The 113064-nt window shown below is 52.2% G+C and overlaps 25 protein-coding genes across 25 annotated transcripts; 15 read left to right on the top strand and 10 right to left on the bottom strand.

Annotated features, from left to right (window-relative positions):
* Positions 1 to 2682: 2682 nt before the first annotated feature.
* Positions 2683 to 4545, bottom strand: CGCA056_v010309 (uncharacterized protein; the record flags this gene model as incomplete). Its single annotated transcript, XM_037325556.1, has 3 exons — positions 2683 to 3111; positions 3164 to 4257; positions 4428 to 4545. 3 exons carry the CDS (start codon positions 4543 to 4545, stop codon positions 2683 to 2685), a joined length of 1641 nt encoding a protein of 546 aa, XP_037175121.1.
* A 3029-nt stretch (positions 4546 to 7574) lies between these two features.
* CGCA056_v010308 (uncharacterized protein) lies at positions 7575 to 11990 on the top strand (the record flags this gene model as incomplete). The annotated part of the gene is made up of 2 exons (XM_037325555.1): positions 7575 to 11613; positions 11665 to 11990. The coding sequence occupies 2 exons, from the start codon at positions 7575 to 7577 to the stop codon at positions 11988 to 11990; spliced, it is 4365 nt and encodes a 1454-aa protein (XP_037175122.1).
* Positions 11991 to 12883: 893 nt separating this feature from the next.
* On the top strand, positions 12884 to 16552 carry REB1 (DNA-binding protein REB1; the record flags this gene model as incomplete). The annotated part of the gene is made up of 1 exon (XM_037325554.1): positions 12884 to 16552. The coding sequence occupies one exon, from the start codon at positions 12884 to 12886 to the stop codon at positions 16550 to 16552; it is 3669 nt and encodes a 1222-aa protein (XP_037175128.1).
* Positions 16553 to 21900: 5348 nt separating this feature from the next.
* On the top strand, positions 21901 to 23633 carry KHT2-0 (Hexose transporter 2; the record flags this gene model as incomplete). The annotated part of the gene is made up of 2 exons (XM_037325553.1): positions 21901 to 22073; positions 22193 to 23633. The coding sequence occupies 2 exons, from the start codon at positions 21901 to 21903 to the stop codon at positions 23631 to 23633; spliced, it is 1614 nt and encodes a 537-aa protein (XP_037175626.1).
* Positions 23634 to 24988: 1355 nt separating this feature from the next.
* CGCA056_v010305 (uncharacterized protein) lies at positions 24989 to 27344 on the bottom strand (the record flags this gene model as incomplete). The annotated part of the gene is made up of 3 exons (XM_037325552.1): positions 24989 to 26882; positions 26936 to 27268; positions 27319 to 27344. The coding sequence occupies 3 exons, from the start codon at positions 27342 to 27344 to the stop codon at positions 24989 to 24991; spliced, it is 2253 nt and encodes a 750-aa protein (XP_037175126.1).
* Positions 27345 to 27635: 291 nt separating this feature from the next.
* fabG-3 (3-oxoacyl-[acyl-carrier-protein] reductase FabG) lies at positions 27636 to 28539 on the bottom strand (the record flags this gene model as incomplete). The annotated part of the gene is made up of 4 exons (XM_037325551.1): positions 27636 to 27823; positions 27881 to 28019; positions 28076 to 28456; positions 28516 to 28539. 4 exons carry the CDS (start codon positions 28537 to 28539, stop codon positions 27636 to 27638), a joined length of 732 nt encoding a protein of 243 aa, XP_037175127.1.
* Positions 28540 to 28923: 384 nt separating this feature from the next.
* CGCA056_v010303 (Arginine metabolism regulation protein II) lies at positions 28924 to 31195 on the bottom strand (the record flags this gene model as incomplete). The annotated part of the gene is made up of 2 exons (XM_037325550.1): positions 28924 to 31035; positions 31109 to 31195. The coding sequence occupies 2 exons, from the start codon at positions 31193 to 31195 to the stop codon at positions 28924 to 28926; spliced, it is 2199 nt and encodes a 732-aa protein (XP_037175125.1).
* Positions 31196 to 31852: 657 nt separating this feature from the next.
* On the top strand, positions 31853 to 33553 carry put4-0 (putative proline-specific permease put4; the record flags this gene model as incomplete). The annotated part of the gene is made up of 1 exon (XM_037325549.1): positions 31853 to 33553. The coding sequence occupies one exon, from the start codon at positions 31853 to 31855 to the stop codon at positions 33551 to 33553; it is 1701 nt and encodes a 566-aa protein (XP_037175458.1).
* Positions 33554 to 34448: 895 nt separating this feature from the next.
* On the top strand, positions 34449 to 36125 carry otemo (2-oxo-Delta(3)-4,5,5-trimethylcyclopentenylacetyl-CoA monooxygenase; the record flags this gene model as incomplete). The annotated part of the gene is made up of 1 exon (XM_037325548.1): positions 34449 to 36125. One exon carries the CDS (start codon positions 34449 to 34451, stop codon positions 36123 to 36125), a length of 1677 nt encoding a protein of 558 aa, XP_037175123.1.
* Positions 36126 to 37030: 905 nt separating this feature from the next.
* fabG-2 (3-oxoacyl-[acyl-carrier-protein] reductase FabG) lies at positions 37031 to 37867 on the top strand (the record flags this gene model as incomplete). The annotated part of the gene is made up of 1 exon (XM_037325547.1): positions 37031 to 37867. One exon carries the CDS (start codon positions 37031 to 37033, stop codon positions 37865 to 37867), a length of 837 nt encoding a protein of 278 aa, XP_037175124.1.
* Positions 37868 to 40392: 2525 nt separating this feature from the next.
* On the top strand, positions 40393 to 42384 carry CGCA056_v010299 (putative family 31 glucosidase ORF2; the record flags this gene model as incomplete). The annotated part of the gene is made up of 1 exon (XM_037325546.1): positions 40393 to 42384. One exon carries the CDS (start codon positions 40393 to 40395, stop codon positions 42382 to 42384), a length of 1992 nt encoding a protein of 663 aa, XP_037174931.1.
* Positions 42385 to 45423: 3039 nt separating this feature from the next.
* SDH-0 (L-sorbose 1-dehydrogenase) lies at positions 45424 to 47493 on the bottom strand (the record flags this gene model as incomplete). Its single annotated transcript, XM_037325545.1, has 6 exons — positions 45424 to 45635; positions 45693 to 46296; positions 46352 to 46885; positions 46963 to 47179; positions 47250 to 47369; positions 47447 to 47493. The coding sequence occupies 6 exons, from the start codon at positions 47491 to 47493 to the stop codon at positions 45424 to 45426; spliced, it is 1734 nt and encodes a 577-aa protein (XP_037174932.1).
* A 2597-nt stretch (positions 47494 to 50090) lies between these two features.
* Positions 50091 to 51532, top strand: CGCA056_v010297 (uncharacterized protein; the record flags this gene model as incomplete). Its single annotated transcript, XM_037325544.1, has 6 exons — positions 50091 to 50240; positions 50306 to 50333; positions 50395 to 50566; positions 50635 to 50826; positions 50889 to 51084; positions 51143 to 51532. 6 exons carry the CDS (start codon positions 50091 to 50093, stop codon positions 51530 to 51532), a joined length of 1128 nt encoding a protein of 375 aa, XP_037174937.1.
* Positions 51533 to 52478: 946 nt separating this feature from the next.
* Positions 52479 to 54122, top strand: FUC95A-0 (Alpha-L-fucosidase 2; the record flags this gene model as incomplete). The annotated part of the gene is made up of 4 exons (XM_037325543.1): positions 52479 to 52816; positions 52873 to 53105; positions 53156 to 53282; positions 53315 to 54122. The coding sequence occupies 4 exons, from the start codon at positions 52479 to 52481 to the stop codon at positions 54120 to 54122; spliced, it is 1506 nt and encodes a 501-aa protein (XP_037174938.1).
* A 1337-nt stretch (positions 54123 to 55459) lies between these two features.
* HET-E1-3 (Vegetative incompatibility protein HET-E-1) lies at positions 55460 to 56917 on the bottom strand (the record flags this gene model as incomplete). The annotated part of the gene is made up of 2 exons (XM_037325542.1): positions 55460 to 56312; positions 56364 to 56917. The coding sequence occupies 2 exons, from the start codon at positions 56915 to 56917 to the stop codon at positions 55460 to 55462; spliced, it is 1407 nt and encodes a 468-aa protein (XP_037174939.1).
* A 1361-nt stretch (positions 56918 to 58278) lies between these two features.
* axe1-0 (Acetylxylan esterase) lies at positions 58279 to 59334 on the top strand (the record flags this gene model as incomplete). Its single annotated transcript, XM_037325541.1, has 2 exons — positions 58279 to 58690; positions 58742 to 59334. 2 exons carry the CDS (start codon positions 58279 to 58281, stop codon positions 59332 to 59334), a joined length of 1005 nt encoding a protein of 334 aa, XP_037174940.1.
* A 2437-nt stretch (positions 59335 to 61771) lies between these two features.
* On the top strand, positions 61772 to 63586 carry CGCA056_v010293 (Beta-glucuronidase; the record flags this gene model as incomplete). The annotated part of the gene is made up of 1 exon (XM_037325540.1): positions 61772 to 63586. The coding sequence occupies one exon, from the start codon at positions 61772 to 61774 to the stop codon at positions 63584 to 63586; it is 1815 nt and encodes a 604-aa protein (XP_037174933.1).
* Positions 63587 to 64462: 876 nt separating this feature from the next.
* plyF-1 (putative pectate lyase F) lies at positions 64463 to 65331 on the bottom strand (the record flags this gene model as incomplete). The annotated part of the gene is made up of 4 exons (XM_037325539.1): positions 64463 to 64639; positions 64695 to 64748; positions 64804 to 64903; positions 64970 to 65331. The coding sequence occupies 4 exons, from the start codon at positions 65329 to 65331 to the stop codon at positions 64463 to 64465; spliced, it is 693 nt and encodes a 230-aa protein (XP_037174934.1).
* Positions 65332 to 69194: 3863 nt separating this feature from the next.
* CGCA056_v010291 (uncharacterized protein) lies at positions 69195 to 69942 on the top strand (the record flags this gene model as incomplete). Its single annotated transcript, XM_037325538.1, has 2 exons — positions 69195 to 69672; positions 69737 to 69942. 2 exons carry the CDS (start codon positions 69195 to 69197, stop codon positions 69940 to 69942), a joined length of 684 nt encoding a protein of 227 aa, XP_037174935.1.
* Positions 69943 to 70028: 86 nt separating this feature from the next.
* CGCA056_v010290 (uncharacterized protein) lies at positions 70029 to 72486 on the bottom strand (the record flags this gene model as incomplete). The annotated part of the gene is made up of 6 exons (XM_037325537.1): positions 70029 to 70186; positions 70258 to 70456; positions 70517 to 70665; positions 70723 to 72104; positions 72176 to 72367; positions 72428 to 72486. The coding sequence occupies 6 exons, from the start codon at positions 72484 to 72486 to the stop codon at positions 70029 to 70031; spliced, it is 2139 nt and encodes a 712-aa protein (XP_037174936.1).
* Positions 72487 to 74769: 2283 nt separating this feature from the next.
* Positions 74770 to 76848, top strand: CGCA056_v010289 (uncharacterized protein; the record flags this gene model as incomplete). The annotated part of the gene is made up of 2 exons (XM_037325536.1): positions 74770 to 75103; positions 75215 to 76848. The coding sequence occupies 2 exons, from the start codon at positions 74770 to 74772 to the stop codon at positions 76846 to 76848; spliced, it is 1968 nt and encodes a 655-aa protein (XP_037175743.1).
* Positions 76849 to 77084: 236 nt separating this feature from the next.
* On the bottom strand, positions 77085 to 77753 carry imqG (O-methyltransferase imqG; the record flags this gene model as incomplete). The annotated part of the gene is made up of 1 exon (XM_037325535.1): positions 77085 to 77753. One exon carries the CDS (start codon positions 77751 to 77753, stop codon positions 77085 to 77087), a length of 669 nt encoding a protein of 222 aa, XP_037175587.1.
* A 1753-nt stretch (positions 77754 to 79506) lies between these two features.
* On the bottom strand, positions 79507 to 80834 carry CGCA056_v010287 (uncharacterized protein; the record flags this gene model as incomplete). The annotated part of the gene is made up of 5 exons (XM_037325534.1): positions 79507 to 79987; positions 80044 to 80238; positions 80290 to 80480; positions 80536 to 80640; positions 80691 to 80834. 5 exons carry the CDS (start codon positions 80832 to 80834, stop codon positions 79507 to 79509), a joined length of 1116 nt encoding a protein of 371 aa, XP_037175590.1.
* A 1580-nt stretch (positions 80835 to 82414) lies between these two features.
* Positions 82415 to 83362, top strand: lxr4-0 (L-xylo-3-hexulose reductase; the record flags this gene model as incomplete). Its single annotated transcript, XM_037325533.1, has 2 exons — positions 82415 to 82475; positions 82566 to 83362. 2 exons carry the CDS (start codon positions 82415 to 82417, stop codon positions 83360 to 83362), a joined length of 858 nt encoding a protein of 285 aa, XP_037175589.1.
* Positions 83363 to 87570: 4208 nt separating this feature from the next.
* On the top strand, positions 87571 to 89432 carry PTR2-0 (Peptide transporter PTR2; the record flags this gene model as incomplete). The annotated part of the gene is made up of 3 exons (XM_037325532.1): positions 87571 to 87602; positions 87662 to 87996; positions 88057 to 89432. The coding sequence occupies 3 exons, from the start codon at positions 87571 to 87573 to the stop codon at positions 89430 to 89432; spliced, it is 1743 nt and encodes a 580-aa protein (XP_037175588.1).
* Between the last annotated feature and the right edge of the window lie 23632 nt (positions 89433 to 113064).

Raw genomic sequence — 113064 nt, 5'->3', positions numbered from 1 at the left:
GGCGGCTTGTTGCTTCATTTGGCGTCATTTTGTTTTACTGCAACTTTGGGAGGCTGGCTCTTTTTTCCACAGTCGGCATATCTTTTTCCACTGGGTTTTTTTTTTTTTTTTTTTTTTTTTTTTCTTTTTGGGTAATTGGGATAACAGGCAGGGGATCAGGGGATCGATCTATGGGTGGGCGGCTCGGACAGTGTCCGAATCTGATTTTATTGCACACATTTGTTAGCACATTTGCAAGGAGGACTCCAAGGCAATTGCGTCGTGGGTTCTGCGATGAGCAGGCCCGCGATGCAGATTCAATACACAAGCCGCGCGCAGGTTTTTTTTACTGCGCGCCTGTCCTCGACACCAGTATTCTATTCGCCAATTGCCCTATCACAGTGCCTTGATTACACGCACGTGGCCCATGTTTGCCTGTCATTGAGAGGGGGTCCGTCTGCAGATTACCGACTCATTAATGGGCATTCAGTCAAACGTCTCAGGTGGCCGTCTGCCGCGAGGAGGGAACCGAACCGGGGGGCGCAGAATCTCCGCGCAAAGAGAAAGACCCCGGGCGGACGGCACATATCGCGACGTTGGAAGACGACGAGCCTCACTCAATCGGGCCGGTAGGCCGTTCGCGCATGTCCCGCGGCTTGTGCAAGAATGGGCAGATACGGACCTTGCGGCATCTCGGGTCTGTTGAGGAGGGCGGGCGGCCCAGCAAGACAACGGATGGGAACAAGATGTCAAAACACCGTCGTGAGTTAAGCATCTCTCGTACGACGGACGCAGAAGGGTCTTCGAAGGGCGAAGATCTCCATTGTGCTAATGCGCGTCTGTGAGCCGACTTTCCACCGAGCTTTCTGCGCGTCTCCCTCGGTCTCCGTCTCTGCCTCTTCCGTCTCCCAGTCTCTATCACTGTCCCTGTCTCTGTGTCTCTGTCTCTCACGGATCTCCTCCTCCTTTACTCTGCGTCTCGCATCTGCGGGATTGATTGCGATCGATTCTTTTTTGGGGGACGTACAGGCTGCAGACTCCGCTATGGAGCGAAACCATGCGGTACCATACAGCTACTACTGCTACCTACCTAGCCTGCCTACCTGCCTCCTCACTCCTCTATCGTACAGCTCCAGTAGTGTAGAGACTGGAGAGTCCCAGTCCCAGTCCCAGTCCCAGTGTCCAGGGTCTAGCTATTATTTGCTTCTGTGGATGTGGCTCCACTCTGAGATTGGGGGGGGGGGGGGGGGGGGGGGGTGGCGAGTGGGGAGTTGGAGAGATTCTGCAGGCGGACGGGGCCCTTTTTTCCTTCCTGAACCCCGAATTTAAAATCGCCTGCGCTGCACCGCGCCCTGTGGTTCTCTGCTGCAGCCAGGGTGCTTGTTCGTTTTCTTGCCTAGGTTTCTCTTACTTTCTACTGGTTTGTTCGAGCTGGGGAGGGGGATACGGACGGAGTAGGGACAAGGGATGGAGTGCGTGCTTTTTTCTGCTTCTCTCTTCGCGTATGCGTGTCTTTTGGATGGAGGGTTGGCCGATGGGCGTGGCCCCCAATCTTGCTTGGCCGTTGGCGAACTCAAGCAAGGGGAGTGAGTGAGTGGTGGGCACGAATCGCATTGCGGATCGCGGGAGAGATGAAGAACTTGCTCGTGTTAGACCCCGGGGTTACGGGATGAGGGGAGACGGAGACGGAGTGCACTCCGCAGAACCAGCTCATCTGGGGCGGGAGTTAGTTGGCACTTGGTGCGGGCAGAGCTCTAAATTCGGTCTCGCTGAAGAATCAATCCCCCCAGGGTGGGAAGACGCGGGATGGCGCGGGCTGGGCGGGCGGATGGCTTCAGATCTGTCTGATTTCCGTTTGCCACTGGCGAGATGCTAAGACTGGTTCTATCGCGGTCTCGGCCTTAGTGGTGACGGCCTTCAGCGAGCGGGTGATGGGTGGTTGAGGGGATCTTCCCTTTCGCTCGGCCGGCCGGGCAGGACAGGGATCGGGAATCTGCGCCATCTTGATCTGAGGTGTGGCATGCGAGATGGAGCTCGTGATTGGGGGGATGCGAGTGGACAAGGTTTGAGGGTACATGAGACAGTCTGAACCACGTCTTGAGCCCATCTCTCGCTGAAATTCTTTCAAGATTCTGTTTGACGTGGTTGGTGTACTTTGTTTGCTGTATGTACTTCGTGGCTCCCGGGATTTGTCAAGGGCACGTTGAAGGAAGGATGAGAGGGTTACAGTGGCATACAATGCTGCGACATAGGAAATCTCTGATTTGTCGGTGACTATCGATCGGGATCGTACATGGGGCGTCCTCGCGGCGTGCTGGAAATGTAACATCATCGCCCAAACACCGCCCCTGCTGCCCCCGTCTTGGGGGTTGAAAATCTATCTTACAATTTTTTTTGGAAGTATCGTGATGGATGATGAGCAGGTTTGGCACGTCAGTGCGGTGGCTTTGACGCCCTGCCGTCCCCGGCTCATCTAATCTCATCTCATCTTTCTCTCTTTCTATCTTGTTCCCAAGCCAGCGTGATCGATCATCGTCGGATCTCTGTCCGATCTCAGGGACATGCCCTGGACGACGGCGGTGTCTCCATCTACCAAGCCCGCAATCTCAAATCCCCGGGACAGGGGAGAGAAGAGGGAGCTCAGCCTCAATGGATCCCACAAGCATGTGCCCCATCCCCCGAATCTGGCTGTGAAGAAAAGCTTCAAACATACATGCCGCGGTCCTCGCCCTCGACGAGCTTGACCACGACGCCGTTCTTGCCGTCACGCTTGATCTCGTACTTGCCGCCGAGGACAAGGTCCTTGGCGACGAGCTCGCGAGTGCGGCCGAGGGACTCGATGTCGCCGATGCGGACGATGGTCTTCTCGAGGTGGTCGCGGAAGCCCTCCTCGGCGCAGATCTCCTTGAAGGCGCGGTGCATCGGGACGGAGGAGGCGCGGACCTGCGCGTCGGCGGCGATGGAGAAGAGGTTGAGGCGGTCCATGTTGCGGATGAAGTCGGCGCGGGTCATGATCTGCTGCGCCTTGTGCATGGGGAACGACGGCATGATGTGGCCGCGCTCCGGGTCGTAGAGGGAGTCCATCTCTTCCTCCTCGTCCACGAGGGCTTGGGCTAGGACCATGGCGCCGGACTGTGGGTGTTTGTTAGTTGGTGCGCAAAGGAGAGGACACGAAAAGACTTACAGCCCACTTTTGCTGGTCCATGACATCGTCGTCCATCTCGGCGCCGAGGATCCAGCACTGGTTCAGGAACCACGTCTTCTCGACCGCGCAGATGGACTTGCACGTAGCAATCATGTCCTTGCTCTTGGCAACGCGGTTGAGGAAGGACAGGCGGCCGCCGACGAGGTCGTACACCTCCTCGAGCTTCTTCTGCTCGAGCTGCTCGCCAAAGTACTTGACGCGGTACTTCCACAGGGCGTTGATGGCCTGCTGCTTGGGCAGGTCGCGCACCGACATGACCTCCATGCGGGTGGCCAGCTGCTTGAGGCGCTCGTAGACCCAGTAGTCGTCGGTGTTGAAGACCATCGTCACCAGGTTGGAGGCGGCCCACTGCTCGGCGCGCTGCTGGAGCAGCTCGATGAGGTCCTTGCCGTCATCGTCGTCGCGGATGAGGTGCATCTGGTTGATGATGACGACGAGGGGCTTCTTGCGCGTGGCGCGGTTCTTGAGGGCGACCTTTTCGAGCTTGTTGAGGGCGCGCTCGATGTCGAGGAGGGCGGTGGTGTCGCGGGGCCCGCGCTCGGAGAAGTAGCCGCCGATGTAGTCCTCGTGGAACTCGAAGTCGAGAGCCTTGCCGAGGCGTATGCGGACGATCTCGAGGTCGGCGTGGGCCTCGAACATGGCGACGCCGTCGCCGTCGATCTTGCGCATGGCCTCGATGAGCATGCTGCTCTTGCCGGTGCCCTTCTCGCCGAGGATGAGGAAGTAGTGGCCGACCTCGGAGCCGTCGACGATCTTGTCGATGCGGGCCTGCTCGGGGCGCTGGACCCAGCGGTCGTCGGCCTCGGCGGCGGACTGGGGCACCTCCTTGCCGATGGCGGCGAGCTCGAGGACGGGGTCGCCCGGGGTGAAGGCGCGCGTCATCTTTTTGAGGACGATGCGCTTGTAGGTCTTGTGGTAGGCGTAGCCGGCGATGGCGAAGCCGGCGGCCAGGACGAGGATGGAGGCGAAGGATGTCGCGGCGGATTCGAGCATCTTCTTGGGGAGGGAGTCGCCGCCGCCGCCGCCATGTTGGGATGTGTCCTTAGGGGGTTCTTGAGAGTTACGGTTTGTGTCTGGTGAGGTTAGTTTTGGTCCTGCCTGGTGAAGTGAGGTTGATGTGAGAGCATGAGGTCTTCAGTTGAAGGATTCAGCCCGATGATGAGTTGTCTACGATGCCTCGAGCGAACGTCTCATGGCCTGTATGAAGTTCGCCATGACCGATGTTTGGCTTGAGCTCATTGACAAATTTGGCTGAGTTCATCTCGCGACAGCCTCACCATGTCGAGCATGGGTGAGAGCATCGCAGCCTGATCTGATGTGTACGGCATGCGCATGCAAAGACGGCCAGATCTGCCAGCCATCTTGGCTTGCAGCTTAAAACGCCAACCGAGAGTGAGATCCCTGCCTCTGCATCCCCAAAGGAGAGAACAGTGTCAGACGGCCGATGCCCAGGCAGCCTCGCGCATCAACCAGTCGGGGCTCCTCATCGTCGCACCATCAATCGCATGCACGGCGCCAGATGGAGCAGAATGAACAGAACGGCGGCCACCAATCAGAAGCAGACGAGACGAGAGAATGGGAACATACGCGCACCAACGTACCGGACCTTCGTGAGGGATATGTGGAGAAGCAGCTCCGCGCCGGTGCCGTGTTTGCCGTTGCCGTCGCTGCCGATGCTTGGAAGTAATGCGGGTGTGAGCGTGCTGCGTGTGCGTGTGCGTGTGCTGACGCCGACAGCCCCCAAGCACCACGCGTCCCGGTCCACCGGGCCCGAGAGGGTCGCAGCAGCAGCAGCAGCAGCCGACCACCCTTGCTCACCGAGGCCATGGTTGGGATCTGACGGGCATGCAGGGCCAGCTGCGGGCTCGTAATCTGGTGGTGATGTGTGTTTTTTGGAGGTGAGGATTAGAGTTGGCGATGGAGGGGGGAGGGCGGCGCCAAGTTTGGGTGACGTGGAAACAAATGAAGGAGCAGAGAAGGGAAGGAAGGGACGGAGAGGGCGGAACAGACCAGCCAAGGTGCGAGATTTTGATTGTTATGGATCAAAAAGACAGCAGACGCAAGCACTGACTGGAGGTACCTAGGTAGGTGACTGACGGGCGTAGCGCAACGCAACGCAACAACGCAACACTGCACGAGCACACGCACATACGGAGAAAACAAAACAATGGGAAAAAAGGGAAACGTCACCCAAATCGCATTCAAGCCACAGACAGTGACACGGCAGGAGGGGAGGGAGCCCTCTCTCCTCTCCGTGCCTCCCCTCGCAATTCGATACTACCTAGAGATGGCTTCTCTGTCCTGATTCCTTGGCACGACCCATGCTCTGCTGAAATCTGCTGCAAGAACCGGCTGTCTGCTGTGGCGCACCGAGCAATGCCAAGACCTTGGGCCAATTGAAAGGCGGTCAGCGGGAAAGGGAGGTGGCTGATGCCCTGATTGGAACGGTGCACTGCAGTGGCCTGTGGGTGCCCTGCTCCACTCTTTTGGCAGTCACCGTTCCGGATTCAGGCTGCTGTGGGGCACTGAACACTAGACACTGCACCGGACACCCTCAGGGCACTGAGCTGTTGCTCGGAACAACTCCGCGGGCTGAGTAACGATGTTGACGATGGCTTCAGAGACGTCCGAAATCTTTAGGCAGTTTGAGAGGTCATGAATTGATGTTGAAAATGAAATTTTAATGGTGGATCCTGTCCTTCGTGTGATTTCTGTCATTGAATCTCACCTTAACTTGTTGAGCTTGCGCCACATGCGATATGGACACTTCTTCAAGAAGACGACAATATAAAACCAACAAAAAAATCCTTACAGGTCCTGTTGCCTCCTTATGAGTTCGCTTTTGAATCGAAAACCAGAGTTAGTCACGCTAAAATCATTCTCGACCATTTTCTGCCATCAATAGTGGTCACAAACCTCATAATTCTCAAACTTACTCTTAAATGCCCCGCTTGTCGCGTAACCACGCAGTCACGAGGCTCACTCCTGCCTCAAAGATTCTCAACATCCCCAGAAAATAAGAGGCCGTGGTTCGGCAGGTTCAACCAGCCTTGAGTTACCTCACATCACACCAGCAATCAAAAAGACTCGTTACAGCTGCAGAAATAACGCTCCTCGGAACGACCCAAAGGGGGCAAGAGCGACAGCAGCATATACAATCGAGAACTCAATGCAGACACATCCCATTTGATAATCGACACGATAAACCTCCAATCAAAAGTTGCAACCTCTTCCAATGCAAGCGTGCTTCATTTGCTCAGCTTACCACTTGATAGCAAAAGACCCAAAGGTCAAGACCAAGAGGCCGAGACCCAGGGCTCGGGGCTTGGCCAAGGGCACACTCGGCTCGTTGTTCTGCAAGCTCATGGAATTCGACTCTTGAAAGAAGACCGAACTTGGCCTGTCTTTGAGTCTCTGCCTTACTGGGTAAGTACCCACCAGGTAGGTACCGTAGGTAGGTACCGTAGGTAGGTAGGTAGGCAACCTCAATCGAGTCACGTGCTTGTGTTGTCAACCCTCGACAACAACTGATGGAAACACCAATCAGAGGCTGGCAGCACAGCGGCATCAAGTTGCAAGACAAAGGAAGACGCGTCTCTTTGAACAGAATGGGATCCATCCAGGTCAGCAACGGCTCTCAGTCTGTGATGACATGCGCTGCTACCGGTTGAGGTAGTTGAATATCAAATGCACCATATAACGTGAATTTACATCTCATAGCTCCATATTCCTCGAAAGTGCCCATGATTTTGAGATGGATTGATTTTAATTTCATCTCAATCCATGTTCAACCAGCTTTTTGAGAGTGTTGTAGGGGTGTAGGGGTGGCTACTCGAACGTCATGCAGCAGCAACATCAACACCACCACCCACCCGCACCGAGAACATCACCAACTCCGGGTCCGTGCACCCACCCAGCTCGAGTTCCTTCCCAACTTCTCAACCCAGGCACCCTTCTTCTCTCAGTCGTTGTTGTTCCATTTTGTGGCCGCGTGAAAATTCTTTCCTGACGCGTTGAAAACACCAACTCTTTTCTTCCAAGCTCCCGACTTTGCTCCTTCTCAAGTTCACTTCCTCCACCACTTGGCTAACCTTCCGCCCCGTTCAACTCGCGTTAAAACCACAAGCTCTTCTTATTGAAAACAACAACAAGAAGACGACTTAGGTATTCTCATCTCATCTCATCGATTTCTCTCCAAAGACTGACGATCCGAAAGCGCGTTGAAACTCGGCGAATCTCATCCCCTCCCTCACCCCTCCTCACATCCCATCGCGCGTTCCATCCCAGTTGGATCACGACTTCATCCCCCTCCAAATCCCTTGATGACACAGCACTCTCTGGCTCTCACTTGGAGATCATGGCACCTCCTCGAATGGCTTCTACTTCAAAGATGGATTCGGATGCCCCGATGGCTTCTCCGGGTGGTGGTCCGTCTTCTGAGTATCCAGGACCCGTTCCACAACAACACCCTTCCCATCTTCCTGGCGTTGGGTCCCGACCCACGGTCAGCACCGATGTGTCCGATCTCACCCCTCGACCTTCTCCTCGCTCGGGAATTCTGCGAAGAAACTGTCCTCGACCTCCGCCCATAAACATCCCTTTGGTAGAGGATGACATCGAAGACGACGAAAAGACCGAGGTCCCTCCCACCTCCCCCGAGTCTCCTGGACTTCCAACTCCCCTTCTTGCCGGGTACCCTGGCCGCGAGATCTCTGGTGCCAAGTCAGATGGCCGAGAGTGGGCTTACGACTGGGACTCTCCTCCTGTCTTGCTCTATCCTGACGACCTCTCCAAGACCGAGTTCCATGAGCACCCCCTGGCGCGACACATCGAGCTCGAGAAGGGCTGGGAGCAGGGTCGACTTGCCTTGTACGGCCTCATCTTGCCAGCCAAGATCGACAACGGCACTCCCACCTACACTTGGGACTCCGACGAGGAGGAGGAGGAAGATCGTACCAAGGCCGTCGTTCTGGCAAAGACACCACGCAGAGCGTCTCGACCCCCTCCTCTTCGCACGCCCGTTCCGGCACCCGCCATCAACACCGAGCGCCAGCGGACCCCCTCCAAGGTTCTTCAAAAGGTCAAGACATTTGCCAACTTCGTCGCGAATGCGGACATGGAGAAGGAGGTCCCTGAGCTGCCAACCCTCAAAGAACTTCTCGACCAGTTCGGCATGCCCCCCGGAACCCCGGCCGAGTCGGCGCCTAGAACCTTTCTGCGTCCCACCAAGTCGAGCAACTCGCTTCGTCCCAAGACCCCGACGAAGCTTCCAAGTGCGACCAAGCTGCGCAACAAGAGAAGCGCCATAGGCATCACCAAGATACAGATTTCCGACCCTGTTGCCCCGGAGGAGATGAAGCGCGTCGGCCAAGAGTTCAGCGAGGCCTCAACCCGCAGCCACCGCCCGAGGACCAAGACTGCATCCGAGAGTGATCGAATCTCGAATTACGCCGCATCCCTCCGCAGCCCGTCCAACTTGATCTCACCCTCCATCTCGTCCAACATGCCGCTGTACCTTCTTCAGCCCGCGCATCCTACCGTTTTCAACGGCACCAACGAGCCTCCCCCCAAGTTCCGTCTCGCTCGTCCCCGACTGGCGCCCATGGAGTACGCCCGGCAGTATCTGCTCGCCAAGGCCAAGGCCGATGAGCAGGGAGAGGAGTGCACAGTCCAGAAGCCGGACACGACGTGGTGTTGGTCGGAGCACTACAAAGAATTCCTCATTATTCCCTCCATTCCCAAGGGTGTCACCAGAAACTTCCTTCCAGATGTGGAGGAAACCGACCCTGAATGGATCAAGAAGAAGAAACCGGTTGCAGCCACCAAGGACATGGATGAGGAGGCTGCAAAGCGACGTTCGTTCCAACCACTTCCTTTGAACTTGGCCCCTTCCTCGCCCCTCCTGCCAGCTCACCTTCGCACAAGCTCACTTGCTTCCACTGCCAGCTCGGACCCCAAGCGCGATTCGTCCCTCGATGCATTCACCCTCGACCTTCCCAGAGCTGCTTCTTCCGACCATTGCCTTTTGCAGTCAACCAAGGCTCTCATCACCAACCCGACCGCTTCGATTCCTCGCGCGAACACTGATGTCTTTGTCGCTGTGAACACAAGCAGCGAGCGTGAGTACAGAAGTTCTTTCACCAGCTCCTTCCCACCCCATTTCCTTTCATCCACTTCCCTAGGCAGAGACAGACCCTCCAGACAATACCAGCATCCACCTCTGCTGGCATCCGAACGGGACTCAAGTGCTGCACCTCCCACCCATGCCTTCACAGCTACACTTGCTGACCACCAACCTGTTCATCCTCCTGTTCATGAACAACAACTCACCCCCAGATCGGCCACCTTGAACGATGTTCCCCATGACTTCCCATTCGCTCGGCCGCCCTCGGTCGCCGCCTTGCGGAGGGCAGTTAGCCCGGCGGTCTTCACACCTTTCTCGACTCAAGATGTGCCTGCTACCTCTCCTGACCAGGACTCTCTCGACGAAGACGACGCGCGCAGCGAAGTCACCGCAGTGTACCGCCCAGAATCTGCACTCTCCTCTTGTACTGTCATTGGCCCCAGCTCACCTGTTCCCAGTACTGCTGACCGCAATGAGAATGATATCTCACCCAATAGTATCAATTACGATGAGTCCAACTTACCTCCTGCGCCGGTCTCCCCTTTGAGTAGTTCCCCAGCTACTCCGCAGATGAGAACATTTGCACCACTGCAAGACACTCGGACTCGCGATACATGGGATGACGCTCTGACCCGGCGGTCCAGTGACGAGACAGTCCAGCAAAGTATCGCCGACGAAGGAGTTGACTGTATCGACTTTGCAGACACTTCATCAGTTTACTCACAAGACAGTGTGCTCACCGCAATCCACCGCCCTGCTGCTGGTCGTCGCCCTACTCCCCCGGACTTCATGCCCCAGTCTGAGAGTGCTGTTGAGCAGGAAGAGGACTTGACCCCGCAACAGCTGCGTGAACCTTCATCTGCCGAGGCTCAAGCGCAGCCCGGAACCTTGGAGAACTCAACCACCATCCTTCGCCCGGTGTCTTATGTACCCAACACTGAAGTGGCCCAGACTTACACTGCCAGTGAGGCATCGCAGGAATACCAGAACGATCGTCGCTCCAGGGCTTCTACGCTTACTGTTGACAGCAGCTACACTCATCGCATGCCCAGCCAGGATGGCCGCGCCTCCAGAACCTACGAGTCTCGCATGGAAGCCGACCTCCGTCGCATGCGGACTGAGGAGAGGCAGAACATGGGTCGCGCCTCGTTTACCAACACAGATGGCCGTCAGTACGAGGATACCCAGAGAGTCAAGCCTCGTGGTACGCGGGCCTCACATGCTGGCAACTCGCAAGACGCCGCATCGGTTGCTTCAGTAGCATCTTCATCCACGTCTCAACGCGATCGCTACTCCACATTCTCTGATGCCGCATCTGCTTCAACATCGGAGTCGCGCCGCTCTCAGGCACTCTCCTTCACCTCGGTCGCTTCCTCAGACCGTTCGATAGCCAGCAAGCCCCGCCGCTCCCGCATCGACACGCCTCAAGATGCAGCAGCTCCTCTCCGCGACCCTCGCTTGCCGGCCCTCGACCCGGTCATACAGTCCCCTTCCCAGTCCCCCGGCCTCAGGATCTCTGCAACTTCCCCCGCCATCAACTCCACCGGCCGCCCGCGCAAGTCTTCTCTTCCCAGCAGGCGCGACTCTGCCCAGCAAGGCACCGACTCTGAGCTTCCATCTCTCAAAGTCCGCAGACGCAGACCAGTAGCCGACTTGGATCCCCTCCCCGCCTCCCAGGCCTACCCGCAACCTCTGCGCTTCAGCTCCCTCAAGAGTCACCCTCCCGGCGCCGTCCCAGGCCAACCCAGCGCCAACATCACTCGCTCTTCTTCGCGACTCATCACCGACATTGGCAAAGAGCTCGACCGCGAGATGAAGGACATGCTCTCGCCGCGCACCGCTGATCTTGTCGCCCAAGAAGCCCAAGAAGAATCCCTGGAGGAGAGCAACGTCGAGACGCCCACCCGTCGCCCGCCTCGTCAAGTGCGCTCCATGAGATCGCTCCAACGTTTCGACGCGCCCAGCATGCCGGCGCCCAGCAAGCCGCTGCCGTCGATCCCGCAGCCCAAGACGCGCTCAGAGGCTCCCAGCCGCCCGCAGACTTCCGGCCCTGCCTTTGTCGACGTTGACTTTGGCCCCGGCCCTGTTGTTTCGCGTGCTCACCCTCCTCTTCCTCCCATCCCGCCTCCCCGCGTCGCTTCTGCCCCCCGTCCGCCTATTCCTACGGTTACTCCCCTCGTCTCGCCGACGATCCCTCCTTCCCCGTCCACCGGCTCTGTGTCCGTCACCCACAACGACTTCTCGGTTAAGAAGGACCGTACGATCCGGCCTGCTGCCTCGGTCGCGGCTTTCGGTTATCGTTCCAGTGAGTACCTTCTGAATGATCTGAGGACGACAAGCGCTAACAATAACCCAGCTCCGACGGTGGACCCCATGCCAGCCCGTCAGGTTCGCCGCTTGGAGTCAACTGCCAACCTGCAGCCGCCTCCCGTGCCCCCGGCTCCGCCTGTCCCCACGTCGGCGCGTACCCGCATCCTGGGCAAGATGGCGTCCATGGCCGAGCTCAAGCACCGGCGGGAGGTGGCCAGCTCCGCAAGTGGCGGCAGCAGTGAGGAGGCCGTTGGTATGCGGACCTTCCTTGGGGAGGACGTTGCCCCGGCTGCTGCGCCCTCCAAGACGGAGAACAGCAGGAAGAAGTTCTTTGGTGGATTGTTCCGGAGAAAGAAGGACGGCGAGAAGTGAAGGATGGATTAGCAAAGGAACCGACCAACGGAAAAGAACCATATCATGGCAGGGAGGTTTGGCGTTTTTGGTGTTGGACTAGGATGGGCTTGTTGGTTTCTAGATAACAATGTCACGATAGGAAAACAACGTGTGAATATATGACATGCTGCGTCTTGAGGTTCTTGTGATGTTCCTGCGTGTTTGGTTCGAAAACGCAGTATTTACTGACCAGCACATGCTTCAGTACCTATTTACTTACGCTCATGTGGCGATCAACACTAACCGCCGACAGCAGGCAAGCTCTTGCCCATTAGGGTTGGGATGATGAAGGGCCAGACGGTTCTTTCGTACCTTACCTAAGCCAACATTGGTGGCTTTGTTCATCATTTCAAGCAAGTGCTGGACCAACCTCGCTCATTCCCCTCGAGGAAGGTGAAGATGAAAAAAATGACATAATCGAGGTCGCTTATCTTAGTGCAACGCGGGTTTGGAAGTCGCATCTGAGCTTCCTTCCTTCCACATTCCACGGCACTGGAAGGTGGCCCAAGCTTCCCACCTGCCTGGTCAGCCAACCATCCAATCCCAGCCCTCCATTCCAGAAAGAGGCCCCCGCCGGTGGACCCGCGTTCCCGTCGCGTTGTATCCACCTGGGAAACTGCACCAGGCAAATCACGGTCGTGCCTTCTCTCAGCGACCCGTCCATGGATGGCCTCCCTGAGAAAAAAAGTTTCCCCGCCGGCCAGACATCGTGTGCATTCTCACACCACACTGCTCGACCTTGACGTCTACGTCGCCACCAATTCGCCCTCCGAGGAGCTCCCCGAGCGAGCTGCCTCGCGATCGACCACCTCTAGCTCGGAAATTTTCTCTTTCGGCCGACGCCCTGGGTAGCTGTTCGCCCCACGCACGCAATGTTCAGCTCCATCTCCCGAATCCTCGGCCGCACTCCGCAAAAGAACTCGTCTCCCGGCCCGACGAGACCCTCTCCCGACGACCACGATCGACAGCCCTTCCCCTCTACCGCTCCTCCTGGCATCGACCTTCAGTTCTCAGAGATGTCTCAGGATTGGGGTCGCACAGATGACGCCGACAAGGACGACGAGTACGACGGCCCCGATGGCATCATCGATGAGTACCCCGGCGACGCCGCCACCGATGCCGCTACCGATGACTACGTCGACCCTTTTGCAGACATGGCCGCGTTCTCAACCCAGGTGAACGATGAAGACGATGCCGCTCCAGCCTACGAGTCCGAGCCAGCCGAATCCGAACCCAAGGCAAAGAAGGCGAAGAAGGCCAAAAAGAGCAAGAAGACCGAAGACAAGGAAACGCGCAAATCAAAGCGCAAGTCCAAGAAGACCGATCCCTCAAGCTCTGCCGATAAATCTCTGCCCAGTCCGACTACGAGCGGGCGGGAGGATGCAAGCGACGACGAAGCTCAGTCTAGCGAACGACTCGAGCTCAAGGTCGAGCCGGGCACCTCGTCCATCCCGGTCCCGGAGAAGAAGAAGCGCAAGCGCAAGTCTTCATCCAAGGCAGCGGACGCTGAAACCGCCGAGGCCGAGAGTGCCAAACCGAGGAAGAAGAGAAAGACCCGCAAGCCCTTGGAGGATATCGAGGACGACGAAATGGAGACGCAGCCCGAGGAAATGATCCCCGACTCACCCTCCACTTCCCACGAGGTGGTTACCAAAGCCGAGCCCCATTCTGTCGATGTCGACCAAGACCTTACTCTTGACTACACCCTCCAGGACGAGCCTCAACAATCTCAGCTCGTGAGCGTTTCAAGACAGCTGTTCCAACCTGCGAAGGGAACTTCTACCGCAGCTGTGTCCATGAGCGACGACGACCGCGAAGTACCACTATCCTCGCCCAGTGTCATTGCCCAGAGGCGCAGAAGTATGTCTCGCGGCTCTCAGATTTCCACGTTCAGGCAGGGACTTTCTAGAGAGTCAACCGGTCTGCCCGACAGAATCTCAGAGGCTGCGGAATCGGCAGACGAGAATGGAGCTGAAGATGAGCCATCCGAAGAACATGGAAGCGCAGCTGCTGTTTCGGACAACTCGGAAGATGAGTCGGCGGTTGACGCTGCCGGCGATGTCAGCATGGCAGATGCCTCCGCGGTTGCCTCTGGAGCTCTTGTCGACGGGGAGTCTCAAGACGATTTCGCTGACCAGCTGCCTCCCTCCTCTCAGCCGCCCAGGGAAGACACGCCGAGTGCCGATGAAGACGCCATGGACGTTGACGTGGAAGCCGCTGACGCCCAGGAGGAATCTGAAGAGCAATCGGAACCGGAGGTTGAGCAGCCTCATCTGCCAACGCCGAAGAGAGCAACTGCCCGGAAAGGTGCAACAACTACCACGACAGCCACTCCCGGAACCGCCCGCGGGCGTAAGGCCAACCTTCTCATCAACATGTCAGACGCGAGCCACCAACCTGGCTCGGCACAAAAGTCAGCTCGATCCACTTCATCCAAGCGGCAACGCTCCAAGCCCACCTTCTTCGCCCAGGACGACGAAAACGAAGAAGAGGAAGCGGCTCAGGCGCCAACCTCGCCGGTGGCCCCTACGCAGAAACGAAGCAAGAAGGCCGCGTCCACCTCGGAGCCCAAGGCTTCGTCGGAGAAGAGGCCGAGCTTGAAGGCGCGTTCCTTGAAAGCACAACCTTCAGCTGCTGCGACGCCCAAACCGAAGGCAATCCGGCGTCTGCAATCTAGGACTCCTTCGTCCGCCCCGAATCTGGGCGGTTTGAGGGAGGGTCAGTTCAGCATGGAGGAGATCAACCGCCTCAACGCAAGGCTCAAGCTGTACCAAGAAAGACAAGGGCTTTCTCGAGAGCAACTGCTCGGCGTGATTCACATGAAGCACTCCAAGTCTGCTGAAGACAAGGACAAGGGCCCCAAATACGACGGCGAACTTTTCAAAGAGTTTTGGGATTTCGTTAGCACCGCCTTTCCGGACAGAAAACGCCAAAGGGTCATCGACACCACTCGACAAGAGTACCGCACGAACATCCTGCGGGGCGGAGGCTGGACACCGCAAGAGGATGCCAAGATTCTCGAGCTGCACGAAAAATACAACGGATCATGGGCGAAGATTTCTAGTGAAATCGGTCGATTACCTACTGACATTCGTGCCCGTTACAAAAATTACCTTATTTGCGGTCATATTGGCAACGAGCGAAAAGCCTGGACAAAAGACGAGGAGCAGGAACTTGTTGAGGCTGTGCTCACCGTCGCCCGTCGGATGGAAAAGCCCTACCGCCGCGAAGTGACGAAACCCTTGGATTACGTCAATTGGCAAAGCGTCAGCGATGAAATGGGCCGAAAACGCACCCGTCTCCAGTGCAGCAGGAAGTGGAAGCAGATGAAGATTGAGCTGACCGAAGCCGATCTGCGCGGATCGATGGATGATGTGCCGTGGCCCCTGAAGAAGTGCCGACTGCAGATTCGAGAAATGGCACCGGAGGACAAGTACAGATTGGTCGAGTCGATCTCCAAACAAGCTCCGGGCCCCGACAGCGCGATCAAGTGGACGACACTAGTTGACGTTCAATTCAGGAGGAAGTGGCACAAGGATACTCTCAAGCTGCTGTGGTTCCGTCTGAAGCAGCAGGTCCCGCAGTGGAGGGAAAAGACAGTTAGAGACTGCGCCCGCTTCCTCCTGAATGACGCTGCAGAGAACCATCCTGAGGGTTCCAAGTTCCTCACTGGCGGAGACGACAACTTGGATGCGGACAGAGAGCTTAAGGTCATCTCTGCCACCCGGAGGAAGGCCAACAAGGGCAAGGGCAAGCAGCCAGCGAGAGAACAGTCAGTCACCGGAAACGAGCTCAGCACCATGCTGATAACCGCGAGTGATGCCGAAGAGGATGAGGAGGACGATGAGGATGATGAGGCCGACGAGACTCGCGCCTCCAATGAGGAGACGATACTCACTCAAGACGATACCCAGTTTTCAGAATCGGCATCAACGTCGCCGCGACTTGGAATCGCCCCGTCGCTACTGCCCCCAGGAACACAGCAGGCTAATTCGGCCGAGCCCAGCCCCGCAAAGAAGCGGGTTAGACTTTCGCGGGGAAAGACGGCGAGGGGTGCCAGCGAGGTTAACGAGGAGGAGGAAGACTCGCCAAACGGTACACCTACACAATCACAGTTTGGCGACCGCGCAATCCCTGACCGTCTCACGGAAAAGAAGATGGTGGCCAGGCAGCGTAAGACGTCAGGCAGAGCACAGTCGGTAGCCTCGATGCAGGTGGACTCTGTTCAGAACAGCGATGTCGACGATGACATGCCCGAGATACGGGTGCCCCCCTCGACTCAGCCGTCGAGATTCAAGGCCATCAACAGCAAGGCGGTGGCACCGTCATCGCAGGGCAACTTTGCCCGCAAGACTGGGTCAAATGTGCTTCCCGGAGAGCCAGTCGAGGTGACTGAAGAGGTCATGGCGGCGTTGGCTGAGGCGGAGAGCAGCGACTTCGGCGAGGAGGACGAGACTACGGAGGCTGCACCGGTATCTGCTCGGCGCAGAAAGTATAGGAAGCGTCCACGCCGGGGCGAGGTGGCCGAGTCCCCAGCCTAGAAGGCTGCGTCTAAGGGCCGACCCCAACGGCGCGGTGCGCAGAAGCTAGTGAAGAGACGCAAGTCAAGCGGATAATAGCACGATGACGGTTGGACTTGTTTCCTAGGATTACACACCCGGGCTTGCTAAGCCGGTGGGAGTGGATGCGTGTATGCTCGGTGTTCGGGCAGAGAGCACGGGTGACGGGGAGGACGGGAGCGCCGGTTTTCTGGGGCACGGCGGGGCGTGACACGTTTTTGTGGTCACTGGTCACCGATTCGCATTGTTTTCACCACATGTACCAATACCTCACAGACCGAGTCGCCAGGACTCGAGTGACATTTTTCGTTCGTCGTCAGGTCCGTATCCGTAGTACGGTAAAACATCGTTATGTTGAGAACTTGCCTGCGCGAGTTTGTTCCCTGCAACTGGGGGTGTCAAGTCGTGAGGTTTTACGTCACCGGCCATGACTCGTTCGTCGTCGATGACGGGGCCGTTGAGTGGCCAGTCGCGCGCCCGGGTTGAACCACAACGCGATAACGAACGATACGTTGTAAAAAAACTCTTCAGTGCCAGTGTCGTCATAGTTCTTCATTGCGGCTTTTGAAGAATTTTGTTATCTCCGACCTGACGTGATAGACGCCCGCCCGCCGCCCCATCCCACGCTCCCGTTCCGCGCCATTCGCCGCCGTAGGGCTGTAACACCGACGGGTCTTGGAAGTTGGGTGTATGGATTCCCCGTTATCGTGAGGCGGGCTGTTTCCGGAGCTTCAGGCTGCGTCTGTGTTGTCAAAAATCGGGGCTTTGTGCGGTAGAGATGACGGCAGATGTGAAATGCATGCTGCCATGGAGCTGGAGGGCGGAATTGCACTGTACGGCGTCTGTTAGGCGCGAAGCCGCGATGGGGTGTTACAAATCGCAACCCGACGGTCTGGGTTTTGTGAAATCCGAGTGTGGTCACCCGCCACGCTGCGTCGGCCTGCGCCGCATCTGGTGAGACGTGAGATCACGGGATGGGTGTAAGTCGTTTCCTCGTTCTTCGGCGCAGACCCGGGATGCCGGGCAATACGCGCGAACAACGACGACGACAATGTCGGATCATCAACCCCTCGGCGCCGAAGATTGTCGTGACGGGAGGGACCCCGGGGCTGGCCGGTGGAAGGCGTGGCCGTGGCGTCATTCGATTCCGCGGCGGAATTTTGGGGGGGGGGGTCTGGGGTCCTTTTCTAGGACGATGCGGATGAAGCTTCTTGGTCTGGTATTTTGTGATATGCAGAGACACGGCGGTTGTGGTTGTGGGTGGTGCCATGCAAGGAACATGTCGGTATCTGGTATCTGACAATCTGGCAGCCAGAGACAGATGGCCGGGCCAGCTCGCCAGCCAGCAGCCAGCCAGCAAAAGACAAAACCAAGAAACACAAGCCTGAACACTGGAACTGAGCAAAAGCAACGGAAAACATCCGATCAGACCACGGTGGAGCGCGGCGGGAATAACAGCGGGGCGGGGGCCACCTGGCGGCGTGGCCGCATTTCGGGCTCTTTCTTGCCAGCGTCCACTCTCACCGTGCGGCGCGGCCAGCAGACTTGACTCCTTGAGCAGCACGCAGGACCTTACGGGTTCCACTTTCAGGGCGCACGTTTGAGAAGTCGAGCCGAAGGGGGGCGAGAATTTGCGCGATGGGATTCTGCGAGTTTGCCATGCTGGCTGTTGCCGTGTCGGTGACTCTCTGCTGGTCAGTGACATTGAGTCCATCATCTCGGTCGAGCTCAGGACGAGGTGGTGGAATAAACGGCTTCGGGAAAGTGCACCGCGAGATTTTTTTCCTTGTTCGAGCTTATCTCTTGTGAAGGAGATATTCTGAATGTTCCCAGATAAGGATGATGACGATGTTGATGTTGCTGCAGGGAGACACAAACATGAGCATGAGCATGAGCATGAGCATGAGCCTCACCTCGGCCTCATCTCGCACACATCGTGGATTCAACCCCCCTCTATTCCCACTTCTCATCCAATACTATTACCACCAAAACCAAAAAAAAATCGAGAAAAAATTCAACAGTCTCGCGTGCACACCACGACTGCGCGCACCGTCGCTCATACACTGGAGTAGGTAGGGAGCTGCCCTCTCGCGCAGTCTTCGGCCCTTTTTCCACGCGGCGGCCGTCTTGCTCCTCTCCGTACTCCTCTGGCGTGCCCACACCTCATCAAGCTCAGGCCGTATCGTCGCGTCCAGCGCATTCTCTCTCGCTGCATCTCCCAGCACGAGGGCGCGCTTCACCAGGTTTTGACGGGTCTGGCTGGCCGAGTCTCGGTCTTTTTCTGGACTCGAGGTCTGGGAAGTAGGGAGTGCCTATTGCGTTGAGCCTCAAGGGGGAGAGAGGGTGGCAGGGTGTGCCGGTGAGGCTGCCGCGGGCCCGTTTTGGGAGTGGGGGTTTTCTTTTCGGTGTTATTCTTTGTATGGATTTAACTCTGTGCTATGTAATGCGAGGAGCGGTTGAGTGAGCCTCATCTTCTTTGGTCCAATGTCCAATGCAGTCGACTGTGGTCTAACGGTAGAATACGAATAACCGCCGCAGCTACTGCTGTAGCTGTTCATCAGGCCAGGTGATGAAGGCTTCAGGGTAGAGCACAAAGTACGGCCACTGCGGCGGCGGAATCGCAGATCGGGAGCTAAAACAACATGAAGCCACAGCTCAGGGCGCGCCGTCTGCGGGCGGCATCTGATTGCCGGACGCACGACGGCCACTGGCCAGGGATCAAGCAAGCAGGGGGTGAGATAACAAGACAAGGGGGACCAAGAGCCAATGCAAAAGCCAGTGCCCATCGCCAGCAGTCAGAAGTCATCTTCTACCTTTTGAGCCCAGCCATATATCCAATTTGTGGAGGTTTACGCCACACTATGGAATATTCTGTTTATGCTTCGATAGACGCAGCATCGTGATGTTGTTTAAAATATCTAGAAAAGCTTCCATCAGAGGTCGCACGAAGATTGCCAACAGCCTCAATAAAAGTCAAGCCTCACGCCGCGCTGCTGCAGTCTGCAGAGCGCGGCGCAAAAAGAAGTGGGAAAGCAATGGAAAGATGCTCGGGACAGGGGAGGGGTTCAGGGACAGGGGGTACTCTATATTCGGACCTTGCGCGGGCTGGCCACGGATGCAGCAGCGAATGTCACGATGTGATGGCGCTGTCTCTCTCAGACCAAACTTTGTCGATTTTGACGATTTAATGCTTGATAACAATCTTGAGATGCCACTCAAGGGAAACTCTCAAATGTATTGACGCCGAAAGATTGAAAGGGAATCTGCAAATGTTATTTTCCAACGTGTGTTGTTCATGAAGCATCATTATCAGTACATTAGGTACCTAGTAGACATTGGACACTCAGCGGAGGTACATTCAGAGGAGCATGCCATCTGGCAGATGGCAGATGGAGCCCGTGCGGTGGATCTGCGAAGCGGAAGCGGCACGGTACTTGCAGAGTTGCGAGACCACCATGACCCTGTTTTCCTGTCGGTTCCTTTCCGCTCGTGTGTTTATTTTTTTTTATTTTTTTCTCTTCTCTCTTTGCACACCACCTGCTTCTGTCAAAGTGAACATTCCTTCCAGAGTGTTCTGTCTGGTCTTGGCCGATCACCTCGTCTGATGTCGCCGGGCGATCTCAAGCTCTTTCCCTCGCCTTGATCCAAGAAACAACGGCTGGTCCGAACGAACAGCCCAGAGACCAGGTACCTGACTCTTTCCCATCAGTGATCTGTCTGTTTGCCCCCCTCCAAAAGCTGGTTTTTGTTTGGCGGTTGCGTCAATGTCGGGAACAACGGTCGTCGGTTGCCTGCCACGCTGATGCCATGCTGCCATGTAGCTGGCCACACACACACACACTACCTTACCTTACTCAGGCACAGGGTAGCTTAGCTGTGTGCGCCTGTCCGGCCGTCTCCCGTCCCTCCATGTAACCCTGAAGAGAGAGAGAGAGCTTTGACAGTCGACCGAGAGATAGATGTGCCTGACGTCAATCGGAGGCTTCGGGAACTCCACCCAGCCGCGGGCCACGGCGGATCATCTCAAGCCAAGCAGGGCTCGTCCGCTAGGCCAGATTGCGAAGACGCGACCTCCGTCGCCAATTCGCCAAGCTGAAAGGGTCCGATTCGCCATGTCCATGTTGGAGCCAATTGTGGTTCCCAACCGAGTCTCTCTTCGGCGAATTCCAGCCCAGACCCTGGACGCTGCAGGGCATCCCGAGCAACACCTACCGCAGTGCTGCCAGCCACGGTCCCCTCTCGGCGGGATCATGGGTCCTGCTGGGTGGTGGTGACTGGGTCTTGGCTATCAGAATTATTGACCTCTCCCGGAGCCTCAACTCGAGGCACTCCCAGAGCGGCTGTCCCCTCTTAGTGGCCGAGCATTCGACCGAACAGAGACTGGTCGGATCCAACGACCGATGGGATGGACGGAGGTACCTGGTGTCCGTACCGGTACTCTGTACCATTTCTCCGTCTTCATCTCGTTGCCATCTCCGAAGGTACCTCTCCCTCTCTTCACTGTGGGCATCGTGGTCAAGACAGTGTCACGGTATTCCCACGGTCTGGCCAGAACCGCCTCATTGCCTCCCCATATCCCCTCCTCCCACAGTCCACAGACGTACGTTGCTGCATTGCCCAGGTTTGGCCCGCACGCTTGGTTTGCTCGCCCACGGGCCCCCGACTTTCACTTGTGCGTTTGGCAGTGGGGGGCCTTCTTTGCTTGGTCAGAAAACGGAGAAGAGAAGGTGATCATGAGGCATGAAAAGCACCTTTCCACCGGCGCGGGTGTGGGAACATGCGCGGAGGCGAACGGGGGCCTACGGGGGAAGACGGGGTGAGTTTTTTCGAGAAGCTGGTCACACGTCCAGAAGACGGCCTTTGCTGCCCCAGTGAATCTCCAGTTTGGCAGCTCAACCCAGTCCTTGGTCTTGGTTTCTCCTTACACACTAGTTGCAACCTTGGGGTGAGGTGAATGGGGAGACTGGCCCTTCCGGGAGAGACCACGCATCGTGTAATGTACACTCCAGACTCAGGCTCCAGTGTGCCCCTTCCTTCCGCGAATACAAATACACATTTTCGCTCCTTCCGTTTACTGTCCTGCTCCTTCCTTCCCATACTCATCACATCTAATCAGAGTTTTATCTCACCTCACCTTCCTCCCCCTTCACCTCTTCCCCTTCCCACCTCCCACCTCACCCACAACGACAAACATCAACAACACAACAACAGCTGGATCGTGAAAAACCCATCCATCTTCCAACCATCATCAACAACAACAATATCAACACCCCGAACCATACACAACATCATCACACAGCAGTACCACCATCGCCCCAGGGCTTTACAGTATGCATTTCCCCAAGTTCGGTGGTAAAGACGTCGAGCACAAGGACCGTGCCGGCGACGTCCAGTCTCCCGACGCCGCCTCCGCCGACATCACGGCCGAGCAGAAGGTCACCTTCGCCGCCGCCTTCCTCGGCCTCGTCGCCTCCATTGGAGGTTTCATGTTCGGATATGTCAGGTATGTCTTGCTTTTTTCCACCCCGTCGGCCTCAGCCCGAGACTTTTCCGAGCCTTCTGAGACACGACGCACCTTAATCCGTTTGCTCCGACTCCCCGCTGACAGACTCCCTCTTCCAGTGGTCAGATCTCCGGCTTCTTCCTGATGGAAGACTACATGGAGCGCTTCGGTGAGCTCCAGTCCGATGGCTCTATCGTCTTCTCCGCTGCCCGCCAGGGTACCATCGTCGGTCTCCTCTGCATCGGTTGTCTGGTCGGTGCCCTCATCGCCGGCAAGCTCGCCGACACTCTTGGCCGTCGCCTTACCATCTCCGCCTTTGCCTTCTGGTCTTGCGTCGGTATTGTCATTGAGGTCTCCTCCGAGAAGGCCTGGTATCAGTTCGCCATCGGCCGCCTTGTCAACGGTGTCGGTATCGGTGCTCTCTCCGTCGTCGTCCCCATGTACCAGTCCGAGTCCACCCCCGCCATCATCCGCGGTGTCATCGTCTCTACCTACCAGCTCTTCATCACCCTCGGTATCTGGACCGCCGAGATGGTCAACTGGGGCACCAACAAGAAGGTCGGCAGTGCTTCCTGGCGCATCCCCAACGGTCTCGGCTTCGCCTGGGCCCTGATCCTCGGTGCCGGTATCCTCCTGCTCCCCGAGTCTCCCCGTTACGCCTTCCGCAAGGGCCGTGAGGAGGAAGCCCGCAACACCATCGCCAAGCTTGCCGGTGTCGAGCCCAACTCCCCCTCCGTCAATGCTCAGATCGACGAGATTCGCGCCAAGGTTGAGGAGGAGAGCGAGGGTGTCGATTCCATCTTCGAGATCTTCACCGGTCCCCGCATGCTCTACCGTACCGTTCTCGGTGTCGTCCTCCAGGCCGGCCAGCAGCTTACCGGTGCCAACTTCTTCTTTTACTTCGGTACCACCGTCTTCTCCGCCACCGGTCTCAGCGACTCCTTTGTCACTCAGCTTATTCTCGGCTCCGTCAACGTTGCTTGCACCTTCGGTGGTCTGTGGATTGTCAAGAATGCCGGTCGCCGCATGGCTCTGATTGTCGGTGCCCTCTGGATGATGGCCTGTTTCTTCGTCTACGCCTTTGTCGGCCACTTCGCCCTCGACCACAACGACCCGTCCAACACCCCCACCGCCGGCGCCGTTCTCGTTGCATTCTCCTGCCTGTTCATCGCCGGTTTCGCCACCACCTGGGGTCCCCTCGTCTGGGCCGTCGTTGCTGAGCTCTACCCTGCCCGCTACCGTGCCCCTGCCATGGCCCTGGCCACTGCCTCCAACTGGCTCTGGAACTTCCTCATGTCCTTCTTCACCCGTTACATCACCGACGCCATCGACTACCTCTACGGTCTCGTCTTTGCCGGCTGCTGCGGCGCCCTCGCCATCATCGTGTTCTTCTTCGTCATCGAGTCCAAGGACCGCACCCTCGAGGAGATCGACACCATGTACGTCCAGAAGGTCAACCCCATCACTTCCGCCAAGTGGGTTCCCCACGAGAAGCGCCACGGCGCCCACGAGTCCGCTTCCGCCAGCGACGCCGAGAAGAACGAGCCCGCCACCGCCTAAGCTCTCAGCCAGCTTAGTACCAAAACGAGCACATCACTTCTTTTTTTCTCGCATGGATACCCCCCCCCCCCCCCCCCCCCCCCCCAATCCTTGGGAATGCAAAAAGTTTTCAGGATTGTAACGTGGATCACGCATCGTCAATTGCATCTGCACTTGCATGCATCATGACTCTCCTTTGGAGTCTGTTTCTTGTATCATAAGTTTTTTATTCAAGTCATTGCGACGGCGTTGGGAGGGTGGCATTCTCTGTTCATGAGGAATGAGACATTAGTAATACACTTTGAACATCACAAACATCTCTTGGTGCTCCTCGCTGGTGATCTCCTCTGTTCTCGTCCCAGTGCCGATTCGTGATCTCTGCCTTTTCCAATACGGGGATATCGGCCTTTCCCGCCGACAAGCTGACAGCCCCATATCGCCGTGATATCCGCCATCCCGGCCGGGGGTCGTCTCGTTTTCGGGTGCTAGTCATTGACCTGCCGCAACGGCCATGAAAACAGGTATTTCTCGGCGGGCTTTCTTGATGGAAATGCCAGGTCACCTCCGCCGACTCCGACGCCCCATGCACGTCGGGTCGTCACGATCGAATCCCCTCGGACATTCGCCGTTGGTTGGAGTTATCCCTCTGCGGGACTGATTGTGGAACACGCTCTGCGTCTCCGGGATCTAGGGGAGGCGGTTGGGGATTGTAGATCTCGGGGAGCGTGGGAGGCGCGGGAGGCGTGGGGTCGTATCCGGGGTCCGGCACGGAGGCACGCCGCGCGGGACCGGGATCGGGTGCGGAATGGGCATGCGGTTGAAATGGTGTAGGTAGGGCTGGGGTTCGGCGGAGGGTGATTGGAGCGCTGTTGACCTAATTAGACCCTTGTATGCTGCCAGATGGCTTCGTTTGATGGGACGTGTGTCTTTGTACTGTTGTGTTGTGGTTCTTTGTCGAGATGTTCTGGTACAATGATGTATTGATGAACTGATCATCCTTCGTGTCTCTTGGACGGAGATTTTCTGTCCTGCGTCGCGCTCGATGAGAATTCGTTCCCGTCTGACCAGGCTTGTATTGTCCGTTTGATTCCTTTCCGTTACCAGCCAAGGCCCCGAGAGCTAGGCTTTGTGTGGCATGTCCCCTTTGCCGAATATTACCCTGGTATCTCAAAAGCAGCTGGGGCTGGGTCGGTTTCCCTATTGATGATTGCTCCCCAGCAAACTAGCCTCACATTCGCGGATATCAGTTGCTCCGATAAGCGGGATGTTTGCCCTATAGGCCGAGCAAGATCTGCCTTGGAACGCCTCGAGATCATGAACCCCATGGCTATCTTTGAACTGCCTTTGGTATCTTTCCCAAACTCATAATGGCTTGGTCAATGCATTGTGATAAAGTTGGTCATCCCTCCTATTCTGACCCAACTTGCTTCTGAAATACAGCAATCCATAACTTGCAGCCGTTCGTACCTCCCATATCTCCCCAAACCATCCCTTCCAAGAAGACACATGAGCTTGGTGATAGTCCACTGGCTTTGTTGCTCTGGCTCTGGGTGCCCACTCAAAGCCATGAACTCCATGAAATACTCCTCGGACTGGCTCTCGCGCCATGCTCGGTCCAGCCACATGTATCCCAACGGGCGCTTTGCCTCGCAGTCGCCGTGGGCGTCATGCTCTTCGGCACCGTGGCGTATCTCCGTCTGGGTCGAGTTGGATAGAAGGCGGGCCGACACGGAGGGGACTGCCATATAGCTGCAGTGCGTCGGAAACACGGCGTAGAGTCCATTCGACTCCGCCTGTCTTTTAGGCGTGAATGAGATGAACAGGTCGGTTGTGCTCGCCAACAAGCTAAGGAAGGGAATGTTGTAGAACGAAGACGAGAAGCTGGTGGGAAACCCGAACTCAGCCAGCTGGCACGGCTTCCGCGCTCGGTGGCCCGAATGCGCTGCTTTGAGGCGAGGTATGCCCCCATCATAGCCTCCTCCAGCCATCTGGTTTGTACGAGCCGTCTTCAGCAAGTCCCTGTCGAAGGTGACGCCGCAATCCCATCCGAGCCAGGACCAGCTGGGAAAGTGAGGATTTCGCAGTTCTGGATGATGGAGCTCGGTGCGCCAGCAGAACGCTTGATCGAACGCACAAGTCGGGAGGCCGTAGTGGAACACGGACTGTTGTCCATCCATCATCCCCTCGTACCGTTGGAAGACTGCCTGGAATGCCGAAATCTTGTCCGAGTTGTCGGTGAAGCTGCACTTTGAATAATGTTCCACGGCGGACACGAAGTACTCCAGCCCCTCTCCTTGGGGAATGGTGAGAAGCCCGCCGACGGTTCGCGAACTGCTGGACGCGGTTTTGGTATCCCCCACCTGCAGACATATGCCGTCAGTACTCACGACAGCCTTCTGACACTGCATTAAGATCCCGCTGGTTGTGAAGAGGACTGCTCGGTGGGATAAGGCTCGCTCTTGGTAACACCACCCGCGGCTCCCCCAAGGAGATGTTTCCAACAGCGAGTCCAGGTCGTCGACGGAATGGCAGATTGTCGCTGGTGCTCCGGAAACAGGATTCGGAAGAAGCCCTTCATCAGCATCGGGGGCTGACACGGCAGCGATTGTGAACCTTGCTGCTGAATAAATGCGACGCATCCGCAGAATCTGGAGTCTTGTATCCCGAGTAGAGTCTTGCAATATGCAAAGCGCGTCGACCCAAAGGTATCTCTCCCCGATCTTCTCGCATAGAAACATGGCATCCATGATCGTGGCAGGGATTTGATCCCAAATATTTCCAAGCCCGCCTTCCTGGAAAAGACTATGGATGTTGGCGGTGGTCAACTTGGGCTGCTCGATGCCGCCCCATACGTAGGACAGGGCAGCAAATGTACACCCTTTAGGAAGACCAACTATGCATCGTTTATAAACGTCAATGACTCGGAATTGGACCCCGGAGAAGTCTTGCCATTCCAAATGACCCTCGTAGCAACTCTCATGATCGGGATTATCTTCGCAGGCATGTAGCCATCTCTTGATGAAATCCGAGTTGGCACCCATCATTGTGGATGGTCTCGACGGTCTTCTCCGGCGCTCTGTGCTTGTTGACATGAGTTTATACTGCTTCGGAACAGAGTCAAGATGCCAGCTCGTCTGAGTCCTTCCGAGGTTAGGCGCCTGCCTGCTAGCACTCCACCACGGCGGACAATCGACGTGGTCGCCCTGCCATAGAGTCTGGTACAGTTCCCGAACGCATTTCCATAACTCATCGTCCCATCGACCGTCGGGACTAACATTGTCAGCGTGTGTCTCATAGGGAGAAGAGACTTGGCAGGGACATACTCGACTTTAACGTTCCTGGGCGAAAGACAATACGCTCGCAGTAGCACGCAGCAGACAACCAAATCGTAGGGCTTCCGTGCGGTTCCCACGGCGCCAGCACTATTCTGCTTGCTCAGGACGAAAGTATCATGTCCGTAATCACCAACTCCATTGAACACGATGCCGTCTTCAGCAGAGGCAATAGGGGGAGGTATGGTGCCGGACATGCGAGTTGGTCCCGTGAGGATGACATCGCAGGCCTCCATGATGAGCCTGGCATCGTCAACGAGTTGAGGCCAGATCGCCTGCCATCCCGCGGCGTCCCAATCCGCGACCTGGAAGTAATGCGTATAACTGAATCACTTGTCATTGGTGGCTTTCAAGATAAATGATATGATGCTTACACAATTTTCTGACTTGCTCCAGGCATTTCGGCGCTGACCCCGCAGGAGCGATTTACGATGCATCGACATCGGAGTTTGGAGCATGCGGATAGAGCTGCAAGATGGGCTCTGAAGGATCATGTTCGGCAGTGCTGGTTGGCTGTAAGTGCCTTGTTCCTCCACATCTTAGCGATAACTCCCTGGCTTGCCAGGTAGCGACCCGCCAGGGTCTCGACGGTCGCTTCAGGCGGCTACTTCATGGCAAAGAACATGAAGTGATGAGATTATGTAGTCTGTGGGAGGGGCCGAAGGTATTTCATTCAGTCTATCCTGCTGATTTAACAGACCCAACCGCCGTCGACATTGTAAACGGCACCAGTAACAAAAGAAGCCTCATCGCTAAGTAGGAACGCAATAACACGAGCAATCTCAACCGGCTCTGCCCTGCGCTTCTGTGCAGTGACTTGCAGCCCACGCTTGACATCCTCTGGGTTCTCGCCTCTTGATAGCGGCGTGTTGACGGATCCTTTGCCCTTGTTAGCTGCCCCCTCCTTGATGCGTTGGATATGCTGCCATTACTTACCTGGTGAAACGCAATTTACACGAATGTTTTGGTTCTCTTTGGCCGCTGTCCTCGACAGGTTGATAACGGCCGCTTTGCTTGCGCAGTAGGCGGCATTGCCAGGCGCGCCAAACTGTCCAAACGTGCTTGCCGCTGACACCTGAAGCCGGGGCTGTTAGCGCTTGAGCCCGCGATGTCAGCGCCTGTGTCACTTACAATGCTTGCGCCGGCGGACATGGCCTTCAGCTGGGATCGAATGCAGTTGAACACGCCCTTAGCGTTCACAGCGAAGACGAAATCCCAATCCTTGTCTGTAAGCTCTGCTACGGGGGTGGCATGGGTGATGACCCCGGCCATGTTGACGGCGCCGTCCAGCTTGCCGTACTTCTTGACGGTATTTTGAATCCATTTGTCAACTGCCTCGCCATCTCTAACATCGACAACCTCATAAATATGGCTGTCGCTGTCTGGTAAAGAGGCAACTGCTTCTTTGAGAGATGATTCATTAATATCAGCCAGCGAGATCTTGGCGCCACGCTCAGCTAAGAGCTGAGCCGTAGCGAGACCCATGCCGGAGCCAGCGCCGGTTACAGCGACCTGCCAGCAGGCGTCAGTAGACTGACATGGGATGGCGGATGTGACGGACAACTACGTACCACTTTGCCTTGAAACGGAGCCATATCTTAATACGAAGTTTGGAAAAGCCGAAAGCGAGATGAATACTCTTCTACTGCCCTTGGAAAAACCCCATGTATACATCTGCTCCCCAGAGTCTTATAATGACGCGCATCCGAGACGAGGGCGACAGGCTGTCCGTGTGCACACCCATGTGTACATGACTGTGGCAGACATGGCGCAGCAGGCCTCCACATGACTCAAACAGAAAGGGAAAGCTACTCCCGGGGCAACCAAATGCGATTCAAAAACAGGCAAAAGGACAAACAGAGACGAGCTCTTCAAGCTATCGGAAAAGCTCAAGACGGTAAATCTGCACCCCGCACTTCGTATCTCGACTCTTCATGCATATGCGGCAGACATCCATGAAGGAAAGTGTTGTCAAGTCGCTACGTCAAGACATAATCTACCTTTGCTGCCTCCGATCCTCGCTTCCCCTCCCAACGCCTCTCGATGTCCGCCAACGAGTCACTGAAGATCTGCAGACCGCTCCGACGCGCCCAATCCTTGAACCATTGACTAAACGACATCCGCACCTCCGGATCCTCCGCCTCACTCGCGGCAATGAAGGCAGGCCACACGAGTCTGGCCGAGCCATACCCCATCTCCGACTCGGTCGCTTCGAACCGGAGCAAGCAGTCACGAACGCCTATCACCTTGTCCTGCAGCATGTCTGCCTCCACGTCGTATACCTTCCGATAGAAATAAATAGCCAATGCCAGTTGCATGGCTTGCGCAAGGTTGTCAAGTAGCTGCTGGCAATGCTGCAGCTCGGGATCCGTGATCAACCCGTCTGCCACCACGTGGCTGGGTTTCCGCTTGAGCTGGTGGATGCACTTCTCGACAGACTTTGCGCGGCTCATGAACTCCTTCAGGCCGGTTGCATCAGAGAACATCTCATCGTCCTTTGCTCTCCCTAACCGGATGACGAGGGAGAGTAGAAAGACGTGGATCTCGGGTATCCCAAAGATTTCCGGGTACAGCGTGGCGGTCCATATACCGGGTATCTGCAGGTGCAAGTCGTTCTCGCCGACGTCCTGGTCCTTGATTCTCTGCATTTCTTGGTCGAGATTGACCCATTCTGTTAATCGGAACGACAAGCTGTCGAGGCTGTATGAGCTTGCGTTGCTCGCTTCAATAGCCTTGCGGACATGTTTGCGGTGCTCAGACTGGATGCTGCCAGGGAATGTGCTCTCGTGTAGCAAACGCTCAAAGGCGTAGCAGTGGTGGAGCAGCCGAACTTTGCGGGACTTCTTGCGGTTGAGGCCTTTGACGCGGATAAACTTCTCTGCCTCGAGCAAGTAGCACTCCGCTTGATCTCGGTTCCCAGATACACTGGAGATCTGGACCATTGTCAAGATTGCTATCAAGATGGACTTATACTTGGCTGTCTTGGGCACATTGTAGGCTGTCTGGAGCATGAGCCGGACGTGCTGACGTGCTCGTTGTTTGTAGCTCTTGGCTTGCTCGCTCCACTTTCGAGAGTTGGAAATGCCGCCGAGACTCGATGCGCTGATGGCTAGTGTGCCGTAGAAAGCAGTAAGGCTGGCGTGGTCCATATCCTCACCCAGGGTTAGAGCAGCCAGGCAACTCTTAACGTAGGGAATGAACAGAATATGCCACGGAGTTTTGCTGTGGCGGAAGGGCGTGAAGCCCCTGAGGACTGTGGTAGAGTAGTGTTTGAGCAAGAAGACTGCATCGTGAGGCACGTTACAGTCTATGGTGGGAGGTATGGAGGAGCTTTCTGGTGTTGCTAGTTGCTGGGCCTGTGTTTCTTGGAAGACATTGGAGAGACATGTGTCTTGTGGCGTGATCAGTGCCCTAGGTGACTGTTGAAGTCCTGAGAAAGTGATGTCGGTAATGTCTCGGCCTCGATCCAAGTCTACCGGTGTGTCCCACCAGTTTCCTACACTTGGTAGGTCGCTCATGTTCCACCATTCATTCATGTTCCACCACTCTGTCATGGGACTCAGCTGTCGTTGATCCAATCTTTCCAAGCCCGGCCCTAAGGGTGATGGGATCTTTGTCAATGGCGGATCTTCGGGCGGTGCCAAGAATTCTTCATCGGCTTCCTCGGGAATGTCCTCAAACATCCCTTGGGTGGATTCCGCGGTAGCAACAACTGAGAAGTCCGACTCGGGGCTAGACATAGGCAAATCTTTGACAGGTTTTGCTGGTGACTGAGGTATCCTGAACACTCCGAAGGGACCTCGACTGATCTCTATGTTCTGGGATACTGGTAGCCTTTCACACTCATCCTCTATCTGCGCAATGTGCCAGAGAGTCAGCGCCGGTGGGACGCTCGAGGTGAGTTTCTCGCTCATAGACTCGCGCTCCTCCTCCGTGAGTAATGGACGCCGAAAACGCGACATGCCGGAGCTTGGGATATCTTCAAAGTCGAAAAAGATGTTTTTCTCATAACCACTACATGTCAGACCCGAGGCCTCGCACATAGAACACGTCGGCCGCCCCTCGTCGCACTTCATCCTCCGGTTCCGACACTGCAGCTGGTCAGCCAGTTGATCATGCAAACTGGGCATCCCGCGACCTGATGGACAGGGTCGCATGACATACCGTACCACATCCGCCAAATGACCGGCTGCGGCGGGCTTCTGTGTCGATAAGCCGCGAGGCACGGGGGTTTCTAGGGGTGGCGGCCATCATCCGAAATGAGCAGTTTTTCCACAGGTTTCACTTGCTCCCGAGTGCAGAAAGGGAACCAAAGGAGGCCAGGGGCACAACAACTCAAGGTTATCAACACAACACAGATATGGAAAGTTATGTCAAGCGGCTGAGTCTTCGCGTTCGTTGACGCAGAACAAGGACATGTCATCGGAAGGGAGGAGGGTGGAGAGTCGACGCGAAGAGATAATGCAACGTTAGCGTATCCGCCTGAGCGGAGAGAGATAAGAGCGGGGGATGCCACACCAAGCCCCATAATTAATCTGGGGTACATGTCCGCGCGCTGATACTGGGGAAGCTTTCCTATCTTACCCGGCCCCTGGCTGGTTGCGAACAGGGCTCGTCGGACTTATCTTGTCGACAGGCGCGTTCAAGGCAACTCTGCAGCAAGTGACATGACGCTAAGGGGTACGTTGGAAAGTAGGGAGCGATATCCTGGCATTTGACAAGGACTCAGTCGTTGCCCTCCAGCTGGGTTGAAGCTGGCATGGCCCGTGGCAAGTTTAAAGAGAGAATGCCTCGCAACCAAGTGGCCTGTTCACCGAATAATCAGACATCATCTCATTTTTGTACATGATTGTTCGTCCAATATTGCCTCGAATGCATCTTTGATATCACAACTACCACATTACCAACATGGCTTTGGATCACGACAAGTCCCCCTTCTCGAAGGAGGCCCTCTCTTCTGACGACAATGCCAACGATGAGAAAGTTCAAGACTTCGGCCGACTCGAAAGCCATACACAGGGAGAATCACAGTTTGTTGGCCAGGGAGGCACAAAGAGAAATGTCAAGTCGCGACATGCTCAGATGATTGCCATCGGTGGCAGTATCGGAACTGGTCTTTTTGTCGGTTCTGGCCAAGTCCTTGCGGCAGGAGGCCCCTTGTTCCTCTTCCTGGCGTACGCTTTGACATCTATCCTGGTGTATGGAGTTGTTACGGCGGTCATGGAAGTTGGAACATACCTCCCTGTTACCGGCAGCTCCATGTCCTACTACTGCAACCGTTACGCCTCACGATCTCTCGGATTTGCTCTCGGCTGGCTTTACTTCTACTCCTTCGGAATCATCCTCGCATACGAAATCACGGTCGGATCAATTATTATAAACTACTGGCCGAACAACGTTCCTAACGCTGTGTGGCTCACGCTCTTGCTGATTGTCATCGTTGGACTCAACTTTTCCCCGGTAGCCGTGTATGCGGAGACCGAATTCTGGTTTGCCAGCCTGAAAATCATCCTCTTTATTGGCCTGTTGCTTTTATCAGTGGTTCTGATTCTCGGAGGAGGCCCGAGCGGCCAGCGTCTGGGATTCTACTACTGGGTTGATCCGGGAGCAACGAAAGAATACATCATCACGGGCTCTGGTGGCCGTTTCACCGCGTTCCTCTATGGATGGGTGTTTTCCGGGTTCTCTTTCTACTTCAGCCCAGAGCTCATCATCATTACCGGTGGAGAGATGCAGAACCCTCGGAAGAATCTTCCTATTGCGAGCAGGAGGTTCTTCTATCGACTTATCATTTTCTACCTCCTGGGGTCCCTAGCAATTGGTGCTATTTGCAACTCCAACTCCGAGGGCCTGACGTCTGGAGCCGGCAACGCTGACGCATCGCCTTGGGTTATTGCTATCAGGAATGCAGGAATCAACGGGCTTCCCTCCGTTGTGAATGCAGGAATTCTGACCAGCGCGTGGTCTGCTGGTAACTCTTATCTCTACATGGCGAGTCGGTCTTTGTACTCGCTTGCTGTTGCAGGCAACGCCCCGAAGATCTTCGCTCGCTGCAACAGCTACGGACTCCCCATCTACGCTGTCATTGCTGCTAGCTGTTTCACCTTGCTGGCATATCTGAGCGTTTCTTCAGATGCCGGAGTCGTGTTTAACTGGTTCGTCAGTCTGACAAACACCGCTGGCTATACATCCTGGATTTTCTGCGGTCTCATCTTCCTTCGCTTCCGCAAGGCTTGCACCGTCCAAGGCATCAAGGTTCCTTACCAGTCATGGTGCCAGCCGTACGGGGCGTACATCTCTATGGCCTGCTTTACTTTCCTGCTCTTGGCCAATGGCTTCACCGTCTTTTACCCCGGCAGGTTCTCGGCATCTAGCTTTTTGACGGCTTACATTGGAATTCCGCTCTTCATTGTCATCTACCTCGGCCACAAGCTTACCGTTGGCAAGAATGACCCTTGGCTGTATGCCCCCGAGACCGTTGATCTCACATCGGACCTCAGGGAGGTCGAGGCTGAAGCTGAGTGGTGGACCAACTTGGAGAAAGAAAAGGAAGAGAAGGCAGGTCCAGCCAACAAGGCTTGGCGCATGGTGTCAGCGATTTGGGGATGAGTGAAGCACTCAAAGGGAGGACATCCCAATGTCACGAGAAAGTTTAGCGTCGCTACCCAGATCAATACACGTTTATCTAGCTACTGCCCAAGGTTAACCAAGCTGCGTCTCATGTGCAAGGGAAATCTCTTAGGTAGAGACCTCAAATTCCAGCTCGTCATTCTCAGGAATTGCATGCATTGTGACTGAACGTATAACACTGTCGTGCCTGTTCTGTGACTTGCCAATTGAATCGATAACCGCGGTCTAATTTGGAACGTATCCGAAGTATGGTGGTCAGCCAGCTACATGCCAGCGCCTGTAGTACGCATGCTCACCTGACGAATCATGGGTGGTCTTCCGCGACTAAAATCCCTATCATGGGGAAGGTGTGCAGCTCTGGCCGCCCCAGTGATGTTCCGACAAAGTTTGAGATAGGTGATACTTGATATCTTTCTATCAGTGGTGGAATTGATTAGGCATTTCAAAGGGGAAAGCCATCCCTCCACGCTAGGATGTGTTGGTGGGCAATGCGGGGGAGGGTCCAGATCGGCGACTATTCTTATCGCCGCCGGCTAATTCTAGAGATGGAAAGTTATCCCCTCGACCTAAGTCGCCTCCCGCGATAGGCCCCACTCGATCGATCAGCTGTTTGTATGCCATGGATGCATCAGGACGCTGCGATGGGAAAGTTGTGCAGACACCTTCTCAGCAGCAGAATATCTGACATGATCTTGGTGACTACATCTCGGTGCGTGAAAATGTCGTTGAACAGCTATTTAGACAAGTCCTGAACTTCAAACACACAGCCAACAACCCTTTTACTTGCTAACCTGTCTTACAACTCCAATTGAGTCTGTCTCTTACAGTCTCTAGACCCCGACATCTTCCACATATCTTTTACATAGTCGCAGACATGGGTTCCATTCCGACACCAATCAAGAAGACCTTTGATGTCCTCATCATCGGCTCTGGTCTCTCTGGCCTTGCAAGTCTCCACCATATCCGCAAGCAGATGCCCGATTGCCGTGTCCAAGTTCTCGATAACGGCGCGGACGTCGGCGGCACCTGGTTCTGGAACCGGTATCCCGGATGCCGCTTTGACTGCGAGTCCGTGTCTTACGGGTACTCTTTTGACAAGGAGCTTTTGCAGGAGTGGCACTGGAAGGAGGCCTTCTCTCCCCAACCCGAGACACACAAGTACATCCGTCGCTTTGCCGAGAAGAACGACTTGTACAGCCACATCCAATTCAACACAACTATTAAGTCCGCACGCTGGAGTGACAGCGATCGTACATGGACGTTTGTCGACCAGGATGGAAATCAATATGTCACCACCTTTTTCTTGAGCTGCATCGGCTTCCTCTCCACGCCATCGCTTCCTGCTATTCCCGGCATTGAGAAATTCAAAGGCCAGTCTTTCCACACTTCTAGGTGGCCAGAGGACCTAAGCTTGAGCCGCGACTTTGCTGGCAAGCGCGTCGGTGTCATTGGTACTGGCGCAACGGGTATCCAGACCATCACCGCCCTGTCGAAGGAGCCCAGCATCAAGTCTCTCAACGTGTTCCAGCGCTCGGCGACCTGGACCGTGCCTCTTCGCAACTATGAAATCTCCGAAGAGAAGATGGAGGAGTTGAAGAACAGCTACGACGATATCTTCAAGATCTGCCGCTCTACTCCTTCCGGCTTCATGCATATGGCTGATACCCGCAAGACTATGGAGGTCTCAGACGAGGAGCGTCTGGCTCTTTGGGAGAAGCTTTACAACGAGCCAGGCTTTGGAAAGTGGCAGGGCGTGTTTAGCGATGCCTATACGGACCGTCAAGCCAACGAGATATACTCCAAGTTCATCGCCGACAAGATCCGTCAAAGAGTCAACGACCCCGAGGTTGCAGAGAGCCTGATACCTAAGACCTACGGTTTTGGTACTAAGAGAGTGCCTCTCGAGAGTGGTTACTTCGAGGCCTTTAACCAAGACAACGTTCATCTTATCGACTTGAAGAAGACACCAGTCGCCGAAGTTACCTCAAAGGGCATCGTGACGTCGGATGGCAAAGAGCATGGGCTTGATATTCTCATTTATGCGACCGGATTTGACGCCATCACTGGCTCTTTCAGTGCGATTGATTGGCAAGGCAAGGACGGTCGTCCATTGATCGCACCTAGCGGAACACCCAAAGGCGATAAGGCTGTCTGGGTTGACAACAGGCCCTATACCTATCTTGGCATGACGGTCCCTTCCATGCCCAACATGTTCATGGTTCTCGGCCCGCATCAGCCGTTCGGTAACGCTACGCGAAACATCGAGCATGCCGTGCAGGTAGTTGTGGATCTCTTGAAGTACTGCAGAGAGAAGGGTTATACGTATGCTGAGGCTACGGAAGAGGCCGCAGATGGATGGACGGAGCACGTCTTTGAATGCAGCAAGGGCTCTTTGGTCAATGAGGTTGACAGTTGGATGACCGGTGTCAACACCAACATTAGGGGCAAGCAGGTTCGAAGCGTGGTAAGATACGGCGGTTCAGCACAAGAGTTCCAGCGAAGATGCAGGGAAGTTAAAGAAGCTGGATATAAGGGTTTAGTCTTGGCTTAGAATTGAGATAGCGCCAATTATTTCATTATGTTCATTTTCATTCACATTGCCACTCGTACAACCTTAAATCTTGAAGTGATGACATGATCTTACCCAAATCTCGCCAATTTTGTCTTTTTGATACCGCTTTTGTAACGACCATACACAAGTTGACCAGATGACCACTCGTGTAGCCATTGGGGAAGAACATCACCCCTGGTTGATAGTGATGAGTCGGGGTGTGGCATCGAATGCATCGCCTAGATCTGCTCCTTTGATACGCCAATGGGAGTACCTATCCATTTTGACCTCGCCCTGAATGCGCCTCCTCGGTTTTGGATTCTTGTTACCCGCGGAAGAAATGCCATCTCTCCGATTTCGGCCTCCACTGCATTTGTGACGGCTGTCACTTTCCCGTGTGACACGACCTCTCCAATAGGTGATAAGGTGCATCGATTTGCTGGCTGATCCTTATCACATTCGCCTCAAGGTCTCTATCATGACCGAACCCCGCAGCGATGCAAAATAGAGCCCCGCTTCCGGGTGTCATACTTGTCCTGCTGATAAGCATGGTTGACGCGTGACAACGCGGGTAGGGCGGGATGGCCGTAGGCGACCCCGCGCAAGACGCAGCGGGCGGGGATCTAAAACCGAATGTGGGGGCGAGCGACTCTTCATTTCAATCAGGAAAGTCCTTCCATGGAGGGGCAGTAAGTCAATGGAAAGCTACTCCAAGTGGCTTTCTAGATGTAGAAAGGAATCCAGGGCAAGTTCACGATGCCAGAGTATTTAATTGTAGATAGAGTTTTATACGCAACATCTGAATCTTCGACTGTGCCATCGACCTGAAAGCTACCGCATCAATACCTACGTCTCGATACTCCGCACATTTGTCTTCTCATTCTCTCTAAACCCTTGAAAACGAAATGGACGTTCCTGGCTTCGCCTTGGTTACGGGAGCTGCCTCCGGCATTGGGAGAGCATGCGCTAACGCCTTTGCCCAAGAAGGATCCGCTGGCGTCGCGCTTCTTGATCTCAATGCTGACGCACTGGCTACTGTCAAGGCTGAAATTGAGGAGCAAGTCAGCAAGAAGCAACAAACCGGAGCAAACGGCAGCGCAAAGCCAAATCGGATTCTTACATACCCTGTCAACATCGCCGACGAAGCGGAGATCACCCGCGTTGTCAACGATGCAGCTGCCAAATTTGGCAGACTAGATTACGTCGTCAACGCCGCTGGTATTGCAATCAAGCATGCTGGTGGTGCTGCATTCGCCAAAACAGAGGACTGGCAGCGAGTTCTTGACGTGAATATCAACGGCACATTTTACGTCCTTCGAGCAGCCGCGCAGATTATGCTTAAGCAAGAGCCAATTCTTTCTACTATTGATGGCAGACCCCTCCAGCGTGGCTCTATTGTCAACTTTGGATCTATTCAGGGTGTGGTTGGCATCACCCTGTCGACTGCGTACACGACAACAAAGCATGCAGTCATTGGTCTTACCCGCACCGCATCTGAGGATTACGCTAAAGATGGCCTGCGTATCAATGCTATTTGCCCTGGATACACGGAAACTCCCATGACAACAAAGAACCCTGAGGTATTGAAGGCTATGGAGGAGAGAGTGGCTAGTGCGGTGCCGATGCAGAGGATGGGCCACGCAAAGGAGATCGCGGACGGAGTCTTGTATCTTGCCGGAGGTCGGAGTTCCTTTGTTACCGGGTCTGCGTTGATGGTTGATGGAGGCTACACATCGAGGTAGTGTTCGTTTCACATCCTTGGAAGGGATGGAACGCTGCGCTCGGGTCTTGAGGTTTCTGTGTTATACAACTTCCCGAATAATACCTTCTATGCTTTTGAATTGGGGTTCTTCCCTGCTGGACTCTTGCTGATTTGCCGATTGAAAATTGCTTTCGGAGTATGTCGACAGCCGTATTTGTGGATACCACCGTTGACATTCATCTAGGAAGGTTCAGTGACGAGATGTGAGTCCGATCAAGGCTCTAGTTAAACCCAAAATCTTATATCTACTCCAGCTTTCGTATTGACCAACGTTGAATCGTGCGGGTTTTTAGTCAAACCCGATCATTCTCAAGCATTGTTCACTTACACAGGCTTACAACTTCAGAGGTCCGAACCGTAATTGAGTTTTCGGCATGTGGCGCCATCTTCCGATGTTTGTCTCTAAGCTTAAAACTTACGTTTGGACGGGAGATGTCAAAGCAAAAAAACATACCTACGCCCGATAATACTTGATATGATTCGTCAGTAGGAGATGATGGCATTGACGTGCCCAGGGCCGGTAGAGGCCCCACATCTTACCGAGATGCATCGAGTTCGAATTCCATTGCCCCTAGATTGAAGTCATGAAGCCGAGGTTCAGGCAGCATACAAGTGTTGGGCAATTTGATTCACAATAAAAAAATAAGTAGATAATCATTGTTCCCATTAACCCAATCGAAATTTAACAGTCATGGTACGAGTTGCGATTGCCGGAGGTTCTGGAGGCCTAGGCCGTGTGATCACGAAGGCCGTTGCTCGAACTGGGAAACACGACGTGTTCTTACTTTCACGGAGAGTAAGTCGATGAAGGCTTTTATCGTGAATATGCATTAAAATTGCCAAACAGTCTCTGAGCATCTCCGAGCAGACCATTGGTGTTGGGTGCTTGACAGTTGACTACAGCAACGTTTCTCAGATCACCGGTCTCCTGGAAAGCAACAATATCGAGGTTATCATATCGGCCATTGGGATTGTGTTCGAAGACTCGTATCGTGCGCAAATGAACCCTATTGAAGGAGCTTCTCGTTCGACAACTGTCCGGCGATTTGCACCCAGCGAGTTCGCCCTCGACTACGTTCAAGGCGTAACCCAGCATGTGTTATTCGACCCCGAACAGGAGTATCTAATGACTAACTTCCGTACCAGAGGTTATCCTTTTCCCGTCCCCGGGTCTCAGATGTACAAAGCTGCCGAGTACAAAGTGGAGACCCTCGAAAAGTTGAAGTCCACCCAGATGGAATATACTAGATTTATATCCGGATTCCTGATGGACTACTATGGATATTCCGCTGTACCCTGCCCCGTACTTCCATTAGCAGTTGTGCTAGACGTGGAAAATTGCCAAGCAGCAATTCCGACCGACGGCAACTCGCCCGTGACGCTCACCCATTCAGAGACGATCGGCAGGTTCGTGGCAGCGAGTCTCGACATGCCTTGCTGGCCCAAGAAAGCGTTGATTATTGGAGATACTCTGACTTGGAACCAGGCTTTGGAAATCGCGGAGGAGGCTCGCGATACGATGATCCCGTCTTACAGCAGTTGCGAAGTCTGACGCAGGATCATAACAGTCAAAATGTTCGACGTCAATGATCGAGTCTCTCTACGACCTCAAAAAAGGTGTCATAACGGAGCTCCCCAGGAACAAGCGGCGATACATGGCGTTTCCAAAGGGGATCTTGGATCCGGTGCTGTGTGTGTGGAACATCGGCTTCATTCAGGGCTTCTATGACTTAGAGGAAGGATTGGCCAATCCCGACAACATGCTGAACCAAGTGTTCCCGGACGTCCCGGTGCTGGGCTTCAAAGAAATCATGGAAAGATGCCGGAAATAGCGAATGAACCTAGCTTATGAGAAAAAAAAACATTCAGCTGTGTCGTTGCAGATTGCTCCCGCTCATACCGACGACATGGCCTGCGCGACGTTCTGGGGATTTAACATCAGCTAGAAGCTCTTCCCTGTTGGCTCATTAAGCAGCATATCGGTGTTTCATCACCACTGAACGCACATTAACTTTCCGACAAATATCCCACTTCAATTCAGGCAAAAGTCTTAGCTGTTTTCAGGGATGGTTCGTAACTTTACCCGAGTCCACGTCCGCGGGGGTGGATCTCGGCCGACATCGTGGTCCTCGCCGATTTCCCCCCCATCTGCCCCTCATCTCGAATCATCTGTTCGGCAGCTGCGGGGCATCACAAACGCCGCCGGTGGGCACTGCGGCTTTCGCGACATCCGAGTGGTCAATTCTGCGCAGCAAGTGTCATATGCCGCTGTTCGTGGCATCGTTTTTATCCTGCGATCTCCATCCATCGAGCCATGGCAACAGGAGCAACTCCGCACGCGGGACGCAGGCGCATGGTAGTACAAAACTGAGAAACCTTTGACGTACCGTCGATTACCCCTCACGGATTGCTCTGTTCGTCCGCCAACATTCTTCGTCAACGACTGTTTGGCGACATCTTCACTGATCACTTAATTCAAGAATCAACCCCTCCAAGAACGTCAAAATGCCCTTCCCAAAGACAGAGGGAAAGTTGGTTTACGCCTACGATGCTGAAAAGGTTTGGGTCGAGCCATGGGGCCCCAACGCATTCCGAGTTCGAGCCACCAAAGCCCGTGAGATGCCTACGGAGGACTGGGCTCTGCTGAAACCAGAAGAAACCGATGCCAAGATTACCTTCGATGAGCAGGGTGGCACCATCACCAACGGCAAGATCAAGGCAACCATTACAACAGGTGGAAAGCTTTTAATGTGGAATGACAAAGGGGAACTGATTCTCGAGGAGTACTCAAGGCATCGCCGGGATGTCCTGGACCCCAAGTGCAGTGCCCTTGATGTTGAGGCTCGCGAGTTCATGGCGATTGTTAACAGCAATGACTATCACCTGACCGCCAGATTTGAGAGCGTCGACCCGGACGAGAAGATCTATGGAATGGGTCAGTATCAACAGAGTTTCTTCGACATTAAGGGCCACGATCTGGAACTCGCCCACCGCAACTCCCAGGCCAGTATTCCGTTTGCATTGTCATCGCTCGGCTACGGATTTCTCTGGAACAACCCGTCTGTGGGAAGAGCTATTCTTGGACGAAACATCATGAGTTTCGAGGCCAAGTCCACAAGAGCTCTAGATTACTGGATTGTGACCGGAGACTCACCTTCCAAAATCGTCGAGGCATACGCCGACGCCACCGGAAAGGTTCCAATGATGCCAGAGTATGGTCTAGGGTTTTGGCAATGCAAGTTGCGATATCAGACTCAAAAAGAGCTCCTTGATGTTGCTCGAGAATACAGAAGACGCGAGCTACCGATTGACCTCATCGTGATCGACTACTTTCATTGGCCGAAGCAGGGCGAATGGAAGTTCGACCCAACATACTGGCCCGATCCCGACGCTATGATCAAGGAGCTGCAAGAGCTCAAGATTGAGCTCATGATTTCGATTTGGCCGACAGTCGACCATAAATCCGAGAACTGGGACGAGATGGTCGAGAAGGGATATCTCATCCAGTCTGATAGGGGCATTCGCATAGCCATGAACTTCCAAGGTGACACCACGCATTTCGATGCCACGAATCCAGAGGCGAGAGATTATGTCTGGAAGAAGGCCAAGCAGAATTATTATGACAAGGGCATCCGTGTCTTCTGGTTGGATGAGGCCGAACCAGAGTACACCGTGTACGACTTTGATACCTATCGATATCATGCGGGATCCAATGTTTCCGTCGGCAATATCTATCCCGTCGAGTATGCGCGAGCATTCTACGAAGGAATGGAGGCAGAAGGTCAGCAGAACATCGTCAACCTGATCCGCTGTGCTTGGGCGGGAAGTCAAAAGTACGGCGCACTTGTCTGGAGTGGCGATATTGCTTCTTCGTGGAGCAGTCTGCGAAACCAGGTAGCAGCCGGCCTCCACATGGGTCTTTCCGGGATCCCTTGGTGGACCACGGATATTGGAGGCTTCCACGGTGGTGACCCTCGCGATGAGAAGTTCCGCGAACTGTTCGTTCGTTGGTTCCAATGGGGTGCATTCTGCCCAGTGTTCAGACTTCATGGATGCCGCGAGCCAGAGCAGCCTCAGCATGGTACAACCGGAGGTGCTGAGTGCCATAGTGGTGCGCCGAACGAAGTATGGTCATATGGACCTGAGGTCTATGAGATCTGCAAGAAGTATATGTTCCTTCGCGAGGAGTTGAGAGACTACACAAGGACCTTGATGAAGCAAGCTCATGAGAAAGGAACGCCTGTCATGCGGACTCTGTTTTATGAGTTCCCGGATGATAAAGAAACTTGGAGCATTGGTCAGCAGTACATGTTCGGTGACAAGTACCTGATTTGTCCTGTATTGCACGCCGATAAGAGGAGTATCAAGGTTTACCTGCCCAAGATCGATGGCAAGTGGAAGTCGCTTCAGAAAGGCAAAAACGACGCATACGAGGGTGGTCAGTGGATCGAGGTCGACGCACCCTTGGATTGGATGCCGGTATTCAAGAGAGAGTAGAAACTACTTCCATTCATACCAATTCGTTGAAATCGAGGGAAATTGAAATTTGTCCGTCGGGCTTCGCTTCAAAATGCATCAATTAAACATGCGATCAAACCTAAACCTGACGCTACAGAACGTACTCATCAAATGCCTTGTGATGGCGGACGCCTAGTACAGATGATTTAGAGTTTTCATACCTGGGCGGGTAGTAGGTATAGACGACAAGAGAGACGATAATACGGATAGTAAGAGGAATCTAAATAGAGACGATAAAGAGATCGATAAAAGTAAAGATGATAAGGACAATAGTAATAGCTATCGGAATAACACACTGCGCTCAATAGAAGTAGTCATCCGCCTAAATAGCTAGGAGTATCCGCCCGGATCGCAACACTCGTTACTGATTACGACGATATCAAGTGAGACAGTTCTCAATAATTCAAACATTGGCGATCAAATCAAAGGCCAGATGCGTGGAGTCAAACTCAACCAGCCCAAGTCGCTCGTATGAACGTTCGTTTTGTCTAGACTTTTGCACAAGAATACCACCCCAACACTCCTGGGAGTCTGTATATAACAGAAGGCATTGTACTTCCATCCTACCCGGAGTCACAATCTCTGTAGGCCAAACAAGGTTCTCGAAATGTTTCTTTGAGCCGTGTCTCCAAAAAGACTGACTGCAGTGTGCAAGTGGCTGGGTTGCCGTCGAATTTCCGCGCAAGAGTAGTCGATCTGGTAGATCTAGCATCTTATTCATGAGCCTTCCCCGAAGTAGCAAATTGCAACTGGAGCTAATAATGTAGCGAGAATCGTCGTAAACTTTTGGGCAGTTCACTGCTGAAATTTCGGCATCGACAATACGCCGAGAAGATCCGCGAATCAGACTGTACGTGATCGGACCTTCAACAGATGCCAAACTCCAGGACGGCGCCTGTAGTTCGGTGCCAATTTTTGACATGGGGAAGGAAATAGTTTCATTCCCAGTGGAATCGATATCACCCTTACCAAAATAGCGCCGAAGAAGTCCTGGGAGTATTTCCACTTCCCAAATTCCGGCTAAGCATCGGTCTTCGCTACGATCCAGAATGTGTGTGGCCATGGCTAGGATGGCCAGAAGCCGGTCCTTTTTGAAAGAGATTTTCGAAAGAGAGAGACCTGGTAGTGAGCTGCTCGACTATGGACGTGTACCAGGAATCAATCCAATGCGAGTGGCTGACGAAAGGATTCATGATGTTGCGTTCGTACGCTTTCCGGTCGGGACAGTTGCCATAAGTCTCATTGCGACCTCATTCACACCATGACGCCGAACGACACTCCCATGTGACTTCGGAATGTCTGAAAGTTAGGAGCCGTCGAGGGACTAGCCGCTCCTGAAAACACCACGCTCGCGACCAAATGGGTTCTTGATTGTTATTGCATTTGTGCCGAATTCTTCCACGGGACGAGATGCCCATTGTGCATGATGGGATAGATGACATTCTGGTCTCTCCTTGAGGAAACCCTCCTCGTCGGCCCGTGCCGTAGCCGCAGTGACAATGAAATAAGAATTCTCGCAGATGCTCGCCCTTGCTGCCGACTCAACTCGCCAATCTTGCTCATCATCTTGAACGATGCAAAGCGAGTCAATCCACAGGTAGCATACTTCTAATTGCCGGCATACAGTAATGGCGTCTTGGAACGTTTTTGGCATGTCGTCCTATGGAATTCCACCCCTTCGCATGGCGACATTGCTTTTTTTTTGTGACACATATCTGTTGCTTGCCCCATCGATGGCTTAAAGCGACGTATCGCTCGGTCTCGCCGTTCGTTTCCAAGAGACGAAGGCAGCGTTTCGATTTCGCCAAGATAAAGAACTCTGCGCGGAAGCGGCGTAACATCAGTAGCTCGGCAGGCCGTTCCTTTATGTCCCTCGTCACAATATTCACTCCAATAGGCGACAAGATCAATGCACTAATGAGAGTCAGGAGATTTCGACAATGGAAGAAGATGTCCGATCTGCAAACTATCCGTCAATTTCGGCGGGCCAAAAAGCTCCAGGTTTGGTCGAATCAGAATGGGATTGTTTCCACCAGCTTTGACGTGATATGTATCTCGCTGAAAATCCGTCGAAAACCGCCGTTCTTGTGTGATGGCTAACCGCAGAATCGTAGCAAGTAGACATGTGATTAGACTAGAATCTCGATTATTGAATGGTCGATACTCCTTGTAGTTGAAGGTTTTTCCATTGAAATGTCTGCCGGGAAGGCTGTGCACCCATTATTGTGTGATTTTGCTATTCTTGAGCACTTGATCTTTCCCTCCTAACTTTTCTTCTTCGCAGTTTGCCGCCTGGAGGCGCACCTTATTAACTACTATATAACTCTCATAGGGAAATATTTGAGGGCTAGGATAGTAGAGCAATCTCTATAGCTACCTATAGGGGTATATAAAGAGAGCGTAAATTACCTCGATTATAGGGGGTAAGCATCTCCCTCTTCACGCTGCTATAACCTATTACTCCTTTAATGTTAAGATGCCGTCACTATATTATGTTGATACTATCTATTGCCGCCTCGAGAGTAGCGATAGTTATGCCTCGGCTTCAAAATGTATCGTTTGGTTGAGGTATGCTAGTAGAAGGTAGCGGTGTATTTGGTACGCTGTTAAGCCTTGCGCCAGGGGACTAGGTCGTGTGCGCAAAAATCTGCAAACTTTATGCTGGTTGTTTTGGGCGATTGTGAGAAGGCTATCGCTGCTCTCTCTTGAGCACTTGATGTTGTGTGATTACAAGATGACTGTTTCTCGATTGAGCTCAGTTGCATCGCATGTGCTTCGAAGGTGTGCTAAACCGGCCGACATGCATCACTAGTAAATCCGTTTCGTGGAGGCGTGCGAAGTTCCCCGAAACCATGATTCGTCACATTATTTCCATTTTAACTGCGTACAAAAGAAGCTAGCCTAATTCGGGCTGCTCTTGATGATTCACGCGTCAGGCAAGACGCGTTTGGTAACTAGTTTTTCTCAATTAGGACTGAGATGAAGCTCCCAACCGGCGTTCCTCATCCAAATAGGCTCTTACTTGAGCTTCCAAGTTTCCTTGACGAGGTCGGCAGCCTTTTCACCAATGCCGTAGGCCGGCATCTGCGTGTGGCCACCGTTGAGGGTTGGCATGATACTGCAATCAGCTACACGTAAGCCTTTGACTCCCTTCACAGTGAGGGTATGGTCCACAACAGCCTTCGGGTCGTCTGCCTTGCCCATTGCGCAAGTACCAGCAGCGTGGTAGCCTAGTTCGTGATCTTAGCAATCATTCAAGGATGTTAGGTAACGGATGGAGAGCTCACAGGTGGTTGCGTTGTCTTTCACGTAAGGAATCCACTCCTCACGAGTCGTGTACTTGTGGTGTACAAGTTCGCTTGGCCAAGAACCCTTGACGATACCCTTGGTACCCTTGCCTTGCATGATGATCTCATTACCAAATCGGCACGCCTCGGCGAGGACCTCGACATCAAGAGGGTCGGCAAGATAGTTGGTATCGACAACAGGGACCGCGGTGGCATCAGTGCTGCGAAGGGCCACAGTGCCCCGAGACTTGGGGGCAAAGAGCTCGGCGATCATGCTGAAGGCATGCTTGTTGTCGACGGGAAACTTATCAAACTGCTTGGGTCCACCGTAGCATTCGGTGGTGAAGAACTCAATGTTGGGTTGCTTCGGCGTGAGACCCATCGGGTCACGTCCCTCTTCGCGAGGGGCGTTCTTCCACAAGTCCGAATCGGCGAGACGGTCATCTAAGCGGGCGTACGCAAAAGCACCGAAGGGAAAGGTCGACAGAAAGCCTGCCTTATGGTCCTTCCAGAGAGCATATGTCTTCGCAAAGTTATCGCCGTGGTAAACATGATGGTCGTTGGTCAGGCCCTCCTTTTCAGTCTCGTAGAACATGAAAACGATCTTGATGCTCCTGTAAGCAAAAGGTTTGACACATGTGTGAAGAAGGTAGACTCACAAGATGATCCATCAAATTCTTACCGACACCGGGCAAGTCAACCAAAGTCTGAATGCCGAACTTCTCCAGCTCAGACTTGGCACCAATGCCAGAGCGATTCAGGATATTGGGACTGCAGTAGGCACCGCCGCTCACAATGATCTCTTTGGTTGCTTTGATGTTGACGGGGGATCCGTCGGGCTTGACTGCACGGACGCCAGTGGCCTTGAGCTCCCCGTTGACGTTCTCGATGATAACCTTGTCAACGTGTGTCTGAGTCATGAGATGCAGATTATCCCTCGTGTTGGCGTTTGTAACGAAGTTGGCTGCAGTCGTGCGAGTTCCCTTGTACACTGTTCTCGGCGCATGGCCACATCCATGAGGGTTGTTTCCATGGGTGAACATGTCGTGATCAAGTGGGAGTCCCTTGTCAACCATGGAGTCCATGATAAGGTTGGAGATGGGAGCGAGATCGTGCGGCTCGATGTCGAGGTGGCCTTCGGTGCCATGGTCGGAAGACGCCTTGAACCAATCCTTTCCGTGGAAGTTCTCGGCCTGCGCAAATTGCATGTTAGAAATGCGAACGAATAATGAGGAGAGCGGAGCAATCAAAGGGTCCGGGATTTACATACCTTGCGGATATACTTGAAAAAGTCTTCGCCACTCCAGCCCTCAGCGCCCCAGTCATCGTAGTCCTGCTTGGCGCCTCGAATGCATAGAGTACCATTACATCCTGAGCAACCACCGAGGAACTTGCCCCGACTTAGCTTCACTTGTCTGTTATTAACTGCAGCCTTGGGTTCGCTGACGACGTTCCAGTCGGTCTCCTTGTCGAAAAGTTGGGACCAACTAGAACGCGAAGCAGAGCTTGTGAGCATTGAACGATAAAGTGAGTTGCAATTGCAGTGTTTTGACTCACCCCCCTGTCATATGAACATTCTCCAAGTCCTTGTTGTGTTCGCCAGCCTCAATGACAAGAACGCTGGTGTTGGGGTTCTCGGCAAGTCGGCTAGCTACAACGCAACCAGAAGTGCCGCCACTAGAAAACAGAGACAGCCAGGTCAGTTTCCGAGGAGCCCCCAATATTTGTGTTCAGTCCAAGTGCCAAGGACCTACCCGCAAATGACGAAGTCGTAAACGAGATCTTGAGGAATAGAACCCATGTTGAAAGCTCAGGACTAAAGTCGGGATAATTTCAAGAGAATTTGCGAGAAAGCTTAGACAGTGACGAGAAAAACGACCGATGCACACCTTCGAGTGGCTAGGTCGCGGATTCTTGTATGCACCCTCTCACGCAATGTCTTAGACCCGCGTCCGATTCTCGCTTTCTCCTCTCGCACGTATCAACCTCAACTCCCCCTCATCTGACATGCACCAACCTGCTATCTACCCCTTGAGTATGCTGAACTTGCCCTCATACGACTGGGGAAAGCTACGCCGTTGCCAAGTGATGCCCATCTTCTCCAAAAGGAAACTGAACCGCTTCAATGGCCGGTGGTTTCGGTGTTAATGGCCGCAACCTGCAGGGTCTGGCAGAACCATCTCCACCACGGCTGGGCCGATGTCTGGGGTCCCCGCACACGCAAAACAGCTTTAACCACTGTTGGTGCTAGGATTGCGTGTGTCTTCAGCGACCGTCGTGCATGAGAGCACCCACAGAAGTAATGCAGCAACCGGAAGCAACTCCGGGGTCGATCCTCTGAAGAATATGCACGAACTAAGCCCATTGTGAATATCCCAAGACCTTTTGTACAGCGCCAACGACGCTTCGACATGGAAACTGTCCGGCTCTATGCCGGGTTTCGCTGGGCGACAAACTACCGACCGACGATCATCATTAGTGAGACTTCATGAACCAATGGGAATGCTGGTTGCAAGGCATCGCAGGATGCAACTTCTAGGGCAGTCAAAATCTCTCACATTCACAGCCCAGAATGCGACAGTTACAGAAGTTGCCCCTGGTCTAGAACGAAGCGAAGGCAAAAAGGGGATCGGGAGGCTCTGAATATGATCCTTCTCAGCCGTGGTTGAAAGGTTCTTCGTCGTACGAAGGCTTGCCTCCTTCCTCTTTCAATAGGGATGAGGCGTACCAAGCTTCCTCAAGACCGTTCAGGTTGCATCCTGCCATCGAATGCTCCGATACTGCAGGTCATGATCATAATTCGTAATTGGCATCGAACCATTAGGGTGAATCAATGCAACATTGTCGTTCTAGAAGACCCTCAATACTCAACAGCAGTTTCCTTGGTGATATTCCAGCGTTCTCACAACATGAAAGTGAACGCGAGCAACTCGCACAGAAATGCATCCAAGAGTCGTGCTTTTTGAGTTGTGGAGACAAGTTGACCATTGGAGCCCGAGAACTTCCGTCAAGGCCTGGGGTGCCTTTCTCCCCCGTGGGAAATCTGGAACGAGCAGAATTATGAAGCTCGGGATATGGGGCCGGACGGGAGTGGCGCCCACATCACTTCTAATTTTGACTGACTGTTCCCTTTCGCCGACCGACTGTGGGCCGTCTCCATCTGTGTTTACGCGACGAATCTGATAAGGGGGGTTGAAGAGATCAGGGATTTCCCACAAGAGGAACCAAATCCGCGTCTGCATTCAGCTTTGACAGCATCGCCAACCGGACAACTGGAAGATGAAAATGTTGACCCATTTTACGGAAATTGTGAGCAATTGTCATGCGTGACTGTGAGACCTGCGGCTGATGGAGAATGCACTCGTACCCTTCATGGCCTGTAATATTTCGTAATATGGAGCGAGACCCCTGCTGGCAAGGCCATGCCCTTGGGGGTCTATCTTGGCGATAATACCCTCGACCATTCAATTGCTTCCGTTTGGTCTGAGAAATTTTTCAAGTGGTCCTGCGGATCACCGCTCTGGCGGATGCTACGTTGTGTTGGACCAAAGACGCACGGAGACTGGGCCCTTTTCACCTTCAGCACACGGATACCTAGTACTAATGGGTTGGAATTGAAGAGTCCAAATGGATAACATTGCTTGGCTAACATTAGCCCAGCCTATCTGATTCGTTGTGAATAGTGATGATCAGTGCGAGCTCAGACCTACCGGTGAGCCGCCAGGGAATTGTGAATGTTCAAGTCAACGGTCATATCCTTGAGAGACCAGGAGAGCTGTCCAGATCTGGAAATGCTCAGTGGGCGCAGGAAATGCGCTATGCCTGGGATATGTGCAGAACAGGGACTTCATTGCTGCGCGATGCTCATACAGTCACCGCCGAGCTTTGGCTTATCTCGCCGCAGGAGCCAACATGAACAGCTGGCCGATTCATATTCCATGCCGGCACGTGGTTATCGGCTGGAAGGAATATCGCGGCGGCCCGATTCTGTGCCAAGAGAGTACATTGATGCCTTGATTCCCTGGGAGCCTGATTAGAACGATTTCCCCGTCGATCGCTGCCTGCCCAAACAGGAGAGGGCATTGTCAATTGTGACTTGCCGGAACTCCGGATCCAAGGATTGTCCTTCTCAGTAACACCCGCTGAAGACGTTATGTCGTTTCGGGGGCTACTCCCCTGTCAATCACACACAGGGGAAGCAGACTCGATCCTCATCCAGATGGCGAGAAAACGTTGTACGTAAACACATTTTGATCGAAGGAATGCGGCTTTTAATCCGAGGCGCCCCGAAAACTCCCACCGGCCTTGTGTCAGTTATTTTGGTGGTTCTGATGGCTTTTGAGGGTGTTTTGCTTGGCTGGCCTCTTCACTCCTTTCGTGTCTTTTTCCTCTTTCACAATGGCGACTCCCTTCCAGACTGAGGCCTGGACAGAGTACGGTCTTGGTGTAATTGTGATTTTACTTCGAATATTCGCTCGCTGGAGAATAATCGGCTTCAATTGGCAAGGGGATGACTATTTTGCAGTTCTGTGCTTGATTTTCTGGACTGTAAGTCACACCAATCATATTCCAGACGTCTTGGACAGATTGCTTACCTTAACTCTATCTTGTAGTTAGAACTGTGTATGCTGGAGCTCATCGGTTGGTCGGTCCCTTCCCTTCAATTGTTCAGTTCGACGTCTAATTTGTGCCCCTTCAACAGGTCAAAATGGAACCAATATTGGGATCACCGACGAAATCGGCGCGACCCTGACACCCCAAGAAATCGCCAAGTTCGAATTTGGCTCGAAGTGCCTGCTGGCGGGATGGAACTTCTACGTTACTCTGATTTGGTGCTTGAAGGCTTGCATTCTCTTCTTTTTCAGCCGCATCACGTACGTCCTTCCTCCGTCCTTACCACCTACTCTATAAGGAGTCGAGCTGAACATGGCTATTTACACAGACTTGCGACAAGACAACAAAAGATCGTAAAATGGACTGCTATCGCGACCATTTTAGCGTATTGCGGCGTAATCGTTGTTATCTGGGGGCATTGTACACCCGTGCAAAGAAACTGGCAGGTTGTACCATACCCAGGAGACGAGTGCACTTTGGCCGTTCCAAACTACTTGAGTTTGGTTGTTCTCAATGTAACGTAAGTTCTGTTGCTTTTAAGACTAATTCGTGGGAAGGTTTTGGGGCTAATGATTGTTCAAGGACTGATATGTGCATTGTTTCAATTCCATTGCCTCTTCTATGGACGGTGAAGCTCAGTATCAAACGCAAACTCGCCATTGGTGTCCTACTGTGCTCGGGAGTTTTCGTCATGATCGCTGCCTTGCTACGCTGCATTCTGTCGTTGAAAGATATTGACGGGATCAATGTCAGCACCATCTGGGCCATCCGAGAAACTGTAAGCAACATCTATCCTTTGGAACCCCGAAAAGTACTGACTTTTTGTTCCCTGCCAGTTTGTTGGCATTATCGCCGTGAACGCAGCTTGCATCAGACCTCTTTTCTCTTCGGCTCACTGGCTCAGCTCGAGCAAGGGCAGCAGCAGCGGGGCCATGAAGTACACCGGATCAGGTGATAGATATGGTCACCAGTTGGTCACGATTGGAGGTGGCGGCCAGAGCACCGACCGCTCTATGCCTGCAAAGAGAAGGCACAACAAGTACAACATGACCGAGTTCGATAACAACTCAAGCGAAGAACATATTGTCAAGTCTTCCGAATCCGCCAACTGGCCTCAGGCTAGCGGTGACCGCGACGGAAGCTTGACAAGTAAGTCTAGTGGTCAGCATGGTGGAATCATGGTCACAACTACGTACGAGGTAAAGCCGGCAGAAAGCCAACGATGAGTGTGTGACAGATCATTTCATCTATGGCGAGGCTGAGTTTCCGTAACGAAGAGGATCCGACGGGAGAAACCGAAGGCAGGTAGCTTACGTCCTTATAATCAAGCTAAGAGCTAGCTATTATATCTTTCATTAATACTCATTTGCGATTCCCACCAAAACAGAATCAGTCATTCAACGTGCATCCTACGTTGGTGTTCACTTAAGTCTTCCACGTGCTGCTTGATGACATCGTAGCGTATTATTGACGTTCGGGAGATTGCCGAATACGATTGTTTACACGAGTTGCTGACCCTTGTTGTACCTGCATATTGACGCTGTTTATATGTTCGCTTTGATTGGCACGGGAGTGAATGACAGGCGAATATTACCCTTCTGAGATCGAATCTGAAGGATGACTCGCAGGCTGCATTTAGCCGGCGGGGTGTCCAAGTAATTAGACTTGATGGACGGTTGACGACCCTATCCTGCAAGCCATTTTGAGAATCGTCCTTTGTTTCTCCACGAATGTGAAGTAGACTTTGTTGCCCAGTGTAGGGCGTCGGGGATGGGCGCAGACATACCTACCCCACACACTTCGTCTTCCCCGCAATGCCACCACTACTCAATGCATCACGAGCGTCGGATTTTGACCAGCAATCAGAATGGAGCTGCAAGGTGTGCATGACAGGCGGAAGTGCAGTGTCATCAGAGGTAGTCGACTTACAAGCGAAATCTATAAAATGAGACTGATGCCTTGAAAGGTCTATCGAGGGAGTTAGTCGTCGATTAAGCTTGGATTTCGAAACTTCCATAGTCACACAAAAGACAATGACGCTTGCACATGCCTTGTTTATTGCAGCATTGCTTGCCACCGCAAGCAACGCCACACCCTCCTTTGATGGAAGTCGTTACCTCTGGTTCACAAAACCAACAACAGAATGGGAACAGGGCGCTCTTCCGATCGGCAATGGACGACTCGGGGGAACTGTTTGGTGCGAACGAAACCCTCACCATCAACGAAGATACCATCTGGTCCGGTCCTATCCAAGACCGAACTCCTCCCAACGCCTTGGCGACCCTACCTGTGGCTCGTAAGCTGTTTCTCTCTGGCAAAATTACCGAAGGCGGCCAGCTTGTGTTGAGGAAGATGACCCCGGCCGAGAAATCCGAACGTCAGTTTGGATATTTCGGCAATTTGGATCTTGACTTCGGGCACAGCGGTAACTTGGAGAACTACGTGAGGTGGCTTGACACAAAGCTGGGTAACTCGGGCTCCTCGTACGCTTTCGACGGAGTTAACTTCACGTGTGTATAGTCTTTTCCGCGTATTGAATACTCTCTCTAACGATTTTGAATGATAGGCGGGAATTCATCGCGAGCTATCCAGCTGGGGTGCTCGCCGCTCGTTTCACTTCCAGTGAGGAAGGTGCTCTCAACCTCAAGGCTAGCTTCAGTCGACTGGCAAACATTTTGGTCAATGTTGCATCCACTGCAGGCGGCGTCAACTCAGTGATCTTAATGGGCTCTAGCGGACAGCCTCTTGATGAAAACCCAATTTTGTTTACTGGTCAGGCTCGTTTCGTGGCACCGGGAGGTATGCAGAGCCCCTAAGCTACAGTACCCGCTCGTTCTGATTTGAAGTAGCGAAGTTCGAAAACGATGGTTCCGTTCTCAGGATCACGGGAGCTACGGCCATTGACCTGTTCTTCGACGCAGAGACTAATTACCGCTTCGCGTCTCAGGACAAATGGGAGGCTGAGATTGATCGCAAGTTGAACGCTGCACTGACCAAGGTTCATTCAGACTTAGGGATGAAGCCCTCAAAGACCCCAGCAGCCTTCTTGGACGGGCCTCGATTGATCTTGGCAAATCACCGCGAGGACTTTCTGCGTTACCCACGGATGAGAGAGTGGCCATAGCCCGGAACGATTCAAGTGATGTTGAGCTGTCGACTCTCACTTGGAATCTCGGCCGCCACATGCTCGTTGGAGCCTCACGAAACACCGAAGCCGACATAGATATGCCCGCGAATCTCCAGGGCATCTGGAACAACAAAACCACGGCTGCTTGGGGCGGAAAGTATACTATCAATATCAACACCGAGATGAATTACTGGTCTGCCGGTCCAACGAATCTGATCGAGACACAAGAACCTTTGTTTGACTTGATGAAAGTGGCCAACCCAAGAGGCAAAGCCATGGCGAAGGCCATGTATGGCTGTGACGGCACAATGTTTCACCACAATCTGGACGTTTGGGGCGACCCGGGTGCAACTGACAACTACACATCTTCTACCATGTGGCCCATGGGCGCCGCATGGCTTGTACAGCATATGGTGGATCATTACCACTTCACGGGTGACAAGACATTCTTAGCAGACGTTGCCTATCCCTTCTTAATCGACGTGGCTACGTTCTATGAGTGTTATGCCTTTGAACACGAGGGTTACCGTATCACAGGTCCTTCGCTGTCACCAGAGAACAATTTTGTCGTCCCGAGCAACTTCAGCGTGGCTGGTCGCTCGGAGCCAATGGACATCGACATACCCATGGACAATCAGCTCATGCACGACGTTTTTAGTGCAATCATCGAGGCGGCGAACATCTTGTGAATCGATGATACCAACCAAGACCTGAAGAAGGCTCAAGATTTCTTGCCTCGCATCAAGCCTGCGCAGATTGGTCCCAAGGGCCAGATCCTCGAATGGCGCTATGAATACAAAGAATCGGCGCCTAGTCACCGTCATCTTTCACCTTTATACGCTCTGCATCCTGGGAAAGAATTCTCACCATTGGTCAACGAAACGCTGTCCGAGGCCGCTCAGGTTCTACTTGACCGTCGCAGGGATGCGGGATCAGGAAGCACAGGGTGGAGTCGCACATGGATGATCAACATGTACGCACGATCGTTCAGGGGAGCGGATGCATGGGAGCAGGTGAAGGGTTGGTTCGCTACATTTCCCACCGCGAACCTATGGAACACAGATAAGGGATCGACATTCCATATTGACGGAAACTACGGTTTCACAAGCGGTATCACGGAAATGTTGCTTCGAAGCCACACGGGTACTGTGCATATTCTTCCTGCCTTACCAGGTGAAGCCGTGCCAACGGGCAGTGCAAAGGGATTGGTCGCATGAGGCAACTTTGTTATTGATGTCGAATGGGAGAATGGTGCCTTCAAGAGAGCAGGTATTACATCGAAAATTGGAGGTAAGCTGAATCTTCGGGTTGGAAATGCTGAGAGTGTTCTTGTCGATGGAGATATGTACACTGCTGGAATCAGGACGACTGAAGGGCAGGTTTTGGAGATTTCGCCAGCGTGAACTTATTTGTGTATGCCAGATTCCACTAATTAAGTGGTATTGCGCTTTTTGTATGTTCTGATACGATGTAGCAAGCCTTAGAGCTCTAGGTTGTGGAGGTCGTTTCCCCAAAGGCAGGAGTAAATGGTCAATTTAATGCTCTTCCCTCTTGGCAAACTATATATTCGTTCATCAGGCAGACAGTGACTAAGACATAGCTTTGAAGAGTAATTCATAATACGGACATTCGATCAGTTTAATTAGATGACGCGCTGCCAACCCTGTCTAACCCTGTCATGGAAGCGTTATGATAGATCCAAGATCGGACGTGAACGTTTAAGTGTATGAATGATTTATGAGAGAGGTTCTATATGTGCTCCTCGCTAGGCTAGTTCAAGTTAGGTGTACATGCTTCAGCAGCGTTCTACCTACCGTCTTCGACGTTCTTGCCGCAACAGCAACAGTGACTTTGCCTACGACAGAGAAATTCAAGGCACCCGCAAATTCAGGTTCCATGAGAGCCTTTTGGACGTAATTCCGCCTGTCTACTCCCTGATGTTCCGACCGTCACATTTGAGGAGCTGCATAACGCGACCAACCAACAAAGTCAGTCGCAGCATGGGGAATGCGGCAGCAATGCCATTCTAGGTCTCGTCGCATGCCAGCTTGTGGTAGTTTTCCGACTCTGTTGTGTGTTGAAATTCCCTGGAAAGCTTCAAATTGACCATTGTAGCTCCCAAAATGTCCGGGGCTGTGTCAACTGTATCTGCAAACCAGTTTGACTCGGCATCTCCATATGCGCTGCTATTCAAAGCTGATTTTTGGAACCGAATATCGACTATGCTTGAGGTTCCCAGAAAACTTCCCACAGGGAGCGTCTTAATTTCGACGTATTTGTCTCTTGTATCAATGGAGAGTAGAACCCCAGCTTTGGCTGACGCTGTTCTTGCAAAAGGCGTTGCTTCAATCACACGACGGCCCGTTCTGTTGGCTGGCACAAACATATCTATAGAATGGGTTTTCAGTCCTCTTGTGTGACAAAGATGAATCGGGACTCCTGGATAAGGACACCTGATAAATAGACCTGTGGATGGATTCCCTGACAGTAACACACCTGTATCTTCGTTTTTGTTTATGGTGTCAACATTGAAATTGCCGATACATGATGACCAACATAGCGTTCGAAGTTGAATCGATAGCTCCGCGTTCGTCGTGCTGTATGGCTGTGGCCTATTGTTTTCTCGAGGGGTGAATTGAGATGCTTCTTCGAAGGCATGTGGGCGAGACGCGAGTAGACTCCCCGTACCAGAAAATGCAGACCAAGACCAGCAGAACAAAGAATGATCGTCCGAAACCTTCAGAATCTCTTCTTGCAGTCTCATGAAAGCCCGAGACCCCTCCCCGTATATCAGAGGCATAGATATGCTGAAAATTCCAAGCATGCAATATGCCATATCCTCAAGTCTAATAGTTTCGTGGCGAGCCAGCCATGAAAGTCTTTCACCAACGGATGCTTGGAGATTTGGATGAATCTGGTCATTCTCCCACCGATCTTGCCACATCGTAGACGTGATTGACTTTGAATTGAAATGTTTGAGGTCGATGCCTGTAGCCGAAGAAATGTGATGTGCAAGAGATGACATTGTGCCAATGAGCGACCAATCGGCTGCGTAGAACAAAACCTCTTTGGGAGCCAAAAGCTCTTGCAAAGTCCAGCCTTTAGTGAACCATCGGCTACAGGAAATACCCTCTGCGTCGAAGTTTTGCCCAGATGTTGGTATGCCGGAGAGATACGCAAAGCACACTCCTGAATGGAAGTACCAAGAAAACATTGAGTTGATGGCTTCGGTGAGCTCCGATGAGCTGCTTTTATCGATACAATTCGTGTCCACCCACAGGAAGTTATATTCTGCACCACGTGCTTGGGCGCATGCATCCAAAATCTTCTGGTATCCTTGTTTTTGGGAGGCTAGAGATCGGTCGGTCCAATCCTGAAATGTCACTTCCCCGCAGCTCCAAGCATGCGACAAGATGGCGTAGTTAAGAGTATCGCTGCCGAGGAATTCCTCGAGTTCCAGAGTTTGCCGATTGATACGCCACATAATATCGGAGGTATTCCGTCCGCCAAAATTCCAATTGTAATCGAGCGTATGCTGATGCAGATCAATAGCGGCGACTATCGCGATGATGGCCAATGAATATCAAGTGAGGGTGAGAATTGATTCCTGTCGGTGGATGAAGCATCAGACGTCAGACCAACCGCGTCGGAGACGACCCCTCCTTGGGGCTCCATTGATCCTTTAACGCAAGATAGCGGGGTCCATCCAGACAAAAACAGCCTGACAGTAATATGTCTTGCCTCGACGGAAACATCCATCCGCCGACATGAAGCCGTCACTATCTATTCTGATGGAATTAGTAGCTTTTGATGTACTACATTGTAGTCGATTGCATCTCACGGGACCTGAAATTTCCGACTGCACATGTTGAATTGCCATTGGAAGACCGAATGAGAGCTCTCAAATCCGCAGTAACGGCCGCCAAATATTGAGTCAAGAAGCACGCAAATTGATGATGTTCATCGTCCGAGCTCCGGCGATCCGGCCCGTAGCCCTGTTCGCTCCGACGATGACTTGACAGGGGCCCCTAGTATCCAAAGGCATCGCCTGTTGAAACAGTTGCTTGGGGCTCGGGGCTCAATGAGATTGTCAATAAAGTTGAGACAGCTTGATGCTAGGTAGAATTTCTCCCCTGTGCCTATGAGATACAATGCAGCAGAGCTGGTGTTATCCGGCCTGCCAGGCACATGCGCCTGGAAGGAACTATTACCATCTCGTGCATCCCGCCGGGAACTCTGGGCCACGATGTGCGCACATGAATCCTACTGGGACGCACCAGATTTGAAATGTGCAATACTGTGCAAATGAACTGCCAATACTTCAGACACTGCAATACTTCTCAATTGAGAATAAGCCAAGTACTTTGCATTAAGGGAACCTACAGCCGTTGGCTGTGTGCTGTTACGGCAATGGTGCCCCTTTTCCAGACCGCATAACATTCATCAGCCGACATCCACAATTGCTTACCTGCCTCGTATCGAGAGTCAGCCTAGCAACTAAGCTCGTGCGAGTCCCACTCTAGATCCCTGCGAATGATACCAACCCACGATTACTTTGCTATTTTCGAGGGTCAACACCGACGAAACCCACAATAACTGCTTATCGGTTCGCCCGGACAAGCAGCATCAGGGGAGAGTTGTACTTACTCGATGCAACAATGGACCGATGGGTTATCCCCATGGTCCACCTTCAGCCTCCGGTTTGAAATAAGACTCCGATTTCCCCGGAATCAATCTTTCGCATCTTTTGGTCCCAACGATCTCATCGTCCACGACCAGTCACTCGTTTTTTTCCGACGGCAACCAACCAGACGGTAATAATACTCATAATATTAATCAGTCAATATGTTGTCACCAAAGGCCATCACCACCCTGTTCAACTTCATCCTGTTGGCCTCCGCGGCCCCCGGAAAGCGTCAATCCACCGGCTCCGGATCCTGCACCGATCTTCACCTCTTCTTCGCTCGTGGCTGGAACGAGGGCTACCCTGGACGCCAACAGTCTCTTTATGAGGCTACCTGCACCGGTCTTTCCAGCTGTGACTACGAAGACATCCTTTTCGATGCGTCAAACCCCTCGGGTTACCCTAATGCGGTTGAGGAGGGCCGAACCTCCGGCGTTGCCCAGATCAAGGCCTACGTTGCGAAGTGCCCCGATTCCAAGATTGTCCTGAGTGGCTACAGCGAAGGTGCCAATATTGTTGGCGACATTCTCGCTGATTCGGGCCTCGATGCCACTTCCACGCCCGGCAGCAAGGGTAAGTTTGTTGGAACAATGTTCTAAGAAGTCGGTTGCTAATCCGTCCCAGTTTGCGCTGCACTCCTTTTCGGTGACCCAACCCACATTGCCGACCAAAGCTACAACGTCGAAGCCGGATCTACCTACAGCGGCCAAATGGCTCGCTCTAGCTCGTCCCTCGCCAACCTGAACAACTTTTCCAGTGTCCTGCGCTCTTGGTGCAACGGCGAGGACACCGTCTGTGCCTATGGCGACGGTACTCGCACGATGGGCGAGGATGCCCACACCAACTACTTCCAGCTGTACACAAATGATGGCGCCGCCTACATCAAGGAGAAGTGCGTTCCCTCCGGAACCACCCCGACCGCGACCGCGACATCCAGCATTCCCGCCCCGACTTCTACCGGTTCCTACTGCACTTCCGGCAAGGTCAAGTCCGGCCTATCGGAGAACTACAGCGGCCTCTGTGCCTTCGCTTGCTCCAACGGATACTGCCCTGACGGTGTCTGTGAGTGTGCCTCTTTCGGCGAGCAGACCACCAGCCCGGGTGGCGATGGACGGGACGGATGCCCCGCCACCGGACTTGACGACAGCTACAAGGGACTTTGCAGCTTCAGCTGCAGCCACGGATACTGCCCTACAGGCGCTTGCGAGTATTGTTAAACGTTCGGAATTGAGTGAATGACGGTGTGATGGAACGGTACGCATTACGAATTTGAGACTGAGAGTTTGAGGAAATTAAACCAAATGGGAGCACTCTTCGTCATGTAGACTGTTTCGAAATTTGAAGAACGTAATGACTCCCTAGCACATTGACAGAAACACCCCGTGAAGTCTTCCTCCGTAGAATTAGGTGAACGGAGTGTTGAGCAGCAAAGTGCTTCTTTGCCATTGAATTCGTGCGTAATGTAAACAATGCAAAGTGACTTTTGGAATCTAGCCCACCTATCGACGACGCATTGCCCGTGCGGCTCCACGACGGACTGGGCCACCTTTTTTGCCAATTCGTTGCAGATGTTTGCGATGAAAAAAACCACTCCAGCGTTGCGATGCTGCGCATCTCAATGATCAATTTCTAATGATAGAGCGGGAAGCAGGTTTCGCGTAATCCAGGAAATCATTTCAATGATCCTCATTGCGTCAGACCAATTGGAGGTTCCGGTCTTTGTGATGGTCGTGATCTACCCGTCTCCCCGGGACTCCCGGCACAACCACCCGGGCTGTCTCGCTGGATCGGAGTGACGAAGGCCCGGGCGTACGCACAGGCGCAGGGAAGGTCTTCCTGATCAGTGAAAATTTTACGCCAACCTGCCAAGAATTGTACAGATATCAACCACAGCTGGAGCCCCGCCAGCTGGCAATTGAATGAGCTCGAGCGAAGATGCAGAGCGGTGGCTGAAAAGCTCTGCACCAAGTGGAGAGGAAACAGCACTACATGGAAGATGGGACCGCGGCAGTCAAGTGTGGGGGTTTGAAATCCTATGGTATTCCCGGGAGTCAGCGGTGCTTGCTTGCAGTGTTTGCTTGGATGGATGTGGACATAGGTCTTGCTGAGAGCGTGACAGCCCCGTGTGAATGAAAACTAATATGGAAGAGATGCCATGTCAGAATGCATTGACACGCGTGTGTTGAAATCCTCTCGAGCTTGATAGGCAAACAGTTCGTTGGGCTGGTCATGAGCCAACTGATGCTCATAATGACGGCACGCCAGCTGCAAGAAATTCTGTGCGTCCTGGTGTGTGGAGCCGAGATGCCGGCTGGATCCCATGACCAGCAAACTTCGGTCGCAAAAAGCGGGATCCCGATCTTGTCGTTCATGGCGGCTCAACCAGGCGGGCACGTTTCAAGCTGCAAACCCAGGACAGCCTGGTGACAACAAACACTTGGTTCAGCGCGGCGCGCTCTGTTACTTCAGTTGACGTCAGCCGCGTCAAAGACATCCAACGCCCTCATCCTTCAGTGGTGCTTTCTTGAGGCTGCGACCGGTGATCCTTATCATCCCCTATCGCTTATCCACATATTCGCGGTCCCGGTATTCCGTTGTTCGTTTTGCTTCCGCGCCGAAACGTGTGGCGAGCGTCTCCTCAATTCTCATCCTTTCAAACAACAAAATCAGCTGTGCTGCCTCAGTATCCTGTGGGCCGGCGTTTCTAATTTTGTGTCGATGGCTGATGATCGACAGTAATCGACAAAGCCGTTCCGCTGTTCCTGCAGGACAGAACTCTCTTTGACGATTCGGACAATTCGTGAAGGCAAGCGAGGGAGAGGTGCCAGGCCTCTGGGAGCAGCCATAACTCTGTCAAACTCATGTCAGACGAGGTAGCTCCCGTCCTCCCGACCTGCTCATGTCGCCCCAACTTCCGATGCACCAAATTTGCCAGGTTGTCACGTCTCTTCACCTGCAAGCGATGGGATGGAGGGAATACAGGGGCTGCTATCCCTGCCACAATCGCTAAACGTCTTGTTGACATCACCGATGGCCATGGGATTCCCTGCCATCCACGCACGTTTTGCGGGGCGAGACAAACCGCCAACGTCTTGGCCCGCAGAACCAACAGGGAGTGCTTCCCTCCCTGATGTCATTAACCCACCAAACGTCTGTCGCAATCACGGCACAACGGCATCGCAGCGCCTAAACAGGCATGGCATTCTCACGGCGGACGGTCTAGGCTCTGCATTTGTTCGCCAGCCAGGCCTGGTGGAAGTATGGAAATCTCCCAAGAAAACCGGGTTGTGCATCTCGGCCCTTCCTCATCGCCAACGATTTCGAGCTATTGACTGCAGACATGAGAACACAGGCACACAGTCACCGCCCGGCCGCGTAGTACGCGTCAGACTGGAGCTGCTGCCCAGCCTTGGTACCATCGAACGGGAGGTGAACATGGATTTCAACTGACACAGGCGCAAAAGCTCCGGCTCGGTTGGTTCGACCTGGTCCACAAGGATGATGAAATCTGTGGAGGGCGATGAATCCGCCCGTTTCGGTGACCGATCTTTATGTTCCAATGTCTTTTAAGACGGCTGAACGCCCCCGCTGCGTTTCTCACGATGGTTCTGGTTACTAACGAATTATCTTAATTTTTGTCCGGTTGCTTTTAAAATGGCGCCGTTGCAGAGTCGTCTTCTAGCTGGCTTCGGCCTCATCTCTGCAGCATTCGCCGCCGACCCAGTCCTGTCCTTATCGTTGTCCGAAGATGTTCCCTCCGACATTTCCGCGACCGTCGACCCGTCGTTTGCCGGCTTCGGTATCGAACTCGACCATCTCTACTACTTCATGGGAGATGAAACTCCCAACGACCTGACGATTAACCTTCTAAACAACCTTGCCAACTTCACCGGCAGACCGGCGCATATGCGATTGGGTGGAAACACGCAGGATTATCTGATTTACGACGATTCGCAAGACGACTGGCTCATCAAGCCCAACCCGAAGCCGACCGCTCCTGGTGATGTCCCAGCGGACAATTTCATTGTCGGTCCGAAGTTCATGGAGATCGCCAACCGTTTGCCCAAGGGAACTCCCGTGACATGGGGCTTGAACCTCGGATATGCCGAGTCGGACTACATCGAGAGGCTAACGACCATGGCGACGCAAATCATCGACCGATGCACCAATCTCAACCTCGTCTCATTCGAATTCGGAAACGAGCCAGACCTCTACAACCACAACGGGTTCAGAAAGGGATCTTGGTCCGGCTCGGTGTATGCACAGGAGTGGCTTGATCGAGCACGCGCCGTTTGGGAGGAAGTCTTGCAACCTAAGAACCTGCAAAGTAACTTCTTTGAGTCTTCCGCCTCGACCGCTTGGGTCACTGGTACCGGGTTCGAGATCAAGGACTTGGAGAGCTACCTCGATGTCAAGGCCAACAACTCAGACAAGGGATTCATCACCAGCTGGAACCAGCACAACTACTACTACTTCGTAGGGTCGTTCCCATACCCCTTGACTCTGGATTACATGATGCACTTCGACAACACCAAAGAGCAGTTCAGCACGATCGAGGGTCAGCTAGACCAAGCAAAGGAGACGCCTTACCCTTTCGCGTTGAGAGAAATGTCTGTCGTCGGGCCTCTCGGCGTGGAGGGATTGAGCGACACTTTCGCTGCCGCCCTATGGACCTTCAACTTCCTTCTTTACGCCGCAACACTCAACATCACCTCGGTTCAATTCCATATGACCTTTGACAGCAACGCCAGCGCTTGGCAGCCAACGCGCATGTTCGGCCGGGACCGTTTCGTTCGCCCTCTCTACTATGCCTTCGCGGCGTTCGGCCAGACTCTTGGCCGATCATGTACCGCCCGCATCGCCGAAGAGTCGATCTCGAACGCTCCCTCTGGCTATGCGGACTACCTCAAGGCTTACTCGGTCTATCAGAGCAACTCCCTTTCTTCCGTCGTTTTGCTCAATGGCAAGATTGCCAACGTGTCTGACTCATCCAAGTCCAACATTACCGTCGACTTGACTTTCCCGACCTCCCTTGCGGGCGAGACACTGCACTTGGGCTACTTGACTGCCGATGGATCAGACGCTACCCATGGCACAACGTGGAATGGCATTAGTTTCGAGCAGGACAATGCAGGCACGCAGTCACAGGTTTCCAACGAGGACATTACTGTGAAGGTTGCAAACGATGGCAAGGCAAGCATTCCTTTGCGGGATGCCGAGGCAGTCGTCGTAAACATCGGCGCTAGGGTGGGCACTTCTGAACCAGACCCCACGGCATGTGATGCTCTCACATCGGCGTCTCCAGGTGTTGGTACGGCGACAACGTCTACGCCAGGCCCGGCTGGAGACCCCAGCAACTCGTCAGACGACGGCGATGACAGTGCTGCCACGAGTCTGATGCATGGGAAGGCAGTTTATGGATGCATTGCATGGAGTTTAGCATTTACTCTGGGAGTCTTGCTTTTCTAGACTCGGTTATAGATTTGATACCAGGTCCTGTTTGGGGTTAGGCGTATGTAATGGATTTAATGATCGTTTGCTTTGTCATGAATACACGATATCTTTATTGGACTACAAGTTGCGAATCAGAGTGCTAATAAACCGTGATCTATTGCGATGTACTTAGAACAATAGCAAATCCCCTCTTCACTTATGTCCGGTAGCAATCCAGCTTGGCTCGTTTCGAACGTTCTATGGGGCTCAGTCTGAGGAACCGTCAGACAATATGCAGGGGAGACTTAATGATCCTACCTAAGGGAAGAGTTTCGAGGTCATGGTGATTGATGGCGGGCAAAAAATTGAAGCTCATTACAACCGGGTCGTTTTGGCCCGGCGAGGAATTGGATAACGAGCTTCCGATTTCGCAAACACACTCAGGTTTCCAAAACCCTTCTGCCGAGGCGCATGGTCACTGATGTGGATCGTCAATGTTTAGGCGCGCTTTTTTTCTTTCCTCGGTCGCACCAGAAGATCGAGCCACCGTTGGCTTGAGATGTTCTTCCAACTCAATGCACAGGCTCATAAGAATATTTGTCTACGGCAAAAGTCGATATGAGACACGAATTTGCGGCTTTCGCAACCGGTGCACGGATCTGAAGATGAAATATCTCGCGTTGGGCTCTCCGCATTCTTTCGGTAGACCAAGACCCCTGCCCCGGGGACATTTTCGTAAAGCTAATAAATAAGCTTATAACATATGCTGTGAAGAAGTATTTACACGAAACCATTTAGGTTCCCCCATAAGACGGATGACTCTTCCACAGGAAGTCTATTTCTAGAACCATCAAGGCCGAGAAAGTTCTTATTCATCATAGGGGCCGAATTGCCTCTTTAGCCGGGAGAAACCTAGCACTCGCCCGACTTGGTGCCAGGGCCAGAGTAGAGCTGGCAAGGGGTCTTGGCGTCGGTGCAGATGTTGACGAGCGTCGCCTCATCGCCGGTATCCTCGTTGATACCAGCAACCTCACCACCTCCGTAGGCAGAGACACCCTCAATGCTGACGGTGCGCTTGCAGGCATCGCACTGTCGTGTTGTTAGATAAATCAGGCCTTCGTCACAAAGTCTCTGGTTTACTTACAGTGCCGCAAGCTCTGTAGACTTTGCCGTAGTCTTCCGCGTAGAAATTGGAAATCTTTCTGAGTGTCAGCCAAAGTGTGTTGCATTGTCCTTCAGAGTATCAAACTTACGCTGACGTGACCGCAGCCGTTGTGCTGGACTACCTTGTCAGCGGCCTTGTAGGCACCTCCACCGATGATTCTAGTCTCAGTGCCCGCCTCATCCTCCTTGCTACAGGGGGAATTCTCGTCAGCCTTATGCCTTTTTTCCGCTGAACAGCTCATCTCTGAAACTTACATGGAAATGGCATCCTCGCACACGTCCTCAAACCAGACGTTCTCGATCGTGCAGCCGCCACCCAAGCAGTAAACTCCCTCCATTTGGTCCTTGCCAATGATGGCGTTCTTGAGAGTCGCGCCCTTGCGCAGGATGAACACGGCGTCCTTCTGACCACCCTCCGTCTGGGCTTTGCAGGCACCGGACCCTCTATCAAAGCGAGCCAGCTTGCCATCGTAGCTCTCGCCAGCGGCAACTTCGATGGGCGTATCGCCGCTAATGGTCTCAGTAGCAGTAGGCATAGCATCCTTACCAACGCAGGCGGAGACGACGGGGAAAGAAACGGCAAGAGCCGCGAGCAACTTGAAGGCGTCGGTGCGCATGATGACTGATGTAAATTTCGAAAGAACGACGGAAAGGGTCAGTGATGTATTACAGAATTGAAAAGAGTGAAGATGTTGCAATGAAAGCTTGCGCTGATGAGCTCGGACTCCAGGTCAATGACAGTGGCTGACTGGCACTTTATACCCACAGCATGCCATCTTCCAGGGTGTTTTCGACTGGCGGGAACTTGTTCAGACTCTGCGCCGATTCTCGAGACATCAAGTCGAGAATGAATTAAGGAGGTCTTGGCCATCGAGGGGAGCTTCGCAGTGTCCTCCACAGTCGCGTTCCCAGTAGTATCCACCGGTTGGAGCCATGGATTTTGACGTGTCAGTGGGGATGGGCGGCAAGTCATCCATTGGGGTAAGCATCACGCTGCACAATCAATCAATCTGGGAAACAACGTTCATCTCAATTTGATCCTCACACGTGGAATATTAAAGCGTTGAAACATGCCGAGTCTTTCTAATCGCGCACAAGCAAAACAGATAAGATCACCAACGGCTCTTGAATGGGGTCGATTGCCTGGGCATCGTTGCCAGCAATGGGGCCGATCATTGCCCCGTCCGCGCCAAGGGGCTCGGCACTGCCACTCTTGGCACGGCGCCTAGACGAACTAGAGCTTCATATTTAGGCAGGAGGCCGCTGTTCGAAGTCGACGCTGGGCAGAAAATCATGAGGTACGCTGCCGTTCGTGCGTTCCAAGGAACAAGAATCTCTTGTTGGAAGCATCAAGATTTTAGACGGAAAAAGCTGCTGAGTTGTCAAGCCGGGGGCGAGACACTGCTGCAGCTCGCCTCGACAAACATCGCTTTAATTGTTTTCTGCGATTCTAGATACAGCAGGACACCAAAGAGTGTCGGAGATACTGACATAAGTCAGGAAGGACCGTTCTGATTTTGATCTACCTCACGTGCGCGCGGGTGACTCGCAAGAAAGTCCACTTGAATGCGGTTCCGCGTTGATCTCGCCTCTCATGCAATTAGAAGTGACTTCGAGTTGCCTCAGCGGAATGGACTTTCTGTAGTACACCGTCTGTACTTGTCAGACTGTCTAAGGTGGCTGTCAGCAGTATGGGTTGCGCGGTATTGACGAAAACCAAGTCCCGGATTAAGTATCAGTGTCTTGGCACAACGTGGAAAAGTAATGAATTGCAACGCAGTCATCTGATAATTCGATCGTATCGCGTCCCGTGTTTGACGTCTTGTAATTCTATGTCGCTGGACTAGGTACTTCACATGGACAATGGAGATCCATGTACATTGGAAGACAAGAAACACAGGTGGCTCGTATTCACACCCGCTTGACAAGTGCAAGCAAAGGAAAACGTTCGATAATTGATACAGGCTAGTGTTTCCTGCGGCATAGTCACCTTGACAAGACCCTATTTCTTGCGCGGTTCTAAATGGGATCCGTATCATTTGGGACTGGCTGAGAAACCATTGACGGATGCCCACCTGCTTTTAGAAGATCCGATAGGTGCCGCTGAAGTAGCAAGGTGCAATTTCACGAGTTCGAAACCACTATCAATCTCGTTTTGTTAAGGGGAAAACAGCAAGCGCGCAAGCACCCATTGCAGTGCATTGTTTGAAATCCCGGGAGCTTCCGCCTGCGCCGAGCCATCGAAAGGTGGTGCCAAGAGCCTCCCCCACTGAAGCACCCAACAATCCATGAATGCCAAGAAGAATCGCGGCAGCTATATTGTCAAGGAGGTTGCATTCAAATTTGGCCATGTTCAATATTTGCCTTGGCGGTTCATACAAACAACTTGTGCTGATGAGTTTATCAATCAGATTCCGGTGTTGCGCCTTGGGTCCGGTCATGAGCGTCACACAAAATACCCGTTTCGGCGACGCTGGACATACTTTTATTCCTTCAACTGAAATGAGTAGCAAATGAAGGCCTTTCATACACGCCGGGAACATCAGGGATGATGCGGAGCTCGACCAAAAACAAGATAATCCCATGGAGATCGAGCAGCAGCGCTGAAGAGGTTTGGCCGCTGTGGCTGATGAACAATGACATAGACTGAGCAGAATCCAAATGCATGATCATAAGGAACGTAATAGAAGCGGGTAGAGCCACTCTGCGGGTTTGGTCTCTCCCTACATATAGGAGCTCATCGCTCTTGGACGCTCATCTTTAAAGTAACAATCATGGTTTCGATTTGGACAAAATGTCCATAACCGTGTCCAATAACGTCATGCACAGCTGTGTTCATACTTGGAGCCGAATCTGTCCGCCATCATGGTGGTAACCCTCAGCCACACAGCTTGCCACCATGTCTGCTTGCCGCTCGGGTGCTGTCCTACTGTCGAATTATAACCATCCACTCCTCTGGCATATTGCATCTCAATCCGATAGGCATCCTCGGTGGCCGATATCGCAAGGGCTTCCCAGCTTGCAGTGGGAATGAAAGTCGCCGGGACCTGATACTATCTTCCAATCCGTGATATGATGGAGCGTGTTCATTGTTGCCGGGATGTCAGTTGACACGAAGTACGAGATCCTACTTGCTGCTTACAGGCACGGGGATTTCGGAAATTGGGCATTGCCATGTGTGGCGGGTGAAAGTAGAAAACAGATTGCCCGGGGCGTTTGGGTCCGCACCACCTTTTATATCGTAGTTGATAGGACTATGTTTTTCTCTCCCTTAGAATTTCATTTTATTTCGGTCACGCCACGCTGCTCGCATGTCAAGCTTCTTTTTGAACCCTTCTTTCGACCCTTACATGCTCCTCTTCTAGCCAAGCTTGAGCCTTTTGTCTGCTGTATAGCAGATGGGCTTTTGGTTCTAAAGGGCCTTTCCTAGTTTTCATTTGGAGTTGCGACATGAGCGTCGCTTTAACTACAGTTAAAAATCTATCTCAGTGGGGCTCGCGTGGTAAAGTGACTTCTGTCATCCATGTCAATAGCGAGTCATCTTTGATATTGCCGCCGTAGAAGGCCAACAGTTTCTATCGGCTTTGGAAGCAAGGGACTGAAAGTGATTGAATGTCCACTAATCAGAAGAGGCGTACCGCTGCGAAGCGGCTGTTCCAGAAAGACCTTGTTGTGGCTTGCTAGTGTCCCGGATCTGAAGGGCGGCCCACAGGCGAGAGCCCCTGCGGACACTTCGCGACGCAAGGGATTGATGAAAAAGTTGATCGTGAAGACAAGCCACAAGGTAACGAGAGGTCTCAATTCTCATAGCAAAAATAAACTGTCTCTAATTCTACCAGTGCCAAATTTGTTCCAGCTTTGCAATGAGTAGGGAAATATGATAAAACATCGGTTCGTCAGGCCGATCGGCAGTGCTCCGGTATATCGCACCCCACCTCCGTTATTTCGGTCTCCGCTGTGGGGCCGGAGGTGTCTGTCGTAGTCGGATGGATGTGCTGATGGTGTGGTTGGTCGGTACCTGTGTCAGTTTCTGTGCCATTGGGGAAGCGACATCCAATGTGGAAGCAAAATTGCACGCGGCGTTCGCAAGACTTCACGTGCGTTTGGCGCTTTGGTCAGTTCGGAGATCGACGGCAACAGTTGGCAATCGAGACCCTGAGGGGGTGCGGAGCAGAGAATCAGCAAGCCATGTTCATCTTCCAATAAGAGGTAATCAGAACATGCACCGTCTTTAAACTGATCCATTTGATGTAGTAGCCGATAATTGAAAGGTCCCCGCGCGCGATCTACATTTAATGCCCGGCTGCAGACTGGGGGTATGTAATCGCTCAAGTCTGGCCAACCCCGCGGCCTCGGGCTACACGTCAACTGCGCCCTTCGGAAGTGAAAATCAGATACATAACATTGTGATCGAAGCTGACGGAACTCATCGCTGTTTCTCGACATCCTCGGCGACCTTAATTCTCCGCGGGATTTCGGTATGGCGGATATTGCAAGCCTCGACCGGCACCTTGCTTCGTTGCAGGCAAGCCCGACCACCATTGACCTGCTTCGAGACCTGCATACGCAAGCGCTCACCGAGCCCCCATACGTCAGTACGGACAACCAACTCGCCTCTGTCGCCCTTGACAGATTTGTTGCTCTTGAACCGGACAAATGCGCTCTTGTTTATTTGCTGTTGCGTGCAGCCGGCGCGAGATACGTTGTCGAAGCCGGGACCTCTTTTGGCGTTAGCACGATTTGGCTTGCTCTTGCCGTCGGGCAGAATGCGGGACTCCAAAACACCGATGGCATTGTCATCGCCACAGAGAACGAGCCAACCAAGGCTAGCAGAGCCCGAGAGCACTGGAAGCGGGCCGGGAAAGATGTTGAGAAGTGGATTCGTTTGAAAGAGGGGGATTTGCGGGAAACACTCAAGACAGATGTTCCTGAACAGATTGACTTTCTGCTTCTGGATAGTAAGTTAAGCAATGATCTTGAGCCAAACATGTTCGCTGTGCATCTGACACAAGCCATTCGCAGTCTGGTCAGCTTTGGCTCTTCCCACGTTGAAGGTTATCAAGACTCGATTGAAGCCTGGGGCATTGATTGTGGCAGACAATGTTGTCTCTAGCAAGGATGGATACGCGGATCTCATTGCGTATCTAGATGACCCCAGGAACCGATTCAAGACTACTACTGCGCCATACTCTGGCGGGCTCTTGGTAGCAGTATATACCGGCAATTAGGTTACAGAGTATTGAGAAACCTTGAACAAATGCGATGGCTAGCTTGACGTTCCCCGAAAAGAACGGTCGGAGAAAAGCAGATTCTCTCACAAAGATTGCATTAGTCCTTCATGCTTAACGGTCCAGGAGCCGTCTTTCGGAAACCCAGGGGCATGCCCCTTAGAGCCTTCCCAGCCGGCTGCCATATAGCTGATCGCCAGAAGAAACCCGCCGTTGCCGGGGAAGTACGGAGGCGGAGATGGACCTTATATGTGAATTTGTTAGAAACGGTGGCGCCCACAGGAACAGGACTGGGATCGATAGGTCGTGACTCACTTGGTCCAGATCGGTGGGCAAAGCCCTGGTCACCGAATGTCCAATATCCGAAGTTTGTTAAATGATAGATGGCGCGCTCTGGATTCCCGACTCGTGCAGCATTGATGGCCAAAATGTTTCGGCCCCAGCCTCGGATCTGATCATCACCCCAAGCCTCCCATACTTTATCGGCCGTCCTAAGGCCAACGGCAGGGTCCACCTAATGAACGAAGACAGTCAAATATTGTGATAAGGACATGAAGTAGGAAGGATTTCTTACCAGCGGTGTGTCGGGCAAGATTCCCTGAAGCATAATGACACTGCGCGGATCCTTCTTCAGCGTTGGATCATCCCACCATGATGCATTCAACCCGCCACCAACCCAAGGGGCATATAACCCTTCGAATTGAGGTGGTGGAGCCATATTATCTGCCACGGCAGTCCATCTGGGTGGGCATCCTTCTCCAAGCCTTTTTTTCCAATTACAGGCGGATGCAAGAGCCCATTGCCAGTAAGCGAGTTCGTATGACAAGTTGGAGATCTCGGTTGGAGAAGAGTTCTCGGTAACCCCCTGGATTGGGGGCCCAATGTCATATCTACCAGTTTGATTGTTAAGCCACGCAAAGGATGCCATGTAGTTGGCTGTTGCTGTGATGACACGATCCCATCGTTGAAGGGTCTCGGTGGTCGGAGTGGCTTTGTAGGCCAATTCTGCCAGATACATCGGGTGGGGCTGTTGCCACTGGAGAAATGCGCGCGTCTCGCCAGGTGCAATGCCTTTTGTGACAAGCTCGGTCATCTTGGGCCACCTGGCTCCATCCCAGCCCATCTTGCGAGCTCTTTCCTCTGAGCTAGGCAAGAGACTTTCGTACACAGACGGGAAGATTCGATCAAAATATTGTTGTCGTCCCCACGTGGCCCACTGAGCACAATGCCAGATAACCATTTCGAGATGAAACTTTCCCCACCAACCGTTGTAAACAAGGCCGCTTTCTTGAGGGGGTTGGCCAGTAGCAGCGCTATTGACCCTCATCGCGTACTGAGAAAGGATGATACGCCGCTGCAACTCCGTCGCATTGGGGTTTGTCGACTTCGTGAGATCCACAAAGCCTCCTTCCTGCCAGTAGTTCAGCCACCCAACAACGTTTCTCTTTTGTATCTCTGATGGCAGCGATGGAATCTCCAATTTAGGGCTGTAATTAGCAGTGAAGATCAGCTTACTCGGGGACATATAATCCTGAGAAGCATCTCTGAGACGTAACGTATAGCGATGGGCGGTTGTTCCGTTCTGGTCTTCATTCTGAACCTGAGCCAGGCCGAGTGGTGTTTGATGAGGCCACCGTAAGTTCAGGTAGTACGCCGTCTCTTGCATCTCGTGGTAGATGTGAGCTGAGATTTGTTGGGAGAAAGAGTTGTTGACGATTGATGTTGTATGATTCCGCGATGACTTTAGGTCATATGTTCCCATAAAAACCTCAAAGTCTGATGATTTCTCAACTTTGTGAATTGGGGGATATGGGAAGTCGAATAAGACGCTCAAGTCTCCGGTCGAAATCAAGTCGGATTGAATTTCGAATGCAACAGAGTCTGTCTCGAAGTCTCCTTGCGTAATCACTCTCGTATGGTGTCCATCGATTTGGAAATTGGAGACGACCGTTCCATTCCAAGGATTGAGCTCCTGATGAGGTTTTGTGATTGTTGACAAAGGCTTATTCTTGTACGCGAGGCTGATCCGACCTAAATTGATTCGGTTGGGGTTTGCGCTGAGCCATTTCGAAACTTCCGGTAATTCTGGATCTTCGATGTCATAGAAAACATCCTTTCCGTGTGTCTCAATTGCTACTCCATGATAGTCGCCAATTTTCTCACTACAAATCCAATGGAATTGCACCGTCAGATTTGGCCTGCAATCCGTAATAAAGTAGGCATGAACACTCACCCATTTTCAGGAAGTCTGTCTTTGTGCCAGCCCCAACTTGACAATGTATTGAAAGGTACCAATGACTGGGTTCCGGTGATGTCCACGTTGAATGCAAAGTCGCCGTTACCAACTTGAAGTGGTGTAGTTGCATTGTCAATGGTTGTCGGCACTTCAGTCCTGATGACTTTGAACGATTCAACAATCGCGCGCCTGAAGATAATTATTTAATACGGTTTCCTGTATTTCCGGTTCAGTAAGGAAATCTCTCACCTGTCAATAGCCGTTGATGCTAATACTGGCAAGAAAAGAAGACATATGCGGACATGCATCTTTGCGCGACTTCATCACACCTAGGAAAACACTTGCAGTGCCGCCGTTCCTTAACAGATGTTGGGAATAACTTTGATCTTGAAAGAAAGCTTTTGTAGTCACCGGATAAATGTTAGCGTAACATATCCGAGAAGCTTGATTGACTTTGCATCCGCCTCCGTACTTCGGTGTAGCTACTGCCGAACGAGGGGTTGCACCCCCACAGCTACTCATCGTCCGACTGGGGACCCGTAAGTTCAAGACGAGCACCGCGAATAGGATTCACTGTGGCAAACTCATGGAAGTGTGGTTCAAGCGAACAATTCACTCGTCCATCATGCATTCCGGAAGGTCCGGAATATGCATGGGCACGCATCCGGGTTTAGGCCATACGCTCACAAACAGAGAAACACAGTACAGGCTGAGAAAACAGCGGAAAATTGACTCAGGAATGGCCCCCAGTCATAGATTCTCAAGTGACGAATAGATGATGTGTATTTCCTCAGAGTCCTAGCCCCAGTGGACGGTGGAAGACCGACTTGTGTCTTCAGGCCGGGAGATTGGCGTTCCTGTATATGAACTGTGCAATACGCGCGTTGAACTCGTGTTCTCTCTCCCAAAGCGGTATATGGCCGCATTCATCCCACACAAAATACTCCGGCCCGTCTCCAAAGCCTGTCTTGAACAGATCAAAGTGAGGAAATGTGATAGTCTCGTCCGCCGTGCCGTGCATGACCATGATCCGTGATCGGCCTACCAAATCGCCCATTTTAGCCAAATCTTCTGAGCTTTTGAAATGCCACCCGGCGGCTACCGCTTGCAGGAAAACCCCTTTTCTGCGCGATACGTCTGTTTCGTCTTTCCGCTCCGCAAGCTCTTCTGCGACGAAACGATCGTGATTATTTGGAAAACTGATATTCGCATCGAGAGACCCGGTGTCCGCGGATCTAAGAAACTTGTCGCTGAAGATTCTGCGTGCTTTATTGTCCAGCTCTGTATCCAATCCAGATGGGAGAAACATGAAGACGCGCTGCATAGTGTGGTCCAGAAGAGGTGTGGTTCGAACCAGTCTCGGCGCTGATGAGATCAAGATGAGTGACTGGACTCGCTGCGGTATCAAAAGGGCTAGCTCCTGCGCAATCATGCCGCCGAGACTGATGCCAGCAATATTGATGTCCTGGGGGTAGCTTGGTGAATCCGAGTCGAGCCACCCAATTTGCTTCACTAGCTCCAGCACATCTCTTGCCATCTCTGCAGTACTATATCTGCAGTTAGGCTTCCCTGATTTTCCGACTCCGCGATTGTCGAATACCAAGCAGCTGTACCGGTCACCGTGATCATGACCAAAGAAACGCGTCTGCCGTTTCCACATATTCCTCGTCGCCCCAAGACCCATAATCCACACGATTTTCAGAGGCCCATTGCCATGAACCTCATACCAGAGTGGAAATGGACCGCCAGCCCGATTGTCTGCCACGCTGACAAGCCCCGATTCGGCAGGTTTGAGGTTCCACTTTGTCGTTCCAAACGCAGGGTGCTGCAACACATCTGCCGCTGACAGATTGACAGGGCGTTCGGTCATCTCGGAACGATCTCCCTGAGCCGCCTGACGATTAGCGGAAAGGGGGAGAAGGCTCGTAATTTGCTGTAGGCAGCTTGTCGCCATGAAGTTTGAGGATGTACCGTTCTTACAGTACTGTGATTGGAAAATGTTTTGGAAGAATTAGACAGATCCTTTCTTTCAGCGAGATCGCAACATTTGGGTAATGCTGCTGAGATATCAATGCCGCACGGGGCGCGTTTCACGTTTCAAGCCGGCGGAGGCAGGGAACCTTTCTTCCTTCTCTAAAGCTTACTTTCTTTCCATTATGCGCCTATCAATAAACAAAAGTCAATTCGTCGCTCTGTGGGTCAACACATGTAGTCTCGTCGAATAACCCGGTGCACCTCTCGAGTTGTATTCTCGGATGTCCTAGATGTGGCGAACGACATCCAAATGTCCACTCCGAAGCCATGTTCAGCAATGCATTCTCACAGAACCACTAGCGAGGGACTTTCGCAGTGAGAGCTTGGCAGATGACTGGGTTCACGATCCTTTCGTCTGCTTCAGGTGTTCTTATTCGCTGATTAGTGACTGGCCAGTAATGTCACACTGAGCTGACAATAATCACGTGTGGAGGCCTTCGATCAACTTCCCCGCTTCGCAATTATCCGTAAAACTCCATTTCAACCCGGGTGGTCCTTTGAAGGAGACATGTATCCCAGAAAGCGGGAGGCAATCGATTATGAACCAAGAAGACGCGATGGACAGCATCTGCACCAGTTGTCACTGTCGCAAAACCTTTCCATGGGCCAACTGCAAGTTGCCTTTCCCCCAAGGCTACGGGGTTGAGCCGCTCGAGAAATGGTTTGCCAGTGCTTTGGCCGGCGGCTGCTCTTTGTGTCAGCTTGGAACAGCAGTCGCGAAGGACGCGATAAGCAAGTTCGGCTATGATGATGCATTCGCACTGTCGTCCATGTTCGACAACGAAATCGATAGTGTCATCCGGTTGACACTGACGCTGAACTGTGGTAGTGATGAGAATATGACGAACCAAGTCCGGATGGTTATTCTCGCACGAGACGGGAGTGTCATAGGTCAGTCTCTATCTGTAAATTACTTTTGTTTCTTCGCAGTCAGAAGCTTTTAATGGCCGCACTTCTGTGCAATAACTGACGTGGTTGACCAAAAGCTAAGATGACATCAAGACAGCAATGGTTACCACCTAGAACCATACAACCCCATTTTGAACACCAACGCAACGAAAGACTGCATTGAACAATCGCAGAAGTGGATGAAAAGCTGCTCTTCATCGCACTCTACGTGTCACATAAGACCGAAACCTCTACCAACGAGAATCGTTGATGTGAGCGTTGACCCGCCCCGTCTACAAATCACCAACAACGAGCTTGGCAATTTTGTTGCTTTGAGCCATTGCTGGGGCTTTTCCGTCGATGGCGCCGGTCCTCCAATGACGAGGCGTAACAGCATTGGAACACATGTCCGGGCCATCGATCAAGTCACTCTTCCACGCAACTTCAAAGACGCCATTGCCGTGACTTTAGCATTGGGCTTCACGTATATCTGGATCGACTCTCTTTGCATCGTGCAGGATGATGGAGAGGATTGGGCGAAAGAGGCTGCCAGCATGAAGAGTGTTTACGAAAATGCCGCTCTCGTTTTAGCAACCAGTTCGTCCGACAACGTCTCCAGAGGGATATTGCGAGAAAGGTCACCGTACAAAGAGGGTACGCTGTCGTTTGACACGTGTGGTGTTCCTGGTTCAGGGGCAATCACATACAGGGTGATCCCTAACCATGCTGGATGGGAACCTGTGGTGCAGGGTCCCATAGATGCCCGTGCTTGGTGCTTCCAGGAAAGATTGATGGCTAGGAGATATCTCTCTTTTGGCTCACATGAGATGCTATGGGAGTGTCTCGATGGCTCTCGTTGCGAATGCGGCTACAAATCGATCTACTACAACGTGGCCTCTGGACGCATCCAACATAACACTCAATCATACAATATCGAAACTCTCATTAAGGAAGGCCGGGAGGAGATGGCGTTCGACAGCTTCTCGCTATATGCTGTATGGGCACGCATTATCAGGATTTACTCACGTCGGCAACTTACGCATCAATCTGATAAGTTAGTCGCGATAACAGCCGTCGCAGATCGCTTCCGAGAGGAGCTCGAAGATCAATATCTTTGGGGCTTATGGAGACGAGATTTTCTGTCTTCTCTCTGCTGGTTTGCTCTCCAGACAGGCGATATCATTGCACCCAATATGCCTTCGTGGACTTGGGCTTCTATCTCTGCGCGGATATCCATGTACTTTGAAGCTCACGACAAGGACACAGTGGCAATGGCTGAAGTTCTGAAATATCCCGAACCTTTGGAGAGTCAAGAGCCCAATGATGTGGCAACGCCGACCATAGTTCTTCGTGGACCCATGGTCGAGGCTATCGTGTCCATTGAAGATTCTGGGCTCGCTACGCTGAAAGTCCTGAGTGCAGGACATGCGGAACCTTTGCCAGCAAAGTTGACGACTTCGGATCTGTGGCTCGATGTTCCACTCGAGACTGGAACAATTTCTTTTGATCACGAGACAACGACTAGCCAGAGAGCTCTTGATGGTGTCCAGAGACCAGGAACGTTCCCAGTTTATCTCATGTCTATTTTTCACCGGCAAGGAAAACTCTCCCCATTCCTCATTCTCGGTCGCTCCCAAGCCAGCGCGAACCATTTTAGCCGTCTGGGGTTTGGACGGGTCCGCGATCCTGAGGGATCTGAGACCGGATTCTCTAGCAAATGGACGGTTACCCAGGCCGTAATTATGTAAATTTTCAACAGGAAATCGCGGAGGGCCTGGGGTTGTTGTTCACCTTCTGAACAATGAAACATCCCAGTCGTGGTCTCATTCTCACTTTTGGCGCATCCCAGGCACAGTATACGTTCAGGAACATGTCGCGTATTAGTGCAAGAAGGCTACTATCAATTCCCTTCTTAACTCATACACAAGCCGAACACCCATGTCCCTAGAACCACAAACTTGAACCTGTCATAGGCCACTCAAGTCTAGTTTACCACTGCTAACAGGAATCCATCAATGATAATCCTTCCCCTATGCTCGGTGTGAGCGGTAGATACCATCGGCACGAGCGTTGCCCTGACGCGAGCATCCTTCCCGACCTGAGTAAGGAGTGATTGCTTGCCGTCCTCTGTCGCGCCGCTGTCCAAAGCATTCCAGACCACATTATCGACATAGATGCACCCTTTGGGTCTGGTTAACTTGACTGCCCAGTCAAAATACTTCTCCTGTTCACCCCAAGAAGCATCAACAAACACCATGTCAAACTTGCGCCCCTCCTCTGCAAGCTTTGGCAAAACATCCAATGCAGCGCCGAGTATGATCTCGGCGTCGAGACCATCCAGATTCTGGAGGGCGACGTCTCGGTGCTTCGGGTTGATCTCAATACTTGTGACCTTTGCACCAGTCTCTGCAAGCCAGATGGTTGAATAGCCTCCCAGGGTGCCAATCTCAAGGACGGTTTTTGCGCCCAGAAGCTGGCACTGAATAGCAAGAAATTGCCCCTGTAGAGGGGCAACCTCAATGGATGGAAGTCCGTTCTGCTCAGAATTGATGATTGCTTGGTCAAGTCGACGGTTAGGCTGCAGAAGTGTGCCTCGGGCTAGCGTCTCGATGGCCTGGATGGCTGTTACAGTGTCTCTCTCTGCAGTCGTCATGGTAAGCGTGCGGGCGAGGTATTCCTAAGTAGGTAGATTGGCTGTCTTGATTGAGGATGTGGAAATTGTTTGGAAATTTTCCACCCCCTATGAACTTAAATAGACGGCTAGTTGAAATGTGCAAAGTCGGATTACGAGTTTTCTATTGTGCCACCGGATGCCTGGCTCGGGCATACGAGCAAGGAGATAAGACGCGATACCTCTCAAGATGTTCGGAACTTCGGAAATAGAAACTGTTGTGAAAAAACAAGTGATTACTATCATTGGTGGTTCAGGCTGGTTGATCTTACCTGCCGCGTGTCTGACGGCCGGCGCGGAGCAAATGTAGTGTCCATCGCCGAAACCTGGTCTTAGCAGTCTAATGACCCTCAGGCTGGAGTGAGTAAGCGGAAAGCATAGTGTGAATGCCATTTCTATGTAGGTATTTTTGAGTTTTAACAGCATTGACCTCGATAACACAATAGGTATCATGCATGCCTCAAGCTCTCTAGGGTGAGCGTTGCCAAGTGTATCGGCGATGGTGGGGCCGAGTCCGATTGCGACCGCGAGCTTGGCAGCCGAGTTTGCTGCCGTGTGCGACAGGAGTGGGGGCGACTTCCGAGTCGCGGACTCTTGAGAGTGGAAAGAAGGTAACACCTATGAGTTTCGACAATGCTTTGACGAGAAAGGCAAGCGGATGAACGGGGCCGTATGGGTAGGCCTGAGCTAACAGCCGAAGACCTCTCTGTACAGAGTAAAATGGCTCTGGCACCTGTTGGCCCCGCAATATCGACTTTTTGTGGGATTCCTTGGGTACTAGGCACTTTCATGTGAAAGTCAACACGGCGGTACTTACCCAGACTGTTTTCCATTCAGATTGCATCTCTGACAGTGTGCTGAGGGGGGTAGCTTCTGTTGATATATGTATGTTGGGTTTGGAGACAGGCCATTAAACGACGGAATCCTCGTGATCTCGAGATCGATGGCGTTTCCCCTCCTCCCCATGGCCTGAGAGATTGGGGTTGTGCCGGTCGCCGACTTTCGGACGACGACCGAATTTCCTTTTGCGGTACCCGCGCACTAACAGCCAAAAAGCGACGGTTTATATGCATGACATCCTCGGAAGACATCCACAGTACCATTGCAGGCCAATCGGAACATCCGAAGAGAAGTGCCGTATGGTACCGTGCGTGAACATTCAAGCGTGTTGGCGCGAGTCGTGTTTGCTGTCTGAGCGCTTGCCGACCCGCTCTGCCGCGCTGCGGGCTCATCCGGACTTGTAGACGCAGGACAACTCGCCAGAGGCTCAACGGCAAGTCGCCGCAAAGGATCGACTTCGAGAACACCAGTTGCTGGCCAGCGTTACGGGTCAAAAGGCATCAGCCAATTCTATCCGCTGACCTGCGCGCATTGAGATGTCTCAATGTGACATACAAGCCGCCAGGGCGGGGTGGCGTCGCATTCCACTTGCGCCAAAGTTACGACAAACCTTTCTGACTGTGATTTGCAATGCTCAAGATACTTCAGGAAACGTCACTGGTTGTTTTTCTGTGATGAGAATCCAAGTGTGAGGATGGCACGGCCCAGAACCATTACCAGACACAAAAAAACGTCGCGCAGATCATCGGAGGTGGTTGACAACGTAGAATTAGTAATCAATGCTGACCTGTCAGCTGGAATGGTATTTTGAGTTCCTTGAAGATTGTACACATTATTCGAAAAGAAAGCCCATTTTAATCGTCAGTACCCTCGTTACCGCCAAGCTCGTGATATCCTAAACCATGCTGTTTCCACCGCGCTTCTTCTCAACTTCCATACCAAACTCCCGTTGGACCCGAATTGCACCAAGTCCTCCTTTGTTGACAATCTGCTTCTGACTGTGGTCGTCGGGCAAGCTCTCACTACTGTTGCCATCCATGTCCCTTCCGTATACCCTCGTCTCGACGCCGGAGCGGCTTGCGTTCGCAGTCCCTTTCTTAGTCGGATCCCTTTCGCCGAGTTCCAAATAGCTGTTCTTGACAGCGCCAGATGCAGCGGGATCCTTGGAGGATTTATTCTTCGAGCCAGTAAAGGATGTCAGGCGAGACAAGGCGCGTTCGAGAAGTGGACGACAAGCAGGAAGGTTCGCGACAAGCATGCCGATGCCGACTTCGGCCTGTGCCCAGGCGAGGATGATACTGAGACCCTGGAGGAACTTCGTCGAGTCGTTCAAAAGGAGAAGGTATTTGAGTCGGACGATGGGTGCGATGGAAGCACTAACTGCTGTCAGCGAATAACTTGGGGATCCGGGGGTAAAACATAGGGGACGCACAAGAAGCCAAGACCGAGCAGGCCGATGACGGAAGCCTTGATTCGGTTCGCCATCTGGAGTCTCCAAATGAGGGCGAATGGGAGAATGGCGAAGATCCAGTCGGTTGAAATCGAGACAGCTGCAACAAGGAACGAGAGGGCGGTTTGTATTTCGCGAGGTTGGCATGTTCCTTCCATAAGCGGGAACCAATTTTTCCTCCAATGGTCAGCAACGCATACAACAGGCTTCATGAGCTTTAGAACTTACTCAACCGGGCTACACTGGAAGAAAAGATACATCCCAGTGCCACCAGTGCAGACTGTAACAAGTGCTAAACACGTGTAGATGACAATCTGAACCCAGCGCTGCCCGTTCGCGATACGGAGAAGAGTAAAACCGATAGACCATTTCAAGGTAACGAGGGTAAAACACCAGAACTCTTGAAACACATAAAACCACTGCGCAACACATCAGCATCCTAGCAATAAAATGGAAGCCATCTTCATGACTTACGAAGTAAGAGTTGGCCTGCTGTTCTGGTGTCAGGGTTGAGTCGAGCTGACCAACGCCACTCCAGGCCATGCCGATCAAGCCGACCTGAGATACCGTCCAAACCGGCTTCAAATTGTCAGTCAAAACCTTGCTGGAACCCGCCTGATGGAACATACAATGGTAGCTACCATGGCCCAATCGTCGGGTCCCCACGCCTTCCTCTGTGTCCGGATCATAAATCGCAGCGCCATACTGATGATGTCGAATGGCAGCGGCACCAGGACCGCTGCCGCCATGTCCTTCGAGGTTGCGGCGCCCATGGTGTCTGGATTGACGGATTTGCGATCACTGAAGAACCGGCTTCGTGCTCCACGCGTTGGTTTGTCGAAGGGGATGAAAGAGCCACAAAATAGCGAACAGACGAGCAACGACCTACCGACCCAGAAAACTTATAAGAGAACGGGATACCAAACAATAGCCAGCATTTGCCAATTACTTAATCGCGTCTCGGTTCCTTTTTTAAGAGACGAACCTGCACAAAGTATCCACAAACCCCAGCCCCAGGACCTCTGCCGCCTAGTGTGGCACTGTGGCAAGGAAGGCCTCGAAGTCTGAAGGAAGCGAGCATGGAAGACTCTTCAAACCCCTTGCCCAGCTCAGACTCTCTAATTTCGACGGCATCCCATCGGGACTTTCTTTTATTAAACTGCCAACCAATCAAGACATTTGCCCATCCCTCGACCATGGATGGCTGGTTTCTTTCGACAGGGAACGTCTGTCCTCCCCCTCCAGTCTCACGTGAGTTCATACGCATGTGTCCGTCATTCTTGCATGTCGCATGGCGCAAGGAACATGACGATACTGTCGGCTTTAGCCACGATTATACGTGTCGAATTTCGTGTGCTCTCCGTCAGAAGATTCGTGGCAGATGGTCTACTTTTCGAACTTCCGTGCCGTTCGTCTGTGCGATCGCGATCTTAGCGGCAGCTTGGTTTGGGAGTCTAGCGGTTCCTGTCGATGCTACGCGAGATCGGTTGGTTGTGAACATACCAGCTCCTTTCATCCGTCTGGTGTCGCATTTATCCCACTGTCCCGAAACGTCTAGCCTCCATCTAAGGGAGATCGATACTGTATTTGGCAGATCCTCTTCCGAGGATCGGGGAGCTCTTTAGCGGATTCCGGCGGTGTCAACCTGCCTAGCGACTTGGCTTGACCCATGATGGTGGATCCAGCTCTTCAACACGGTTTGCTGGAGTGCCAGTCGGTTACTAGGCCGACCCACGCAGCCGGGCTGCCTTGCTCACAGTGTGCAACTGCGGTTGTTGATACTCGTGGAGTCGCGTATTTCAGCTGTGTCCGTAAACCCATAATTACCCCTCTGTGAATGGAGATGGGGGCCACTTTGATGAGAGATTTGTAAACTTGCATTGACGCTTGGTCTCCTGGAAGTAGGAGGTGTTTGCCAACGACCAAGACGAGATATGATAAAGAAGAGATTTGCATCCTGCATACCTTTTCCCCCCGGATGGAGTTGCTTCATGACCTTTGTGGTTTTGCCCAGCGACTGGTGAAGTTCGCGAGGTTTCATCGGTAGTTTGTAGACATTGAGATCGGCAGGCGCCTTTGTCGGTTGACGTGGCTGCGTGGAGACTTTAGGTTGTTCTTCCTGCCATCATCCTTGTCTAGACTGCTCTCTGGAATCCACCACACCATGCGGCCCGTCGGCATTGATCTGTGCACCAAGTGGATAGAGACGCACTAGAGACAGGAGAGAGACAACTGTCACGGAGGAGAATATAAAATGCGTTCTCTATCACGTGGGGGAGGAGATAATATCCTCCGCGTCTCCCCGCCGTCACCCAAGGTTAATCATCTTTCATCTTGAAACTGAATCGCAAAAATGGCTCCTCCTTTCAGGGTTTTCGAGGGCAAGCTTGCCATTGTCACTGGCGCTTCTCGCAGTAAGTGAAATTAAGGTTCTGACGTTGGCCATGGGTCGCCGTGGCTAAACACGTTTTTATGGCATCACAATCAGCTAACTCGTCTTGAAGGCTTCGGCGCCGTTCTTGCCGAGCACTTTGCTAGCAGAGGTGCTAATGTTGTCCTCAACTATGCCACTGAGGGTTCCACGCCCAAGGCCCAAGCACTGGCCAAGGACTTCGAGACCAAATACAACGTGAAGGCACTTCCTGTTCAGGCCGACCTCAGCAAGGCCGACGCTCCTCAGCAGCTTGTTGATGCAGCAAAGGCGCACTTCACTGATGCGTCTGGTCGCTTCCAAATCGACATCATCGTCAACAACGCTGCCACTGTCAACGCCCAGGGTATCGACCAGCTGGACATCGACCTCTTCCAGCAGACTTTCGACTTGAACTGCAGAGCCCCCGCGCTGCTGATCAAGGCTGCATTCCCCTACCTCCCCACTGACCGCTCTGGTCGCATCGTCAACATTTCCAGCGCCACTACTACATGGGGTGTCTGGTGGCAGACGTCCTACGCTGGCACCAAGGGTGCTATTGAGGCCATGACCCGTGTGTGGGCTCGGGAGCTTGCGGAGAGAGCTACCGTAAACGCTGTCGCCCCTGGTCCCATGGACACGGGCTTGTATTCTGGTCTGCCCGACGAGCCTCGCGAGGCTCTCCGCCCGTTGAACAACTTGACCCCTCTTGCGAAGGCTCGCCCTGGCGTCGACAGCCAGGAAGTCCTCGACTTGGCCCAGAGCATCGGCGGTCGCCCTGGTTACCTCGAGGAAGTCGCCGGCGTTGTTGGCGTCTGCTGCCTGCCTGAGAGCGGATGGATGACAGGTAACCTGGTTGGTGCTAGTGGAGGTGGTGCTTTCGTTCGATAAATGCGATATATGAGATATGATATGGCATAGCGATATTTGCAGCGAGGATGCCAATTTTGAGCCCAGGTGTGACAATGCACTGGTTAGGGGGGCTAAGCATGAATTTCAGCATAGACTGGCACGAAGATAATTCGTCGCAATGACATTACAACATGGCCCGTCCACTCTCCTTCACTCTGAGTGCATCTGATCCGTCATCTTCCTCAAATGTTGACCATATGGTGTTTTTGGAGAACCATGAATTTTTGAAAACCAGAAGCAGCGTGAAAGGGCGCAGGTCCGGAGAAAATGTCGGTGAAGCAATCATGGCAGTGCAGCATATTAGTCTGCAACCACCTGTTGGAACCGGGGTCTGGGGAGAATCACCGTTACAGTGGAGTGCCAGCCCCTTGTCGAGTTGCCTCGCATGTCTGTTTGCACCAGAGCCATGTTCATAGTGCCGGGAGAGCTGTTAAACTTTGCAAGGGTTTACAGCCCCCGCGGCCCCCGTGTAGCATTAGGTAGTTTTAGGGCCGTCGGCTAACGCCCAACGGGGAAAGATTCTCTTGAAGACCATGAAGGAGGGATTTTCATCCATCAGCCCCCACGATTGTCTTAATGAAGCCAAGTGATGCTACGAATAGGCGAGCTAATGTCAGCTCACATCGGTTATGTGCCCGCATCAGAATGCAATTTGGATTTGTGTATTCGTACTTGGCCCCTGTTTGGTATGCTTCGATCAGTCTCCGACGTCTTAGGCACCAGTTGCCAGAGTTCTCTTCCTGCGGCGGCAAGCGAGGTGAAGGATTTGGATCACCGCCCACGCCAAGCTCCAGCTCCCCAGTAACGTCTCTGCAGCCTTGGGATCGCTTGATCTTAGCCATGTCGTCGGCTGCGGGACACCTCGCAGCTGGCCTCCCGAGGAATGAAAGCTTGATAAAATAGCTAGGGCAGTAATGCTACGCCGTAGATTGGGCTCCGTGAAAGGGAAAGACTCCAATGATTAAACTCATGCTATTCACGAGTTAGCATCTAATTGCATGAAACGAATTGATGCCCTGGCTAGTGGCTATAGATGATGTTGCCTTCGCCAGTGTGGCTTTGTGGCCTAAATATCTTCGTTGGAGGGTGCAAAAAAGCCTTCCCCAGTCTTAACGTCCTTAATACTCCCGCTACACGTAAAAACGGGACGGACACTTGAGTTCCAAGAGCAAAGGCGTGGAAGTCTCCAACGTCAAAAGCACATCTCGACGTAATTGAACGAATGTATCACTTGAAAAGAAAAGTTAAGCAGCAGATGAGCCGCACTTTGCACCTGCGCTCAGCACTACTGGAAGGACAAAATCTTATTATAATAAAACTCGAACAGAAGTGAATGCTTGCCATTAACTAAGGTGCTGATAATTTAAATGCCTAAGCCCAGTGAAACATTTCATGTTCAACTTTACACCTACATACGACGACCGCTTCGTCAATTTACGTGTCTGCCTCTTCGTTATCAAAACCAAAGATCAGCAAAGACTTACCTATGCAGTTCACGTCAACCAGAAGATATTTCCCAGCTGGTAACCTGAGGGCTGAGGGTCCAGTTTAGTGAGAAATTAGCACGTGTAAACCATTCTATTAGCATGAAAGGAGGCAGGACTAGGTCGCATAATATATTTAGTAGGTGATACTCTTAAAGTGTTTTTAGCTTTTCATGTCTAGTATAGGGCTTGTCTTTTGACATTCTATAGTGTTATTAAACGACAGCGAGGCCTACATCGGCACGTGATAAAATGTTAGGATGATTAAATTCTCCAACTGTGTATATAGAAACTATTTTTGTAAGAGTAGTATTTGCGTGATGGCAAGAAAAGGATAGTCTTCTTTGTAGACTCCTTCTTCCCTTCTAAGTTTTCTTTTGCAGTTTGCCGCCTGGAGGCGCTCCTTTTTGACTGCTGTGTGACTCTGATGGGGATATATGAAGACTCCAAGTGTACACATAGAAGTAAGCATGCGCACCTTAGGCCTTCCAGTCTAGTTCTTATGTCTTGCCTATAATGAGAAGTAAAAACCCACGGGAAGATTGACAGCCTGACTTGCATTTAGCTGTAGATATGAAAGTATGCGTAGAGGAGCGGGAATATTAACGCTAGTGGCTACTCATGCTTCAGCAGTGGTTTGCATAGTTCGACGTGATTTCGTTCATCCTATAACCATACATATAAATATTCCGTAGCGTTCAATTATCATAGCCCACAATGAATACCACTGCTGCTGCAGTTCTATGTTAATATCAAAGATAGTTAGAAAATACCGAAAGCAAGAAGTGTCTTTCCAACCCAGGGGGGGTTGGAAAAACAGATCGTAACCAGATAATGCGGTGTCGATCACACCCAACACACCAAAAGACTTGCTGATACCCTGAAATGTACAGTCTGGAGGGGAGCTAGGTCGGCCGCACCAATGGTCACGGTTAAATCATACCTCTCACTAAGCTTCTGTCAAAATTCCTGCCAGAATATCAACTGAACGGAGCCAGGATGATCCGCCTCAGATTTTCCGGCGTCGGTTTGCCGACCAACCTATATTGTCTGTCTCGATAAAGGGTCTTCAACGTGGCCGATGCGTCTTTATCCATTTGCCCCGCCTGCAGTCTGGACGTTCGCATGAACGGACCCGTCCACAGTTTAGACTAAAAGCACGTGGCGTATGACAGTCTCCATGTCCTTTCATCCAGCGATGTCGAAAATCGATTCCTCAATCTCTATTTTCAATTTCCCCGTCTGTGTGTTATGATCTTGCCGCTCAAAGTCGACGGGGCGCGGGTTACGGTCCAGTTCCCGAAGTCAACACATCACCAAGCCGAGCCGCTCCATGTGTGCGTAGCAAACATCGCGTCTTTCAGCACAGCAGTAAGGGACGATGCCATTGCTCGGGAATGCCCATGCTCAAAAAGTTCGATCAGATCTGTTCTGGAAGGCCTTCTCCGGGAGACCACCGAGCTTATGTGCTTATGCGCATCCGACTAACGTTCGCGGTTGCATGATCGACTGGTAAAGCTTCTAGAAGCCTCAGTTTTCGGTGTTATAGTAGATACGTTCCCGCGAGCCAGACGCGCTCAGTTGGGCGTTCGCGCGCGAGGCCCACACACCACCCACAGCCGAATTTCCGACTGTCATGCAAGGACCCTCTGCTGCTTGCTGGCCCACAAGTGCATGCAAGAACTTTTGACGAGGCCCTTAGTAGAGCTCGTCCTCAATTGCTGTAGCAATGGACTGATGAACCACACCGGGCGAGAGTGAGCATACGACTCTCACAGTCTCACTCAGCAGACTCGCAGACGGAGACTAGGCGACGCCGAAGGTAGCATTCTAATGCCCTGTGCAGCATGCCGCAGCGCCTGACAAAGTCCCTTTGACAGTCAGTCCATGACGTCATGTCCTCGAATCATGTCCTCGACAATTCGGATAACGAAGATGCTAAGCATGCGGCTTACCACCAGTAGCTTGGCGATGGACTTTCAAGCATTGCCAATCTTCGCCAAGACGGGAAGGTCGCAGCCCTTGGAATTGACGATACATAATCTCGGGGTGCGACTGCTACGTAGTAATTGGACAGCCTCAACCGCTCCTGCACCAAGCCTACCGCCGGCCGTTGGTCTGCATCTCGTGGCGTTTGTGGAGTAACGTGGTGAAAAGTCCCCCAAACCCCGGATTCAGTATCTTCGCCCTTTCGACCTCGGCACCAGATGCATTGACTAATGTTGAAAAATGCGCGTAGTCCAATCAGAGAGTGCAATTCAAGGCCGCCTTATTCCCCTTTACCTCGCTTGGCGCCACCCGTTTCGGCCCTTTTGCCAAGCAGTCCACTAAATTCCTCGTAAACCACCCGATGTGTCCGTTATTACCACACAAAAGGATCGGCTCACTCGGCCGAGTGGAGTCCGGCACGTGTGTCGGTGTTCGGTTTGTGGCGCGTCTTCGCAAAAGTTCCTGGGGCGAGCATCCAAGTCGGGCAAAACTTTTCGCAGGTGGAACAAGATATCGCCTCGAAGACGTCGGAGTCGCCCGAGGGTAAGGGCATTATTAGTGATTAGTGTAGATACTAATGAGTCTCCATCCTCCCCACTGGCCAAAAGCTGCTCTTGGATCTCTTCTGGAAATTTTCTTCTTGTCTTCTTCCTCACACCGAGTCACCTCTGGTTCACCTCATGCTTCGGGTCTAACCTTTCGAATTGCGTAAAAATGGCCCAGAATCACGAGGATACCGTGGCCGAGTACGTAACATTGCGCATATCGTCGGCTCCCTGACGCAGTACTGACTGTTTCTGTGCAGGCTCCACGAGACGTTCGGCGAGCGTGTGGCGCACGACCTCGAGAAGAAGGAGCCCGTGTCTGAGAAAGATGCCGAGTCTGGCCCAACCCCTGACGGAGCCGAGCCCAACGAGTATGAGAGGGGCACTTTGCGCCGTGTCGGAGAAAGCCTCCCCGCCTCAGCATTCCTGATCGCCGTTGTTGAGCTCACGGAGCGCTTCACCTACTATGGTGCGCAGGGTCTTTTCCAGAACTACATCAGCAATGACGCCAATGGAGTCGATGGCCCGAAGGGTCTCGGAATGGGTCACCAGGCTGCGACAGGACTGAACCTGTTCTTCCAGTGGTTTTGCTACGGTATGTGGAATACTCATACGAATTCATGAGTAAAGAAGAAGTATTAACAAAGACGTCTAGTCACTCCTATCCTCGGAGCCATCATTGCTGACCAGTACTTGGGTAAGTACAAGACCATTCTGGTCTTTTGCGCCTTTTACTGGGTTGGTCTTGTCATTCTCTGGACGACATCGCTCCCAGTCGCTATGGCTAATGGCGCTGGCAAACCCGGTTACATCGTTGCAATTATTGTCATCGGTCTGGGCACCGGCGGTATCAAGTCGAACATCGCGCCCTTGATTGCCGATCAGTACCAACGTCGTGTCATGGCTGTCAAGACGGAGAAGACCGGCGAGCGAGTCATTATCGATCCAGCCGTCACGTACCAGCGCATTTACATGATCTTCTACTGGTGTATCAACCTCGGATCGCTTTCTTTGATGGCAACGCCCTTCATGGAGAAGTACAAGGGATTTTGGACAGCATACCTGATGTGCTTTTGTGTCTTCAACGTCGGCATCGCTACTCTGGTGCTGCGTCGCAAGACTTATGTCAACCGCCCGCCTCAAGGATCTGTCATCACTGATGCCTTCAAGGCTCTTGGCTTGATGATTGCCTCGCGCAACATGGATGCCGCGAAACCATCATGGCGTGCAGCTAATGGCAAGGACAAGCCCGTCCCATGGAATGATCATTTTGTCGACGAGCTCAAGAGAGCACTTAGAGCTTGCAAGGTCTTTGTCTTCTACCCCATCTTCTGGGTCTGCTACGGTCAGTTCTCGACCAACTTCGTCACTCAAGCCGGGCAGATGGAGGGCCATGGGATGCCGAACGACTTCATGCAAAACTTCGACCCCATCTCCATTTTGGTCTTCACCCCAATTCTCGACAAGGTCGTCTATCCGCTCCTGCGCAAGGCTGGCATTGAGCTGAAGCCCATTATGCGTATCACGATTGGCTTTTGGCTCGGTGCTCTCTGCCTCGCATATGCAGCCATTGTACAACATCTTATTTACAAGGCCGGCCCGTGCTACGAAGCTCCGGGTGCCTGCCCCGAAGGATTGAGCAATGGCGCTTCTCTGCCTAACCATGTTCATATCGCCGTCCAGACCCCGGCTTATGTGTTCATTGGGTTGTCTGAAATCTTCATTTCTGTTACCGGTCTCGAGTATGCCTACACCAAAGCGCCGCCCAACATGAAGTCTTTCGTTCAGAGCATTTATCTCTTCACCAATGCTTTCGGCTCCGCCATTTCCGAGGCCCTGGTGTCCGTCGCGGTTGACCCCAAGTTTTTGTGGATGTACACGGGAGTTGCTTGCTTTTCTTTCGTCATTGGATTTGTATTCTACTTCACTTTCCGCCACTACGACGCCGAGGAGGACAAAATGTATGACCTGGACCGCGATCAGCCAATTCTGACACACAACGGTGTCAAGCAGACCGAGACAGACGAGTAGATGACGCGGGCATTGGCTTCATACGAGTTTTCAAGGCCACTTGTTGGTTCAGGTTGTATATAATGTTGATCACGACATGGTTCAGATGTATGATAGTTACGACGCCCTTGAGAAGGCTATATAAATAGAACACCCTCTTAATCAGTGAAACGCAACTTTCGTAGAGGGCAGCTTCGAAAGCTTTTTTCGTTCCTGAACTGCAAACTATCAAACCGTCATGACTGACGTGGGTGGCATTCTCAGCTTCTCGCTCCCATCCATCTTCACTACCACTACCAAAACCACACATAGCGGTACATGCATGCCAAGCAGACTGACTCAACGCCGAGGTTGTCTTGATTGACTTTGAATATGATATTGCAAACTGCTCAAGTATAACTTCGTCAGGTCCGATATGTTAATTTAATTCTTTACTGGACCGATCCTATACTCTAACAGACTTCGCGCAGTCTCATACCTCCGTTGCTAAGACGACCTGACCCTCCACAGCAGTACATTGACCGTTGATAATGCAAGCAGATATGTTCCGCAGCGAGTCTGAATAAATCCATCAAAATCATGCATGCAAAATTCCTTTGTCTATTCCGATGTGACTTAACGCTTAAACTGATATCACTGCTTCCTTAGCTGTGTAAGGCCTTAAGCGCTCGTCCCAGAAAGTGTACGTCTCAGGTTGCGTAGCCTCCATAACAGCGACATAGTCGTGGCCAATGTGAGGTACCCAAATGTTGCTGTATAGGATGCCACACCTTTGCAGGGAATCGGCTAGGGACTTGACAGCTTCGACAAGTCTTGTGTCATCAGAGCCTACAAGCAAGCGGATATGTAATGGTGCAGATTGGATAGCTTGAGACTTTTCTTTCAGCAGGTTGATTGGGGGATTCAGGTCGTAGTACTTCTGATCACCCTGTAAAGTGTCCCACTGTCACGGGCTAGAGCCCGGATTGATATCTCCGGCTTCGCCGGAGCAGTTGCCGAGATCCGGCTCCGTTGGACCCACTATTCTGCCGCAGTACGCCGCCTAACCCGGCCTGCTTCACCGCTGTTAGGTGCCTACTCTTGTAAAGTCCTTTCTTCCTTCTTCAGCTTAGAATAGTTAATCGACAGCACCTCTACGTTAAACAAGCCTAGGGGCCAGCCCCTTACATATTCTAAGCTCAACAACAAAAGACGCTTATGAAACCTCACGAGAGCGATACGACCGATTCGCTAGAGGGTAGCGTATTGAGAAGACGCTATATAAAAACCTCACGAGTGCGACATAGTAGATTCGCCAGAGGGTAGCGCAAACGACGTAATAACTGCAGAGATTAACCGCAGGGTTAACAAAGCAGTTAACGTAAGCATACATCCTCTTTAGGACCAGATAACGCAGCTCTTAACAGCTCTGAATAGGCTTATGTTAACAGATAGAGCAACCCTTATGCTGATTATAAGCAGCATACCTACCCTATCTACAGCTGATATAACTACATAAGTAATAAGCGACAGCATTATAATAATAGTGGCTGAGCCCTATAAACCAACCTCAACTAGACAACTGAGGCTAACGCTTCCTAACCCCCTAAAGTTTGATAGCATAAGACGACAGTTTCCACAGTAGGCTCTAGAGATAAACTTAAAGCTACAGATTAACGCTGAAGCTATAGGCGGAGAAGAGAGCGCGTTCGCATATATCTACGCCAGGCTGGAGGGAACCGCCTAAGCAACATCCTCCGCCTTCTTTGCTAATAGAGTAGCCTGAGGAGACACCTCCCCAGCTTAATTTATAGACTATCTCAAAAGAACGTATAGGGACCTAAACGCTGAAGCCTAACCCTTAGATAAGTTACGCATTATGCAGCAACAAGAGGAAGAGAGTTTTACTTCCTTCTTTCCTAAGTTTGAGAAGAAGCTTACAGTAAGTAGGGGAGGATCTTAGCAAGATAAGATTAAGATTAACTACTTAGAAGGTATACTGAATTCCCAGTTAAGCAATCTATTAATAGGGGTACCAGAAGCACTGAAGGACTACCACTAGTTTATAAAACTGCTTCTCACTATAGGATCCCACTTAGATAGCAGGAAGCTTAGGGAACGCTACCTCAGTTACACTTCTCTGAAAGTGCTGTAACCTAACCGCTAATAAGATGCAGATAGAGATATACTGATATCTAGCGTCAGCTGCACGAAGGGTAAAGAGAAGATAAAGTCATATCGCTAATAAAGCAGCTCCTTATCTGAAGACCTGCTGCAGCTTGTGAGAGACACCTATAAGTGCTTCAACTGCAACCAGATCGGCCATATTGCTATATAGTATCCTAAGCTAAAGCGTTCCTATCCTGCGAAGGTTAAGAAAGCTAAGAAGCAAGAAGAGAGCAGCAATAAGAGTCCTATAGAGGAGCTGGGAAGCTCTGAGGCTGAAGAGAGCTTAGGAAAAGAGTAACTCTACTGCAAAGTTAGGCGTTAGAGGCTGAACTTAGTGATATCACAAAATAGAAGCAGTTTAAGTATTATATAAGCAGCAAGTCAGCAGTGATCACTACCTATATATATAAGGGCACTTAAGCAGACGCCCTAATAGATATAAGGTGCGACTTATACACCCTTATTAACCACAACCTAGCCTGCAAGCTCCGCCTGCTAGTAGTGGACTGCTCTAAGCGAGTACTAAGCAGCTTCAGCAACGCTATAGGCGCTATAAAAGCAACAGGTGTGGTTATCTTTAACCTCAAGCTGTGCAGTTATAATAAGAAGATCTTTATATATACTATATATAGCCTTAGCGATAATCTGTTCCTAGGGAAGCCCTAGATAGAGAGGAACTGCATCCTATATAATGCTGCTGCGCAACAGATACAACATAAGAGGGGCGGCATAGACCTACATCTAAAAGACGAGGAAGAGCTAAGATAAGTGCACTAGATCAGAGCTGCCCACCTCCTCCTGGGAGCCCCTTTTGTAACGCTTTATAAGAGGGCATAACAACACACTAAAGGAACTGCAGGATATAAAGTTTGAGCGATCAGCCTAGCAGATATATAGAAGGCTCTTATAAAGAAGACTGAGAAGGCAGACCTAAAAGCCCTCCTCCCACCAGCTATACTAGCTAAGTTCTAAGAGCTATTCCAACCTAACGAAGCTGCTAACCTTCCACTATATCGCCCTAGGGTTGACCATAGGATCCCTATTAAATAGGATGGTAGTAGTAATAAAGCTGTACTACTATAGGGTCTGCTCTATAGCATATTATAAGAAGAACTCCTCATCCTCTATAAGACCCTATAAGACCTACTTAATAAGGGCTTCATCTGCGCTAGCAGCTCAGAAGCATCAGCCCTAATACTATTCGTATATAAACCAAACGGAGGAATATATTTCTATGTCAACTACCACGCTCTTAACAAGCTTACTAAGTGCGACTGATACCCTCTTCCCTTGATTTAAGAGATGCTATAGACTGTTAGCGCTGCTAAGTGGTTTATTAAGCTAGACGTAGTAGCAGCGTTCCATAAGATCTAGATCTCATAGGGAGAGGAGTATAAGACAGCCTTCCAGATGAGATATAGGCTATTTAAATAGCTAGTTATCCCCTTTAGGCTTATAGGAGCCCCCGCCATATTCTAACGATATATTAACAGCATACTTTAAGAATATCTAGACAACTTTATAACAGCATATATAGATAACATCCTGATCTACTCAAACAGATTATAATAAGACTATGAAGCAAAGGTAAAGCTAGTACTGCATAAGCTTGCTGCAGCAGGGCTATATTTAGACCCTCATAAGTGCGCGTTCTCTGTGAAGATAGTTAAGTACCTAGGGTTTATTATTACAGCTGGAGTTAGTATCTCTTATAACCCTGAGAAACTGAAGGTGATTAAGGAATAGGCAGCTCTAAAGATAGTTAAGGGAGTCTGAAGCTTCCTTAGATTTGCAAACTACTACTGGATCTTTATCCCAGCATACTTAGAGATTGTTGGACCCCTGATAGCTCTTATAAAGAAGGGTGTCCCCTTCTGCTGGGGTAAGGAATAAGAAGTAGCATTCCAGGAGCTCAAGAGGATCTTTGCTGCTAAGCCTGTTCTATATCAACTAGACCCTAAGCGCACAACCTATATTGAGGCTGATTGCTCAGGCTTTACCCTTAGAGGCGTACTCTTATAGGAAGATAAGCATAGCAGACGTCATATAATAGCCTACCACTTACAGCAGCTTAACGCTGCCTAATTTAACTATCTGATATATAACAAGGAGATGCTAGCTATTATAAGCTGTCTATAAGAATAGAGAGCAGAGCTATAGAGTGTCAGCCACTTTAGGATCCTATCAGACCATAAGAACCTAAAGTACTTTATAACAAAGCAGAAGCTTACAGAACAGCAAAGCTGATAGGCAGAGGAACTATCTCAGTATAACTTCAAGATATAATACCAGCTAGGAAGTAAAGCAGTAGTGCTAGACGCACTCTCTAGATGTGAATAAGATGTACCTACGTCTCTAGAGGATAAGCGTAAATAAGGTTGAATCCTATAGCTCCTCCCAGAAGCAACCCTACCCTCAGCATATATATAACGTATAGAGGCAGCACTATTAATGCTTATATTTACTGATGACGAAGAACTATAGCAACTCTGGGATCAGACCTAAGGATAAGATGAAGTCTACCAGCAGGCCTATGCTGCTGTAAAACAATAAGAAAGAAGCTTCCCCCTAAGCCTTAAGCTAAAAGTTCAGATCGCTAAGTGTGAGATTAATAATAGCAACTAACTACTGTTTAGAGATCAGATTTAGGTACTAGGTAATAAAGATCTAGATAACGATATAAACACACTATACACCTATATCGTTCAAAGCACCTATAACTTAGTGCTCAGTAGCTATGCAGGAAGAGATAACACCTTTGCGCTAGTTAGTAGATGGTTCTACTGGCCTGGTCAGTTGCACCTAATATAGCGTTTCTGCTGTAACTATAATAGTTATAGGCGTAGTTATATCTAGAGGGAATATTATAAGGGACTTCTGAAGCCACTACTGATACTATAGCATATATGAAGCAACCTCGCTATAGATTTTATTACTAACCTTCCTGTTACAGATAAGGGCGAGAGATATCTTTAGGTAATTATCGACCAGCTAGGTAAAGGCGTAACCCTAAAGGCGATAGAAAGCATAGAAGCTGAAGCCTATGCTGAATAATTCCTAAACTGCCACTTTAGGTTTCACAGTATCTCTACGTTAATTATGAGCGACAGAGGGAGCAACTGGATAAGCTGCTTCTAGCAGCAGTTCTGCAAGCTTTTAGGAATAGAGCAGCAGCTTAGCACCACCTACCACCTGCAGACTAATAGAGGCCTAGAGAGGATGAACAAGGAGATCCAGGCTTACCTATGCAACTACGCCACCTACTCACAGAAGGACTAGGCATATAACCTTCCAGCAGCTCAGCTAGCGCTTTATATCTGCGATAATAGCGCTATTAGGATGAGTAGCTTCTTCCTAGAGCATAGATATAACCTAGAGCCTATTAAGGTTAAGGAAGCAGGCCCAGCAAGCCCTGAGGGCACCTGTGAGGGCTAAGCATGCAAGTTAGTAATAAGGCTTTAAGATGTGATGGATATGGCCTAATCAACCCTCGCCTCAACACAGCAACGCTACGAGGAGCTGGCTAATAGGAAGCGCCAGCCTATAGAGAGACTAGAAGTAGGTAATAAAGTCTAGCTTTATATAGGGTATTACAGATCCCCTAGGCCTTGCAAGAAACTGGATTAGTTACACCATAAGTATATAGTTACAAAAGTCATCTCACTATATATAGTAGAGCTTGATATACTAGCAGCTATATACCTACGCTTCTATATAGATATCCTGAAGCGCGCAGGTAACAACCCCTTACCTAGTTAAACGTTAGATGATAAGCAGCTGCTACTAATTATAGACGATAAAGGCGAAGAGACCTAGAGTGTAGAGAGTATTAATGCTGCTACCTAGAAGCGTTGAGGGTGTAGGTGACGCTGCGAAGTTCTGGTTAAGTGGGAAGGATATATAGAGAGGACCTAGGAGCCTGTCGAGACGCTCCAGGGGAAAGAAGCAATAGAGGCTTACGAACGCCGTTATGGCTCTGCGATGGAGCATGATGGAGACCCAGCCTTAGCGCCGCGGGCGCGCCGCCGGAGGGGAGCGGGGGGGTGATGTCACAGGCTAGAGCCTGGATTGATATCTCCGGCTTCGCCGGAGCAGTTACTGAGATCCGGCTCTGTTGGACCCACTATTCTGCCGCAGTATGCCGCCTAACCCGGCCTGCTTCACCGCTGTTAGGTGCCTACTCTTGTAAAGTCCTTTCTTCCTTCTTCAGCTTAGAATAGTCAATCGACGGCACCTCTACGTTGAACAAGCCTAGGGGCCAGCCCCTTACACCCACACACGCTGCCTTGGCTCCTCGGCAAGAGACCTCAAAACGGCAGGACCAACTGCAGACACGCCTCCAAACTGCTCGGGGAACTTGAATGCTAGATGCAGAGCACCATATCCTCCCATGGAGAAGCCCTCAACCCCCCTTTTGTCGTTTGTGTGAAATGTAGCACTAACATGCGGGAGCAAATCGTTCATCAAGACATCCTCTATGGGGTATTTTCGGTCCAGAGAGTTGATTTACCAGCCCACTGGAAGAGCCTGAGGCATGATCAAAATAGTTTGTGTCATGCGGCCGGCTTTCATGGCCTCCTTGTACAACCGTGCGGCTCCGAATCCTTCGCTCGCCCTTCTCATTCCCCCATGCAGCCAGAAGAGAGCAGGATAGGTGGTAATGGTGTTGATGGGATGGCCATAGTCATCAGGCAACATATACCAGTAGCTCCCCTGGAGTCCGGTTCCACGACAAATGGTATCGAACAGTCCGTAAGCGATGCCCTGTGGAATTTGAATTTCGGGTCGAACCCCTCCGAGTCCTCGCCCCAGACGACCCGATAGAAGTGATGCAGTCGCAGCGGCGTCAGAACGAATGCGCCACGCTCCAGAGTGTACCCGCTCGGGATGACTGCGTCGCCCTCGTCGCGAACGTGCCGGCCCAGAGTGAAAGTGCCGTAGAAGCGGAGAACCTCGTACCACGTGGCCTGCAGAAGCGGAACTCATCGAAGACGCGGCAGAGGTCGATCTCCTCGTCGCTTTTCTCCACGAAGCTCTCGGCCTCCATGTGGACGGAGGTGGCGAGATGGCCGTCGCCCTCGAGGAGGTGATTGAGCATCCAGGTCACGGCGGCGGTGAGATTGGGGCCTAGGCCGGAGATTAGGAGGAGCTAGTGGTCGTTCCACCTGTTTGGCCCGGCGCCGTGAGATTCGCAGAGGTTCCTGAGACGGCGGAGGAAGTCGGTGGTATCGCCGAGTTCTGTCTGGCTTCCTGGGCCCACACCTTAGAGGCGTCCGCGGACGAAGTCGCGAGCGATGAGCGACTTTTTGTCGATCATGAATAGAAAGGGATTATTCAAGACTGATATATTGCGGAGGAACACGCTGTGGGGTAGGAAGTTGTTGTTAGACAAAGAACTTTATGTTTCACTCCGGGATTCACTTAATCTTACCGCAGGTGGGCAATGAAGTCAGTTTCGCCAAATGGGACAGCATTTCCTCCTCAGAACAACTTCCCGATGCAACTGGTAATGCAGTTGAACACCCAGTTCTCCAGGAGAATACTCCCACCGTCTTGCAAGAGGAGATTTGATGGAATCTCAGCGACTATATTGGAAGCTATTAGGGCACGTTTCACCCAATTGACTCACATATCGTTCTGCATGTAGCCGTCTATCTCCGTGAGATGCAGCCGAAGCTTATGGACGGGAATGGATTCGCCCCGGAAGGCGCGCGACAGTTTTGGTCCAAACTCGCGGCTCTGCGGGTCCGCCTCCATGAGTAGTGTGCGCGAATTCCGAGATTTGGTTAGCGACTTTTTGATCAGATAGAATGAGGCTGGTATTGACCTTAACGGATATCTGCGAAATAATCGTGACCACGCCTCAGATACCCGAAGAGGTGTCCGACGATGGGAATCCTTGATTGAATGGAATGGGGATGCTTCAGCTGTGCAGCCTCCGCGTCTGGGCCATGACAGAGAGCCTCGTGACGTTGACTTCGGCGGTGCAGGGCAGCGGAGAGTAAAACGCAGACACAGACAAACATAAAAGTCGGGAGAGGCCCGTAGGCCTGGCATATGCTCTTCAACATCTCATATGCTGGTCTTCGTCGGATATTCAGCCCTCGGGTTGAAGGACATGAATGCAGAGAGGTTTGATGGCAGCGGCTTGGAGTTCGCGGTGAACATCCTATTTTCCAGCCAGTTCCGCCATGAAGTCTTTCGCTTTCACAATCGCCTTCTCTATCCTTTCCACAGCCTCTGCGAATGATCTCTTCCAACGCGGCCTTGACTGCAAGGGCCCTGGAAACAACTGCCAGTGCAGTGTCGGCGGGACGGCCGGGCTGAAGCCGCCCCCGAGTAGCAGGCTGGCAGATTGTTCCCTCCTGAACAGGGTGATAATCATCCCTTCGCCCGTGTAAGCCACATGGAGGAAGACTACTTGCGCTTGGAATTAATGACTAACAATGACCCGCTTTAGTACCGACATCGCCACCGAGACGGTCACCTTTGGGACGATGTTCATTCCGCCTTTTCCCACAGGCGGCGACAAGCGCAGTGTTGAGGCGGAACCAACCCTTAGTGGAGGCGCCGTTACAGTATCCCCGTCTGGCTTACCCACATATGCGACGTACTGCCCTGACGCCGCGAAATACTTCAGCGCCTGCGGTTGTGCGGTGTCACGCCGGTGACTACAACTGCTCCGACGCCAACGGTGACCTTGACTACAACGGAGGTGGTGGAGACGTGTTACGCGCAGCAGCAGGTGCGGCGGGGGCTCGAGGTAATGAACGGGTGGTTGAACACGGGCCTCGCGTGACGAAGATCAGCCCCGGGCCGGCGAGGGTGTGTGCGGATTACACAGGTCGTTCAGATCAACTGATTTCCCCGCTAGAGTCATTAGTCGGTCAAAAAGGTGTGCTCGCAGGCTGTAACCTGCTACACCGGAGTATGAAGAAAACTTAGAAGCGGTAAAGTGTTCAACCCGGTTGATGGATTTTCCTGAGTACACAAGTTCCGCTTATAAGAATCGATATCATGCAGAATGTATTGGATGAAGTCGGCATATTCTCCCCCAAGCGATTGAAAGCAGTGGTCTATCTCATTAGCGCTGCAGCAGATTTGGCGCAGCACGATGCTAATTTGGTCTACAGTCCACTTACATATGCTTCTCAGAGCGGAGGCTATTCGCACAGCATCGTTGCCAAGCACATTTTGAAGTACCAAAGCCACCTACTCGCCGGTGTACCCTATCTGCCGCACCGCAAGCCTTGCAGGCCAGTCCAAAACCTTGAGATGTCTTCAAGCTAGGCCTTCCTCGCTCTCGATCTCTTCTATGCTTGGACTCCACTTGGCCTGCAGTTGCTCATCCAAAGTGTTTGCGTAGATGTCTTTGCTCCACCACTCGCCCCATGAAGTCAAAAATATCTGGGCATCGTCTGGCGGGAAATTCGAGATCGTGAAAGCCCGCAAAAGGTTCGATGCGCCTGCCTCTGAATGTAAGTTCTTCCAACGATGAAAACATTGTCATGCGAATAGAAAAAGACCGCTCACCTTCAGATACGCTCTTTGCATCGGGCATATCCATCGTCAACTTGAAAGAGCTGTGTCTGCCGAGGCCAGTTCCCGGGATGAGCCCAGGGCTCACAGCGAGTACCGTGGCAGACCCTTTCAGCTGACGTCGCCACCAGTGAGCATTCAGCAGCTGCACAAACTTGGTCTCGCAATAAATCGTCGTGTCTTTGGTACCGGCGCCCCCAAGCAAATCTTTATCTAAGACGCCTGCGTGGTTTGGTCAGTGGGAAGTCAAGTTTGGGGGATCAAGGAACACACTAATGTCGGGAACGTTGCGAACCGCTCCGGAGCTCACGAAAATGATGCGCGATTGCGATTCGACGAGCTTGTCCCTGAGCAGGTGGAGGAGATAGTGCTGCGCTGAATTGCAGATGATGTTAGGTCGAAAATTGGTAGCTTTAGGGACTTCCAAGGAAGAGGGGCTGTACAAAGATGATTCACAATATACGATTCGCACCAATTGGACCCAAATGGCCCCTTCGCCTCGGCGCCCTTATTTTGCGCCGCATTTAGGAATAGGTAGTCCAGCTTGTCCTGGCCGAGCGAGTCCAATGTCTCCTGTGCGAAGGATCGAACCGTCTTGAGGTTCGACAGCTCGAGCGGCACCACCTTGAGGCTGTGTCGCGAGCTGTCCAAGTGCAGTCCATCGTATGCTTCTTTCGCGGCCGAGGTATTGCGCCCGCCGAGAATGAACTTGTATGGCTGTGTTTGTGCCAGGAGCTGCTTGATGGCCTCAAAGCCCTACAGCCGATTAGCTCGCCGAAAGGTTAACAGAGAAGCCGAGACGTACGAGGCCTGAAGTGGCGCCGGTGGCCACAATTATTTTGTTGGTCGAAGACATAATGTTTGTCGGTAAGGATGAAGTGTGAGTTCCTCAGCCGCAAGGGAGAGATGAATTTATATCAGGCTCCATGGTCTCTAGGTTTCTCAGCACGGTTTCCGTCCACAGTGGTCGCGGAATTAGGTCACTCAAACCGTCATCAGGTAAGATAGCTAGCTCTCTTCACAAACCCCGCTTCACGACTGCTGACGTCAGCTTACATCGACCGATCGATGGGCCGCTAGCTAAGCTACTGCTATTAAATCCGCAAAGGGGGAGCAGGCCTGCTCAGTATTGCGTCCCTCTGCGCATGAGTTGAGTGAAATTGCGAGTGTAAGTACCGGTCTGCTGCATGTCTGGCGCGTCACTCAGTGGTGCTATGTCAAAAGCACTTTGGAAACCCAAAGCTTTCTCCTCGGCGCTGAAGCGGCCTTCAAAATAGTTGCTTCCTGTCCATCCTATTGGCTGAATGCATTTTACCAGATCCTGGCTACCAAATCAACCGCCGTGAGGATGTCTTCCTCAACCTTGCCTGCGCACGAGCCCGCCATATTCAGCAGGTCGCCGAGCAGTTGGCCGGCATTTGGCTCGATATTATTGACGAAGGACGATGGACGATGGACGATAGTACATCGCTTACGGTTTGAACATGTACAGCCGGGGTGAAATCGCTGAAGTTACGACCTTATTGATCCAAGCTGGCCCAAACTCAAAGCACGGCGTCCGACGAGCTCGTACTGAGTGCGAAGTGCGCATCGACTGATGCCTGCAAGGAAACGGAACCTAGTCTAACACTACCGCGCGAGGGTAGCGATATAGAGCCACAAATACCGTGCTGAAACGCGGCGCTCAAGTTGAGAAAATCTGATAATGTGCAACTCACGCTCGAGGTCAGTAGGCACCCAAAGCCTACGTCGAACAAAACGCCGCTCGAGTTCATATCGGCATCCAGGTGCACACTTGCTGCCTCGAATAAACTCACAGAGCCGTTGAGATGCGGGAGGGCTAGGCCAAACTCCGGCACGAGCTGCTTTGGCGGCTGTCACTTTCAAGTCAGCCTTATGCAGATGCTGCTCTTTTCTGTCGTTGCCAGAGAGTTGCTCGGCATCACATTCTTCATCCAGATTGTCTTAGGTGATAATCCTAGTCTTTCGCAAATATATCCAATTCCTTTGATTGAATGAATGTCTATGCTTCATCCCAGATGTTAGCGGCACCGTGTCCTTGATGCTCCTGAGTCGCTGTCGATTTCACATTCTTTAAGCTCCTGGCCTCTAGGCTCGCTTGTGGTTCTGGCGACGCTTAGCCTGTTTTCTAAGAAGAATTACAAGCGATCGCAAACCCCAACTTATACGTTGTCTTATTCATCGGGTTTTACAGACAATCTCACACTACAGGGGCTGCACGGGATTAGTGAGGGTGCAACCGTAAGCAAGTCGATGGCTTAGGTTTGCTGCCTGATGGGATGGATGAAGGACAACTCGTTACATAGGAAATGTTAGATTCTATATCGTCTCGACATAACGGTTTGGTTAGCTGAAGCTACCAGCGTAGTTAGGATAGTACTTGTCTAGGCCTTAATCTGCGCTATCAGACAGCAAAGCCCGGGCCTCTGCGTTTGGTAGCATCGATGCATAGCTGGAGGGCCTTCCGACTAGGGCCTGAGGATAGTTGTATTTTGGCTATGGACCTCAAGTTCAAGAAATGTGATAGGTAGGATCACATCGAATACCAAGCCAGCTTCAAATCAAAACGACATCCGTGTAATCAACTTGTCGGAAGATTCGAGCAGCAGTACTACACGTCGTAAAAGTTCCGACGCGTGTGAAAGATCCGTCGGTATTCTTTTGCAGAACCAACCCGTCGACCATCTCATATCTACAACGCATCGCCATGAGATCGATATCGCGGACCGTCTCCTCAAAGCTTCTGACGTCAAAGAAGAGCTGAACAGAGGCGTCTACGTCGTCATCACCAAGCCAGTTCGGCGAAACCCGCCACTGGCTTAGCCACTTTGAGTCCAGAATGCCCAGGCCCCGGATGGTAGGCCTGAGGCCGATGGCCAGCAAGTTGCGTGGCACGACGCCAACCCACTCTACCCATGTGGCATGTATTAGCGGCGCCCTAACCTCACGTCCACGATGAACTTGAGTAGAGTTCATTGAAACGGCCAGCTAAATTAAAGTGGGCCGGCAAAAGCATGGGGTAGGGTTTATTGAAAATAGGGTAGTAGAGTTCATAGTGATTTTCAGCCCTAACAGTTAGGAGTCTAATCCCTAAACCAAATTTGGTTTGACAATTGGTCAGGATTGGTCGAAAAAATCTGCGCACGGTCCTGGTTTCTTATCAGAAAAGGTACAACACCAAAAAAATGGTTCGCCTATAGTAAAAACGGTCCTTGAGATACATTTCCTTCTCACAAGTGACCTTGTACGTAATCACACATTCATTTCTTAACTCGAATCACGCAATCCAGCACAGTAACCAGATTCCCACCTTAGAAACGGTTATAATACCCCTTCAGCCCAGGCATTAACAAGTCATTATGTACCTGCATAATAGCCCTAGATACATGTATCTATGTTCATGATAATTCCAATCGTATGAACTCCAGTACTCGACGTCCTGATGTCTGCGATGCACGCTTTTAGAGAGCTTCAGCTACATTATGACTACAAACTACATCTTCCATTGTTTTTTCTAGATTTTTTCCATCTATCTCATAATTGATATCGCACGAACTAGACCGACGCAGTAAGTCCAATATACTTACACAGAGATTGCCCACCTAAACTCCTCTACAGGTACTCATAGAACCTGTTAGCTACACCACAGTCCCATAATCCTTGTTCCCCTCACGTTCTCTAGGTATGTCTAACCAATAGTTGTGGTATTATTTGACCCACACTGAAACCCGCATAATCATTTTCGGTGTTGTGATCAAGTTACCGTTTTTATTGGCTAACCCACGTATGCGGTCTCCGTTCCGGATGTAAATCATCACACTAACCTAACCGTGGTCTCACCCTAGAAATCCGTGACTTTAAGCCTTGTATTGAATGGACTATCTCAAGTTCTACTGCCTTTATTTCTTCTATATAAAGTAGTACATTCCTCTGATGAAGATGTGATCCTAATTCCACATCAACCTTCACTTTTTTTATCAGTAATATCAAGCATCCCTTCCTAAATCCATACATCAACATCACCATGACAGGCACCTCAGAGGGGACGCTGAAGCGTGGCCGGGGTCGTCCGCGGAAGCATCCATTGAGGCCCGAAGATACGCCTCAGCCGAAGCGTGGACGTGGTCGGCCTCGAAAGCGTCCTCCGCTGGAGCAAACTGGTCATCATGTGAAGCTCCGACGCGGTCGGTCGCGGAAGCCTCAGGCTAGTCCTCCCACTGCGACCCCACCGTCTGGACAAAAACCACTTCCCAGAGTTTCACCAGACCCATCTTTCTCCCCCTCCCGTCACATTCGTCACCTATCCCTCGACTACATCTATCCAAAATATTCTTCTTTTTCCTCACCTGAACCCGAAACGCCTGTCGATAGTGCACGAAATGGCACCGGCACAGACTCCGGCCCTGGTTTATCGTTTTCGAAAGATATCTCCAAACCAGCCCCTGCAGGTCCCACGTCTCCTGCCGCCGGCGTAGGTCCCACTACTTCGCCATCTACTTTATCTCATCCCATCAACAAGATATCTTCGTCGACAATCCCTCACATTTACCCACCGTCCAGGGACAGCGAAGCTCTTCCTAGAGCAATGATGCAAATAAATGGTATGTGTAATGCATTCTTGCTATGTTTTTGTAACTCACATTAGAGTTCATATTAAAAATGGACTTGCTAACAGGTTAGGTAAAGCTCTTGACACTGCAGAATGCCCTTCCCTCCCTTTCCGAGAATGCGTCAAGGCCTCTCCTGAACTATTTTGCACCACTACCTCCTTTGCACAAGGCGATTGCCATTCACCTGGACCCGGGTCCTCGCAGTCGTCCGTCTCGTTCAAGTCACAGATTCCCATAACACCTGTACCTTACTCACCAGAGCTGTCATGTACGACCCCTACAGCAGGAGAAAGGGATTCGTGAGCATAGCAACCCTTCTATATGAAGTTGTAGTATAATATCGTTATTGTATAGACTTTGTCGATCATCAGAACCATCATGCTACAGTGATTGAAGACCCTCTTGAATGTAGCTTGCGATTGGTCGTGAGAAGAAGGACATAGGATATATCCAGATAGAGTTACTTCTTGTTTAATATGTAGATCTCGCCTAACAGTTATGCAACTACTATCTTAATACGTCACCTCATTAACAATCGAGTCAACCGAATATCATACAATGAATTTTCTACTGTTAACCTAGTGCCTAGGTCGAAAAGAACTTCGTTCTTACGATGAGGTAAGTTTACCTGTCCACAATATCAGCACACTAGAACGAGTTAGGGTGGCAGTAATATTCCACATCGCTAGCAACAACAGTGCCTGTCTGAAGGCCCTCTCTATCCGTCTATGTTATAATGTTCTATCGAAAAAGGTTAAGAATAGCGGTGTATTTAATCCGTTGGCTACGCAGTTAGTATGATAGGTGCGGCCCTATCCTCGTAGTATTCATCAAGCGACGCCCCAGCAGAGTTCCAATCGTTAAATTGAAATTCGCAACGCCGAAGAGGATTGAGGAATGTAGAGGAAGAGGGGTCTAGTGAGGAATCTCCGCAGTGTGGCGAGGTACATCAGGTCATCGCTATAGTATACTGAGAGGTTCATAGAGATTAGCAACCTGCTTTACGATAACCTCAGCACGCAGAGGATATGCGAAAAGCCATCCAAAAGCCCCAGATTGAAGCTAAGTAACGCCACCACACATATGTGCCGTAGTCTATTCTCACATACGCTTGAAACCGCGGAGAATGAGTTGGCAGCAGTGCATGGGTGTAGTGTATTATAGTAATTAATGGATAAAACTAGGATGAAGAACCATTTGCGAAAAGACGAGATGGATTAATTGGTGTTGAATATGGTGGCGTAGGTGTGCAGACCACCCCAAAAGAGCCGTGTCTTTCCACTTTTCTCTTCCTGAGATATGACCGAAATGATTGGCCCGAAATGGTTCCCAGTTATTGCTTTTGCTGCCCCTCCAGCCAAGCTCTCAGGGATCACTATCCCATGTTCACAATCTCCAACGTCTCAGCCGCAGCCGCTCCTTTTAACCATTTTCATTCGTCACGTACGGTTTTCGAAACCCACTCAATCAAACAACTCCCGACACCGTTCTGTTCCCGAAGGAGCCGACACCTTAACCGGATAAGAACCTTATGTAGCTGCGGTGGGTCGTGATACCATTCACACCATTTCGTGGCCAATGAAATCGGTAGAAACCGATCTACACTCATACGACGTCCTCACTCCCTACCACAGTCTTACACCTATACAGATTTGCAGCAAAAGACACGTCAATAATACCCAGAAGCATGCTAAGCCTGATCGCTACTTCTGGCTTATTTATTCTACCGTCGCTGAACATGACGTTTGCACTTTTCAGTCTGGGAACACTACCCTCAAACTGCATTCATTTTTGCCTTTCCAATCTCAGTACCCTCGTTCATGGAGTAACCACGTGCCCTTCTTCCTCCCCATATCTTGTTAATAATTTCTTCCACCCTTCTTCCCTATCTGTCGCATTAAAGCCACCATCTTGCTAGCATTCGCCGCCCATTGCAGCTCAATCCAGATATCGTCCGTTTGGAAACAGACCGAACAACCGTTGCGTTTCGTCTCAGCTGCGTCTATCGCAGTGAACACTGCATACACCGCATCGTTCCCCCAATCTCACACCCCTTCATCCACCTTACGTGCCTTTCACACCACCCACCCGCTCTTATCGGGAAGGGACATCATAGCGTGTGAACGTAACAGTCATCATCGCTGCCGAAGGTAAGAGTCATAAGCTGGAACTTGTCTGTCCTTCCCATAGATATGCTAAGATGAAGCCAGAAGTCCGCGTTTGGAAACCGGCCTATGCCACTGAAGGAAGCCACATCCCCTAGACGGAGCCGCCGTCGTCCCCCCATACCCTCTCTCCAACTGAGGCATCATCTCAACCCGCATCTCCGGCGACAGAGATATTTGGTGGCCCAGACAGGGCCAGGTACCATACGTCAGGGGACCAGTTATCCCCAACTCAGCCTCAACACAAGCGATAACCTACTATACCCAACGGTGTTAACATCCCGGCAAGTTAGCGACAATTTCCACTACGGCACCGATTGGAACCGGAAGATCCTCGCCAGATCCGACGAAGAGTACGAAGTCAGAAAACAGGAACTTACGGAAAGAAATAATCAACAAAGGCAGCAAGCCGCCGCAGCCACGCTAAGGCAGCATCAAGGTGAGGCGGAAGCGATGAGAGTGTTTACAAACCCGTCCATCGCTAGGAGTGGACCTCCGACGGCCAGACGTACGCAGCGGCGTATCCCCAACCGGCTGGATCCAGCACTCCCTGTGACCCCCCGCCCCGAGCCGCGGCCAGCACCCCCGCACCGCCGTCGTCGGATACCCATGAACCTGTCAGACTCGGACTCCGACATCCCTCTTTCCGCCACCCGCCCGGCACGCGCCGCCCGAAAACAAGACGGGAGGCGGTCGAGCCCAATCGTCATCCCGTCGTCGCCGGACCGCTGTCCGAACGAGTCCGAGACCGTGAACACGCACAAGGCACCGGCACCGGCAGCACGACAGGCTCGGGTGACGAAGCGCGTCCTCAGCTGGTCCCCCTCCAGCAGCCCGTCCCCCGCGCAGCGCATCAAACGGAGACGCAAAACCTGCGCTATCACTCTCTCGGCTGAAACTACCGCCCATCGCCACCCTCCAACTCCAGCCCGGAACACATCCCTCAGCCCTTCAAACCTTGCAAGCCGTCGCGCGACTGGAGCCGAATCGCCGCGTCTGGATTCCCCTTCCGCTCTCTGTCCCAATCCAGTCGCTGCAGAACCCGCCGATGACCGGCGCGAGGCCTCGTACCCTCCCTGCACCCCGTCCCCTTGTGCGGAAGCCACGTCTCAGCCTGCTCCGGTCCAGGCTCCTGAAGCCGTCGACGATCCTCGTGCGGACAGAGCCACCCACTTCGGGCTGTCAGCAGGAGTCGGTGGAGCGGAAACCCTACCTAACGGCCAGCCAGGCGACCACGATACGAAGTCTGAAGCATCCTTCAGCAGCTTCGACTTGGATGCTGACGATTCCGTAAGTGCGTCTGTGTTGCATGCAATCTTTCCCGAAGAGTCACTGACGTGTCTCCGGGCTTCAGGAATCTGGGCGATAGCGCAGTCCTCCCATGCCGCCGCTCCCGGCGACCCCTCTCCCCCCATTAGACCCTCCTTATCGGCCCTCCGATCAAGCCAACGCACGTCAAACATAGCCGAATCTCCACGTGAAGCGCGGGACATTGCCCGCACAGCTCCCCGCCATCCGCAGCAACACCGACACTCAACCCAGTCATCCTCGCGCACCCTGTCACCGACCGCAAGCAGTCCTCTATCTGAGATACGTACACCGTCTACCGACTTCAACAAGCGCTCTCGGCTGGCGCTTCTATCATCTCCATCCCAGACTTCCTCGTCTCCTCCCATCATCCGGGCTTCCACGTACCTGCGTGAGGGCTCGCAGACATCCTACGCATCTGGTGGGCTGGCCGCCATGCACCTAGCCCGCTACAACCGAGAGCTACGCAGCATCCCAGGTGGCTATCAACGGCCAGGTCCACGGAAGCCTTCCCCATCCCCTTGTCCATCGACAAACCCGAGAATGTCGCTGCAGAGGATAGATACGGACCAGACAGCCGGCAGTAGGCCGAAAGAGGGCAGATCCAGAAGTGGTCTTAGTCCAAGTCATCGTCCTTCTGGACCAGGCCAACCCGCATCTGTCGCAATAGACTATTTCACATCGTCAGGCAGTGGATGGGCAAACCTGATTTCGTCGTCCTCTCATTATACACTCTGAGAGTACTATTTCAACCTGCCCTCATGTATTTAGGAATTGCACACGATGCGGCTCACAGTCCGCACCATACAATGGGGGCCCGTTGTAGGCCGAGAGGGATCAAATGATGAATTATTGGAAAGGAACAGACATATAAGTTTATGACCGCCGGCCCACCGATTCTCGCTCAGCCTCAAATCTCAGTATCATAACCCACATCAATGCCGTTCAGCTCTCCGACGTTAAGTCCTCTCTTGCGAGACTCCTCCCGAGCCTTCCCAGCCCCTTCATACCGTAGCTGGTAAGCCCACATGTAGGGCAGGTAACGAGGATAGAAGTAACATGTTTTGTCTTCTCCGCCTCTCCCTCTTTCCCTGGGATCAGGCTTAAGGCAATATGTCGGAAACCTTTTTCGGCTTATCGCTCTATTTTTGCCTCACATTTGCTAATAATGTTGATTGATGTGGCGTGAAGATTGCTAAGTTCCAAATTGTACGGACATGTACCGAAATCGCTACGTCCTTCTTGTTTTCTATCACCACTACCACCACCAGTCACCCCCCCGTTCTACAATATTCATGTCCTGCTCCTACGCACGTCCAGCAACCCCCTCAACATCGTTGTGCTCCTTCAGAACATGATAGTGAATGCAACTGACATTAAGGGTAGCGGTATCGTTAGGCGATTCGAAATCCATGATCATACGGACAAGTTGAAGGCGATTAGTGCGTGTAAACTGTTCCTCCATCTTCATGTCACGCGTGTAAAGACATGTGATACGACCTCGATCTACGTAAACCAAAACAAAGTCCAGGTCCAAGGAAATAGAGTCCTGGACAACCGTCGTGTGCGGATTCGTTGTGTGCGGATTTTCGGCAAAGCCTAGAAAGGTGCCGAAGAATTCCATGACTTTCTCCCTGCCGGCAAAGTGCAAAAGACGATCCTCCCTTGGGAAGGTTTTGCCACGGTCGTAGATCAACGTAACGTCGGTTTGCAGCATCCGCGGACCAAGCCGAATGATCGAGGAGGGATCCACGCCGCGGGATTCCAGCCCCCGCACTAGCTCCTTCGCCAACCCCTCCAGTGGGGGGCCGGTAGCCACATTCCTCATGTCGGCCGAAAGCTCGCCGAGGTAGCGTTGTAGCTTGTCAGGTTCATCTGCGAACCACCGTGCGATTTTCAAATGGTCCATAGCGATAGTGATGGATGAAAGGGTGCAGATGATTATCAGAGATAAATTTGGTGATAGGAAGGGCCAGTTGGTTGGATGGGAGAGGGAAGTGGAGGTGCAAGGCCTTGTTCTTAAATAATATGTTGGTAGAAGAAGTTTGTTGATAAGTAGAACCTTCGATTGCGAGAGCACTTTCTTTAGAGAAGCAAAAGCGGTGACTCAGAAACCGATTAACATGTCAAAATAGTTATTCCTTAGTACTCTCGTTCTTTTTTCATTTCGAGACGTTTCTTAAGTATACTAGAAGAAAAAGTAGTTTGTTCAATGTCTCAAGGAAGAGCATCTCGGGGGATCTTCCCAGGGCGGGAATTGCTGCAAGCGTTTGCCTAACTTGTGCATAACCTTCTTCACTAGAAAAGGCATGGCTCTTCTTGCCAGGCGGCATGCGAACCCAAGCGGCAAATCACCTTACCCGGCGGGTTCGCTACTTTTTCCCTTTTGGAGCGGCTCCGCGACCTCTAGTCAATCGCATCCGTTTGCGTTTACCATCTCCGAAATCCCTGTGGACGCAAATGCGCGATTTCGCGGGTTTTCCGCTGCGGCGCGTTTTTCGCTAACTTTGACCGGGGATATCTCCGCGAATACGGCGTGTATATAAAAAGGAAACATGTTTCTTTGATCGCTGAAACTAGGGCTCTCGATTGGTATCCTCTTTGGTCGCGTATATTGAGGAATCAAATTGGTTGTTTGTTGAGGTTATTCGCAAATTCTGTAAAATTAGTAGAGTTTCACCTGTTGTGAAGATTATGAATGAAAGGTGAGTATATATAAGCATAGAATATACCATTTGATAGCACTGATCTTGCTCACTATAGAAGTACAAATGTATATGTATTACACACCATATTCATTGAGGAAACCACGAAAAAGAGGTCAATTGACGTTGAAAACGGTGAACCTGGAGATCCCTCAGCTGACAGGGGTTCCGGAAGTGGCAAACGCAAATTAGGTAAGGTAGCTGGAGGTGCGCGCGCACAGGATTAAACTTTCTCCTTTCCGCTTACTCATCACCTCACCGCGTACCTAATTTCCTGCGCACTCCTTTGACCGCACCTGCATTACCTCATCTCATCTAACCTATCTACCCACAGTACTTCCCCTACATACGGTCGCTCTCATTCAACTCAAGAGCCAGCCTTCAGACGCCTCATCTGCAGCGGTTCCAACAGGTAGTGTGCCCGAGAACACTCTACTCATCGCAGCGTCTATCAAGCGAACTCTTGCAAACGCTATCCAATTCGTTGAGTCATCTGAATGAAGTTGCCGATTCGCAGTCCGCAGAGGGCATACCAATCGGTCACATTCCCAAAAGCTCGGTTGAGATGCAAATGAACCTACCGGGCTTCCTATCATAACAAACAAAGCACGCACTATCCCATCCGTCAACCTCCTCTCGCCGACCGTTAGTCTGAAGCGACAGTCGCAAAACCATTCATATATTAACCCTTTCCTCCCACCAACCCATTGCACACTCAGCTCGAGAGTATCGCAGTGCAGCATCTGATACTAGGTACATACTATAACAGCCTTGACCAAGCCCGTTTACAATCGCTCAATGTGTACAGCAGCTCTGATTCGTCCAGCGCTACGCACAGCTGCCCGTCGTGCCAACCCATGTGGGCAACCAATTATCCCTCTCGTCTCCGACGCGGCCCCTTCATCTCCCCAGGCCACATGGCACATGTATAAAGTGAGCAGCAGGCCGTCCGAGCGACCGTTCATACCTTCCACTTTCTTTCTAGATACACCTCGATTAATAGCCCTGTTGATCGGTGACAGACCGGCCTCCCTACGTACGCCTCAGCGCCCCTGATCGCTACAGTATTCACAGTCGCATAGTAGATCAGGAACCAGCTGCTGTCAGCCAACGCCGTTCTCCACCATACCCTGGTTAGCCAAACACCAACAGCCGATACACAAATGAAGCTCTTTGCCGGTAAGTGATAGTCTCATTACCATGTCACACTCTCTACAGACACACGTCACCCTCACATCAGTTCCCGGGGAAACGAACGCCTGCGATGTCACCCGCAACATATGGGCAGCAAGAAAAGAGGAAATCCATAACATGCCGTCTACCAGAATACATGTACTTCTTCTAAGCGCATCTCCAGACCTTTCACCCCCACCCGCCTTCAGTGTCTGCTCGCGTAGCTCATCCTTCGGCCGCACCATGCCTTCCGCCGATGGTACCGGAGACGCAACCCTGTCCTCGTCGACAAGTCTCACGCTCCATCTCAGTAGCAGCGCCGTCCCCGCCGCTAATCAGGCGTCGAGGAAGAGGCGGTCATCCCAGGCCGACATCGAACCCACCACATCGCCAGCGGCCAAGCGACGCTTCGGTTCTAAGACGTCCTCCCTCCCGGCGCCGACTGAATGCCGTGCCGATGACGGCCTAAACCGCATCGACCTCAGCAAGAGTCACTTTGTGCGCACGCGTTCCGCAGAGCCGCATTTCCTACAGCTGGCTAAAGTCAAGCTTTCGGACATGCAGTTCAGCTGGGCACGAGACACAGGCAGCCGCGAGATCATTCCGAGGCAGCTAGACCATCTGATTGAAAAGTTCCGGCACGTGGGCGTCCAGCGCCAAGATCCGGCCAACTTCATGAAGGCCCTCGTCTCCCGGAGGCAGCTGGATGCCATGGTGTCCCACCTAGGCGTGGACGCCAAGGACCCGCCGCGGCACATCATCCTCCCATTCTGCGACTGGTCTGCCGTTAATGAGCGTCCCTTGGACGTAATAGCGGGCCAGCATCGGGCGGCGGCGTTGAAGACGTACCTGAGCGCGGACGGCGGCGCTGACGTCGATTGCGAGGAGGCCTGGTGGATCTGTGAACTGTATGACGCTGACACCCTCCCTGAGCGAGTACTCGTTGAGCTCCGAAGCAATGCGGACCAGTGCGTCAACTCCGTCGAGAACCACCGTGATACATGGCGTAACCTCAGAGACCTCCTGTCGCCGACGAACACAGCGTCAGCGGTTGCCGAATCCAAGTGGGAGCAACTGACGACCGCGTCCACCGAGACCGACGGCATGTCCGGGTTGGAGGCCATAGTATGCCGGACTCTGGGCCTCGCGGGGAAGAGAAAGAGCATACCGACCCGCCGCCTCGTGACGCTCTGGAAGAACAACACCTGGCGGCCTATCATCACTCGTTGGTGTGACCGTAGAATCAGCGACACAACATTCAACATATCCAGGTGGGATTGGATGATGAGAAGCAGGATACAAGACGTGAGTCGTATTTCAATCCCTGAACCCCATCCGTCCTTTGCCTGTGTGTTTCCTCGCTTGCTCATTTGTCTTTTTCCTCTTTTCTCTTTCGCCCCTTCTACGTACTTCCCTCCATCAACCTACCCTCGGGAGACTTCTCGAACTGCCTCCTCGCCGCGTGCCCTCAGCCTTCAGTCGCAGCCAGGCACACGCGGAAAAAGAAACCGGGGCCCGGGCAGCGATTCCCCTCACCGGGACAAGGCGCCTCCCAGCTCCTCCCAATAGCACGAGACTCGCTAAAACAGCCGAGTTACTCTCTGATAGACTGACTGACTGACGATGCAACCCGTGCGCCAGTTCTGGCTTCAATGGATCGATGATGTCCTCCACGTCCTTGATCTAGTGACCGACGAAGCCCAGACCACTTTCGACCCATCGGCGGACGATTGGAACCGCATCAGAACAGCGATGATGCCAGGACCTGCAACACCGCAGGGCGACCCGGCAGGCGCCGTCCGGGAACTTTTCTGTGCGGACCTTGCAACGGGGGAAAACCCGCCTTCGAAATCGAAAAGGGTGCAATTCCTCGCCCGTGTCGCCTCCAAGGAGTCCCTCGACCGCCTGCGCGACTTGTTCGCCTCCCACGCTCCGCTTCCCCTCTTCGACATCACGGCGCGTTTAGCAATTCGGAGGTCGGATG

This window comes from Colletotrichum aenigma (genome assembly GCF_013390185.1).
Source record: "Colletotrichum aenigma strain Cg56 chromosome Unknown KSG_Cg56_contig07, whole genome shotgun sequence".
In the NCBI taxonomy this organism is placed as follows: domain Eukaryota; kingdom Fungi; phylum Ascomycota; class Sordariomycetes; order Glomerellales; family Glomerellaceae; genus Colletotrichum; species Colletotrichum aenigma.
The sequence above is the reverse complement of the archived record's forward strand: the minus strand, read 5'-3'. Positions and strand labels throughout refer to the sequence as shown.